The sequence below is a fragment of the Cheilinus undulatus genome, linkage group 4 (genome assembly GCF_018320785.1).
Source record: "Cheilinus undulatus linkage group 4, ASM1832078v1, whole genome shotgun sequence".
Taxonomy (NCBI): Eukaryota; Metazoa; Chordata; class Actinopteri; order Labriformes; family Labridae; genus Cheilinus; species Cheilinus undulatus.
The window spans coordinates 21642555-21786733 of NC_054868.1; the positions used below are offsets into that span (position 1 = coordinate 21642555).

General features: G+C 39.5%; 4 protein-coding genes across 9 annotated transcripts; all 4 read right to left on the reverse strand.

The window, feature by feature from the left end:
• Positions 1–14612: 14612 nt before the first annotated feature.
• LOC121508949 (ependymin-2-like) lies at positions 14613–18956 on the reverse strand. The gene is made up of 6 exons (XM_041786096.1): positions 18823–18956; positions 17498–17532; positions 17272–17400; positions 16299–16482; positions 15924–16011; positions 14613–15176 (listed from the first exon to the last, which is right to left on the reverse strand). Exons 1-6 carry the CDS (start codon positions 18896–18898, stop codon positions 15026–15028), a joined length of 663 nt encoding a protein of 220 aa, XP_041642030.1. The 5' UTR covers positions 18899–18956; the 3' UTR covers positions 14613–15025.
• Positions 18957–28692: 9736 nt separating this feature from the next.
• Positions 28693–84878, reverse strand: pnpla6 (patatin-like phospholipase domain containing 6). 5 transcript variants are annotated; one of them, XM_041785690.1, is made up of 37 exons: positions 84830–84858; positions 80673–82692; positions 79486–79574; positions 74286–74339; positions 72690–72777; positions 72509–72591; positions 72307–72398; positions 72030–72170; positions 71600–71759; positions 62846–62926; positions 61215–61343; positions 60952–61032; positions 60571–60706; positions 59974–60048; positions 59013–59113; positions 58342–58521; positions 57039–57116; positions 54249–54454; positions 53974–54105; positions 53720–53843; positions 52883–52996; positions 52734–52809; positions 52485–52634; positions 52233–52296; positions 51474–51642; positions 51184–51366; positions 50969–51087; positions 50471–50627; positions 49265–49381; positions 49100–49169; positions 41444–41560; positions 36841–36989; positions 36551–36703; positions 32843–32959; positions 32642–32729; positions 32231–32376; positions 28693–30373 (listed from the first exon to the last, which is right to left on the reverse strand). In XM_041785690.1, the coding sequence occupies exons 3-37, from the start codon at positions 79531–79533 to the stop codon at positions 30305–30307; spliced, it is 4047 nt and encodes a 1348-aa protein (XP_041641624.1). In that variant the 5' UTR covers positions 79534–79574; positions 80673–82692; positions 84830–84858; the 3' UTR covers positions 28693–30304. The 5 variants fall into 5 exon arrangements, with proteins under 5 accessions (XP_041641624.1, XP_041641625.1, XP_041641626.1 ...); XM_041785691.1 differs by having other exon boundaries at positions 80673–80772; positions 84830–84846; XM_041785692.1 differs by lacking the exon at positions 84830–84858 and having other exon boundaries at positions 80673–80772; positions 82610–82692.
• Positions 84879–85563: 685 nt separating this feature from the next.
• Positions 85564–92996, reverse strand: atp5pd (ATP synthase peripheral stalk subunit d). Its single transcript, XM_041784121.1, has 6 exons — positions 92911–92996; positions 91786–91916; positions 90452–90548; positions 90110–90181; positions 88160–88222; positions 85564–85741 (listed from the first exon to the last, which is right to left on the reverse strand). Exons 2-6 carry the CDS (start codon positions 91905–91907, stop codon positions 85610–85612), a joined length of 486 nt encoding a protein of 161 aa, XP_041640055.1. The 5' UTR covers positions 91908–91916; positions 92911–92996; the 3' UTR covers positions 85564–85609.
• Positions 92997–94936: 1940 nt separating this feature from the next.
• On the reverse strand, positions 94937–96386 carry LOC121508982 (homeobox protein MSH-C-like). Of its 2 annotated transcripts, none has more exons than XM_041786133.1 (2): positions 95966–96386; positions 94937–95352 (listed from the first exon to the last, which is right to left on the reverse strand). In XM_041786133.1, exons 1-2 carry the CDS (start codon positions 96384–96386, stop codon positions 94937–94939), a joined length of 837 nt encoding a protein of 278 aa, XP_041642067.1. The 2 variants fall into 2 exon arrangements, with proteins under 2 accessions (XP_041642067.1, XP_041642068.1); XM_041786134.1 differs by having other exon boundaries at positions 94937–95348; positions 95962–96365.
• Positions 96387–144179: the final 47793 nt, after the last annotated feature.

A 144179-nucleotide genomic window follows, 5' to 3' on the forward strand; every position in this document is an offset into this window, starting at 1 on the left:
GCAAACACATTCAAACTAATTAAACATTGTGTGCAGTGTTGCTCAGCTAGTTTAACAGGGCAGCAGATATGAGATACCAGGCCATTTTAATGTTTAAAACAATCTCCAGAGTTAGTCTGACTTTATATCAAGACTTAAATTAAATCAGAATTGCCCATAGATTGTTCACATCCATCATGGTTCATAGATCCCCTATGGTTTCATAGATGATTTTGCTCTGCACTGAGATATTATTGGTTTGCTATAGACATATAATGCAGTCAGCAGTTTCAGACAACAGCATGTATGGCCATAGGTTCAGCACATGACGGCTTTTTTCTTGCTATTTTGCCTGTTTTTTCAGCCTTTTTCTGGTTTTTGAAATGGAAAAAATTACTGCGAGCAAAACATGTTAGCTGATATTTATACATTAACTTTGAGTAAAAACCAATGCTCAGTTTGCAAAATTAAACCACCATTAATTTAAAAGTGAAGCAGATAAAAAAAATAACACCATTCACTACTGGAAGACGTAGCTGATTTCATTTGTGTTTCTACATCCTCATGCAGAGCTGGCACAGCTTTTTCAGTCTAGATCCCTTCTTACTTGTTTGTTCACTTTGGGAGACAGACCTCCAAACAGGCATGTAATTAGATTAAAACCCCTCTAAACATGTTTTGCCTGAGGCTGCATTTAATCTTACGCTTTAGGAAAAGCTGTTATTAATCCTGTTAAACTTTTTGCTAAAAGTCACCCTCTGTGTGGCTCAGATGGAATACCAATAAGTGGAGATTTTCTTGGATAACTGCAGAGCAGGAACAATATGTTCTCTCCAGGGGGGCTATGTGGACATTTTCCACCCTGTCAGCCAACAGAGATGACACTAATCAACTGAGACAGATGTATAAAAAGGCTAATGGCACGATCTCTGTAATCTTCACCTTTGGCTTTCACACCTCATTTACACTCTCGGACACTAGAATGTTGTATGACCCATACATAGTGTACCTGTTTAACAGGCTTCTTATGTAAGTGTTCATGTGATGCAGATTGGCCTCCTTTTCTCTCTCTCTTTTTGCAGATGGCAGGCACTGTGTGCTTCAGGTGTGAGCGTAAGCCTGCATGTGAAGGTTACATGTGTATCTACATAAACATATTCATGGCCATATGCTGTGCCATTGTGTATGAGCCTGTTTGAACAAGCATGTCACAGAACAAGCCACTCATTGAAGTCATAAAGTGTGTTATTGCCCATTAACGTCTGCTTTTTAATGTCCTTGAATAAAGATGCATCCTGTCATCTCTACTTTGTCATGTTTTCTCTAAGAGACAGGTTAAAGGGTATTTAATAAGTGCATTGAAAGAGCAGAAAACACATGCAGATATGAAATGAAGATAATGTGATTATGATAATATAGAGGGTTTATGCGGTTAGCTAAGTGAAAATATCCAACACTGATAATCCAGGTGTGCATGATGTAAATCAAAGATTTAATCAAGTGTAAAACAACAGCTAACAGGCTGGCTCAGGTCAAAATGGTTACATTAGATAATAGTGCTGTGAAAAAAGTGGAAAACCACAAACGAGAGCTTTAGGCTGAATCCTAATACTCCTCTTAACCCTCAGTCTTAACCCTCAGTCTCAAAATGCTCTTCCTGTGAAGTGCAAGGACTGTCCCAATTCTCCTGGGAGTTGAGTTGAGGGGTGAGATAACACTGAGGGTTAAGGGGAAAATTGGGATTCAGCCTTAGTGTAGTAATGTTCTTGTTCCCACAGTGTGGGCCCATGGAGGTGTTGCTTGGTAACAAAAGGTCATTTATAATCAATAAATAGAGAAATGTTTGAAAAATAAATATATAAGAAGTCTGTCTTTATGATAACTAAATTTAACAAAAAAGAAACAATTCTAACAGAAAAAAAATAAATTGATTATTATTATGTAGGAAGCTTAGAATTAGTTCATGCAGGACACAGGCAGGTTGTTTTTTTTTTCTTTTGCTTCAGTTTGAACTGCCTCAGGCCTGCGTCAAATAGATTTGTTTTGGTTTACAAGTAAAAAAAAACATATCCAGAGGTGCATATGCAGAAGTGGGAATTGTTTTAGTTCATAAACAACATTTTTTATGCCACAAGTTCAGCAAAGGATAAACAGCCTCCTAACCTCTCCTAAAGACAGGCCTTCTGTATTTGTACATTGACCACGAGCTTCTGCTGCTTGATTTCATCTTGTTACAGCTTGAACTGCTAAAACTGACCCGCCCTACATTGCCTCTGATTGGCTTATCCCAGCGTTCTTACCCAACCAGCGTGCATAGCAAATAATAACAAGTAGTGATCCAATTAGAGGCAGAGTAAGGTACATTGAAAGACTGAACAGTAGAAGGTTATTAATAAAAATTTAGTTGTGTTAACTTCAAAGTCCAAAACAACTATTTCAACTCTATTTTTCTGAGTTGACAGAACACATTTTTAGTTCTAGGTACACAGTACTTGATAACTCTAGGTTTTTTGTCATTATGCTCAAATTATTTTCCAACCATACCTTAATCAGCAGTCTTCCAGGAATTCCTTTTGGGATAGGACACCTTTGCACCATGAGCGAAGTTATCGATTCAGTTAGAGAAGTCCCATTTGTGAACACCATCCTCAATGTGACAAGAAATATATACTAAACCCTGTAGAAGAGCACTTGCTGGGTCAAAGTGCACCTTTCAGTGTTTCGCTACAATATTGAACTGTTGGAAGTTGTTGACAAAATGACTTCCGTTGACTTAAAACCCATAACAGAAGCTTTTTTTTTGTTTGTTTGTTTTAAGTGAACAGCACTCAAACACTTTTAAGGTGTTTTTTCGTAATTGTGCTCAAATTTTTGATAATCATCTCTTTATTTTCCTAGAGGTTTCCAATAATGTCTTTGGCCATTATTTGCACCATGACTCAGTTAGACAAGTCCTGCCTGTGGGGACCAATCACAGCATACAGTGAATGGTATGCTGAACATGGTCCAAGTTTATACAATTCTTACTGGTTCTGAGTCAAAGTTACATTTTGGAAAGTCTTTAACTCTCTTGTAGCATTAATTTTGACACTTAGTGTTGTGTTTGTATACATTGAAGTATACTTCTTACATAACAGTGTGTTATTTTCTTTCACCTTGTGTGTAATTTAAGCAGTGACACCTTGTATTCAATACTTCACAGCTTTAAGGCCAAAACTTCATATTTACAAAATCCCCACTTACAAGGGAATGGGAAAAACCCACTGTATTTTTTACAAAGAATGAAATACTGAATGGTCATGGTCAGAATCTTTTTGACATTTTTTCATGGTTTAAAATTTGTGGGGAAAAAACAGCAGACAGTTGTAAAGAGTGACCAATATCACTGATTTATCAAAATAAATAAATCATGAAAAAATTGAGTCATGAGGTTTTGGCCTTACCCCAGTAAATTGTGGAAAAACCAAGGGTGTCCTGGCACAGAGCAAAGAAACAGATGCAGAGCTAGATTTCACTATTTAATTAAAACCAGCATCCCATTATTTACTAAAACCATTCATTGCCACAGGCAGAAAGTGACCAACTCTGTGGATATCCTCACTCATGGTGCAGAAGTGTCCATGATCAAAAACAAATACAATCCACCAGAAACATAAGCAAAGGAATCCCAACAGTGATCACTGTACAAAAGGCACTGTACTCTCAGAGAGAGAGAGAGATAGAAAGGGATTTCACATTACATCCAAAACAGTTATTGCATTTCACCATATTATAGAGATGGGCCTTTACATGTTTTGGAGATTTGATCTTCTCTTGTTGTTATTGTACATCAAGCAAAGCTCATATTTTCCTGCTCAACCCCTTTGGGTATCACAGGTACTCACTTAGTACTTTTTCCCTCCTTCTAAATTTTAACTAAAGTAGCTACACTTTTACTTAAGTTCAATACTCTTTCCACTCCTGATAACCATACATTAGTACTACAACTACACAACAGCTTAAGTTATTGTAATATGATTTAAAGAGGCTATTTTTGTATCAGTATGGATATGTTGTGCCATGAGGTTTTGGCTGTGTCTTAAGTGTGCCTCAAGCAGAAAAGGTTGAAAACCACTGGTCTATTGGAACTAAAATATAAGTTGATATACTCTATATACCTGTGTATACCCACTGACTGTATCTTGATCTCATTATGATCAGATTTGTGTAATTTCATGTTTTTGTTTGCCTTGAGCAGTTTGAAGAATCTAAAGCATTCTTGATTTTTAGAATTGCTGTTTTAAGGAGTTGTCTCCAGATTCATTTCCTTTTCACAAGCTACACATACCCACTTCCACAAAATACATTTAAATATATAATTAGCTGCACATACGTAGAAAGTTTTTCACCCAATATCATCAGAATAGATAAACATTAAGTGAGAGACAGATAACAAAAGCAGAAAGAAAAGGGGGAGGATTCAGGGGTTCAGGGCGAGGAGGACTGGCCTCTCTCATCAGCATAAAGAGGATAATTGTGGACTTAGACCTCTGACGTGCATCATTCTGTGTAAATATGAGGTGATGGTGACTAACACCGGACTACTGCACAGGAAGCGGCTGCATCATGTGCACCAACCAGCCCACACTCTAAACCACACACACACACATAACCTTTATACAGAATCTTATTTGTACGTGTAGTACCCACTCAGTGGAGTCATCCCTCTATAATGGCTGTAATTAGAGCTCTTTGATCAGGCTGCTTTTGTATTCATAAGTACTCTGAGTAGTCATAGGAGGTGTTTGTTGTGGGAGAATAAGTGAGTTCATGCATGTTATTATGGATGTATTTTTCTTTTTGTGTACTCGCTAAATAGTGCAAAGTTAAAAAGATGGCACATGTGAAATAATGCACATATTGAATCCTGCACAACAGTGACAGCTTCATAAAGTGTGACAGTCTGGCTGTGGTCAGCATGGATCAGACCTTTATAGTTTTTATAAAGTTTAAAATGACTAGACTTCATTTGAAATCGCTGCCAAAATTAACACTGCATTGTAGCCCATTATAACTGTGTTTGCAGGATAAAACACTGACTTCTAAACCCTCACACAACTTACATTAAATTTCGAAACAAAAGACAACAAAAACAACTTTCCTCCCGGATATCTCCGTTAGCATTGCTTCACATCAGGAATCTTATCCGTGTGTACAGTGTGGGTGTTGCCAAATACAACAAGATCTTTCTGTAAACATCTCCCTGTGCACCAATATTTGACCATCATCCATCATGCATGTACAGTCAAAGGAGGAGGATTTTTTGGAGCATGGCCAGATATACTCTAATGGAAAAATGTCTGCCCTCACTTATTTTCCTCCTGCTTAAATCCAAAGCTAAAACTGAACCCCAGCCTCAGCTGACTCCTCTCTGTGAAGTTTCTTCCACTGGCTGCTCAGTAAGTCACTAAATCCTCCAGATGACAGTCTGCACTAATTTGCATTAGGAAATATTTGCAGGAGCTTCAGTAGTGGAGGAGAAACACTGTAATCACTGGGACTGCTTGAATTTACGATCACACGGTACTAAGTGCAAATGCATAAATCATCCTGATTTGCACCAGAAGCTTTACGAGTCAACTCATCAACCCTGTAAGATGTAAAGCAATAAATGTAAGAACACAGCACCTGCTAAATGATGAATCTTAAGACATGTTAATTTGCATTCACAAGAACTTCAAGTGTCAACACTTGCACAGTGCATTATATGCTGTTCATAAAATTGAAGGAGGCAATAAAAGCAAGATCCGACATTCCAACGTTGAAATCTGCGTTAACATGGTCGAGATAGCGCTGATTTAGTAAGCTAAACAAGGTTGGCATATGGTAAAACTGTGATGTGTTTAATGACAACTCAGACTTTACAGTACCGAAGGGGGGTAGGGCAAAGTTAAGACCTTTTTATGATGTGTTCAAATGTCCCACGGAGAAAATTGGAATTTTAGTTTTCAGTGAGAAATCTGAATAAATCCAGTCATTTTAAAGGAGGAATATTTAGTATAAAACACATGTAAAACATGAGTTCAGTTAAAAACATGTCTCATTTTTCCACCCCAAATATAAAAATAATCCTGTGAATATAACTAATATTATTGATGAAGAGTGTAACAGTTCCTCTAGCCCTTTAGAATAAAATGTTGATGAAATTCATATATTAATAAAACACATCAGTGTAGCCTACCTGGAAAGCTGGAAAGGCTTGAAAATGATTAATAATTTAATTTAATTTGGCTCTAGGTTTTAGGTACTGGGGACTTGTCTAGGACTCAAACATGGGTAATGGGGACTCAACTCGGACTCAGACTCAGGTTAAGAGGACTCAACTAGGACTCAACTCGGATTTTTCTTCCGTGACTCGGACTCGATTTGGACTTGAACACTAGGGACTCAGGACTCGATTCAGACTCGAGGTTTGGTGACTCCACTACAACACTGCTGACAGGTGGGTTTTGTTGCCCAGGTGTGTCCTATTTACACTGATTATTCACACAATAACAGCGCTGAATGTCTACACTCTGGTTCAGAGTTGGGTTTTGCCTGTGCAGACTGCATTTATAGTTAGAGGTGTAAGCAACATGAAAACCAGAGAGCTGTCTATGAGTGAAAAACAAGCAATTGTGAAGCTGAGAGAAGATGGCAAATCCATCAGAGCCATTTCACAAACATTGGCCATAGCCAGTACAACCATTTGGAAAGTCCTGAAGAAGAAAGAAACCACTGGTGTACTCAGTAACAGGTGTTGAATGGGTAGACCAAGGAAAATGGCATCAGTTGACAACAGAAACACTGTGAGAGCTGTAAAAAAAGACACTAAAACAACTGTTAGTGACATCAGCAACAACCTCCAGAGGGCAGGAGTGAAGGTATCACCATCTACTCTTCTCAGAAGACTTCATGAACAAAAGTACAAAGACTACATTAGAAGATGCAAACCACTCATTAGCAAGAAGAACAGGAAGGCCAGGCTGGAATTTGCCAATAATACAGAGACGAGCCTCAAACCTTCTGGGACAAAGTTTTATGGACTGATGAGACAATGATGAACCAAAGTGATGGAAAGGCTAAAGTTTGGAGAAAAAAGGAAAAAAAAAAAAAAAAAAGGATCTGTGAAGCAGTGCAGGTCATGTCATGGCTTGGGCTCTCATGGCTTCTTCTGGGAGGGTCTCATTAATCTTCACTGATGATGTAACACATGATGGCAGCAGCAAAATGAACTCAGAAGACTACAAGAACATTTTGACTGCCAATTGACAGAAAGATGCAACCAAACTGATTGGGAGATCCTTCATCATGCTGCAAGATAATGACCCAAAAAAAAACTGCTAAAACCACAAAGGAGTTCATCAGGGGCAAAAAGTGGAAGGTTTTGGACTGGCCAAGTCAATCTACAAATTTAGAGCGTACATTTTAATCACTATAGAGGAGACTGAAGGGAGTAACTCCCAAAACAAACAACAACTGAAAGAGGCTGAGGGGAAAGGCTGTGGAAAGGCATCACAAAGGAAGAATGTAACAGTTTGGTGATGTCAGTGGGTCACAGGCATGATGCAGCTACTGCAAGCAAAGGATTTGTAACTAAATATTAAGTCTCATTCACTTTAATCTATTTTAAGTCTGTCTGTTCCAATACTTTTGCTCACCTAAAAATTTGGTGTTCCATTACAAATAAAGCTATCTTTTAAATTGTTTATAAGATCCAGATATACCTGGAAATAAAACCTGAAATGTCAATCTCTTGTCTCATATTTATCTTTTGATTTTAAACCCAAAAGTTTTCAATCTACAGTGAAAATAAAGGAATTGGGCCCACCGTTTCAATAACCTTGCAAATCGCCCATTTCCATGTTTTTATCACTGGAGAATACATCTTGAAAAGCTCTGGTCTGAACCATTTGGGCCTGGTTAGAAAGTGACAGCACCAATCAGCGACAGGGGGCAGTACTTTCGGCTGCAGTAGAGTCGTGACGTAAGCAAGCAGGAACAAGAAGCTGTGCCTTTATGGTGGAAGACATTAGCGTGGATGCTGCTAAAGCTCCAGTTTTATCACAACTTGATGACATTTTTTTCATTAAAAGAAGAAAAAAGAACAGCACTGAGTTGTTTTCTTCTCAAAAACGACAAGATATGGGTGCTGATATGTCTATAGTCACCATGGTTTGCGTTATGCAGTTCTATGTGGAGTTTATTCCTCGGTAGCGGCACACATGCACCTCAGTAGCGGCTTCTACATCATGTGTTTTGTTGCTCTGATTGGCCTTTAAAGATGTGACAGACAGAACATTCATCCAATCACCCTCCAAGTTTTTTTTCAAAGGCTCTGCCCTTTCCCAAACGTTGTCTATTAGTGGTTTACCAGATTGATGTGTGAAACAAATCCACCTGGCGTGTCAGGTTACTATTCCAATACTTTTGGAGGGGAGTGTGGGTAAGTATTGTCTCACCATAAAGTAGACATAGTTTTACAAAATCACATCACTAATGATCAATATCTGAGAAGTTTCCCTACCATACATGGAGAGATAAAAAGAAAAACAGTGTGGAAAAAATACACTTGTTTCAAATTAAGATACTCATTTTTATATGTATTGTTATGAAATATTTATTTTTATATCCATTTAAGGCATTTGCAGCAGTTGTAAAAAGAATTATGTATTCATATAAAGTTATAAATTTGATAAGGTGAATGCCCATCACTAAATTTGTCACCCCTCCCTATCTTATCCCTTAGCAAACATGAATTTAACATGTTATGATTCATGTAGTGTGTAAGGTCTTTGCTGTTTCACCTGTTTTTTGTTGCTTTGTTTACTTATAATCATCTAAAATCTGTTCTTGTCATACTTCTGACTATTCTAAGGCCACACTGTTTGAAATTGCGGACACTGACACAGCGACTCTGACACTGCCCTGCAGTGCAGCACAAAATTTACAAAACTTCATATACAGCATCCACCACTTTTACATTTAGCTTTGTTAAACCTGGTCAAACTGGAAGGTAGAGCTGCCTTCTGCGATGTAATTTCCTTATCACAACAGCGAATTTACACGCAGACCGATCTCTTCCTGCACAGGCTTTCGTCAAAGTCCCAGCATGGTTAACTAACCATCAGACTGATAATTAGACAGACTAGCAAGGCTATTATTGCTGCTAATGCTTCCATAGCAGGCTCTCATCTCTTTAATCACACAGGACTGATGAGTAATATTTTAACAGTGGGGTTAGGTAGTCACCTCCAAATACCTCTTTGCTCATTATTACAGGGTAAATTACAAATCCCTGAAGGAAAACAATGTGAGAAGACGCTCTGGTGATAAAAGAGATGGTGTTATTATTGATGTGCAGTGGGTTAGTCAGACATTACTGTAAGAAGACGCAGGCGGCTTGGCTCAGTAAATTAAGAAGTTTTCAAATCAACTCAGAGATGTAACAACAAAAGAGAACTTTTTAATGGATGTTGTTTCATTCATGTGTGAAATGTCTCATAGAGCAATACAACAGTAGAAAAACCAATCATCTGCTAGAAAACACATGCTTTGCATCAGTTTGATTACTTTAGCTCAGTAGATACTCATTGATCACTTTATTAGGCACACCTGTTGAACTGCTTATGTAAATTTAAAATCATCAAGTCACATGTAGTAAGCAATGCATTTTGACATGAAGATATGGGAAAAATGACCTGATAGATAAAACCAAGCATCAGAATGGGGAAGAAAGGGGATTTGAGCTGCTTTGAATGTGTCATGGCTGTAAGTCCTATATGGGCTGGTCTGAGTATTTCACAAACTGTTTATCTATGCACAGCAATCTCTAGAATCAGAGAGAATGTCTGAAAATGAAAAAACATCCAGCGAGCGGCAGCTCTCTGGACGTAAATGCCCTGTTGATGGCAAAGGCCAAAGGTGAATGACTAAACTGGTTAGAACTGATAGAAAGACAACAATAAATCAAATAACCACTGGTTATAACCCACGATGAGCCTCTCTAAAAGCACAACATGTCAAACCTTGAAGCAGATGATATCTATGAAAAGTTTACAGGAAACTGCAATTAACAAAGGGTTACCAAAATTGGGCAGAGTTCAGCAAAAACAACATTGAAGCCTGCCAGACCACCAATAAGCACTTCCAGTTAAAAGTCACTGATATCTCCTTTCTCCCCCATTCTGATACTTGGTTTAGACTTCAGTGGATCATCTTGACCGTGTTGACATGCCTTAATGCACTGGCTGTTGCCATGTGATTGGCTGATAGGTTATTTGCATTAATGAGCAGGTGAACGGGTGTACCTAAGTGTTCAAGTGAATGTAAGTCACACATACACTGTTATTGTTTTTCTCTAACTGTAATATGATGAATTTCAAAACTGAACACACTTAATGTTTTCTGACTTTTTTACATCTTTATGTTTATTTTAAGAAAATAAATATAAAGATGAAACATTCTGTCTGATAGGATAATGGGTCATTAATACACATAGAAAATGTAATCATCTGTAAAGAAAGAAAGCTGATTTGTGACATTTTAGAACTATTAACTATTTATCTCATGCTTTTAAATGCTTGGCTCATTGTAACATAGCAGACTAACTGCTTCATGGGAACAATTCAAACTAAAAAGATGGAAAATAAGAACAAAGGTTAATAATACACTTTTTTGCCAGTGTGAGAAATAACAATCAAATGTCAGGAATCAATAAATCTTAATCAACAAAATGCAAATTTGGTTGGTGCTATAATAGTATAATTTGATTGGTTGGTCGGTTGATTCAACAAAGACAAGACAAACAATAGGAATGAAAAAATCAGTGAGTTAAAGAAAAGTCGATAAGAGGTTAAAATAAAGGGTTTCCATGAGGGTCGTTCAACATCGGATCTCAGTTCATAACAGTAAGTTTCTGTGGGATCAAATTAGATAGGCTCATAAATCAAAACAGGAAGAAAAAGAGAAATGCTGCCTCCATCTACTGTAGGACAGTGAGTACTGCAGTTTACACTAGGAGACTAACAGACAAAGAGAAAGTTGAACAAATGCAAGGATTTAATTTTCAAATAAGACTGTGAATGTGACAAAGAAACTAAATCAACAAACATCACAGTGATTCCCATTCTTGTAAAGGACTTTGACTTTTAATTTCAATTCATCTGTCATTGAAATTTCTTCTGTTTTTAAAATCCACCTCAGAAGGGGTATAAGTCAAAGATTTTCCCTTGTCTCACTGAAGATCAGTCTGATAAGAGAGTTTTTTTAAATGCTGATGAGAAATACGATCAATAATGCTTTAATGTTTTGTTTAAATCAATCAATCAATCAATCAGTTAATCAGTCTTCATTTTTATATGACCAATTCACAGCTAAAGTAATTTCAAGACATTTTACAAGGAGGGAAGGTCTAGACTGCTGGCTCAGGACCCAAATGTGGGTCATGGGGCTATTTCTAGTTTCATGTGTTAAATATTCTATGAGTTTCTTTTTGAACATGTTTTTTTTTTTTTTTTTTTTTTTTTTTCTCTGCCTTTTTGTTCCATGTTTTGAACTGTCTTATATCTAAACTGCTTTCTTTCATTCATGAAAATATTGGAAATTAAGCTTGTGATTTCTCATGAAGAAGTTGATGGTGGGTCCTGAACAGTGGTGGAGCCAGACATGACAGATATTTGGGGCTAAGCCCAAACAAAGGACGGTTGAGGGGGCCACTCCCCTAGAAATTTTTGCTTGGCAGATGGTGTTATGTACTGTTTTTACACAGTTTTAAACACAAATTTATAATTGATTTAAAATGCCAAAAAAAGCTCTTAGCTCTTAGTTTTTTTTTTTTGGGATTTGCAGTTTAACCTAAAAACCAATCTTCCGTGCTTACATCAGTTTTTTTCCTAATCTCACTGGGTTTAAAGAGCCATCATCCTTCTAAAATCATGATACATCCTGATGAAGTTGAGGTTCAATAAATTTCACTAAGAACATGATCCTTCATACTGTAGTGAGTACACAAGTTACTATAATTAAAAAAATATTTTTAAAATTATGTTTGGCTCTAAGAATCGAATTTCTATGGTGCGATCAGCAAGGCCCAAATGTTAACTGCTTATTCTTATTTATTTATTTATTTTATTTTATTTATTTATTTATTTATTTTTTTTTTTTTTGCATTTATCTTTTATAACACTCATCATGCTTTTAACCAATTTTAAAGATTTAGGGCTTTGAAGAAAACATTCAGAGCTTAAGCCACCCCCTCCCTCCGCCTATGGTCCAGAGGCTAGACAAGTTGAGAACCACTGGTGTACACCGTATTCTTTGTTAAATTGTTTTTATAAAGAAAGACCCATGGCCAAAACAGTTTACCTCAGACCCAGTTGTAACAAACGTTTGGTATGCACATGTTTTTAAGTTTAATCCCAACACTTAGTAACTAAACTTAAAACAAAAAGTAAGGCAATTTGTGTTTAGTACATTATTTCTTTGTTGTAACAATGCTTTTTGGCAATAAATCTTATACCGTTGGAAAGCCTTTTTATTACCCTTTTAAATGATGCCACATTTTTAAGGATCATGCATTTGTGGGATGAGCAGCAGAGCTGAGTATGTGGGTTGCACCCATGAAAAATGTGTCAAATCTTCTCTGCCAATGCCAAACAGCCTTTTTTGCTGTTTTTCACTGTAAAACTGAACAGTAAGAGGTTTGTAAAAATATTAGTTGTGCTAACACAATCAGTTCTAAGTAAACACTACTCAATCACCCTGAGTATATAATAAATTGGTACAAACATGTTATTGACAAACATTACTGATGGGCAAATGAAGCCCTATGAAGCAATGAGGCTTCATGGTCCATTGCTTCACAAACAGGTTCATTACTTGAGGCCTCAGTTAAAGGTTCAAAATACCATCATCTGCTGTCAAAAAAAATGAACGACGGTTTATATTATATGAGTTGCCAATTGACAGTGTAAGTGGGCTTGCTTGATGCACCTCAATTAAACTGCATTATGGTCATGATGATTTGTATCATGCAACAATGGTCTTTAATATTGTTTTGTTCTAGGCTATAGGATAGTATAGGTCATGCTGCTTACCAAACCAACCGTAAAATGAATCGCACCCATTTTATTGCTTGATCAAGTGTTAACATGTAGTAGATTTTAATAATGTGATTTGACATGTCGTAGTTCATTTTTTAAATTATTTTGACTAAATGGCCTTGGGACGCACACGTGTTGACCCCATGCTTGAAGCGCATGAGTGAAACGACATCATAAACAAAGCAATGACGTCATCTGCACAAAACCAAGGCCTCGTTTAACATTGGTCACTTACTTGAATCTACTCATTCTTTGGTAGCACCTGTAATAATAGCCTAATTAAAGGGATACTTCAACATTTTGTTCATCTATCAGCTCATCTATTTTCTGGTTGTCTATTCCAAAATATTCATCATTTATATATAATGTTATTTGTGTGCGCTGCGAGGTGTTAAGCACTTTTATTTTGAAATGTGACACGTACACTGAACCAGTCACGTGACCAGTGCGAAGCAAGGCCTTGCTTTACACTGATAATGCTGTTTTTAGCAAACTGACGCAAGCCTCAAAGCAGGGCTTCATCTGGCACGCCCCCTTTTACTCGGTACACGCCTCGACGCCTCAGCTTCAGATGACCCATCACTAACAAACATCCCTTAATCTGCAGAGTTTTCCCAGAATGCCTTTAGGGCATTAGACACTTTTGCTAACCTTGCAAAGCAGATGGATACACCCATTTCCTTGTTTCTCACTGGCGAATCCATCTTGCAAAGCTCCCATCTGAACCATTTGGGACCAGTTAGAAAGTGACAGGACCAATCAGCAACGAGGGGCAGTACTTTCGAGAGGCATCTGGCTGCAGCCCTCGGGCAAACCTCTACGCTGGGGCTTTCGGCTGGAGACCTCTCCGCTGGGGCTAAACCTCTTCGCTGGGGCGTGACATACATTGCCCAAGCCATGGACCTCTACGCTGGGGCGTGACGTATATTACCCGCGACGAAATTTCAGCTCTATCTGCTTGTCGACAGGCTGAACCTAAATCTAACCAGTCTGGTTTTAATGCCTAAATCTAACCAGTCGGATTTTAATGCCCCAGCGTATGGGTCGGCGTCTGCTACTGCATGGTCCAGCATAGACCTGTACACTGGGGCTATGCTAACGTGTCATAAGCACTGTGGTGTAGTCATGCTAACAACAGCTAGGTCTTTTCCAAAATGTTTCTTATTTAAGCTTTCCCAGATGGATGTGTGAAACACCTGGCATGTCAGGTTACACTTTTGCACCATGAGTGAAGTTTCTGACTCAGTCAAAGAAGAAAGCAACCTCAATACCTGATAGATGGAATATTGAGCTTGATGGCAGTGAACTTTGTCTCAACATTTCTGATCATTTGAATTAGCTGCTCTCCCTTTCCCCAGTGGATATTTGGTTTGAAGTTTCACTTGTATACACTGGATAGCGTACATCGTGACCATGAATACTCTTAACATCTTGTTGGGTAAATTTGCATACTGTGCTTATTTTTTTCCTCTGTCAGACCAAAGAATCCATCCAAGCATCCAACTGCAAATATTAAAGTCCATTTCAATGCATTTATTGACTTTATTCAAGAGACTGAACACATAATGTAGCAGGAATGCTACTTCAGAAAAGTCTCCTTCACTCAGCTCTCACTGTTGACCTCCAGATTTGCTTCAGATGTCCGACTATGTAAAGGTTGCCTTTAAGGTGCAGTACAGAGAAATGGGCCTTTTAGGGTTGATGACAATTCATAAGTGTTTATGTGTCCAGAATGTGTTTAAAATGACTTTTGTCCCCCTTTTTAACCTATGATGCCTATGAATTTAGTCTTAGCAAGATACTGTATCTTTCATCTGGCCAGTTTTATCTAAGTATCATTGAGATCCATGATGATCATGCCTTCTGGGGGTCAAAATAAGTGGAGAGTGGCTTCAGAGACTATGCTGTTGCTACTATTCAGATGCTTACTCCGCCATCTTGCTCCTCTGCGCTAGAGACTTGACGACAGTGAACATGGAGTCTGGTTTCTCAGTCTCCTCCAGCTGAGCCTTGGCACAGAAGAAGGGAGGAAAATATTCCATGGGGTCAACGTTGCCCAAAACCCAGTTGAAGGTGCTGGAATAAAGGGGGGAAGCAATATTTGAAAATTATTCGAGATCATTTGTTTGTTATTAATCATAAGTTGAATGCGAAATGATGTACACAGGCTGTTAAAGATAGACAGAAAAGTGCACAGAGCATAAAATTTGTTTCAACATTTAGAGCCAGAAATAATTTGAAAACTGTTATTTTCACAGATATGTGCACAGATATCAACCATTCCCATGTTGATCCCATATATCTATAGCTGTCAAATGGTTAACATTGTAATCATGCTATTAATAATAATAATAATAATAATAATAATAATAATAATTATTATTATTATTATTATTATAAAAGAAATAGTTATTATAATCATTAGTAGTATTACTATTTTTATTTCTTTCCATCTCTAATCATGTTGTGCAACCAGTCAGTTTAATTTTTCATGGTTAATTTTTGTTTATTTGTTATGCCTGTTTGATTTCATAATTATTGTTAATTAAGGTCAGTATGGTTGTAATAGAAGCAGTCTCTCAATTGCCCTTAAGCTACATCTGTTTTTAAAGCGCTGTTTGGATACATAATCCTGGCCCGTTTCTGATTTTACTTTATTTCCTACCATAATTAGAATAATAAATGAGATATGATGCCGACAGATGGATTGAAGTGAGATGATGTCTTCACTCTCAATCCATCGTAGCATACGGCTGGGTGAGGGTCTGAATGGCTGTTTTGCTGTCTATGTGCCTGTATTGTTAAGTCAGCTCAGGTTCTCACCTTAAAGTGATCCATCCATTTTCAGGAGTGTAGGAAGAGAAGGTCAAGGGGATGCAGCCAATCTCAGTGAACACACTAGAGTAATAACCTAAACATATGAAACACAAGTCACATGTTAGAGCCTGACAAGAAATGTTTCTATTTTAGATTTTAAAGCATTAATCAAAAACATTGTGTTATTGTCATCATTTTAAATTAAAAGTTCAGTTTATAGCCATATCTTTTATTTTCCACTTTACACCATTATTCAGCCTCTCATTTTCACCACAGTATCAGGCTCATCAGTGACATCCTACACTGTACTAAAAGCCATTATTCCTTCACACTGCATAAAATAAAACTAAGTCTGTGGTTACAGATAACATTTTCTCTTACCGTTTCCTGGCAGAGTTCCGTACCAGGTGTTGGTCAGCACACCCATTCCCCAGGAGGAGGAGGAGCCCATGAACACCTGACCCATCAGTTTAGCATCAGGGGGAACTTGCATGGGGATGAAGTCTGTGTTCAGAGGTCTCTTCGTACAGGTGAAGTTCGTCCAGTCAATCTCATAGTAGACTTTCTAGAAAGGCAATGAAAGAAATTGAACCCTTTTCTCCCTTACTATTGTAATATCCTTTTTATTTATTGTTTGTATGTTTCCTTTTTCTTGATACTTTGCTTCTATTGTTTTTTTCTCAAAGTGTGAAAATTGAAAAGAAGAGTTCTTCTCAGTTGTTCCTCCAAGTTGTAGATTTCAGTCATTTGCACTTAGAAATCTGCATTTTATCAGTCTGTAATACTTTGTTGATTTTTCTTTATCACCCATGTCATTTAAAATGACTGTGTTATATCATTCACTTGTATGCATGAGTGGAGGGAACATGTAACCCTGCAAAATATAGGTGGTCTCTAAATTTTACTTATCTTTTCATTATGCTGTGTTGCCTCAGCATTTGTACATGTAGTGTCAGCATGTTAGCCAGCAAAGACTTTAATTTATGTTAAGTTTACAAGTACTGGAGGTCAATACAGTGCATCTGGAAAGCATTCAGATCCCCTTCAATTTTTTTGACTTTGTTATGTTGCAGCCTGATACTACAGGGAAGAACAAACATTTTTATCTACACTTAGTGCCCCATCATGACGAAGCAGAAACAGAATTTTAGAAATTTTTGCAAATTTATAAAAAAATAAATAAATAAACTGGCTTCGACACCAATATATTTAATAAGTAGAGTTGGGATCCTGGAAGAACAACTGAAATCAACTTGGTGCTGCAGGAAACCAACAACCCCTGAGCCTGTCCCTGTGACAGGGCCCTCACAATTTAGAAAGTATTTACAGAATCCTTTGGAGCTGCATTTTGTACCTTGTTAAAAAGCATCAGAGTGTCTGTGAGTGTCATGTTGGCAGTGAGCCCGACGGTTCTGATTCTCATCCTCTGACCAATAGCATCATAGCTGACTGTCCCTGTGGAAACCATTGTGTCCATAGTCATCTGGAGAAGAGACAGAGAGAACCAAGTGAAGCGGAGGATGAAACCAGAGAACATGTGTCCAGTAAAGACAGATTAATATGAGACATGTCAGACTCACCACGGTGAGACCTCCACTCATCAAGACTGGAGAGACTGTGGAGTAGGAATATAGATGTTAAAGAAACCAGTAGTCTAAGTCAGTGGTTTCCACCCTTTTGCCCTAGAGCCCACATAACAAAAACGGGCTCGTTAAAATCTCAGTGTTAAACATGTCAGAGTTGATTTAAACTCCCAAAGTGTAATCTCCATTCTGAGTAATTGTCATCAGTGTTAGAGTTTTTTGACAGTGTTGATCCATTCAGTGTTTGTCCAACTCCATAAAGAGTCGATGAATCGAAGCTCTGTTGACAACAATTTCAAATCTGAGATTCAGAGTTTTCCCATCAGGCCCTTAAGCAGAGTGTTTAGATGTATTTCTATATGTTTTGATGTGTTTTTGTTTTTATGCGAGACATTTCTGCACCATGAGTGAAGATGTCCACTGAGTTAGTGATTTCCCATGGGATTAAATTTTTTTTTTTACAAATCTAAAAATGTGTCCATAAACTCAGAAAAATAGAGTTGCAATAGCTATTTTGCCAACTAATTTTTTACAAGCTTTAGAGGGACCTTTTTTTTTACAACCTGACTAGGATTTGAACCATCAATCTCTCAGTCAGCAAAGTCAGCAGGGTAACCCACTGAGCTATCCAGCATCTCAGCTGGTAGGTGGGAGGAAGATCGGGAGAGGAGCATGGAACTTTCTCCCAAGCGGGGAAGGCCAACCGAACCTGGGGGCGGGTGCTAACTCCCCATGTGACATCATGAGGGGAAAATCTGAGAACGGCTTGTTTTAGCACACACTTTCTGAAAGGTGGAGAAAAAGAGGGGGGAAGGGAATGGATTTTTCTGGTATTGTGGACAGGCCAGGGGCACATATTTATGTTAGAAAAGCCTGAAAAAGTGCTTTTTGAATATGTCCCCTTCAAACATAAATGCCTCACTATTGTTGACCTGTCTGTTCCTTATTCATTATGTTTTTGTTGGCTGATATAGATCCATGTGTCTGAGAAAGGTAAATTTGAGATATTAAGTTACATTATTTCTAGCTAAGCATTAAAGGGAAAAGTTGAACAAATACTTAAAAGCAGTCACTATGATGATGTTATGATGAGCTATTGATGTTGTATGTATATATCTCTGTTTTTAAAAGGGAAAAAAACCCTGAAAGTGAAACTATGAACTTAAAATAGTTTTAGAAACTTGATTTAAATTTAGTAAAAAATGTGATCCTTTGTGATCCTTTTAACCTTTAAGGTCACATCTAACTCTCCCTTTAGCCCAGCTTCCAAAGAATGCACAAACACTAAAACTTTCAATAAGCATATAAGGTGTAAGACTCACCGCAGGGTTTGGTCCCCTGGCTGGCACCGACAGCCAGCAGCAGGCTGAAGCAGAACAGCACACTGACCGCGTTCATGTTGAGAAGCTCCAGGAGAAGATTCAAGAGCTGGAGGGGGCAAAGGTGAGGGCGCTTTGGTCGCACACCTCAATATATACCTACACACAGCAGGCACACCATGTGGGGCAACCCCCCCTTTTTTGAGTATTCTTGCAAAATATTCCATGTTGAAGTTCCACGTTTATTCTTTATTCTCTTATCAAAGAGAGTGATTATCTTTCTTTAGTCTCTGGGTTTTTTTAAGGTTCCACATAAAGAAAAAAGACAGAAATTCTTTAAATTTTCATAAATTGCTTTTACATAAATATCCTCTGAAAGAGAAATTACAGAAAAAGCTATAAAGCATTTTTTTTTTATTTATCTTGACTACTGATAACTGCATTTTTAATCTTGAAAGAGACTGAGTTAAATCAGATAACCATGTTTTGTGACTATGCTTCATTAATTGATAGGCATTCTCAGTTTTCTACCTTTAAAAAGATTTACTGTCATGTTAGAAGAGGTTTAGCCTTGAAGTTTTTGATTGCAGGTGTTAATGTTCCCACATTACACAAAATGTTACCACCTGCTTGTTTCTCAGAACTAAGCAAGCATTCAGTTTTCATAAATGACGAGCTTAAACAGCTTTCACAAGAGACGAACATAGAGTTTATGTTATGTTCTTTAAACAACAAAAAATATTTTCTTATTGAGAAAACGTGTGATTCTGATTCACATAATGTTCAGGGGACGTTCACATATCAAATGTCCTCTTGTTCATGTAAAAGTCAAAAGATTTGGGAAAAGAGAAACACTTTGCCACAGTCAGGAACCAGAAGCACGTTCAGAAAGTTTAGATACAAGTCACTCAGATACAAGTGACCTCAACTGTTAATAAAACAACACTTAGAGTGGTTCTCTGAAACTATATCACTGTATCGGCATGCCCTGATTGATCAGTTAAAAGAGTGACACAGTGTTGTGTTTATTTACAGAGGACTTATTGTCAAACTGATTCAACACTCTGAAGTTCAAGGCCGCCCATAAGGGGGGATAAAGGGGTGAGTTTACTGGGGCCCAGCCAAATGGGTGGCCCATTAGGTCAGCAAAATCACGATCCATTGTTAAGTTAAGCTGTAACAACCATGTTTTATTATTTTTTACCTAAATAACAACCACTCTTACCAAAGTGAAAAAAGTTTTTATATGCTGTAGTATAACATCCTCTCCAAAATGTGTACCCCTTTTCTCAAAACAAAATAAAAATGGGTTAAAAGTCACAACAATGGACAGAAGCAAAATAAGGAACAAAAGTGGGGGAAAGAGTTCAAATAGCTTAAATGCATGCAACATGGGTGAAAGAGGTGATGAAATAGGATAAAAAGGGGCAAAAATCATTTGAAAGAGGCAAAGATGGGTTTAAATTGGCAAAAAAAAAAAAAAAAAAAAAAAAAAAGGTTAAACACAAATAAAAAGTTTACACCTGAACTCCGGTCCATGAAAGCTAAAGGTCGCCGACTTGAGTGTCTCCATAGAAAAACTGGTCTCACTATTCACAACGAAATGTACAAATCTCACATTTTACAGTATAATCTACCTACTATTCCGGCTTAATCAGTTCAAATGAAGGTAACACCAAGACTTTGTTTTCACTACTCAACAAACTTCTCCAACCCCCAGATCCCTACCTTCCCACCTGTTCTCCTGTAACTCCCTATTTTTTTTTTTTCAATGAAAAAATTCACAAAATCCACCAACATTTAGGCTTAAATCCTTCACCTCTCTTTTCCTCTGAACTTCCCCCACCCAGTCAGCCATTCTCCAGTTTCCAACTTCCTGCCGCTTCCAATATCTCAGACCTCATCCAAAAATCCAAGCCCCTCACATGTCAGCTTGATTGCTCCCCACAGCTCTGGTCAAATCCTGTTTGTTCCCTCACCCTTCAAAACTGCAGCTGGCACCCTAATTCTGAAAAAAAAAAAAAAAAAACCTGGTTCAGAACCCAACTACTATAATAACCTCCGCCCCATCTCTAATCTACCCTTCACCTCCCAAATCCTTGAAAAAATCTGTCTATGAACAACTCCAGTCTGGTCTCCACCCCCGCCATAGAACAGAACTGTTCTCTTAAAAATCACCAACAACCTCCTCATAGCAGCTGACCCTGGTTTACTCTCATCCTCATCCTCCTCGATCTGAGCGCGGCCTGTGACACACCACTCTCACACCATCCTCCTCAATAGACTATCTTCCATTGGCACTACTTCCACCCCCCCCAGACTGGTTTCACTCCTACCTCTCACAGGCTGCGCTCAGTTCATCCGTCTCAAATCCTTCACTTCCCAGCCCTCCCCAATTACTTCCCAGCCCTCCCCCATTACTTCAGGTGTGCCCCAGGGCTCTGTCCTGGGGCCTCTTCTCTTCATCATCTACCTCCTTCCCCTTGGCAACATTTTTCTTAAATTCAATATCCATTTCCACTGCTTCGCAGGTAACACCCAGCTCTACCTATCCAGCACACCAAATTCCACACGCCCACCCCCCTCCCTCAACAACTGCTTATCTGAAATAAAATCCTGGTTAACCTCTAACTTCATTAAACTAAACAGTACTAAAACAGAAAATCTCCTCATTGGCACCAAATCCACATTATCCAAAGCTGACAGCCTCTACCTAACAGTTGACAGCTCCTCAGTTCCCCTTCCCCTCAGGTTAAGAGTCTGGGTGTCATCCTCCATAGCTCTCTATCATTCCAGACTCACTTCAACAATATTACCTTATCTGCTTATTTCTATCTTCGCAATATCAATTGCATCTGCCCCTACCTCACCCCCCATACCACTTCTGTTCTTGTCCACAGCCTGGTTACGTCCCATAGACTACTGTAATTCTCTTTTCTTTGGTTTCCCTCACAAATCCCTCCATAAACTTCAACTGGTTCAGAACTCAGCTGCTCGTATCATCACCAAAACCCGCTCATTTCACCACATCACCCCCATCCTACAGCAGCTTCACTGGCTTCTGGTCAAGTTCAGAATACAATTCAAAATCCTCCTGAATGCATTCATGGCATTCACAATCTTGACCCCCGTTATCTGTCTGATCTCCTCCACACAGCCACCTGCTCCTGCTCCCTAAGATCCTCACTCCTCCATTCTCCTAACCATGCCCTCCACTCACCTCAGCACCAAGTGGAGGCGACCAGGAGGCATCCTGATCAGAAGCCCAAACCACCTCAACTGGCTCCTTTTGATGCAATGGAGCAGCGGCTCTACTCCTAGCTCCCTCCGGATGTCTGATCTCTTTACCTTATCTCTAAGGCTTAGCCCAGCCACCCTCCGGAGGACACTCATTTCAGCCACTTGTATCTGCAATCTCATTCTTTCAGTCATAACCCATGTTCATATCAGCCAGGATGCTAGCACCAATGATCCATCACACATTCAGTTTATGAAATAAGATCCATCCATCCATCCATCCATCCATCCATCCATCTTATCCTGGTCAGAGTCACAGGGGGCTGCAGCCACTTTAAAAAGTGTCTATTTTGCTCCATGCTACCAACTGTTAAAGCTACACTTTTGAAAGTGTTACATATTTTGCACTGTGACAGAGCTGCAGCACTTCTTTTGATAAAAAGAATTAAATACTGGTCAACACTGGTCACTGTTAAATGTCCTCAACACTACGCAGTGTGAAGTGTTTAAAGTTCAAACCATTCAGGGTTTCATTTTTAACACTAAATAAGAGCTACTGACATTAACACAGCAAACGATGAGCATAATTTTTGTAACACTCACAGTGTTGTTATTTTACACATTAAAAGTGTACTTTTTAACTACAATGTGTTATTTCCTTTCACTGTGGGTGTTAATTCGAAGTATGTATTAATCATTTTTACATTGAAAAACACCTTATTTGAGTTTGCTTCTTTGTTTTTAACACCTGTGATTAGGTAAAGATAAAATAAAGAGATAAAGTGTTATTTAAATGATAAATATTGTGTTCTAAAACTATAGAGACAAATATCTTATCCGTGACTCATTTGAGACACCAAAGAAACTTTTAAAATCTGAACTAAGTTTGTATTGGTTGTACCAGTCACGTAACCATAAAATGTAAAACTGATATTTGTAATGACTCACCACAGCCTGCACTCTCTCACTTTAATGAAAACTCAGCAGTAGTTTGATAATGTCAGAACAAGAGTGTTGTAGAGAACTATTTTTGCAGTCTCACTTCTCAAAAAATAATCTACTATGCCAAACAGAGCTGATGTCCCTGCAGAGAGTCTGTTTCCTCCTATAAATTTAAGTGTGGACAGTAACATGTTTTTGAATAGTTTTTTTTACACACTTAAAGGTTAAACTCAATTATCTCCACCTTCAAGTGTTTTCATAAATTACATTTTATTGTGCTGATGCTTAAGAAGAGCTGGGGTTGCAGTTGGTGTCTGTTTTTATGCTATTTCAGATTAATGTATCTTGGGGACTACAATGGCCTGGTGGTTGGGGCACATCCCATGCATCCTGGGTTTGGGTCTGGCCTGTTGACTCCTGCCTGTCGCTCCCCCACTCTCTCATCCCTGTCTCTGGCTCTAACCACTTTTCTCCTCTATTGAGAAAGCCTAAAAAGCACGTTAAAAAAATGTATCCTGGTAAATCTTGATACCATGCAGTACCATGTGCAAGGTTGCCCACAAGGGTGGAAAAAGGGGAGGCTTTCTGGGGCCCAGCCACATGGGGTCCTTTTGCAGTTGAGTAAAAAATGGTTCAGCTAATTTAACCAATAAAAACATTTTTTTTTAAAACCAATGCCAATAATTTTTTGATTGTGCACAGCTTTTCAGCTCCAAAAGCTGGTCAGAGTGAGGCTAAGAGGGTGATTGTTAGTAAGGGGGCTAGTAGGCAACTGATCCAACATGCATGTATGGGTATTATTAAATGGCATTGTTGAAGAGCCCATTCACTAAGCCATTCCTTTAGTCAGGCCTGACCACATGTGTAAAAATATAACCAATCACTGGATTTAACAAAGAATTACAGTTTAACAGCCTCTGGTTGAGGGGGTACTACTCTGAAATATGCCGTTAAAGATGTGTGCCTTTACTTATGGAAGTATTGCTATTTTCAACTGGGAAAACTTCATGTCCTTGTGCATATTATTATCAATGGAAAGAGGCATTGATTCAAAGTTTGTTTTTGCTACATGCTATGCTCACTCTTGGGGTTTATCTATGAGTCATTGTGAAAGTGCAAACAGCACTGATATAGCTTTCAGTGCATACAGGTTATGTAAGCTGATAAGCAGGAACCAGACCAGTGTTCATGCATGGGACACTTTTTAAAGGGATATTTCAGCATTTTTGAAGTTGATCCATATGAGGTACAAAGCAGCACTATTTTTCATTGTAGAGCACATAGCCGGTAGCCAAAGTCTGCATTGCAAAATAGTGACAAAAACAGACAGGCTTAAAATGATTTAAAAGTTTTTTATAGTGCATACATTTGAGCCAACATTGTTTTGTGGCCCATTTTTTACCAAAAGCTTTATAAATTCTGTGGAGAAACTGTACCCATCTGTTAATGTGTGTAGCCTAGTTTACTTGATGGTACAACAGTCCTTTTAAAGGAGAAATGCTCACTGAAACAGGTGGAGGCTCATGTCACTTCTACTGCTATATACCTCATACGGTCCAACTTCAACAATACTGAAATATCCCTTTAATATAAAGTGCTTAACAAATTTATTAGACCACCTGTCATATTTGTCTCAGAGACCATCCAGCATCATGAAGTGCTTTAATGCGGACTCTTTCATTTTCAGTCAGCTCTCCATGTTTTACCATTTTGAACAGGAATGAGGGATTTCAAACTGAATTCACCCAAATGTGAGCCGGCTCACTGGGCTTCTCTGAGAAGTCAGAAATTAATCAAGCATAACATTCAGTCACTAAAACTCATTTTTCTGTTCAGGAATGCAAGTAAATAACTATAATTTGACATATTAATCAAGAAATATTAACGTACTTTACTGTTTTTTCACTTTTTTTGTAAATCAGTAAATTTGAAAATTCATGGATACAATAATAATTACATTTTTATATTAAAAATATCATTTGGGTTAAAGAGTTTCTACATATTGGTGTATTAACCACTGCAGAAACATAAAAAATGATTTTGGTAATTGCCAATGCTGTTAATTTAGGGCAGCTGTGGCATAAACCTTACTTTGGTTAGGGCTAGAGTGGTCTAATAAATCTGTTAAGCACTGTACCTTCTGGGACAAACTGTTCAATCTTTCTGATGGCAATTTGTTTCAGATCCTTTTTAGATCTTGTAATGATCCTTATTTTTAAATCCATTGTCTTCCAGCTGAGTTTATGATCAAATACCTGCAATAATGCAGATCTCTCTACTAGCTTCATGCACACTTTGTAACTATTGTGGAATGATGTTGCAAAAATAACCTGTTATTGGTCAAGGAACTCAGCCCCCACTAAGCTTAATGGCTGTTGAAGCTACAGACAGACCATGCTGAATGTCATGGTTTTTAACCGAAAAGGAGTGCAGTTCTTTCCTGAAACTCTCTCTGTGAGTTGTCCTCTTTGCAGAGTGACAAAGTTGCAGGTGATCCCTTTCTACCACAGCCTCTAGATCCAATAATCCTGCTACTGTCACATTTTCAAATCTGTTCTCCTCTTCTCCACAATCAGTTTGTTGTTTCATTGCGACTGTTGCAACCTTCCTCCACCCCAGCCACCTCCAAAAATCTCTCCAGTTTCTGGAATTTATCTTCTACTTTGACCTTTAAAACTCACGATTTTGACTTTTGTCTTCTTTTTGACCTTTAAAAGTCATGATGTCAAATTTTGTCTTCTATTTTGACCATTAAAACTCATGATTTTGAATTTATCTTTTATTTGATCTTTCAAAGTCATGATTTTCACTTATCTTATTGACCTTTAAAACTTGTAATTGAGTATATTTTTTATTTTGACTTTTATTTTGACCTTTAAAACTCCCGATTTTCATATTTATCTTCTGTTTTTACCTTGAAAAAAGTAATGATTTTGACTTTTATCTTCTATTTTGACCTGTAAAACTAGTGATGTTCATTTTATATCTCATATATTTGCTTTTTGAAAACATTGTTTGACATTAATTTCATGTTTTTACCTTTTGAACTATTAAGTCTGACTTTCTTTGAGCCTTTAAGCTTATCATTTTGACTTTGTTTTAAAATCTAAAATCACTTATTATCTTTATTACCAGTGCAAAGAAGCATTTTTTTCATAACTTATCACTAGTGAAAATAAGGTTGACAGTTTATGGTTAAATGTTAACTGTGTTAGACCCTCAGCTTAGAACTAAATTCATTATCAGGCCCCTGCTGTGCTCGAGGTCAACATCCCTGATTTAACATTAATGGAAACTCTAAATAAACATACTGTGTACTGTATCTATACATTTGATTTATTTCCCTTTAATAAGAGAATTTCAGTTGTCTTCTTGAGATCCAAACTCTTGATGTTATCAAAACAGGATAAGAATGCTGGCTTTCCTGAGATTTTGAGTTTATTTCCAAGACCTCTATGGAAATTAATAAAATTAGCTCAGCATCTTGGGAGTAAATAAAACATATGGATGCAATCCCACTTATGGGCTTTGATAAACAAGACTAGACTAAAACCTAGTAAATGGCTGACTGCAACTATCAAGAAGAAAATCAGAAGTATTTTGTCGTTATTATTTTTCTATGAGACAAATTTATTGTGGCAACTTAAATGTATAGCTATATGCTGTCCTCTCTCTCGCTCTCTCCTCTTAATAAAGCTAATCTCTGTGTACATATGAAACTCTACAGAGACATGAGTCAGACTTCACTGATAGAGACAGACAGCGTCACTGGAAATTATTATTTTTTTTTTTGTCAAATTTAAGTATCTAATGGTAGTAAGTTTAAACTAACAATAAAGCACTAACTGTTAATGAACTGTTAATTCTAAAATAAAAGAAAAACTGCGGCAGGTTTCATGAACATTTCTAATTCTCCTCAGACAGCTGTGTAAGGCGGAGATTTTAACATTTATTTGTTCCCCATAAACATACAGTATTAAGCGCACACACAAAGTACTGACGCGCTGGTCCTCACAGAGGAGCTTTAAGGGGAGAAAGTTCTGTTGTTTATCCTCAAATATTCTGAAACTTTTTCCCTCAGCAGATAGAAGCCTTCCGTCTACACTACCAACAGCACGTTTCATTGTAGGTGTGTGTGAGAGGGTCGCGTTTGTGTGTGTCATTGTTATACAGCTTGACAGAAGACAAGGATGAGGGGAGAGGAGCCGATGCTGCTGCGTAAAAGATGCACAAACGATCAAAGAGCCAGGGACGACACGAGAAAGAGGGTGACAGGAGCTCATGATGGAAAAATTAAAAACCGATGGTTGTGCAGGAGTCTCAAATCACGAGTCCGAATCAAGTACAGGAACAGCGGTCCAGTTCGGAGTAACCAGCTTTGGTCTGACAGCGACATCCAAGCTAACAGCTAATGCGGACAATATGGTCAAGCCCACCACGATTGGAAAGCCATGTGGTAACAGGCTGGGAGTAGAGGGAGAACATTGTGTTCTGTCACAGAAAGCTTTCAGTGTTGATCTTGCGCTTGTTTGGATGTAGACACAATGCCTGGTTCAGACAAAAGCGCCACTGCGGCTCAGTCCCAGCTGTGGACTAGGAGGCCTGCTAGTCATTAGCTGGGACACAACAACTCATTAGCTGTATACGACAACTGACCCTTTCCCTGTAACTATCACATAGCCATGCCAAAAGAGGGGCGGCAGAGGAGCGACATCGTTTTCTGTTGCAGAAAGCTTTCCGTGTTGCTCTCAGTGCTAACTGTGATGAAGAAATGTGTTGGTCTGGCTAAGGCTGAGCTAACGTTCGGCTAGCAGCCATTGTATACAAGCACAACAAGCAACCCTTTCCTCATTTAACTATAACACACTTACGCTGAAGCGGGTTGGCAGAAGAGAAAAAACACCCATCTGTAACAGAAAGCTTTTAGTCTTGCTGTCTTCACTGGTTTTAATAAAGAAATGTCCAGTTTGGACAAAGTGCTGCTGTGACTTAGTCACAGCTAATCACTCCTCGAGCAGCCAGCATAAACAAGCATTCACACAAGAAGTTACCGTTTCCCCCTCAATATCACTTAGTCATGCCAAAGCAGGTCAGCAGAGGAGTGAAAACATTGTTCCCAATATGAAAAGCTTAAAGGGTTGTTTTTTATTCTTTGTCATACAGAAATTTGGTCTAGTTCTGGTTAAACAGAGGCCAGGCTAAAGCTATATTTGAGTATTTAGAGCAGTGGAGGCAGCCATTAGAGGGCTGTCAGCACAAGTAAACCCTGCCAACAGCACAACTCTGTATGTATGGCTCTATTTAACACAGTGGAGGCAGCAATCACTGCCAGCATTCAGTACAAGCAAACCAACTCTGTATCGTAAGGCTTATAAAATAGCGCCACTCACTCAGACAGTTACTTACTTACTTACTTATTCAGACACAGACATTGGGCATGGGTGAATTGAATGCTTGTGTAAATTACTCAGAGAAACTAAGCTGAATAAGTTGCTGGTGCTGAGGATTGCTTGGCGACATCACAGTGTCCTGGACAAAGAGGCAAATTTGATCTACTGATGAGAAAACCTGATCCGCTCATCCTAAGTGAAGGACATCATTCAGTGACATGCCCACATTTTGAAGCATTTAGTAATGGTTAATATGCATTTAAAGGTAGAAAGAAAACTTAAAGCCACATGAAGTGATGCATATTCTATTTATTTTCCAATATGCGTATTAAATTATCATCTGTTTCTGTAGGTTCCCTTGAAATCTCAAGGAAGTTGGCAATGAATAAACCAAACATCATCTGAGCAGAGAATACTTCAAATATTTCAGTGCAAAACAGCTAAAGCCAAGTTATTTAAATTAGACAATCCCCACTCCCTTACTATAATAAAAGAAAACATTTTAAAAAGCCAGTAGTTAACACACATAAATAAAAGAGAACAGGATTTTCAAAGAGGAAACCCTTTTTTTGTTCAGGTGTAGGTTCCCTTGTTTTGCAGCAAAGCATCAACTTACAAATTTTCACCTCATATACATATATCAATATTAATATGGTTGACATTATTATATTATCTTGTTACATTTTCTACAAGAGGTCTGTATTAATTTCAGTGTTAACAGTTACATGAGGTGAATTTCTGCCCATTTTGAAGTATGTCTGTGTATTATCTCAGACAAAATTATTTTTAACGTTTACCTGTTGGCGAGTTTTTACAATGTGCAGTCTCTCACACCCAAACACACAATACCGTCCACGGGAACCTTGAGTGTTTTATGTGAGTGAAATCACACAGGTTAGCTGTGTAGTGTTGGTCAATGATCGTAATCTCCTTCAGTCTCTGCTCACTGTGAGTAGATCGAACACTGATTGAAAGGCATCGTCTTTATCTCAAACAAAACAACTTTCACACATGCAAATACAGTCACCTCACTCACTGAAATCATGACATTCATCCCCATTTCTCTTCACCCTCTGTCAGCTTTAGTCTGTCTACAGCACACTCTTAACTGTATGTGAATTAAAAATTAATCTAAATAAAATAGCACCTCTCTGGTCCATATTAATTTTTTTTAGCACAACTTTTTCCTAACTTTATTTTCTCAAACCTGCATTTCAAAATCCTCATCATTCAAGGCTTCTCTTTAAATGTTGTGTTTCAAAACACTGGTCCTAAATGCAGCAACTCTTCCTTCTTAATGACTCCCTTTATTTAGCTTCTAAACTGAACTGACAGAGCTTTTACAGCACTGTTGTACATGTTTCTAATTCTTAAGTTAGTTGCCTGATCAAAGCTTTGCACATCTGTACCACACACAACCTCACTTCACACATGGACTCATCTCAACAAGCACACATGACAAATTATGGACCACATTATCAATAAAAACATTGATCAAGGAGTGCAAAAAAGAACCAACATTAGAGACAAACAGAAAGATGCAGTGACATGAACTGGAAGTGGAGTCTGGGCCCTTCAGGTTTTTAGGAACAGACGAATACGAGAGTGGATGTGAAGACTTAAGTGTCCCTGATTGGTTGTGTTTGGAGTACCAGTTTTGGCAGGCAGGAATTCTAGCAATGCTTCACTTTTGTGTGAAAGCAATGAGAGGAAACCCCTTCTCAATAAGAAATCTCTCTTTTTTGAGAACTGGTATAAATTTTCTTGATGGTGGGATTGGCATGTGAACAGATAAAGCCAGCTGCAGAAGTTGCAGGGCTGAGTGTGGAGTCCAGGTCTTCAGTCTAGACAACTATGGACCTCAAATTTGCCCCTTCTTCTTGTTTGAACTCCCTCTCCTCCTCCATGGGCCGCTGTCAGCAGTCAGAGACCTCAGATGTGTCACTGGTGAGTTTTCTGCGTTGTCGCACAGATTTTTCTTCATCCTAAGAGCAGAAGAGAGGGAGATTTTCACCTGTATGGCTGAGAACTGAAGGCTGCTTTAAAACTCTTCTGCTGCTTAAGTGTCCCCCTCAAGTGCAAAAAAGGTCATTTTTACACAAAAGTCATTATTTGAACTAGGGATATGCTTGGCTAGTCATCTTCCTTCTGGAGATGGGATCAGAACTACAGGTCTGTTCAATTAAGTCCTCCCTAGCAGCATAACGAAAACAGTCCTGTGCCAAAATCCTTTAAATAATCTCCCAAAAGTGATAAGGGGCTGTATTCATAAAGCTTCCTCAGCCCAAAGAGTGCCTCCTAGGGGCAAAACTCAAAGAATTTCCCCTAAAAGTTAAGAATAGATTCTGGTAATAATGAAAAATTATTCACAAAGCTTTCAAGCTCCCTGAAAATCTCCTAACCTGCAATTTCCACATAGGAAGCGCTGCACCACAGCGTACAGCCCTGATCAGCAGGCGGGCTGTGTGATTCTGAGTGTGTGCACTAAAACTGTAAATAAGTCAAAAAGCACAGCTTTAGTGCTCCTTTAATTAGGAATAGCCTAATGTCTGAGAACTGATGGAAGTGCGCCACAGTTTTTATGACACATGAACTTTCCAGAGATCAGGAAACAATTTCATCTCAGTATGACTTTTAAATGAATGATGATAAATGATATGTCAATAAGGTAGGTAAATATTACTTTGACATTACTTTGACGTGAGCCTGAGTCTCCCAGTTGCTTTTTTATTCATGTGTGGTAGTTTTAAGCATGGCAAGGATGTGGTTGTTTTCTTATGGTTTCCTTCATTTAGAGAGAAGACGTTATCAGGGTAGTGCTTCAGTGAACATATTAATATTGTTTTTAATTAAATTCACTATCAGTTATTCTGAAGATTTAACATAGATTTTCACAATCTGTGTGGGATGCAGGTGGGATTGGACACCCCCACAGGGCTCTAGTTTATCAGTTCATTTTGTGCAGGAGTGGTTGCATGACTAAAAAATTAGATAATTTCAAAAATATGTAATAAAAAATTCAAACTGTAAATGTCCTAAAAAAGCAACCCAAGGCACACTGTAGGTTTTGAATGAAACAATACTGTCTTTATTTTACATGGAAAAACATTTATAAAAATACCTGCGGCGTTGCAACCTACCCATGTGGGTCCGCTGGCCAAGCTATGGCCATTGTGACTTCAAAGTCATGCAACTCAAAATTTGTGTCTGGATCATCTGGAAATTGCACAGTGTATGCCAGACTTTAGGAGCCTTTTTTGTGAATAATTTTTCATCTTTGCAAGGATCTACTCTAATCATTGAGGGGAAATTCTGGGGAAATGTCTTGATTCTAAGAGTTTTCCAAGAATTTCTTCAGTAGGTGCAACTCTTTGTGCTTAGGAAGCTTTATGAATACATTCCCCGGGCTTTAGGGTGGTTCAATAGGCCCGTTAATCAGAGCAGCAGCGGTGCTAGTGGTGGGTGCCTGCAGCTTACACACATTTTACCAATAATGTGGGCCTACACTAATCAAACATTTTGATACTTAGTTTAACCAACTATTAATTCTGACGTTGACTAGCCATGGTGACAATGTTAAATTGTTTTAATGACTTGCTGCAAACATCCCTACCACTGAGTATCCATCATGTCATCTTTTTTTGTTGCAATCACACTACCAATTTCTTCTCTCTTCATTCAAACTTTGTCAGCATTTTTGCAAATACATATTCTTAACCAGTGTGATACTGGTGCTCTTTCGCTCTCTATTTGAAGTCTGAAAAGTCTGAAAATCTGGGCTCATAGAACTCATTACAGTCATTTTGAGTGAGGACACATTCTGTGTTTCTTTGTGTGCTTACAGTTTGAAAGACTCCATTCTGGCCCCACTCTCCTGGAGAATGATCCTCAGGATCCTCTGCCTCTTCCTCCTCCTCCTCCCCCTCCTCCTCCCTCACCGTGTCCATGCCATCCTCCTCGTACTCTGTCAGACAGTCTGACTCCTCGGCTGAACAGAAAGATTTAGGGGAGATATTACAGAGAGGATTGATCATGACTGAGCCACCGGGTTTAGATAGCTCCAATAAAACATCAGTGACATCTGCGACTGTATTTCAATAAAACAGAGCAGGTGAAAGCTACGACCTTTTATTTATCACACTGATTAAAGCCGACGTGATCTTGAAAGGGATCTGTACATTTAATGGAGGAGAAGGCTGTAACAAGGACCTTTACAAGGATGTGTGCAAGGCTGTGTTAAAGTGATCATTCACCTTCTGCAGCTACGTAGCTTTGGACCGGTTCAATCCTGGATACAATCTCTGCAAGGTCAGTGAAGTCTGCTCCTGGACACGTGCAGGACTATGAGACAAAATGTTATCATACAAACTGAAATAATGGACATCAGTAAAATGATTTATCAACTATGATATAATGATGTCTCTGTGTGTGGGAGAGAGTTTGGCTGTCCTCACATCAGTTCTTTTGCTGTCGTTGTAGTCGGCTGAGCGGTGATCTTTCAGCATGTTCTCGATAATATCGCCACGCGCCCAACCAGTGAACAGCAGTTTACCATGCTGGAAACCCACATCCTGATGTAGTTAAAAAAAAATACATCAAAAAGTTTAAATTAAAACAGATGCATTTTAAAGGCAATCGCAGAATTTGTGAAACTCTGAAAAAAATTGTGCTACTTTTCATTTATTTTGTAACTTAAGAAAAACTAAAATACGAAGTTTCTGGAACTTCTGAATATGTGTGAAATTTATAATCAAAGAAATTTAAAAGATATTATTTGTAGTGATAATTTTGGACCTGTTTTTGTTTTTTACGTGTTTATTCTGCCACTATTACAGCAGAATAATGAGGACTGGACTTGCTAAGAATCTGACTGCAGATCCTCATGTTTTCATGGAGTCCCGTCATCACAAACAGATGCTCCAAAATGAGTGAAACACAGTAAATTTTTCAAAAACATGTATTAAGTCTCTATAGATACAGCAACCCCCACAACTTCTACAAGCTCATAAATGATGAGTGACAAGTTTTAGGAGTCTACAAAATGATTTTAGAATATCTAACTCATGCTGTCTTTAACAGTAAGATTTTGTCAAGACATGGTACATGATTCTGTAATAGATCTTATGTTTGTAATGGTTCTTCATAGCTTTGAACTAAAAGTTGATCCTTTTTGATGTTTTTAGAGGACAATACTGCCATTTCTTCTTTGATCCTTTGATTTGCAATGGCCTCATTACAATGAATGAGATGCTGAAGAAATCACACATCTGACTGAACATGGGCACAACCTTTATGCTCAATGTGGCAGGATTGTTGACTGAAAAACTTCTTTGGAGAATAAAGCAATAGATTTAAAGATCACAAAAGATTTTTTCATTTTGTCCATTGTGGCAACCCCGTGGACCAAGCAGTGTTGCTCATTTCTTTATGGATTCTTTTGCTGAGTTATACCAGTACATTTGTAAAAGGTGTTTCCTTTACAGCAATTTTACTGATCAAGAATCTCTGCTATGGAAACTATAAACACACATTTTTGTAGCAACAGTGTACTACATATCACTTTTTATAACCCCTACTCCAACACAGTGGTTTGAGGGATTTTTTTTAACAATACAGTAATTGTCAATCTTGTTACTGATGGTTCTTTCTTTACTTTTGTAGATTATGAAGAGACATCAGTATTAACTTCAGTCTGTTTCGTAATTGGCTAAAAAGTCCTGATGGGCACTTTAACATTTCCACCTTAACTCACTGAGTGCCAGCCCTTTTATAAAATGGAAAGTGGCTTGTGCCAGCATTTTTGGCCATTTTGAGTCATCTTTCAAGACCCACAGAATATTTTGTACTACGACTAAGAAAACACCGAATAGCTCAAATGAAAGAAGAAACTCTTTTTTCATCATAGAAAAAAACGTTTGTCTGTAGCTTGTTCCGTTCTTGATTTATCTTAAGTTGAACAGAGGCTAGTTTCACCAAAAAATCCACGTTTTTTCTAGAAAGCTGAGAAAAATGCATTTTTGTGAAAGAGAGTCTGTCAAGCAGAACAGTGGTTTGAATGTTATAATTTTGCCTTCAATAACATAAAAGACATCTGAAAATTGTATTACAAATGTTATTTTATTGTAAAATAACAGTGCTTCCAGTCACTGTCATGCCATTCACACTCTGGAACTGGACGGCCTCCACGTGACCTCCCTATACGCTCACGTCCTCTCCTGCTTGTCGCTGTATGCATCCAGCAGGCGAGAGGCTGCCTTATTTCTCCGATGCACGGTATAGACAGATGAATTAAAGCGCAGATCCCTGGATTTGCTGTCGTTAAGTTCAGTGTCGGTTTCAGTGAGTAAGCGATTTCTCAGGCAAAAGTTTAAAGTTTCTTCCAGCGTCTAAGTTAGAACTTTTAGCTTAGATTACCTCCGTAACAATCACTCTGCTCTTTGACCCCAGGGTCTCCACCTCTGATGTTTGATCTACTGTCACTTCCGACTGTAGTTTTCCGACTACATATCCCAGAACCCCCAAAATTACTCACAGGGAGCGTGACAGCGCCCCCTTGTGCCAGCCGCCAAAAAAACAATTTGACGTATGGCACTCAAGCGTCGGTTTATAAATTACGTATATATACATCAATGGCACTCAATGAATTAAGTACAACTACTTTAATCCATTTACACCAACAGCAGCCTAAATTAACAGCCTCTAAAACAGAGGTGTTTTCCTTAAACAACCTCCAAAAACTGGAGGGATTTTCTGGAAAAAAAAAAAAAATGTAGAATTCAAAAATTTTCTAATATCTTTATTTCTTGGCCTTGTTAGCAGTGGGGTAGTGGGGAGAAGAGACTGAAATTCCAGAAGAGGGCAGTTTCAGTCCTGTTTCAGCTAGAAATGGTTCTCCTTTTCTCTCTTTATATTTCTTTGCTTTTATCTTTTGTTGGGTTTATTGGCTGTTTTAATAGTGTTTTTTAAGATATATTTCTGGTGTGTTTTTTTCCCTTAATCATTTTTGATCTCCTGTGTGAAGCACTTTGTATATCCTTGTTGCTCTGTGCTATAAAATCAAACTTGCCTTGCCTAAACCATAAATAACTGCCTTTGCCCTAACACTGGTTAACATTTTTCAAAATCATCAACAAATTGAAATCATACAGTACTTAACAAATTTATTAGACCATCCAGCATCATGATGTGCTTTAATGCGGACTCATTCATCTTCAGTGAGCTCTCCGTGTTTTACCATTTTCAACAGGAATGAGGGATTTCAAACTGAATTCACCCAAAATTGAGCCAGCTCACTGGGCTTCTCTGAGAAGTCAGAAATTAATCAAGCACATCATTCAACCACTAAAACTCATTTTTCTGTTCAGGAATGCAAGTAAATAACTATAATTTGACATATTAATCAAGAAATATTAATGTGCTTTACTGTTTTTTTCAGTTTTTTTGTAAATCAGTAAATTTGAAAATTCATGGATAACAATGATAATTATGTTTTGCCATTAAAAATATCATTATTTCAGTTAAAGAGCTTCTACATATTGGTGTATAAACCATTGCAGAAACATAAAAAATGATTGATTTTTGAAAATGATTTTGGTAATGCAGGTGTGGCATAAACCTTACTTTGGTTAGGGTTAGGGTGGTCTAATAAATTTGTTAAGCACTGTACATCCTCTTCCTCTTCACAACATGTCTCTCATTTACTGAGTCTTGGCTAACAGGTTCTACTTCACATCATAATCTGAGCTGTCGGCAAATTTATTGTTATTCTGGACATCTAAAATACTGTTGCAGTCTGCTTCAATTTTGCTCTCGTCACTCAATTTGTTACTCCTCAGTTTTAAAAATTGTTTCGTCCATCACTTTCCCCTGCAGTGGCTGAAGAGGCTAAAACTATGATTATTTTTTTATCCCATCTGCCTCCTACTTGTGTTTTTATAATATCACACTGCAGTTAATAGGTTGCATATTTTAAAACGAAAAGGTTATCCTAATCACACTGACGCTGCATCAGGTCTTAAAGGTATGCACACAAGAAGGTTACATACTGTCTAAATTAGGTTGGCTGTATTTTGATCTTAAACAGTTTACAACTGACTTGAAATGTTATAAAATGCTGTATATTCCATAAAAAAAGAAAAGTATAAATATTGGTGATAACTCACATAGATCTCATCAAACTTGCCAAAGTCCATGGTCTTGAAGCGGTCAATTGGGGGTCTGATGTACTCGCAATAGGCACTCTTCTTCACTACCTCTAGCTGACGCACACAGGACACATAGGCCAGTCGAGACTGGATCTCCGCCATGTCTGGAACCTGCTCAACAGGAGAGAGAGAGAAGAAAAAAGTAACTCTATCTGCAGATTCCTCCCTGCTACATATTGAATAAAAGTCCCAGATGTGTTTTATGAATGTTTAAATCTGTTGAGTCACACTATTAAGTGGTACAGTACCTTTACTTTCTCTGCCCAGGGATTGATCCGTTTCCATAGCAACCACCAGCCAGACAGGCAGTCGCCATAGTTACAGAGATCCGTCTCATCTTGGCTACCCACATCAATAGCAATGACTGTTCTGGCCCCCATGTTCCTTGCAATGTCCGCTGTTAGACGTGTAACGTGTGGCCCAGCATTCATACACAAAAGCAAAAACAGCACAACAAAATCCAGCAGCAGCAGAGACGGCGAGAAAATAAATCCAGGATTATTAAGCATGCTTAAGGATATATAATCAGCTTCTTTTAACCTTATCTTTTGTAGTCACAATCTTCAAACAAACTTACACCACAAAAAACACATTTTTGTCAGATAGAGTACTTATGGCTTACGGGTGATTAAAAACACTGGAAAGAAGCTCTCTCCAAGTCACTACAGAGGTTTTTAACCTTCTCACTGAGAGTTCAAAAGGCTGCTTGGAAATAGTGAGAACTTTTGTGGTATAAATCTGTTTAAATACAAAAACGGCATAACACTGAACAAGCCCAAAGCTCTGATCCAGTCTAACAGGAACAATGACAAATACAGCTGGAGGAGCCCAAAGGCAGAGATTAAAGATTTTACCTCTCTTCCCCTAGTCGGATCTGCCTTTGGGCTCTTAAGGCACCACATTTCACAGACCTCAAGAGTGAGAATTCTTTGGGAAATATTGGGATATGATTCTCAAACCTATTAGAGAATTGAAGTAGCTCAGTCCAGAGGTTTGTGAAACACAGTGGTGGTTTATCAGCACAGATTCACTCTAGTATAATTACAAACAGACGGACTAGGGAGACTTTTTATCTGCATGCCGGGATTAAAGCCTGTTCAAATCTTAAAACTGTAACCATTACAGTAATATGAACCGTTTCTCTGGTGCACTTCCAAAATGACTTCATTTATCTAGCATACAGTATATAGAACGGTCTGCAGATAAAAAATAGTCTCTTCCCCATTTGGAAACATCCTTAAGGTTTGCCCTGGTGTTATGGAAAAATGGAAAGATTCAAAAATTACACTTTACTGGAATGAACACCACATGATTAGCTGGGCAATAGGGTTGAACTCATAAACAAAATATAAATATGGACATTCCCCTGAAGCAGAAATATGTTCATGATACTTTAGACAATCATTCTGATGTTCAAAGTAAATTAGAGCCTCTTTAGAGTTACATGAGGATGATCTCAACATGTGAAACAAAAACTATTGTGTTTATTTTTTTTTAATAAGCTTAAAGCTCCTGTGAGGAACTTTTGGATAATTTTGGCAACCTATGTGGACAAACAGTGCCTCTCATCTGTTTGACAGTTTTGCCCTGTACTTTTATAAATAGTTTTTCCTTATGATAAATCTCATGCTTGACAGTTAAAAGACTAAAGGTTATAATGCACTGCAAAGACTAGCTGGACAAAATGCAGGCCTCATCTGCAGAATGCTGACTATTTAACCTTAAAAAGCAGATGGATATGCCCGTTTCCTTGTTTCTCACTAGCAAAGCACCTTTCTGAACTGTTTGGGCCCAGTTAGAAAGTGACAGGACCAATCGGGGGGCAGTACTTTCGGCTGCAGTAGAGTCGTGATGTAAGCAAGCAGGAACAAGAGACTGGTGCAGTTATGGTGGAAGACATTAGCGTGGATGCTGCTAAAGCTCCAGTTTAATCACAACTTGACGACATTTCTTTGTTAAAAGAAGAACATAGGACAGCACTGAGTTGTTTTCTTTTCGAAAACGACAAAAGTTGTGTATTGATATGTCTATAGTCGCCATGGGTCGCGTTATGCAGTTCTATACAGAGTTTATTCCTCGGTAGCTACGCACGTGCACCTCGGTAGCGGCGACGACGTCACGTGTTTTGTTGCTCTGATTGGCCCGTAAAGATGTGACAGACAAACGTTCATTCAATCACCCTCCGAGTTTTTTTTCAAAGGCTCTGCCCTTTCCCAAACGCTGCATATGGAAGGTTTTCCAGATGGATGTGTGAAACAAATCCATCTGGCGTGTCAGGTTATTGACTATTGGCATCTGACACCAACCTTGCTGCTGCTTTTGCAGGCTTTAAAAATGACTACATTCTTCAACACTGAAAGACAATTGTAGTGATTTTGACTGTTTTCACATTTATTTGACACATAACTTTACTGAATTATAATCTTAATGCTACTGGTCCCTAACTTTTACAAAAGTCTATTTTTATTTAAAATGTAACAAATTGCACTAAAAGAAAAGTCAATTGATCACTTTTACCTAGAAAGACCACAGGCAGTCATTTTTATTGCACTGATTTTGCTACGCTTAAATTAAAACATGTAACAGCTGGTGCAGCTGCATCTTGGTTGCTTGGCATCATTTATATCTCTCACAGAGTAAGGTTCCTATTGAAATAACTTTTGATGTTCAGTGGTGAAATTAAACAAGGCTGAAGACATTTTAGGCCGTTATTAATCAGGATAAAAGTCCCGCTCTGTGGTGCTGATCAAAGTCTGGTTTCAGAGGTGACCATACTGAGACATCACTTCTATGTAGCTATGCAGACACAGCAGAAAACAGAGTTTTGGCTGCGATCTAAACATTTCAGCATGGTACTGTAAATCAGACTCATTTCATAATTTATGAACCAGAGCACTTTCATTTTAGTAGATAATAGAAGAGTAGGTGGTAAGTGCACTGCAGTATTTACAGTCCCTATAAAAACATTCACTTAACCTTTTATTGATTTCACAAACAAATCACGGTCAAAACAATTTGGCAAAAAAATGACAAAAATCCCCTTTAATGTCAAAGTGAAAACAGTTTTCTACAAAGTAATGCCAATTAAATAAAAATATGCAAGATAAAATAAGTGACTGCATAAATATTCTACCCCCTTTAAAGTGACTGATCTAATTCAACAGAGCTCCAGCCAATTAGTGCCAGTAGTCTCACAATTAGTGAAATGGGGATCACGTTAGTAAACTATGTGTCTCAAGTCTTAATCTTCTTCAGTCTGCTAGAGAACTATCGCTTGGAGAAGATTTATTTTCCAGCAAGACAGTGACATAAAGCATACAGTGAAAGCTACACAGAAATAGTTTAAAGACAACAAGGGGAATTATTCTAGAGTGGCTGAGTCAAAGCTCAGACCTCAATTACTTTGTTGAAATCTGTTTTGACTTTGACTTTAAAGACTTTTTTGTTTTTTGTAAAAAAAAAAAAAAAAAAGAAAAGAAAAGAGAAACAAAATTCATAAAATCAATAAAAGGGTAAAACATCCAAGAGCATAAATACTTTTATAGGCACTGTTTAAGAAAAGTCCTACTCAAATCCACCTGTTGTGTTGTGATGAGGACAACAATTTCATCTCTGTATGACTCAAAATAAATTACCCATAAATGCAGTTATTTCTTAGACATTATTGCTTTATTATACAAGGGAATTAAAACTAAATGTCTCATAGTCAAATCAGATTTAACCAGTTGTTATTTTCTTGTTTTGAGTTGTGTGAGATGAGTATCTACTGAAAAAATACAGTGTGTTTTTATATGAAAGGGTTTCGGCTTGCTGTATGTGATGGCAGATAATGATGAACAATGTCTACCTAAACTTGTTCAAAAGCCCATTTCGGTGTTATTTAATTTTTGTAAAGAAATACTAACACAATTAGTGCATTTTTGTTTGTACTTGGTATTTATCATAAGAGATATTAGAGTTTGTAGTGTAGCAGCCAAGATGACCTCTCACAGTCTTTCTAGTATGATTAAAATTGTGGTCCTTCTGGTTCTAAACTGAAAGTCTTGTTTGCTCTTGCAGGTCATAAAGCTGCATCAGCAGCAATTTCGGTTTCATAACCAGCTTAAAACTACTCACAGGAGCTTTAAAATAATTCATATGGTAAATAAAATTATAACATGATATGATCGTATTACAATCTGCTAAAAGCAAATATAGCTTTGTATTATTGCCCAGCCTTAGAAAATAGTGTTCATTACAACATGAGGGGAAATGCAGTTGTCTTAGAACAGGCTGGTGCACAGTAATAAAGCAAAATCAAAACACTTCTTTACAAAAAAGGAAATTTATGTTACTATCCACAAATAAAATATTATTGTGTGCCCAACCCCCAACTCAGATTGTTCAACTTTCTGACACCAGAGTGTTTACAGACAAAGATTGCCCCTCGTCTAATGTAGTATTTGTGTTCATGTGAAACATTTTCATGTTATTTTTCAATTCATGTCTTGCTTTATTCAGGTGCTGACATTTCCCCATTTGAATAATACACGATAATTCAGGGTGTGAGAACATTTTGTTTTGTTTGTTTTTGAAATTATAGTTGAGACTCAGTCTTAGATGATGTCTGAGCTGATTCAACATTCAGATGGGAAAAACTCAGCACAGTCCTCCTTTTACACCTGACTCTCCTCCCGATCATTCAATTAACACATACTTACCAAAAATTCAAATACATGTTTAGAACTTCTCATGATAATAATCCCTATCCCTCACTGCGGCTCCCTCCACTTAGGGGGGCAGCAGTTTGGTGGAGATTGGGGATAATACGTTGTTGGGGGTATTGGGTGGGGGGATACCACCTCTACTTGCCTGGCAGGTTGTTGATGTAGCCACCATCCATTAGCAAGTTGCCATCTTTGGGGTCGCAGAGAGGCGGCAGATACCCTGAGAGGGTCATGCTCGCTCGCACATAGCGCCACAGAGAGCCTGACACACCAGGGAGGAAGGGAGGGAGGAAGAGGAGGAAGGGCGGGGATAACATCTCAATAATGTTTGCTAAACGTTTCAGGTTAGTGTAGACACAGACCGCAGTCCATCACCAGAGAGAGCTTGGATAGAGGAAAGAAGCCAAACCCTGAAAAGGCTGGGACTGCGGTTCTGCCCACCTTTAGTCTCTGTTGTAGACCACTGCAAACCTCATTACCTTGCACAGAGACCCTGCGTGACTTGTGCTTAAGGTAAAAAAGTAAATGGCAACCATCACAGAGCACCAAGGCTTTATGGATCTCCAAACAGTGTCTACAACACAGCACATTCACTTGGTCTTTTAATTCCAAAGTTCTTATACAATCCACAACTATTGTATATTTAAATTAAAATATTTTTTTGATGAGAAGAAGTGAAATATTATTTGAAAGATCGTATTCAACTGTCTTTATTTCAAAAGCAAATGTTGTGACAACGTTGGGAGATCCTTCACCGTGAACATGGCAGGGAAGCACCCGGCCTGCTCAGTCTTGCAGTCCAGCTCAGAGCCAGCAGGGGGCAGGAGCAGGCGAGGTGCTGCATGGGTTGGAAGGATAAGGAGCACCACAGAGAAAAGCGAGGGGTGCAACTGTGCGTGAGTGTATGTGAATAAGAGATATGATTGTTTTCTGATGAAATACTGCTTTAACGGGATACATACCACCTAAAGATGCTCTTTACATTTCAGTTTCAGATTTTAAAGGGGCTAAAATGTGCAACAGCAGGATCCAGAACACATACTCCCTAAATAAGTCAAAAGAAGTATAAAAAAAGAATGCAACACATGCGGCCGATATATTTTCATGAGTAATATATTGATTGGCTTAGGTTGTTTTGCATGCACATAGAAGCAAGCAAAGCCAGGGGAGAAGGCAGGAGCTGTGTGGGAGAGACTGAACATGTTCTTGTAGGTGGAGGTGACTGAAATGAGAAAGGAGCAATTTACAAGAAGCTCCATATGGGATAAACAAGCCACTGTTCAGACCAAAGAACAAACACATCCAGGCCTGATGCAACGCACAACGATCCACGACAAGAAGAAAAGACAAATGTGATGAAGACATGGTGCAGCCCTTCCCTGAGGCATGAGCGTCACACTCAACACTATCAGCTATACGCAACACACACAGGACTGACTGCTCTTTATGTGCTAAAAGTTTGAATGATCTACAAGCTAGGCTACCTGCAAGTAATTTTTTAGATAAAGATAAGGAATAGTGAAAGGTTGTAGCTTATAGAGGGCACCAGAGGAAGCCAGACCATCATGCGTCCCTGTATGACCCCTATCTGTACAGACATGCATCTCATCTGACTTAAAAGTGACGTTCAATTGTCATATTTGATGGTATGTGTCAAAAAAGGTCATAAAAAGAGAATGATGAGTACAGCTGGAAATATTCAGCATAAGATGAGGATCAATTCTAAGACATACATCAGTTTAAATCTTTCCTTCCAAACCATGGGCTCCCAATGTCCACCTGGTCAGTGGGGGGTTAGTTACAAGGGAGGGGAACAAAGAAGGAGGAGGGGTAACTGAGTGGTCAACTCAGGGATGAGGGAACAAGGTTTTGGTGAGCGGCCGTTTAAAAATCTGACCTGGGACATTGTTAACATAGCAACCATCCACAAGCAAGTGGCCATCCTTGGGGTCGCACAGGGGAGGTAAATAGGGGGTGTAGGAGGCGCTGGCTCTAACATAGCGCCAGACACAACCTGTCAGGAGATGGAGATGGAGGAACACATCAAATATGGGTCGGACTCCACGTAACAGATGGAATTAAGGGGGGGGGGGGATGCTGAAAAAGAAAGGCTTAGAGAGAAAAATGCAAAGAAGGAACATAAAGAGGAAGAGTGCTACAAGCCTCTGAGACGGAGACAGAGAAGAGGGGTAAAACACCGTGAAACAATATCTAGAAAGCCTACGGTTTATAAGCGAATGCAATACTTTTTCATGTGTGGCCAATTTTGAATAAAATCAGATCGAGGCAACTTGACAGCAACTTAAACTATCTAATTAAACACAATTTATTTATCAAGATTTCTAAATACTTATCAATTCAAACAAATTTGTAACTCCGCCCTACACGCTACACAATGATTAGGATCTAAAACCAATCTGATGAAAATGAGGAAATGTGTCAGATTAATGGCACTAGATGTATGTGGATTACCTTAAAATTGAAATGTACATGCAATGGATTTTTGTTCATTGAAACAAGCATATTAACATATTAAGCAATAGTATTAGCATTGTTAGCTGTCTGCTCCAACAAGCAAGGTTGGACAAAGACAAGTAGAGAAAGACCAATATTTTGTGGGGGGTTGGGGGGTGAGAGCAATAGAGGGGGATAGGAGAACACAGAGAAAGAGGATTGTGCAGTAAAAACCACTTGAATAAAGACTATTAGGCACTGAGCTAATTGCAGAATCAAGGAAACTACAAGTAAAACTTGACAAGGTTTTACAGGAAAGATTCACTTTATGCTCAGTTCAGTGATTGTTTATTAATGTGGACAGCCTGTCTGCAGCTGCAGCTCCCATTGTGAGAAGTGAAGCCAAAATGCCCTCATGATGGGTGATGCAATTTGAAGTCAAAATCTACATGGAAGAGTTGGCTGGTTGAAACGTGCAGTGGTAACTTTGGCAACTATTTCAAATGTAGTCTTAGTCTCTAGATTAAAAAGACTTTTAGTTTTAGTCACGTTTGAGTCATTTTTAGCCTTAATAGTTAAAAGTTGACTAAAACGCAAGAACATTTTAGTCAAGTTTTAGTCATTAAAAGAGTCCTTGGGCTGTCAAACAATTACTTTTTTTTTTTACTCAAGATTCATCCCATAATTTCTGTTGTCAATCAGAATGTTTATGTTTTTATCATTTTTTGAATATCAGCTATTTTGCATTTAAAACTGTTTTTGTGTAATTTTGCCTTATTCTACTGTCTTCAACAAAGGGCAACTGACTTCCTGTTTGGACACTGCTAGATCAGTGATTACTACATTAACTTAACCATGGCAAAAAGAACTTAATATGGATTGATAATAAAATAAGGGGTCTGTAAAAATGTTTGATACCATTTAGGATGACTTTTGACTTCTCTGAACTGTCAGAGTTTTTAAAGTGAGATGAGGCATTAAAGAGCAGTGGTGGATTTATTTTACATCACTGTGGCTGCAGGGAGATGCTGTAGTGGCTTCACCAAAGCATTGTGAGAGGGACAATAGGGCATGAGAAATACATTTTAAAAGAAAATAATGTGTCCTGACAGCCCGCTTTGAACAAACAAATTGGCCAAATTGTAAAATCAACCCCTTAAAGCCTGAAAACACAAATTATGGACAGAAAATTCTAATTTTTTGGAAATTAAATGTTTATTTCACTTTCTACTGAAACCGGAAGAAAAAATCAAAATTCCCATAAAATTAAATATTTATATTTTTTGTATATCATTTGATACTTTAAGTGTTTTTTTTTTAACTGATAATCCACTTGGGGGCATTTTCATCAAACTCAGATTGTATTCAGAAGTTTTTTTAGTAATTTATGATCATACTGATTAGACAAAAGTATCATCATAAAGGTATGCATCAAATATGCCGCAACAGGCTTTAAATGGTTAATATAAATTATAACACTAATTTTATTAATGCACTGATGAAAATACTGACACAACATATTCACAGTGGAGAAATATCATGGATGTGAATATCCAACAGCACAGAACTGTAACATTTTAGTGTAGTTTTAGTCTCCTTGATAAAAACTAAACATGCTTTTTGTCAGAGTTTTTATCCCAAATATCTATTTTAGCTTTTCTTAGTCTAGTCTTTCTCATGGAAGAAAGGTCGCTGACTAACATTTTCAGTTTGAGTTCACAAAATGATCTCTGCAACCTTGGAACTGATGCCACATCCCTCTGCTAACCAAAAGACACTGAACCCTCTGAGTTTGGTATAGTCCACAACAGAACAAAGTCTTGTGTTGAAATGAGGGCAGACCATTTTTTGATAGTTCAGTATTGTTCGTTGTTGTAATGTTTTCTTCTGCTTTTCCTCCTCTGCTCAGCTAATCTGGCTGACAACATGGAAAGGCCATATTTGTCTATAGAAATGTAAATCATGACCTTTCATCTGCTCTTATCAGCATCAAATACCTAGTTTAAAAAAAAAATACTCCAGAAATGAACACTTGGACAAAAATTACCACAATAGAATCTAAGTTTGACACTTATTAATTTAACCTGTGTTTTTCACTTTAGAGTTCGACCCATTAGGAGGTGGAGCTCTAAAGATGTCTGCTTCATTCAAACGGGGCAGTTCTTCTGGCAGTCTTACAACAAAGTCCATGGCATAAACTCATTACAATATCAGAGAGTACAACTACTTTCAGCATTGACTGTACCCAAAGACACATTCTGAGTAACACCACCCTAGCCATGTTTGACAAAGCACACCAGGGAAAAATACAAAAAGCACAAAATGGATGAAGGTGTTTTAGAAAAGCAACATGGATGTCATTAAGGAGGAGGCAGGTAACAGCGGGGTGGAGTGTTCTGGATCCTACATGTTGACATGGACATGGGAGGGGATAAGCATTTTTGGGGGCAACTACTGCACAGGTTATTTTGTCTAAGGTGTAACCTAAAGATGGGTGGCTCTCTATTTACACAAAGACCTAATCTATGGGATATTTAGAGGACATAATCTCAGAGTTTAAGGCACGTATGTGATGAAGAAGAATATAATGGAACAGCAACAGCTTAATCAGTTTAGCATGTGAAAATGAAATGTTAAGAAGAAAGAAAGAAAAATAGAAAGAAAGAAAGAAAGAAAGAAAGAAAGAGAGAAAGAAAGAAAGAAAGAAAGAAAGAAAGAAAGAAAGAAAGAAAGAAAGATGATGGGAACAATGACACAGAGAGACAGAAAGGCTTTGCTCCAGCAGTTAGTTCATACACATGCCAAGATGCAAACATAATCATTCAGTTTTCCCTGCAGGAATCCAGCCTGTAAACCCTTTTTTAAATCCAGTTCCAGATTAAACAGAGCAATTTAAAGTGTACTAGTAATGACTCACTTAATTCACAATACTGTATATACAAAGTAGCACTACACTGATTGTGCTGAAAGCCACATAGAACTGGAAAAGTTCACTGGATTTGCAGGGTTGGAGGGGGTCCATTCAGGTTAGTTCTACTTTAGCTAATGTTAGGGATAGTGCACTTTCTTTACACAAGTCAAACAGAACACATTCACCTTAATATCTAACAGTCACATCTACATATCAATGTATCTTTAGCCTGTTTTTTAATGAAGTATTCAGTGCAATCTTCTTTAAACTCAGTGACTGTAGCAAACTCCAAACCAAACTGAAACTGGAAGTTAAATGAAGGCTAAACAGCTAGTTTACAACAAAATTAAGTGACTTCAATGGCTGCAGGTTGGCAGTCTTCAATTTATTGTTTCAATTCACTTGAAATTGATCATTATTTTCATTAAAAATTTTCAGAAGTTGCCCCAGAGCCCCATACTCTAGGATTATATTAGGGATGCACAGTAATGGATTTCTGAAAATATCTGATATGTCAATATTGACAAATTCCTTTTAGTTGACCCCAATATTGATACAAATTTATAAATGATGGTAATAGAGGGTATGCATTGACGACACTTTCAACGCGCAACACAACTGCTCAGCCAAGCTGAGTGGTAAAATGTCTGTCTGCTCTATGAGAAACAGATGAATACGGGAGAAAAATGGACTGATATACATTTAAATTAGGGATATTCAGACTGGACAGAGATCCATGTTGTTTCCTAAAGACACAGTGGAATGTTGACATTGATATGTGGCCAAATATCGAGTTTTGTGACATTTATAACACATTTTGTGTTAAGTAAACAAATATGGCAAAGTTAAAACTTCACCATGTTAATTGAGGCTTTAGATCAGTTGTTTCTCAGCAGGTCTTTTCAGTGTTTTGTTTACTTCTTACTTAAGCTAATCTTTGAAAATATTGCTAGGTAGTTGTTAAATCTGTTTGCAAAAACTCTGGATATAGCCTTCTTCAAAATGAGATCAACATAGCCTATCACACCTGTCTTTCTTAATCTAGTTCAAAATGAACCCCAGTTAAACCTTTATTTTATTTTTAATATGATAAGTTCACATGGGGCACCTCTCAACTTTCATATTATGTTGTATAACTGATAGCGTCATACGTTCACTTCTAATAGATCATGGAAATAACGTCAGTATTTAACCACATAGAAATCATATTAGTTTACAACAGCTGCTTCATTTAATCAGTGATAATATTAGAGGATTTCACTATTTGTTGGTCTTTCCCCTATAAAAACCAACCGTGTTAATCGGATATCAAGGTACAATTTGTAAATCTATAAAATATAATCTGTTGTCATTAGATGCCTTACCATCTTACATATTATTTATCTGTATGATCTTAATTTTCCTTTAAGATAAGGGGAAGGAGAATGGAGTGAGGTTATTCATCACTCTCTGTATGCTTGTTGTACCTCCTATAATAGCCCAGCTTCATCTTGTGTTTTTATTAACGTAACGTTACGGCTTGAAACATTTCTATAAATATATTCCATCAGCTGAGGATCTGTTTGGGACTCAGTGAACATCATCAAGGTATAATTAATAAAAAGACGGCACTTTTCAGCTGGAATGACGGTGCTTACCCTTCACTACCTACCCTACTGATCTCTGTCACCAGTTAAATCCTTTCTCCCACTCAGTGGCTGGAAGGCTCTAACTCACGCTGCCTGTGACGTCACATGCACACCCTCTATAGTGATACCACGCTGAGCATCCCTACTTTATATCTCTTGAATTTTACAAGTTATGACATGTAACTAAAATATAACATGCACAAAATGACATATTGTTTGAGAACTAGTCAGCCTCAGTTTAATTTGGAGTAGACCTGCTTCTAACTACAAATCTGAGGGCATGTGGACAAGTTACCCTAGATACTATAAAGCCTAAATATTTGTTCTGTACCAAAATGTGCTTACTAATACAAATATTATAAATGTCCAGTATTAAAGTTATATGCTACAGTTCCAACAGCTGCCTTCAAAATCCATCCAATCCATATCGACTTCAATAATGATTTTAGTGACTGTTCCATTTCAGTTCTCATAAACAGCCGCAAGCATTATTAAACTTTTTGTTCACATTAGTTTTCTTTCATTCAGAGCTGCATTATTGATTTTGCTGTGTTGTGAATTGTTGTAAAGACTCGTTAAAACATGCCAATTACAGTGTATGGTGTATAAACATATAGTATATGTGTGTGGGTGTTATAACTCATTAATGCTCATCTACAAATTGTGTTCTGTACAATAAACTAATATAAGATCTGACCCTGTCTAAATCCTAGAAAAAAAATGTGTAAACAAAAGAGAAAGGCCTTTCTCAGGAGTTGTATAAATGAAAAAAGGTGACGGCACAGCAGTCAGCTGATCTGTCACTTACCATCCTGGTGAACCCTCATGGCAGAGGCTGTGATATCAGTGGTGACGTTGAAGTATGGCAGCCACAGGTCCTAGGGACAACAAAAAATATGTTAGTGATATTAGATAAATATTGATAGTAGATAAATATTGTTTTGAAAAATGCCGTTGTTCTGAAATCCCTCACCTCGGCTTGTTTGTCCTGAAACACTTTATAGATGCTGGCATTGAAGGCGGAGCCGGAGAACATGGAGGTGATAGGATAGGTCAGGTCCAAGACTGTTTTAAATACTGAGTTCATTGCCTGTTAAACAACACAATACAGATTAATTGGAAGTCTTGTCGGTAAACTATTTCCACAACTTTCTCATCAGTATTTTAGTACCCTACAGTGAAAGTCTCATGCTAATGCATATTCAAAGCACTTTGCATTAACAGAAAAGATGATTACAACCCAAACACAAACAGGTGCAGCATGAATGCGTACTAAAACACTTTGTACATAGGAGCGGCACTAATGGATATTCAAATACTTTCCATTAACAAAAAACACAAACATAAATAGCTTCACAACAGAAGTAATTCAACAGACATTTTTCCCAGATGGGTATGCTTTGGCACTGATGTGTGAAGGTCACTAAGCAAACAAGTTTGTGATACTTGTAGTAAACTTTGGATAATGCTTTACTTACTCAGCTCTTTCTAAGAGTTTGTCCACAAAAATCGTCCGTCAGAATTATTTTTACAGCATTTATGTAGCATGTCCATCTGGAAAAAGTGTAATTCGAATATGCATTTGTGTAGCGTCTGTTTGTTGATTGAAAGCGTTTTGAATATGCATTCATGCTGTGCCTGAATGTATTTGTGTTTTAGCTATTTGCAACAATCTTTTCTGTTAATGCAAAGTGTTTTCAGTTTGCATAAGTATAAGACTTCCAGGCTACTATAGTGTTCTTCTTCAAATGCACAGAAAGTAAAATTCCTCTACTAGGGGGCTCTCAATCAAAGCAATAACACAATATCATGGGTAGAAACCAGCACTGCTCAGCCTTGCCTGTCTCCACAAATTATTTTTTAGTTTTAGTTCATTGAAAAAGTCTACTCAATATGGCATAGTAAACCAGCATCTTGATTTCACTGATGAATTTGGGTGGTTTAACTTGCAAACAATGGCAACCCTCATTAGAAGTCATGTCCCATTACAATTATACAAATAAATTATTTCTCTTGTTTTGAAAACTGTTACCCATTAAAATAATATAGATAATACTGTTTCAAAACACATGGTAGCAAAAATTATCTAAGTGTTGATAATCCTGTCAACTCAGATTACATTTCTTAAAATAATAGCACTGAAATTACATCATATTTGACTACTTATGTGTGTTTTTACCTTTGACCACTCCCTTGCTCTCTGTTTCGTTCTAACTGCACTCCTTTCCTCAGCATACAATGCACCAATAAATGAGCCGATTGAGGTCCCGCCCACTATGTCGATAGGAATCCCAGCTTCCTCCATAGCTTTGATTACACCTACATGAGAGCAGCCTCTGCGGGAAGGAACAAAAATAACAGTCAGGTACTTTGGATACCTTCAAATGTGGTAAGCCCAACAGTAAAACATGACTTGAAATATTCCTTTGTTATATAGAAAAACATATTTATCACAGCTATGCAGTTTAGGTAAAAAAGGACATCAAGACATTCAAAATAGGATGCATTATTATTAAGCACATAATGTATTTTCATAGTGGTAAAAGAGAAGAGAGTTTAGAGTTGCTGACACATTAGACTACTTTATAAATGTTAGTATGTATTGTTTGTATCAAGACCAATATAGCTCATAAAACACAAACGTCTCCACAGATAGTTTTGGTTCCACCCAGCTCACCTGGCTCCACCACCCCCAAGCACCAGAGCGATGCTGTTTCCAGTCAGGACTCGGGCCAGCCGAGAGAAATCACTGTGCCTGTCTGCCGTTTTCTCAAACACCTTCTCATACACCTCCCTCTGCACAAAGAAAGCATAAATGACAATTTGTCAATATAGAAAATATATATAAAAATAAATAAACAGACACAAATGACATTTTAATTTGCTTCATACTAGTTTGCTTGGGCTGCGTCTGGAGAAAACCCTCCGAGGACACTTGAGGTGCAGATGCCCAGAGCACCAACTACGCATATTAAGCCACTCGACCGTCCTGGAGGGGCCCGGCCCATCCTCTTTGTGCAGAAGGACCAGCTGCTTCAGTGCTCGGACTGCTGTGTTCTCCAGCATCTGCTCCAACTGGAGGGAAAGAGAGGAGAACAGAAACACAGGTTAGAGAGGAAAAGAGAGTTAATGTATCCTATGGATCTAGGAGGCCTTATCAACTTGAATTTTTAGACACAGACCTCTCCCAGGGCAGGTTCTTGGTCGCCCAGGCCAACGATGAGGATACAGTCAGCCTGGCGGATGCAGCGCTGAGTCCATGGTGTCATGCTGTTGTCCGTCTGGTATAGGACAATCCGATTAATATCCTCCTGCTGGGCCAGCCAGCCAGAGAGACGGTACTCATGGATACTGATGGAGGGATAAGGATATACAGTACAGAAGCATTTTGATTTAACTAAAGACACCAACAGTGTTTAAAATAAATGGAAATTATCTGAGGTAAATGTAACAGAACACCAAAATGTAGGACTGGCAGTCTTAGGCCACTATTAGCTTTGATGTTTTAGCAAATACTTCATGACTATTCATATTTGTAACACAGTTTCTTTATTATGATACAACCAGAAAATAAAGGGGCATATGTAGACAAAATGTTTGAATGAGACTACCTTGATCCTCATTTTTATTCTTCATAAGCACATCTTTAACTCTTAGGAAGACTGTCTTGAAGTTATCTTGAGAAATCTTCTGGTATATTATACCAGACTACAGTCAGCTTTTTCCAGCTTTGTTCTTTATATGTAAAGCTGTCTTGTCTTTGTCTTTGCATAACACTGGCAAAAAACATTTAATAGTGGCCTAAGATTTTTTCACAGTCCTATATGTTTTAGAAAAAAATACAGGTGTGGAGGATTCTTAAAATGCACGGCTGTTAAAGGACTTTTGATGATATTCCTTACACTACAAAGAAAGAGGTTTTTGTTTACTATCAGGCTGACCTGTCCAGAGCAGAAGCACCTAGTCGCTCTCTGATTATGTCACTGGTCAAGAGAAGAGTGGGACCTGCAAACATCAAACATTGGAAACAAAGAATGTTAAAATGGCTTTAATTTATTTTCACAAACATTATGTCACTTAATTGAGCATCATGTTAACCACACTTAAGTCCTGGTTGAAAAGAAGAACACAAATCATGACCAAGCAATCCCAGAGTAGAAAGGCTGTGATCAAATGAAAAATGTTTGGCCTACCAATGGCACTGAGGGCATGGCTGAGCTCCAGGTTGAATGCATTGACTGGCACCTCATCGCACACAGGCAGAACAGCCACAGTGGAGAGGTTACTGGCGGGGTTGGTGACATCAGCACTGGTAGTCATGCTGGGCAGACTCAAGGCTGAACCTGAAGAGAGGATTATATGATGTCACTCCATGTCAACTCCATCAGGTTGAAGTAACAAAGCTATATGTGCTTATAAATGCCTCCCTATAACCACATTACCTGAGAATGGCCCCCGGCCCTGCTGTAGATTACCCAAAATCTTCTGTCCTAACAAGTGGATCAACCTCGTCACCACCTATAGACACATGAAACATCAGCACCACTTCAGCTGCACACAAGCACAGGCACAATAAGATCACATCTCTGACCTGTGGATATCGTCTTTTGATGTTGTTGAGCGTTCCCTCAGGGAGTTTGACCAGTTCTGTGTCTCTCACAGCATGGACAGTGGTGGCTCTTGGCTGTCTGGTCAAAGCCTCCACCTATGGGATAAATTCAAAACGTGGGACATTATATACCTCAGAGACATGTTTGGAGCTAAGAAAATAAATACATTGAAAAATATATATCCTTTTATTATTTTTAGAGCTGTAAAAAGATTAAAAATTCTAATCATGATTAGTGGCATCCTTTTATCACATTTTTAAAATTTCATTTTGAATTCAAAACTGTTTTTATGTAATTAAGGATTTTTCTATTGTCTTCAGCTAAGTGTAACTGACTTCATGTTTGCATAAAGACCTGCTTTTACAGGTAAACTAAAAATTTTGACCTGAACTTTACTACTAAAAAAGGAACCTTTTATAGATCGAAAAGGAGAAAGGGGAACAGGAAAAAGGTCAATGTTTGATCAAATCTGCAGATGTCTTTTGACTCATCCACTAAGCTGTCTGTGAGTTTTTGAACGTGAAATGAGACATTAAGGAGGAGCGGTGACTTATTTTACACTACTGTGGCTAAAGGGAGATGCTGGCATGGCTTAACCAAAGTGTGTTAAAAGGGATAATAAATCATGTGATTGATTGTGATTTTAAAAAATTGCATGCACTAATTGTGGACCTTTAGAAGTTGGGAATTTTACGATTAATCTTGACAGCCCTTATTGTTTTCTTTAATCTTTTTTTTCAGCTCCATATTTTCATGAATATATTAAACACATACAGAATAACACTACAGCTGATGGGAGGAGAAATCCTTGTTCTCACCACTCCAATGAGGTCTCCTCTGCCGTATTCCCCCACAAGTTCTTTCTTGCCATTGGTCTTACGGATGACTGAACGTAGACGTCCGTTCAGAACAATGTAGGTGCAGTCTGACTGGTCCTCTTGTCTGTTAAGAGAAAAATAATAAGACACTTAGTAAATGACAAAGAACATGATGTTCAAGCAGTGTGCCCCAGGAGAGATTTCTTACACACAGAAAAAGAAGAATTAACAAAAAAAAAAGCAAAGCTGAATACCTGTAGAGGGCTCTGCCAGCCTCCACAGCCATCCAGTCAATAGCAAAGTCCATTTGTCGGACAAAGGCAGACATGCGGATGGCCACTGTATGAGCCACGCTCAACACCACACTGGGCTGTTCCCTCATGATCCTGCAGAGGGCAGCACACATCACGGGCAAAGTTCAGTGGATCATGGTTTTATTGTATGAAAAAAAAATGGACTTGTCCGGCTATTGTGAAGGATTGAAAACAAAGTAAGTCTGTAAAACATTTTATTCATGTAGGTGACTCACTCATAGAAATCAGACTTTGAAATCTTGAGATAAGTACAGTCTCTGACTGCCTTGATGGTGAAGATGAGGGGCTCTCCTGTGAGAACAGCGAGCTGGCCCACCATCTCCCCAGGATGGGTGACAAACAAGCAGACAGCCTCCTGCTTGTTAATCATCCGCTGATAAACATGCAGACAGCCAGACAGGACAAAGTGCAGACTCACATCCTAGGAGAGTGAAAAGAGGAAGATGTGGAAACAAAAGAAATGGCAGAGCAGACATGAGTTCACCGTGTTATCTGGCACACAAAGTTAGTTTCAGTCCTTTGTTAAGTTAAATACTTAAATTACACTGTCTGATAAATATAAGGTAACTGTTATTTGATTTATCTTCAGTAGTTTATTATTAATTTAGTTCAGGGAGTTACTCCACGTATGCAGCTAGTTATAGAGTTTAGATTAATACAATCACAATTTACCTGATGTTTCTGAAACATAAGTTTGATAGGCAGATACCAAGCAGACAGAAATATTTTTACTGGCCTAAGAAATCAACCAAAAGCAATTTAAAAATGTTTTGTCTATAATTAATAGAAATTGCTGTCTTTGTATAGTGATCATAAAAGTATTCATCCCTTGGATGTTTTACCCATATATGGATTTTATAAATCAACCATTGTCAATATAATTGGGATTTAAAAGAAAAATAAAACAATAAAATAAAAACTCTATTGTTAAAGTGAAATAGTATTTCACTGCAATTTCACGCCATTCTTCTTTACAAAACTGCTCAAGCTCTGTCAAGTTGCATGGGGACTGGACGTGAACAGCCCTTCTTTAAGTCCATCCACAAATTCTCTATTAGATTGAGGTCTGGGATTTGACTTGGCCACTCAAAAACATTCACCTTGCTGTCTTCAAACCATTTCTATGTAGCTTTTGCTGTATGCTTTGGGTCGTTTTCTTGCTGAGAAAATAAATCCTCTCCCAAGACGTAGTTCTCTTGAGGACCAAATAAGATTGTCCTCAAGAATTTTCCATATTTTGCCACATTCATTTTTACCCTCTACCTTTACAAGCCTTTCAGGGCCAGCAGCTGAGCAGCTGATGCTGCCACCATCATGCTCAACAATGGGGATGGTGTGTTTGTGGTGATCTTAGTGTTTGGTGTCTGCCAAAAAAAATGTCTTGTCTGATGTGTCTTGGTGGCTTCTCTCACTATTTTCCTTCTTGCACGGCCCTGAGGACAGCCTGATGTAGGCAGATTAACACATGTGCCATATCCCTCCATTTCTTGATGATGGATTTAACTGAACTCCGGGGGATGTTCAGTGCCTTGGAATTTTTTTGTATCCAACTCCTGACTTACACTTTCGATTAACCTTTTTTCTGAGTTGCTTGGAGAGTTCTTTTGTCACAATGGTGAAATGGCAGCCAGGAATACCGATTAACCAGTAACTGAATTCCAGACACAGCTGTCTTTATACTGCAATCACTTAGGACACATTCACTGCACACGGGCAATCGCCATTTCAATAATTGTGAGACTACTAGCACCAATTGGCTGGACCTCTGTTGAATTAGGGCCGTCACTTTAAAAGGGGCAGATAGTTAAGCAATCACTTATTTTTACTTGAATATTTTTGTTTTATTGACATTACTTTTATTTTAAGATTTAACCAACACAGCAGCCACAATCTAAACATCCAACAGACTATCAAAATGCAAACAGCAATGTGTAGAATCATTAAACCTTCAATTTCAAAATATACTGTATAATCATAATGTTTCAAACAAATTCTCTTACTGCTGTGAAAAGATCCCTATAATCAAAATCCAATACATTTAATCCAAACACATTTTACATAGACACTTTACATCCACACAGAGATGCTTCAAATCTACAAATTAGAAAAGCACTTAGAGAGCGCAGACCTCCGCCATTAGCCCTATTTCCCAGTAGTGAAGAATCCTTTAAAAACATTCCTGGATCCAGACGGTGATCCTGATCACTCCCAAAATCTAATTTGCCGATTACTCCCTCCCCGGTGGGGTGGAGACAGGGTGAGGCACAGCATTGGCTTCGCTACATGTGGACTGTCATGGCGGACGCACAATGGTCTCACCGGATAACTGGAAGTCATGGCAGAGGGTGAATATTTCTCTATTCCTCCCAGCATTGTGAGTATTCTCGCTACAATTTGCTGTCTTTCTGTCTGTTACGCTCTCACACATCTCCTCAACCAGGCGTGCATCTTAAAAACTCTATGAGCTCCAAAACTTTGAATAGAAACACACCAAAAACATGCTGATGGGATTTAAGTTACTAATGTCCGCCATCTCCTGGTGTAAAGTGGTAACAGCACGGACCTCCGCCTTTAGCACTATCTCCCAATAGTAAAGAATCCTTTAAAAAATTCCTGGATCCAGACTGTGATCGGGATCAGTCCCAAAATCTAATCAGTTCTTCCTTATGCCACTTCTGACATTTCCTGAAGATTTCATGAAAATCCGTCTGTGACTTTTTGAGTTATGTTGCTAACGAACTAACAAACGAACTAACAAACCCACCTGATCACATAACCTCCTTGGCAGAGGTAACAATAGGAACTTGTTTGATGCACTCTTGTGGAGCTCTTGAAGTATGCAACCCCATGTAGGGGAAGCAGCATTTCACAATAAAAGAGACCAGGTTGTTTTGATTGGTTATTTTAAGTTCTCTAAGGTTCAGGAAGCCATATGCTCTTGCTTTAAAAATGAAATTAACACAGCACAGTACGCTGGCATGTACTCAGGTCTGCTTTTCACATACCTGGTCTCCCTGCCTGGCTAAGACAGCTCCGGCTTTTGCATGATGCAGAGTCACTTTCCCACTTAGCAAGGCCGGGTCCTGGATTGAAGAATAAGACAGAAGAACATGAAGTCAAACGGAGTAATAATTAAAAAATAAATGTGAAGGATGACAGGGGATGGGTTGTTTTAATCTCCTTTGTTTGTCTTTGGATTAAATCAAGCTGCACAAGACTCGGCAACATCTTTTTACTTCTGCTCTAGTTTGATCTTGTTTTACCAACATCGTGTTTGGAAATGGCAGGTGAAGCAATACTTACTAGAATGTGCACAGAGATGGTTTACAACATATTTCAACAGTCTGGTAAATGTAACACCCTGCCAAATGCAGGGGTATGATTCTGAAATCTGTACAGAACTGAGGTTGTATAAAAGTAGAAGAAAACATATTTTAAACCATTTATGTCAAAGAGCAACGTAATAGGGTTACTAGTATACAGATCAGCTCCTCGTTTTGCTTATTTGATCACCACATTTTTTATATTAGCAAACCCAAGAACAACTCATGTCTTAGCATTAAAGACACTGAGGTTTGACACCGCAGCCTATCCTCTGCTCGTCTACAAACTGGGTCCCGTTTCCCTGCTGACTGACCCCCTTTCTACATCATAATCTGCCAGCAGATGCTCCAGGGTGATTTGCAACAATGCGCTTATTCATGCGAAAAAAGAACAATAAAATTAACCTGCTTTTCTTAATTTGGTCCTACCCTATCAAGCATGTTTGGGAGAGAACTGCAGTAACTGCATGTCTGGATCCTGTGGTGCTGGCTGTAGTCTGACTGCTGCAGCTGATCAAAAAAAGTAATGTGATCATATGGAAATGTATCTGACACATTAAAATGAAAAAGATAACAAGTCCGTACTGCAAACAGAACAAACAATAGTAGGGATTTAAATAGCTGATAAATAATGAAAAGCTGCCTTTAAGCTGTCTTTTAATGTTATAATTCTTTTATTCTGGATGTTGCACACAAATGTGTGCTTGATTTTATATACACATGTTGTTGATACAAAACAAAGCACTGAAGGAAACAGTTGTACATTTTTTTAAATACTGGTGTTGTGTCCAGATTGAATCGTGCTTGTGAAGCTTTTGTCTTCATTTACAGACTTTCTGCATTAGAATAAAATTCTAAATCAATTGTGTAAGAATGGAGTATAAATAATATTTGACAAGTTTATTGCCCATGTTCTCATAACTGCCATGTGTCAGGGCTATATTTAGACATAAAGACAGCTAATAAAAATCAGAACCGAACAAACCTCAATCCTCATGAGTTTCAGGACTTCTTTCTGTGCCTCCTCAAACAGAGCAGCACTGGAGCGGCCAGACATGGGAGAAAAAATATTGTCCACTCCTGACTCCTCCTCAGGATACAGATAGATCCCTGAGGGGATTTCATCTACTGTCACCTTCCTTTCTCGCTGCTCCTGAGATACAGACTGGAATGTTTCACATATACGTAAAATGTATTAGTCTCAACATTAAACAGGACTTACTTTTATTAAATATTCTACAAGTGTTAAAATTATTAAATAACTCATTCACACATCATAAGCTGGTGAGAGGAACACATCATTTTGAAAGTATGTTACTGTGTCTGAAGGTGAAATAAAGAGATCTCAACCCATGTTGAAAATGGATTGAGTCTTTGGCATGAGACAAATATTTAAAAAGATAAAGCAACAAACAAAGATTCAAGATGATTTCCTTCTTAGTCCTCAGAAAATCCTTTTAACAATCTAACTTTAAAGACACTTGCGTCTGTGTATATAAATATTACTGGTACACACTGATCAATGTCTTTATATTCATGCCCTGTGGAAACTTTGCCTAATAACACCACCATAGCTGCTGGTGCAATAACCTTATCCAGAGATCAATTTAGCAATGCTTATCATATTTGTGCCTTAAAGGCTTTCAGTGTACTGACCCGGGTGAAAGTAGGAGGAGTGTTTCCATCCTCTGCAGAGACAGAGATCCGCCCCCTCTCATAAGCCATGTCAAAGTCTGACCTCAGACTTTTTTGTATTCCTGCAAAGACAAAATATAAACAGTGTTATATACAACAAAGGTTCTTCAAAGCTTGAACAAGAGAAGACAAACAAGTTGGATACAGATGTCTCTGTATACAAGTAACTATGTTGCATGGGGAAAAAAATCTATTAATGATTCAAAATTGAAAGCATAACTCTGTAAACCAGGGGACAATGGTGAAAGGCTTTTAAAAGACACAGCATAGTTATGTCAAAGTATAAACAAGGCTTGAAATAACAGATGACTAAAAAAGCATCTGAATCTAGAGAGATTTTGAATGTAATAAAGGTTCATTTCTTTTAAAAGTGTGTTTTCATGCTGTCATACCAGAATCTCAGGGCATGACTTACAGTGGGCTATCACCTGTCCACATCTGAGTCTTCAGACACAAATCAGCCAATGCTAGCATGTTGTTACCTGTGTGGGTTAGGGTGCCATTTTTTTCCCTCCACAAGAAGTGTGTTACATTTATAAAAAAACAGGAGCTGTATTTTCAGGCAGCCACACTGAGGGTAAAAACTGTATCTTTATACTAGGGCTGAACAATTTGAGAAAATAATTTCATATTTCCCCCAGTATTGTGATTGCTATTTGATATGCAATTATGTTTAGGTTCCTCATCTTATGTTTTGTTCAACAAACACACGCAATCCATCATTTTACATTATAACCAGCACAATATTAGACATATTAAACTAGGGAAAGGAAGGTGGTTTAAGCACATGTATGCCAAAATCTGCCATTGTTATATGAGAATAATACCTGTTCTGCATGTCTATAATAACTCAACCTATCAAAATTTATTTATTGTTCGTGCATACAGCAAAACTAAAACATGAGAACACATGATCCCCCACCTGCAATGTCCACAGGCATGGAGATGGTTCTGCTAAGAGTTGGCACTGTTGCTCCATCCTTCCCTTGTTCCCCTCCTGTACACAGAAAAATCAGATGCAACTTATAATAATTATGACAAGAAACCAAACACAAAACAAACACTTCAGAAAAGTTGAGAATCAATTCTTAAGAGCTGAAAATACTTTCCAGGTCAGAAAATTAAAGAATATTAAATATTAGTTGTCCTGAGAAGTAACATTAAAGGGAATCAGAAACAATGCTGCAGTCAACTTCATTTACACAAATGAATTACACCTAATATTAGAATATTTAAATATCCATGAAAAATAACTTGTAAAAACTCATCGCCAGATTTAATGCTGCATAGCACATCCACACTGACTTGAAAACGTGCATAACAAGCTGAGACCTGGTGTGGGATTTGAGCATATCCTCTGCTCATGCCTAGATTAATAAATGCCAATCTGTGCATGGAAATGACTGTAAACTCAGATTTGTGCAGTACGCATATTTGATAAATGAAGGCCAGACCAGTGTTGGCTGTATCTAATCTTTTATCAACACAGAATTCTTCTTGACAGTTTTTTCCTCCATACCTGCAGCTTCTCCCTTTATAGCGGCTTCCCGATGCTCCTCAGGCACTGTCAGGCTGCCAAAGCGCTTGCCATGGCGGATAGGACTGGTGCGAGTCGGGTGGGGAGATGGAGGTGGCAGACGGGAAGGCTGCATTTCCTTGTCGGACAATAATGAGTAATGAATGTTCGTTAGTGCATGTGCGTGCGTTTTGTGACAGGGGAGAGTGGAAAAGTGACGCAACATTAGCATTAATTGACTGAAACGTAATAAAAACTGCTTGCATACCAAGACAATTATGCAGAATTCCTGATTAATACCAAACCATTTCACCCACAGATGTTTGCATGGACTGTCTAGAGTGCTGAATGGTGTATGTTGATGTGTGAGTGTGATATACTCACATGGCTAAAAAGCTCGTTGGTAAGCCCCAGATAGTTGTGCAGTGCCAGGACTGTTACTCTTTGAAGACGAACCATGATAATCTGACCAGATATGAAAAGGAAGTGAGTCATTTGCCTTATCACACGTGAACCGACAGATGACTAGATCAAAACCACTTCAGCTTTGTGGATGTATACATCCTTTATAATGACAGAGTAGAAGAGAGTAAGATGAAAGCCTAACAAACTTCTGAAACAGAGTCAGCAGAGGTAAAAGGGCTCACCTGAACCACCCGCACCAGGCTTTCTGGGTACTTCTCAAATATAGCAAGGAAGGCTTCTACAGGCAAACGGAGAACAGTGGAAACTTCTGCAGCCCGGGCTGACACAGTTCTGTAAGGCTTCTGGTGGCCCTGCACACAAAAACCCCAATGTATCAAGTTTGTCAACATTTTGAATCATTTGATTCTTTTCGATACCTGTTTGAAATCAATACCTAAATTATAGAATCTGTACATGTAAGTATAGCTTTTTGTGGTTTCTGTTTGTAGAACGATGAATCTCTAATATATGGAATTTTCACTTCTTAAATTAAATCACAAGAAAGAAACAAACTTTATATGGTATTCTATTTATTGCATCTGTATATCTGAATTACAGTGCAGCTAGCAATCCATTATAGATTTAATATTCTATTTGAGTCCATAAATCTGCCTGACACTGTATTACCAATGTAATACATGAAGATTCATGTAGCTTCCCTGAAAAGCATCAAAATTATTAAAGCAGTGCATCTGGGACCTGGGTATGATTAAATATCGCAGCATTGATGTTACTGTATGTCCATGTCCATGACTGAGTGGCAGCCTACGTGGCAAAAGAAGGAAGGCAGTGCAAGGTGCAGAAAGTGTGATGTTCCTTCAGTGTCAAACAAGCATGGCTGCAGGAAGTCACAAGCACACTCAAATCCCCACTGCCTATTTTTTTCAGCAGAAAGAAATCTGTTTACAGCCCATTCAAAAAACAGTTTTGGTCAGAATAGTTAGTGAATTAAGGGCACACACTGTAAGGGGGACTTTAGTACTTCTTTTCAAGGCAAAAGAAGTACTAAAGTTATGCTTAATTGGGGGCATGGCTCCTGGAACTCATTTACCAGTGATTAGCTATACCAGAATTCCTAAAAATTCCTTTCTATCCCTGTGGTGTCTATCCTCTATCAGACAATGAAAGACTATGGTTACAGATGGTTGCCAGTGAGTGCCAAATTGGACAGACAGCAGAGGACTTAACAGCAGAGTCTATCAATGTTGGCAAACTATTGGTTTCAAAGCATGCCACAGTGTTAGTGTGATTCAGACAATGTGCAGGGGTTTACTTGCAATTTTAGGTTGCCATAAACAAGAAATTATCTAATGACCATGGCTTCAGTTTTGGTTGCTTTGGTACCAGAATAGGAATATTATTTGATTTTCACTCCTTTTGTAACAAAGTTTAAGTCCTGGTATAATTAAAGCCCTTGACTGAATGCTCACAAAAATACTGCTACTTCAAAGACAACGCCTGTTTAATTGTTTTAAAACTTAAAAATGGAAACACTGTAGAAATGTTCAGTTGTCAATGTCAAACCTCTTTGTTTAAACTTGACACCAGCACTACAGGGATCCCACCTAAATACCAGTTTTTAACAGAGTTACAGTAGATTAGTGCACGAGTCACCAGTAGAGTAGGATGAATAAGGACGCAGTGTCAGTGATGCAATGAGAAGGGAGTCGGGTTGGGTCCTTCATGCTGATATCCAGGTAACATGTCATCCAACAATGAATCATGTATATGTGTAAGGAAAGTCTGTGTGTATGGGCATGACATCATCTTGACCATAATTGTGATTGTGTGGCAATACGTGGGTGTGTCTTACTGTGATGACATCCAGGATGCTGAGGAGGCTATGGACACTGTCTCCTGGGTAAACCTCCTTTACCACACTTTCTTTACCATCCTGGAAGACAGAAATAAGACTTTTGTTGGGTATGAATCTACATACTCCTAAATGTTTTATAAGTAGAGGTCAAAATTTGGTATTATTTAGGAGCATCAAACATGGAACATTTGTTTCAATCTAGCCAGAATTAAAAAATCACTTTCTCTGTATAATGTTATTTGGTTTTCATAAAAAATAACACTTAATATTATTTGATAACTAAAATCATCTTGTGGCTTTATTTTTGTCACTAAAGTCTGTCTGAAAAAAACTAAAAGTTAAGGATCATTAGTAGTTCTATTTCATCCTTCCTGACCGCCAGAGGCGGTGCTTCAAGCACTGGATAACACATCGCGCATGCGCAGGTCGAGTAGCTATACCAACAAAGTCACGTGTGACACCTGCTGACCCAGATAGCCTATATCTTCCGGTGTCATCAGGGAATCAGTTCCTTCACATCTTCTCGCTCGCAGATGTCGGACTAAGAAGTAGCTAAAGAAGCAGCTGTTGCTGGGAGCCCTGTGACTGTTGTGGTCGGAGCTGCGTTTCCAGTCGCCCTCCAAGGGCTGCGACAGCTTAGCCTTTCGGCTACGTGTTGAATCACCAAAACTACGGTGTGTCTCTCCTGACGCGTGAGTATTGGCTTTGTTTGTTCCTGGCTGGTGGTGTGCTCTCGCCCACAGTAGCGGAATAATAGTGTTTACGTTTGTCGTGGTGTTAGGCGAAGCGTGTCCGCTGAGCTAACACAATAGCTTTGCTATAGAGGTAGCAACCCGGTTGCACTGTGCTGCGGTTATTAGCAGCGTTTTTTTCAATTGATTATCCTGGATATTTTCCAGCGTTTTTGTGTTGGGCTATCAAGCCGTGTTAGCTGCGGTAGCACCGTAACCCGGTGTCTGCCGGTATTTCTGTTATGTAACCTTTTGTCGGTGAAGGCAGTGCGTTCGCTCCCGCTCCCGACACAGGCGTGAACAGTGTTTATTCATCGGTAGGTGTGTGTCCAGCTAGGTCAACGCTAGCACATAGCTTCCAGTTGCGGTAAGTGCGGTGTTTCCGCGCACATCTCAGTGTTACTCTTAATATATTTTCTTTGAGTGGCAAACAGTGTGTTCACTGAAGCCAACTCTATTTTGTAACAATTAAAACTGATTTTCTGTATACCCTTGAATTGGACGAAAGCGTTTTCGCTGTGAGTCCATCTCTACTTTTGACATATTTTCTTTGAGTGGCGTAGTGTTTTCCCTGAAGCCAGCTCCATTTGTAACAATTATAACTGATTTACATGTTGTTTTTTTTTTTTTTTTTTGTAATTGGAAGCAAGCGTCTTCGCTCTAAGTCCAGCTTTAATTATGACATAGTCAATTTTCTTTGAGTGGCAATAGTGTTTTCGCTTAAGCCAACCCTATTTTGTAATAATTGTAATTTGGAATTTTCTTGATTATACCCTCATCCGTTAAGGCAGCGTTTTTGGTTCCCTTCTGGCCTTAATCATGACTGTTATTTCTTGAGTGGCAGTAGTGTTCTCAGCTGAAGCCTACTCCATTTATATTGCAACAAATATTTGCTAACTGGGATTTGGTAACGCCCTTGACTGGTGAAGGCAGTGTTTTCGCTCCCGCTCCCAGCATTGGCACCTCTAGTAATTGCGGCATAGTCGGCTAGCGCTTTTGCCATAGCCAGCTACTAGCATCTGACTACCCCTTTATTGGAGAATTTGCCCCTTAAAACCAGTTGGTGAAGGCAGTGCTCACGCTTCCTCTCTCCCAGCTTGGTGGGTTCTCTGCTTATGCTGACAACTACCACGATGTTGGGCAGTCATTGCTGTACTGCTTGTATGGCTACTATGCAGCCCGAAGACGGCCACGATCTTTGTCCCTCCTGCCTCGGACTCGAGCATTTGAGGGAGGGCTTGTCTGAGGATCCCTGCATGAACTGCAGCTACCTGCCTAGGGCAGTGAGGGCTGCCAGGCTGGCTGAGGTTGAGCAACTCCTGGGCAGTGTAGCTTCACCAGACCAGTTATCTCCTCCACAGTTGACCCCAGCTCAAAGGGTGACCCCAGCCCAACCTGTTCGGCCGAAACGTCGGGCTGCAGAAGCCGGTGGCTCCTCTTCAAGGAAGAAAGCCAAGGAGTCCAAACTTGTTTCTAAGGTGGACCAGCTATCTGCAGAGCTTCAGCAGATGAAGGCTGCTTTTCTGATACGAGCAAGAGTGGTGGGGTCTCGCCCACTACTTCAGAGGCCAATATGGTTCCAGAGGAGGATATCCTCTCGATGGCAGCATCTGCCACAGAGTTCAGGGAGTTCGGGGGGGATTCATTCTCCCATGACATCCCTTCTCAGGTGTCTCTTGCTGGCTCCCGTTCCTTGACCCACAGCTCTGGGCGGGGATCTGAGGAGGACTCTATGGGGGCCATCATTCAAATGGCTCTTGCACGCCTACAGCTGGACATCCCCAAAGTTAAGCCACCAATAACCAGTGCTTTCTTTAGATGCAGCACAGCCCCAACGACCTTCGCTGTGCCTCCCTCAGAGGAGTACCTGAAGGAGCTGCATGCATGTTGGAGAGATTCAAGAGCACTCTCCCATGCTACATCAGATGGCCGAGCTCTTGCAGCCATGCAGGATGCAGCCAAGTACGGGTTGGGTCACATGCCAGCTATAGAACCGACCATTGCGGCTCTCATTGTATCACCAGATGAGGCCCTTAGGCAGGATGCACGGTGTCCACGCCCTCAGTGTAGGGTAACGGATGATCTCCTGTCAAGATCCTATGATGCAGCAGCTCGAATGGGGCGGATAGGAAACTCAATGTCCCACCTTATGCTTGCCCTCTCCGCCTCCCTACAGGAGGCTCAGTTGGATGCTACAGTACACAGCCTCAGTGATGCATCACTGCAAGCTTTCGCACTGATGACAAGGGAGTTGGGACGGGTGATGTCCACCCTGGTCCAGGCCCGCCGCCAAGTTTGGCTGGCACAGTCACCCCTCACAGAAGCAAGCAGGCGGACCCTCCGCAGGGTTCCAGTGGAGCCTGGGGAGCTGTTTGGGGCAGCCGCTATAGAGGCTCTAGAGCGGACTGTCCAGGCTAGTCAGACCAGACAGCAGCTCTCTGGACTAAGGAATGTGCCTCCCCGCCAACGGCCCAGGGGTGTTTCTACTGCCCCCCAGCGCCGCTTTCAGTCCACTGCTACCACCAGTGGCCACCAGAGGCAGCAGCAGTCATCACAGCGCCCTGGTCGACGCCCTGCCAAGGGCTTTCAGGCCCCTGACTGCTTGCCCCCGAGGCAGTTTCGCACCTCAGGTGCAAATTCCCGCCCCCCCGGAGGCCCTAGAGGCCGGGGGGGCAGACACTGAGACCTTGGGGCCGGCCGTCGGCTGCTTTTCTCAAGACCAGCTCAGTTACTGGGCTGCTTCAACACCGGACCCCTGGGTGATTTCCACCCTAGCCCAGGGGTACAGACTGCAGTTCCGACGCCGGCCCCCAACCATTGGCCGGGTGAAAATGATCATGATACGAGACCCGGCCAAAGCCTTGGCCCTCAACCAGGAGCTTTTGGCCCTCTTGGTCAAAGGTGCCATCGAGCCTGTAGACCCTGTGGCCCAGCCCGGGGGCTACTATTCAATTTATTTTCTAGTCACAAAGAAGGACGGCGGTCTACGTCCAGTCCTGGACTTACGGGGACTCAACAGATTCATGAAGGTAATGCCCTTTCATATGCTCAGCACCGCCGAGGTATTGCGCAGTGTAGACAAAGGGGAATGGTTTACATCAATCGACCTGAAAGACGCCTACTTTCATGTTCCCATTTTTTCCCCTCACAGACAGTTTCTCCGTTTTGCCTTTCAGGGCTGCCATTTTCAGTTCAGGGTTCTTCCTTTCGGTCTCTCCCTTTCCCCACGTGTGTTTACCAGGTGTGTGGCAGCAGCGCTGTCTCCCCTGCAATCCCAAGGCATGAAAGTCCTTCCCTACTTGGACGACTGGCTGGTGTGTGCACCGTCCCAGTCACAGGTATCCCAGGACACAGCAGCTCTACTTTCACACATGGCCCGACTGGGCCTCAGGGTAAACTACAAGAAAAGCCGCCTCATCCCTTCTCAGACCATCACATTTCTCGGCGTGGATCTGGATACAGTTTTGATGAAGGCATGTCCATCCCGCAGACGGGTAGACGATATTCTGGGACTGTTGCCCCTCTTCCAAGGGAGCAGGAGGCTCCCATATGTGAAGTTCCTCCAGCTTCTGGGGAAGTTGACAGCGGCTTCAACAGTCGTGCCTTTGGGTCTACTGTTGCTGCGCCCCCTCCAAAGGTGGCTCAACAGCTTCCATTTAGATGCACGGTCACACAGACACAGACCAATCATCATAGCAGTGCCTCCTTGCTCTAGCCCCATGGAGAAGGAGGTCCTTTTTGCAGAAAGGCGTGACGATGGGCTCGCTTCCGGCCCGGCGCGAAACCATCACCACAGACGCCTCCCTCACAGGCTGGGGTGCAGTCTGGCAAAACCGAACAGCTCAGGGACAGTGGCCTGTTCAAGCCTGTTCAGACCATGTCAATGTGCTCGAGCTGCGGGCTGTGCATCTGGCACTAAGACACTTTCTGCCATTCCTCAAGGGGAAGCATGTCCTTGTGCGCCTAGACAATGTCACAGCAGTATCACACATAAACCATCAAGGGGGCACCAGGTCCGCGCGCTTACTGCGGGTGACCCGGGACCTCCTGACTTGGGCAGCCCCACACCTAGCCAGCCTAAGGGCGATGTACTTGCCTGGAAAGCGAAACCAGGTTGCAGACTTCCTGTCACGAGACAAGCCTTCCCCAGGGGAGTGGCGTCTTCACCCACAGGTGGTGCTCACCATCTGGGGTCTCTTCGGCAAGGCAGAGGTAGATCTGTTTGCCTCAGAAGGCACAACTCATTGCCCCCTCTGGTTTTCTTGCAGGGAAGAGTCCAGTCCTCTGGGGCAGGACGCCCTGGCAAACGATTGGCCAAGGGGTCTCCTGTATGCCTTTCCTCCACTCCCTCTGATTCAGGCGGTACTACACAGGGTTCTCATGGAGGGCCACAGGGTGCTCCTGGTGGCCCCCTTCTGGCCAGGGAGATCATGGTTCCCACTACTGCACAGACTCTGTTGCAGCCCACCATGGCGCCTCCCAGACAGGCAGGATCTCCTGTCACAGATGGGGGGTCAGATTTGGCATCCCAACCCTCAACGCCTTCAGCTGTGGGTCTGGCCACTGCAGGGCCCAACCCAATGCTGACACGCTGCTCAGCTTCTGTCCGTAAGACAGTCCTGAATGCCAGAGCCCCATCTACCCGCTTACAGTATGAGAACAGGTGGCGGCTGTTTTCAACGTGGTGTGCAGACAACCAGGTAGACCCAGAATGCTTCTCTGTACCAGCTATCCTGGAGTTCTTACAATCCCTCTTGGATTCTGGCCGTTCCCTGTCTACCCTCAGGGTGTATGTAGCTGCCATTTCCTCTCGTCATGCTCTAGTCAACAACAGCACAATTGGTTGCCACAGGTTAGTTAGCCTTTTTATGACGGGAGCTATGAGGCTCTGTCCCCCACGAGCCCCCAGAGTACCAACTTGTGACCTGTCCCTTGTACATGACCGCCTGTGTTTGCCTCCTTTTGAGCCTCTGGCACAGGCAGAGCTGAGGTGGTTATCGGCGAAGACGGCCCTCCTCCTCGCTATTACTACAGCAAAGCGTGTCGGTGAGCTCCATGCCTTGTCTGTCAACCCTACATGTCTGAGGTGGCACCCAGATGACCGTGGGGTCACCTCGTGGCCACATGCAGCTTTTCTGCCCAAGGTGTTGTCAAAGTCAAACCTTGATAAACCGATTCAGCTTGTGCGTTTCGATCCCCCACCAGGGGAAGATAATGACAGGTCAGCATTGCTGTGCCCAGTTCGTGCCTTGAAAGCATATATTAATAGCACAGCGAACATGTGTACATCGGACCAACTGTTTGTCTGTCATAGTGGTCCTAAAAGAGGTAGCGCTGTCTCCAAGCAACGCTTGGCCCACTGGATTGTAGACGTTACTAACTATAACTACCTATATCAGGCAGATGGTCGCCCACTGCCATCCGGAGTGCGGTGCCACTCCACAAGGGGTATATCCACGTCATGGGCGGCCATGAGAGGAGTATCCCTGGAGGCCATTTGTGATGCAGCCTCTTGGGCAACCCCAAACACATTCACAAGGTTCTACAAAGTGAACATCCCCACTCCCCATCCCCTGGGGGGGATCCTTTTACCAGACTCTGCTGCTTCGATGCAGTAAGTGGTACATATTGGATTCCTCATGACCATGTTAGTATAGGTCATCCAGTGCTTGAAGCACCACCTCTAGCATCAGGAAGGATGAAATAGAACGTAAGGTTACGTATGTAACCATGCTTCTATGAATCCTGGATGACCGCCAGAGCACTCAGTCACTCGGAATCCTTGTGAGCTCGCGAGAAGATTTTGTAGGAACTGATTCCCTGATGACACCGGAAGATATAGGCTATCTGGGTCAGCAGGTGTCACACGTGACTTTGTTGGTATAGCTACTCGACCTGCGCATGCGCGATGTGTTATCCAGTGCTTGAAGCACCGCCTCTGGCGGTCATCCAGGATTCATAGAACCATGGTTACATACGTAACCTTACGATTTAATGCTCTGGTATCAATACATATTTTAGAATAGACCATTCATCACAAATAGACATTGATACCAAACACTTATTTACATATTTTGCTTTTGGTTTGAAATGTTACTTCATGCATTTTCCTAACTATTACTTAAATGCTATGTGTTTCAATCAGTGCTTTAAGTTGACCAGTAGCCCTCGGTACACAGTACTGCAACCTTCAGATTTTATCACTTGGTATACTGGAACAGCGTAGGGCAGAGTGGGACATTAGCACCCACCACCAGCCAAATGTGTTTTAAGACACAGAGCAATGACTTAAGACAAATGTTTATAAGACACTTACACTTTCCTGTCCTCTCCACGGTTTACAGTTTTTATTAACGATCAATAATAGCATCTAAAAAAAAGAAATAAACAAAAAATAAAAGCATTGCTGTGGAGCACAGCACACTTCACGTTGTGTGCCATGACACTCCTCTCTTTGTCATGTGAACTTGCCAGTCACTGTGTTGGAGGAAACCTGGCGTAAAAATTGTTAACTTCTCCTGGACTGTCCATTACTAGAGCAGACACAGCATGCAAGTGGTCCAACACCTGTTCCTGCTGATACTGCTGCCAAAAGAGACATCAACAATAATGTTATTCAAAATGAATGGCCTTACCATTAGCCAAAAGATCAAGGGCAGTATTTGTGCTCCCAGAGCAACCGGCTTATTGGCAAAGACAAAATGTTTGGATGCAAGGTATGGCAAAGTCAGCTCAATAACACAGCAGGGACTTAGGGTGTCAGTGACAGGAAAGACTGTTCTGGCTAATTTCTGCAATTGGTGCTGACAAGGCAAAACAACTAAAGTCATATCATAAGAAAAATTCTTAACCTAATTCTTACTACTTTTATTCTTTAGACATGTAATTTTTTGTACTGTTTCATTTTTATTTTGTTACTTTATATTTTCATATTGTGGGTTTTTTTTTTTTTTTTTTTTTGGCTGCACAGCAGTGCAGGGGTTGGCGGCGTTGCCTCACAGCAAGAAGGCTCCTGGTTCACTTCCCGGTCAGGGCCTTTCTGTGTGGAGTTTGCATGTTCTCCCCGTGCATGTGTGGGATTTTTACAGGTACTCCGGCTTCCTCCTACCACCAAAGACATGCTCATTAGGTTAACTGATCACCTAAAGGCCCCAGGTGTGAATGTGAGCGTGGCTGGTTGTCTTTCTCTATATGTCAGCCCTGCAATTGACTGGTGACCAGCCTAGGGTGTACCCCACCTCTTGCCCAATGACAGGCTCCAGCCCCCACTGCCACCCCAATGGGATAGGCAGAATAGAAAATGGATGGATGGTTTTATTTTTAGATTTTTGTGGGAATTTTTGCTTTTTTTGGAGAGGGCAAGACAGTGCATTGATTAGGAAACTAGAAAGTAAAAGTCAGGATAAAGATAAGAATATGGATATGGCATAGAATATGTTTCACATTCATCTAGGAAACTTCTCATACAAAGCATTTGGGAAAGGCAGGACTTGTGCAAAAAAAATTCTCAGAGTGTGATTGGCCGAATGTTCTGTTACATTCAAAAGTCAGGAATACTGACAAAGATTTTTGAGTTAAAAAAAAAAAAAAAAAACAGACATCAGGCCCAATTCTAAACAAAAAGACAGCCTCTTCCAGCAATTTATATGATCTGTTTTTCCTATTTGTGCATTTTTGAATCCTACAAAAGCAAAACTTAACTTATCTAAAAACAAGCAATTTAGGTTCATGCTTTTCAAAGAACCCAAGTCCCCGATCACATCTGACTTGATATCTTGATCAATAGTTTTTTACATTTGTTTTTCTTGATTCTCCCAGTTTCCTGATGACATCATCTAAGTCAAATGTTAATTAAAGCTAATCGGTCAAAGCCAGAGCTCCCGTGGTTAAGCCCCTATTAGCTTTGCTAACCATTGTGACTTAAGCTTTCACTGCAAAATGCTTCAAGCCACATAATCCTTGCTTCACTGATGAAATTCACAACTACTCTGGGCTTGCATGCACATGTGAGCTTGCTTACTGTTCCAGTAAGGCACAATTCTAGTTTTCCATCCTGGACCACGTAGATGCTGCTGTCAGGTTGGCCTGGCCTGAAGACGTACTCCCCTTGTTGAAACTGCACAAATACCATGTGTTTACACAGCTCCAGGAAGAGGGGCTTCTCAAAGTGACCCAGGACGCTGCAGTGAGGAAAACACAGAAACACACAGAAATAAATAAATCTTTCCTGTGTAATTTCTAAAGGGGCTTTTTAATCTGTGATCAGTTGACTGGAGTGCTTTTCTTTATGAGAACAGATTGCTAGGCAATTGCTTCAGACACATCTGAAGGTATGTCTGTCAGAGCGATGAGTGTATTTCACAGGAGCTACTCATCAATCGTGCTAATCACTTGCATCAAGTACTGACATGTTTGGGCCTTTTAAACACATTACAAGAAGCCCAACGTACCGGACATTTTTGAGCATGTAGAGCACCTCAGAGGGGAGGTGGGAGTTGGCCACATCAAACTCAGTGAGGTCGGCCTCCAGCACTGAGGGAGGTGGCTCCTTGGCCTGTAGGGTGGGCACCTCCTTCTTAAAGCGCAGGATCCTAAACAGGACAAATGAAGAGGAAAGAAGCATGTGTACCACTGACAGTTAACTGGTTACACTTGTAAGCGTATTAATACTTTTTTAAAATTTGTTAGTTATTGTTTGGGGTTAAACTCAGAAGCTTCCAGGTGTACTTTTTGGCAATGTTTAGCATCTTCTGCTTCTTCTTCAAGCGTGGTCGAGACGATGAGGAAGTACCCACCAGGGAAGAGGTAGACTGAGAGACCTGTTAAGACATGTATTGGTTTTAACAGCTAACTCATAATGGTTGATGTAGTTAGATAGAGGTAGCCCATACACAGAGGCCGTGAAGGTATCTCTGTCAGACACACTCACTTTACGCATTATCTTTCGCCCATAGAACATGACTTTATCCCTCTTGCGAAAGCGATATTTAGGGGCCTCCTGAGCTTCTAAGTCTGTGAGAAAAAAAAACATATTTTCATTGAAAACATTTTCTTTGGGTACTTTCATTGCTTCTAATTCAATATCTTTAGTACTCTGAGATCATACTAACTTCGAAGCTGAATTCTTCGCAAGATGAAGAAGATGAGGATGGCGATGAGGACTATGGCGATGCCGGCACCAATCACCATCCCCACCATCTGAAGAGAACAAAAGAAGAGTTGATGCTTGTAAAGGGTCAAAAAAATGACATAATGACAAAACATAACAGTGTTTCCTACAGAATGGTGCTGTGCCTGGATGGTGGACATGGCAGGAGGAGCCCAATTTATTTCAGGTTATATGAATATGACCTTTGCTTATTCTAATTGGGCTTTTTCCCCTTTCATTCTCTTACCTACACAGTCACGTACACCTGCACCTCTCATCTGTTGATATACACAGCCTCCCCCCAGATTTCATAGGGTTATTTTTGAATTTCTGCTTTGTTGACAATATTTATGAGCAACAGGGATGGAAAGTAACTAATTACATTTTCTTAAGTTAATGGAATTGAGTAGTTTTTTGGGGACTTCTGAAATCAGCAGAGTTCCCAATCATGCCCTTGGGCAGAGTATTTAGATGTATTTTAGACATTTTTATATGTGATTACTTGTGTACAGCGATCCCTTCTGGGCTTTTTTGCTGTGTGTCCAGTGGGTTGTTGTTATTTTTTCCTGTGAGACACATATGCACCTTGAGTGAAGTTATTCAGCGAGTTACAGTTTGACTTAAGATTTTCCTACAGAAAGCATCAGATTCTTTATCAGTATCCATTGTCTTGCTATGAGGTTGACTCTCTGCTTTGTTCTTGTTAGGAGGGACCCACCTTGCCAAGGAATTTTCATGAGTTACTGCAGCTGTCATATCCCAAAATATTTAACACTTTCAAAAGTGTAGTTTAACTAAGTGTTGTGTGGACCAATATAGGCATGTTAAAAGTGCTGAACATATCTCTACATAATTTGAATTAACACAGTCAATTTTGCTGTCTATTTTACTTTATTATAGAGGTGTGACTTAACCTGAACCACCTGGTTGGAAATATATTCTGTTGTTGTTCTTGCCAGTAAGGAAAGATCATATTTTTCTGTACTCAGTACTTAAGAGTTAACTTTAAACAAAATATATATTTTACTTGAGTAGATTAATAGACTTTTACCTTTACTTCTACTCAGGTACATTTCAGCCAGTTACTGTACTTTTACTTGCGTACAATAGTCATGTACTTTGTCGCCCTCTGATGAATAGAACATTTTATAAAACACTCAAATAATGTTATATTACGTTTTGAAATGTTTCATGTAATATTTAACCATCAAAACAGGCAATTTGTGTGTGTTTGTGCATATTGTTTATAGCAGTGCATAAATCAACAATCATTCTTAGTTATGAGGTAAAGACAGCATTGGTGGTATGCAACTGCTGAAAACTATCAAAACAAAAGCAGGAGCTTCAGTTTTAACATGAGATTTTGGACCTCAATCAATGCGAACATCTCTCTCATGCTCTTTTATACTCTCTCTCATGGATGTAGATTACAAAAGATAAAAAACAAGAAATAAAAATGTTAAAATGTAACTTGCAGGAGACAGGAGACAAACAGCAACTGAAGCAATTCCATATGAAAAGGACTAAACACCTCAATGAAACCTCAGCACACACTCACCATGCTCGTCTGTAGTTCCTCCTCCACAAAGGACTTGAAGTTATTAAACCCGTCCTGATAAAAAAACAGAAATACAGAGCAATTAATCATTTCAGCAAAAACAACCACAACTTCGGGCATTGTATGAGCTTCCTACATACTCAAAAGCAACTTGTTGCTCAGATATTACATTGGCATTGAAACAATGTGAGAGAAGCTTGAAGCCTTTACTTCCACTGAAGTGTAATGGAATGTGGCAATAAGGGATTTGCCCTGGAGGCAGTCATGTCTGGATAACAGGGAAATGAAAAAATGTAACATCAGTTGTGACCCCTACATGTGTGGCTCCAGCTCTACCTCCCAGGTATTTTTACAATTCTGAGAACTTCTCAGCTTATTGCTCTGCTTCTTCAAGGCACAGTTAAGGTGTCTTGACCATACCTTAAGGTTTAAGGTAAGAAGATGTTGGGGGCTAAAATTTGACTCACTGTAAGGATCAAACCAGGGTGGTGTGAGACAGGGTAAAATAAAATTATAATTGGACCGTGCAAGTAAACTAACTCCATTATTATCATTATATCACGATTTAAATCAAGCATATTAAAAGTACAAATTGTTACAATACTTAGGTAAACACATTTATGCTAACAAGCAAAGCTTTCTCACCCAGCTTGAGAACACTTTTACTGTCAGATGGAGACCCAAATTGAATGAAAATGCTTCCAGACCATTTTAATGCACACAAATTAATTTTAGGTTAGCTATTAGCTGTCATTAATTAATCTGTGCCAATTTAGTGTTGGAATAAAAATGTTGAGGGATTTTTTTTTGGGTTTAAGAGGGACAAGTTGCAGGTATTGTGTAACAGCAGGCAGAAATAAAACAAAGTTTAAGTGATTATGTGCTCTTTACTTTTGGTTCATTTATTGCACTTCTTATCATGCCTTAATAGTCAACAATATTATTGCACTTTGCACATGCATTGCAGGGCTAATTGCAGGGAATATGCAAAAGAGATCAATTTGATGTTCATGAGAAAAAAGAAAGCAATTAAATAAATTAATTACAAATGTAAGCCAGAGTAGCCTGAACCTCACAAGGGAAGAGTACGGAAAAAAAAACATCCAGTCAGAATGTAAGCAGTCTGAAGTTCACAGTCTAAAGCTCACCCAACAACTAACCTGACATGCCACAAAGACTTTTACATATCTCAAGTGCATAGGACACTGGTTCCCAACTCTGGGTCCAGGAGCCCCTTGATTGGGGGGGAGGGCGTCTTTGTCTGCACCAAGGTTATGAGAATTAGATTTGCACATGTAAACTGATCATGATTTAACACTTCTAAAAGAGTTAATACAAATTTACTTTGTTAAGAAATCATTCTTAGAATCATATTAATTGATCAATTAAAGTCATTGTTGATTTTTGACTGTAATGTATCATTTCTCTATTTGTTTGGATTGTGGGGCTGCACAGCTTTTCTTACACAAAAGCAAGGGGAATCTGTAAGGAATAAATGTTGGGAACCACTGGCATAGGATATGTTTTACATTCATCTAGGAAACCTCTCAAAGCATTTGGGAAGGGCAGGACTTGCCCAAAAAATTCTTGTAAGAGTAATTCTTGGAGAGTGATTGAATGAATGTTCTGTCTATTCATAACAGGCCAATCAGAGCAACAGGACAAAATGAGGCATGATGCTTAGCTTCGTTAAGTAATGTGAGCTTGGCATGCAGGAGTTGTTGTAGCTTACAATCACACAAGTGCAGTTGCTGTTGTGATTTTTATGAATTTCATCAGTATTTTCATTAAAAGACAAATGAATAAATGCTGTCCAGATCTCAAAAAATCAAAATAATGCTGAAGCAGGTCAAGAGAGGAGGTAAAACATCTTTTCCGCCAAGAAAAGCTTTCAGTGTGTTTTTTTGCTTTTTTGCTCATTTAATAAAGAAATTTGGTCCAATTCTGATAAAACTGCCACCATACTATAGCTACATCAGCTCATCCCTACACCATCAGCAGCCATTGTTGCCGGTTTGCAATACAGCTAAATCCCGCCCATAACTACTGCCTCGTTCTTCTCAAAACATGCTGCCTGGTTCAGCCTGTTCTCAGACCAGGCACAACCGTTTCAGACTGGAACTTCGTAAGTTAGATTTACCTGATAACAGACATGGAATCTGGTCAATCAACTGGATTTGCAAGGTTACCCAACAACATAACCTCTGCTAAAGAATATTACACAAAGTGCTTTAAAAATCTGGTCTGGCCTTAAATGTGCATACAAAAATCCTAACTATGTGTGATATGGCTGTTTATTCATTCACAAATGGAAGTCAGGAATAATGTGGCCTCTGGCTACTGTTAGGAGATGTTACTTTCACTGAGATGTAATAAAAAATGATGAGGTGGAGTTTGAGAGAGGCAGAAGAGACAGGAAGCAGCAAAGCATGAAAGAATCCCTGAGAGAAAATAAAGAGTAAAGGACAAAAATAAGAAGGAAGTGGCCTTTTCAACTTATGTGACGCATTCTTTCTAAAAAACAGGAAGATAAACATTTCAAGAAAACTCAAAGAAGGCAGAACAGTTTTTCATTTAGACATGATTAAGGAGAATCTTTCACTTCAGTGAATCCAGGAAAAAAGTAGTTGGCTCATCAAAACAAGGTGATCAGTTCAGGGAGTAGAAAGATCTTGTGACCAAGATAAGTCTGTTTGTTTAACTGTGTGTGTCTTTGCCCATCAGATAAGGTATTTAAAAACAAGAGTAATATGTTTTTAGTGCTCTGACTGAAACCCAATGAGAATACATGTCTGTTATCAGTGGTTATTGATTTGTGTGTGAGAAGCTCAGGGTTATTTGGCAGTAAAAGGCCTAAGCTGGACACAGGGGACACTGAGAGTGGAGCTGACAGATGGGTGATTGCACAGACAAGCTGGTGCACACAAAATGTATTCTGTAGCCAAAAGCCTCAAGTAGATGCGCTAGAATTTAGAAATCAAGGCAGAATTGTGGGAAATCTACATATGTGAAATTCAAAGTCTGAAGATGATGGTTGCTGCTAATACGTAGAGTGGAGTCGAGCAAAATTAAGTAACTAAAAAAACTATCAGATGACATAAATGAGTAGAAGTGTCTGAAGGCTTGCAAGCTGAGTGTCTTTAATACGGTTGCCTGAGACTTAGAGACGAAGAAGAAATTTGTGTCAGGAAAACAGAAACTGTGCTGAATAAAGTGCTGCTAGCCAAACTAAGTCTGACAGATCAGGACATTGTAGTTTGGCTTTGGGTCAAGTTCAAGATGTTAAGTCGTGTAGAGCTTTGGGCTAAACATCTGGGTTTGGTTATGTGATTTTCAAATCAGAAAAGCAACATTGGACCGGATAGAACAGTGTAAGAACTAGAGTCACTTTTGACTGGCATATTAAATAAACAGACATCAGGGTTCACATACAACGCATAAACTCAATCTCAAATGGAAGTTTAAAATCCCTCGCTTCATGGGAAAGACTCCTTCATAGTGGGAACATTTTGACCAGTAATTGTGGTATCTATAGCTATCAGCTTGAGCTAGGAAAAAAAGTTTAAAGATCACATTCATCTGACCCATTATGGGAAGAGGTCATGTTGAGTTGATCCTTATATGGCAAGTAATTTACTCTTATGCTGGGTTGTCCAAACTATGGCCCGGAGGCTAAATGTGGCCCGTGGTATAATTTTGATTGGCCCACAACAAATTCTAGAAATAAAATGAAATATGGCCCACATCTGAACATGAAACTTGTGCTTGACTGTTTCATACTTCATAGTTTCAGCACAAGACAGTGCTACCATGCTAATGTTTAAGCCTAAACAAACATCTCAGCACCAAGAATTTATTGATGTTTTTTATGGCTAAACTGAGACAGTACTTTACATGGTAAAAATACTGGCAATCAAAATAATGATATCTTGTTTTCTAACTCCCTGATGAGTTTTGGCAGCAAATAGCAGTACCAATAATATCCAAGGGGCTGAGCCAGTGGCAGCTAGTGCCAAACAGAGCCCCCTGATTAGTATCCCCCAAAACCCTGCATATGATTGTCTATTTGCCTTTATAGCCATTAGATCAAGCATTTAGTGTTAGTTCAGGCAGGCCACAGAGTCAAGCTCTGCCCCAGTCAGCTGATCTCACGCAAGCCCTCATCAGCTGGTGGCCAGCTGATTTGCTCTAAGCACACTGTTGGCCAATCATTCTCATGCTGCCTTATTTTAACTGCTCTAGCCTGGCCATACTCTGCTGCTCTCTCTACAAGCTGCGCTTGCAACCCTCTTCCACCCCAGCTCCTCCTTTATTCTGCTTCTGATTTAGTCAGTGCCATATACTTCGTCTTGTGGATATCAAAGTGGCCCCAACGTCCTTAGACATTTCTGTATGTGGCCCTCAGTGGAAAAGTTTAAAGACCTCTGCTCTTATGAGACACTTCTGTCTTTGTGCTGTAACATGGCTGCAATTAGCCAAGTTTGTCATCTAGAAAACATATAACACATACAGAATTTATAATACAACATATACAGAATTTTCTAATTGGCAAGGATGACATATCAGAGTTGAGTTTTGTGCTGATAGGAAGCTATGCTTAACTTTGTGAACTTTTGGGACCACTAAGGCTATCCACAGACTAACTGCAGTCTTTTGCACGTCCACTTCAGAAAAATACAAGAAAATTTCACAACATATCGCCTGCTCACACAATGCAACTCCCAGCAAAAGACACCATCTACCCCTGGAATGTACTATATTATCTGTATGACATCTGTATTGGCAGAAATTTGCTTAAAAAGTTGATTATCAGCAGATATAAAAATATCTGCCCATATTTACAACCAATATGTCAGCTGTAAATATCAGCCACATGTACAAGTTTGTGAAATTTGGGACCAGATCAACAGACCAATATCAGCTGAAGTCTTTTTCTTTGTTCATCCTCATTCCTTAAACTTTAAAGTGTGTTTTAAGGGTTGCGGTTTTAGTTCTAGATCTGAGCTAAATCTAGCTAGGAATTTGTAGAGAGTTTTTATATATAAGATTAACTGACAGGGTATGACACCCCCCCCCACACACACACGCACACAGCTGCACTTTTGTTCCATGACTACATGAACTTTAAATATTATACTTTAGTCTTACTGCTGAATGTTTTTTATCATTATGAAAACAATACTGGCGCATGAAAACCAACCTCGGGGTTCTCTTCGGGGACCTCTTGTTCCGAGGTACTCTGTCCCATTGTAGCCCTGTTTCTTCATAGGGATTGTCCATCAACGGCCACTAGAAAGGAACACAGACATACTTTATTTTCTTTTAAACATTTCAAAAAAGGGAAAAGTACAAGTGTGAATATGTAGAATACACAGGATAGAATACACAGTATAGTGCACACAGACTTATTAACACTTAAAATTTAATGGAATTTGAAAACTATTTTTTTCATATATGATTATCAGGTAGAGCTGCAAAATCAGTCTTATTGATGTCAGACTGTGCAATTACATAATAGCATAAAAAGCTTCAATTATTTTTTTAATTAAGTAGAACTTGAAAGGTTTATAAAATGCATGCAGAAGTGTAAGTTTACAATAGCGCCGCTATTATACTTTGTAGGAATACCATGATTAGGAAAAAATGTAAAACTTTTACTTTTTGGAAAACATCAAGTTATTTTGAAAGTATACAGTTAGAATTATTTCTGGATAGATGTCACATGATTACTAGCCAATCAACACTTAATCTTGGTTGCCAGTGACACAGTGAGTGTATGCTATTACCCCCTGTTTACCTGTTTCTTCTGTGCTGCTTCTTGCCATCTCTCATGCTGATAGAGCTAGGGCTTTGTGCATTTTCCTTGCTACATTAAGTACATTTTCAATATCTGTTATCAGTCTCATGAGCTACTAATAATCCGTATCCACTCTGAAAATCAGTATCAGTAGACCCCTACTTCTTACTATCTGTTCTGAGTTGAGAATACATACTTCTAAACTATTATTCTCTGCGTTTCTTTGATAACAAAGTGAGTACACTTATGATAACACCTATGTATTACATCGTTATTGCAATATTGTTAAGTAAAATTGCAATCACACATTATTTCCAAATTGTGCAGCACTATTATGAGAAATCAACAGATGTATCAGTTTAACATCAGTATCAGATGATATCAGCCCATCAGCCAAACAACAATTGTCAGTTGCAGATGTTTGTCTGTTAAATGCGGACATTTAGCAAACTCAACTGCTGATTAAGAGAAGAGATTCATTATTGAGCAGAAAGAAGTGACACCTGTTGAACAAACTCTGAGTTGTTTTTACAGTCATGATTATTCTGAATAAGTGATCTATTAACATTTAAACTCATACATGCACTTACAGAAATGTGATCACTGTTCTGACATTTCAGTAGCCTCTTTGGAAGGATGCCAGCTTCTACATGGCTGCTGTCTGACTTCTGGCTTATGAGGTTTTTCTCTCTTTTCCACAGAAAACAAAATTACAGAAATTTGTATCGTTACTATACACACAAAACCACTGCCATTGCTCTTTGTGAAAACCAGCTAAGAGAAATGAGTGAAAGTGGCAGAAGAAGATAAAGTGCAAAAGCAAACAGCCTTGCCTCAGGGCAGCAGTTTTAACATGAACGGTTTGTCTTCTCATCAGCCTGGTTCAACCGGACTCAATCTCTCTTTCTAAACTCTTATCAAGCACCAGAAGGATCAAACTATTGCATCCTACAGCTGCACACTGCAGAGGACAGTGGGTCAGGCTTTGTCCCAGCCACAATCACACTAACAGCTGATAAGAACCTCTCCAGATGGCTAGCTCTACTCTGTGTTAAAGGAAATTTCCACAATGAATTTTACAACCTAGATGTGTTTATTTTAGTTAATAGACAACAGAGTATTTGGAAAGTATAAGGTGCATAGGAAGAAGCATAAATGATCAGAGAGTGATGCATAAACATGAAGAGAATAGCCATGGCTGTTTTTTATTCTGCAGATTAGCAGTTAGCAGTCACAGGGGTGGGGCACCCAGAGTCTTTTTGTTAGAGGCATATCTGTGTCTCCAGATCCTCCTGTTCACAGATTCTGGCTTAGAAGAAGTCTAGACAGAAAAAGAACAATGGCAACACCTCTTGTTATATCCATCTCTATAAAGGCACCTCAGAATACAGGAATCCCTTGGCTGTCCCAAATCATTTCTACCACCACCACTGTTTGAGATGTAGGAGTGAACAATGATAGCAGCACAATAAAATTTTAATATTTCTCCTGTAAATGTCATTTGTCTTCACATTAAAGCATTAAAGTCTTTTAGTATGTCATTTTAAATGTGGTCATCATTTCAAAACTACCTTAACTTGCTAATACAATATTTGCAACTTTAACAATCCATGGCATTAAAAGGTACCATGGCATCTGTTTCTTGAGACAGGTGTTTCGAAGAGAAATTAATTATCTTCTACAATGTTATCATTGTATAAATAATACACTAGCAAACATGGCACAAAAATAATGCACCAATAGATCTGTGCAATTAAGATAGTGTGGACAGTGTTTTGGATAATCCAAAAAAAAAAATTACTTTTGGGTGCCTAGTCTTTATTTATGTGGCCATGTTATCAAAACATAGTTTGATTTTCACTTGCATAACACAGCAGTTTAAAACATGACAATCACAGTCTTTGTGTTATTTTGTGTGAATGAAGTGATGTTAAAGGACAGCTGTTACAGGAAAAAAAAAGTGCAACTTCTATATTAACAGTTACAGTATTTCTGCTTCAACTTGCTGCACTAAATCTGCAACGTCCTGCCAATAAATAACTCATCTAGAGGCTCAAACTTGAATTTATTGAAAATAATAAAAAGATGCTTCTAGAAAACTTCACTGCCTACCTATGTTAAAGCTTTGAACAGCCATCCAACCATCAGCCCAGTACACCCAGAATCCTTTGTTGCTGGTATCTAAGCCACAGCACTGAAGCTAGAATGCCTAAAGTTCACCCAGGCCGACAACCTCTCTGCCCACATCTGCCAGTCTGGACTGATTCAGCTGACGCAGGCGTATGTGCTGTAGCTGGGACAACAAGCTTATTCACCGTCTACAGACAAATAAACAGCTATGCTAGCTTAGCTCACAGACGGTCCAGTGATTTCTCACTTCTGCCCTGACTACTCCAGCTGAGAGTAAGGCAGGAGGGAAAACAGCCTTGCTAACTACAACAATAACAACAGAGACTTGAGGTTTGCTGCATACAAAGTAGTCTGCTGCACTTGCATGACAAAGCCTGTACACAAGCAAGCATCTCACGGTTAATGGCCAGAGCATTTGAGGAAGGATATCACCATAAAAGCCCTCTTTTTTTCCATGCTGCCCACTACAAGGATGTTTAGCTGTAGGAAAAAAGAAAAAAGATTTGCCATTATACTGCACCTGATTAGGTACAGTTTACTCAAGTTACTTATGCTAAAAAAAAAACTGAATCATCTTTTTCATTCATACTGAAAACAATTTTTAAAGTTTGCAAAGCATATCAGCGAAAAATACGCCCATTAGCATACAAAAGAAGCTGCATCATTAGCTGGTATCAGCTGCTTCTTTGTTTGATGCATTTCCTGCTTAATCTATAACATCAGTGAGTGAGAGGGAGGCTGAACTGCTGTATGGATGTAATTCAATCAGGGAGAGGTTGAGGATGGGGTGTCATGTTACATTAAGCACCCCCACTGAGTGACAAACAAACCACAGAGCAGGATGCTGCTGAGAGGATCACACAATTGCAAGGACACAATCACATCAGAGAGGATGGTTTGTGTATTCTGTGGTCAACAATAAAATTACTGCCATCAAATTTATAATACAACTGAACATATTATTGCTGATTGGTGTGACTTAAGGAGGGATTTTGTTTAACAGCAAACAAATTGTTTAATAGAAAAATCACCATTTGTCATCTCAAAATGTAAAATGAGGGAAATTATTTTAGCACAACATTAAATAGAGATGTGTTAAAACATTAAAACAACCTGACACCCCTAAAAGAACCCTTTTACCATTAATTGGACTTGGATTATGGATTCTAGGATATGACAATCACTGAGCTGTAGGACCCTGAGGACTCTGGTACTCATACAGCAGCAGTTTTTACAGGTCTAGTACAGTTGACTGATGTACAGCTTAGCTCAGATGTCTCTCTATATCCTCCTGTGAGGTAACAACACTCAAAGACAAGCTCAGTCCTCCTATCCTCTATGAGACAGAAGCCAGCCTCTACTTTAGTGCCTCCCGCCAGCAGGCCTACTCCTATTGTTCCTTATGAACAATGAAACCAGTGTTAATTCTTCTGTCCATGGGCAGACCTGGGCCGACAACTGACACAACCATGTCTGTTTTCACCTAACACAATCAACACTCTGGGCCATGATTTGCAATAAGGTGTCTGCATAGTTGAGTGTTATGCTTGGATGGTGGGAAACTAGCTGACACAAGGCAAACTAAAAGAAAATTGGTTTAAGGATTTCACACTGTCAGAAACTTCCCATCAAAGAATCATGTTTTGGTTGAATGAGTTCATCTACAAACTGGTCTTTGACTTTTGACCCCTGAAGTCAAGCCAAATACAGGATTTCACTTCATACCAATCCTTCATGGGAACATACCCTAACGTTTAAGTAAAAAAGGGAACATATGAGGACATCATTGCAACACAGACTCTGCGCAAAATACTGACCAAGGTGAACCCAAGGGACTCCGCTAGCTCAGATTTCCCTCAAGCCAAAATAGTTTTGCATAATTTGCACCCACAGAGGAGTTGCCTTACTGGCCTCTAGTGAATCCCATGGCAGGATTAGGTTGTGTTGTAAACACACCATGCAGGTGGGGAACAGCCTAACAGAATACTAAAACGTGGAGTTTCCTTTAGATAAACATGAAGCTCGTAGGTAATGCAGCTTGTTCACACCGGTAGAGGGGGTTTTGACGCAGTGGTGTTCCGTTAGCAAGCTAAAAGGCAAACATACTAAGGCCTTGTTATTTACGTTCACGTGTATGTAATTGAATGTTTTCCATTTCGGAACAGTATGTTTTGGGAGTCCGATTAAAAACATTAACTGGTTTAATTCGTTGGGTTAAAAATAGCGGAATCAAACATCTTTCCAGTATACAGGGCAGATGGTACCTGGCTGACTATCCCAACTATAACGTAATCTCTTTGGGCTAACGTTGCCCAAGCTAGCCATCGATGCTAGTGATAGCGGTTTGCTCTTATATCACATCCAGTGATAAAAGCAACCATAATAAACCACCATAATCTTGAACTGGCTTGTTGTTCTCTTTATGTCCCCTGTTGACCTCCAAGGTAGATATTTGGCTGAGCACTGCTGTTATTGACTCACTTTAACGGATAGGTTGTGTTTCCAGCACTAGTTTCCCGTCGTGTGTCAGGGAAAACTGTCTGTGAACACACATCCTTAAGATGAATACCCATACTGAATACATGTCTATAAATTAAGCACGAGAAAATGCATTTACCTGAGCTGATGGACTCCCGTCAATCGTCACTGACTGTCAAATAACATACAACGGAAATCAGTTTCCGTGAAACTCCTCCTCCTTCACTTGCGTTACAATTCTGACCAATCATCGACAGAGGCGCTGGGTCAATAACCAATCAAAACGCAGAGTGTAGGTAAGCGCCGATATCCCACCCACTTCTATGTAAATAAATCATCCGGGTCCAATGATTTTTCAGGGATAAATAAAATTGACATGATTGGATGAGAACAGAAATTAGCGACATTTTGCATTAATATAGACACGCAGACGGAGATTAAATCGGATCGTGCCATGACCCGCTTTTATCTAGTGTATGCTTGTATTAAATTAGAACTGGCATAAGTGAGAAAATATCTTTGAATAGATGGATAAACTTTGTCTGAGAAGTGACAGAAATTCTTCTTGAATTCAAAAACGTTAAAGTTCAGAGACTGAAGAGTGAAGCACGTTTTGACCTATATCAAATAACGAAAATATCTGAAGCTGCATTTAATGACGTGTGAAACACAATAACCTCGATGACTCACACCCATTAAGTGATTAAAGTCATACCATGGAGGTGTACAAAGTAAATTGGCAGCCTTATTGAATATCATGTATTAGTCAAATTACGCCTCCTAGTGGGCAGTATGAGCAACATCTCAATCTCAGACCCATACAAAAACACAGATATAATATTTCATAGGTTTATACATAATGAAACAAACACATTTTCTTTTTAAATACATAATCTTTATTGTGTGTCCAGTAAGGGATTTACAGTTCAGCAATGGGTTTGTGGGGCCAGTAGGGATATTTGACCTTATCCAACTTAGTCTCTGGGAAAGCATCGTTGAGGTCTTCGATGGTCATCTGTTCGAAGGGGACCATGTTCTTAAACTTCTCCAACTGAGGACAAACAAAGAGAAGAAAATATTTAAAAATTAAGTAAAACGCAGCAGCTTGACTTCTTACTGGTTTTAACAGACAACATCCTATCACCCCCATCTTGGCATCCTAACATTGGCTCCCTGTAGGTTTTAGAATTGATTCTAAGATTTTACTCTTCACTTTTAAAGCAGTTAAGGGCCCAGCTCCAAGCTTCTTAACAGAACTTTTAACCCATTATGAGCCAGGCCATAGTCTCAGACCCCAGATGTGATCTTCCGTCTTTTACAGTCTCCTTCTTTTTGTCAGTTTTCTCTCCTAAATTCTCCTCTTCTTCCTCAAATTTTACCTTAAAGCATATATCTCTGGTTTTCTCTTCTTTGTATTTTATGTTTTGTTTGGTTCCTAAGGCTATATCTTCACTTCTCCTATTTTATTTAAGAGCTTTTACTTCCTGCCTCCACCTTTATTGTTTTTACTTCTTTTTGCTGTAGTATCCATTCCACCTGATTATCATCATTATGATTATAATGATTAATATTCTATAGTTTCAATTTGTCTCAATTTTGTATTATAACCTATTCATTTCTACACATTTTAGTTGTTTCTCTTTGATTCTTACTGTTTTGACTTCCATTCCTTGCTGTCTCTTCATAATACTTTAAATGCTGTTAAATTTCTGGTCCTTAGGTCTCCTTTTATCTGGTTCAGTTCCTCTGTTGCCTGGATTGGTCCAGGTTATTCTGGGATTTTATTCATGGTTTTTACTTCTATTTGAGAATTTTATGATGTCTTTCTAACTTCACGTTTTCGGGCTCTATTGCGTGTCTACTGGGACTATTATAATGTTGGGGTTACAATGCTGGCTGAATTTTACATGGGTTCTTCTGTTGTTGGGTTTTTTTGTCTTTCTTGTTGTGTTCGGTTATGATGCTTTGTCTAAACTGTGATTCTGCCTATTGTCAAAGCACTTTGTAAACCTCTGTTTAAAAGGTGCTATACACAAAGTTATTATTATTAGTAGTAGTAGTATTATTAAATACTGCTTTAGAAACTGTAGCAGCTACTCTCTTACATTGTTAATTTCGTCAACTAAAACTAAGACTAAAAAATAAGTTGAATACCATTTTTCCACAAGGAAGAATAGACTATGACTAGCTTAAAATAGATCTTTTGTGATAAGAACTGAAGAAAAGTTTAGTTTTAGTCAAGAAGACTAAAATGAGACTCAAGTGCACTGGACTGTGGGACATTTAAAAAGTATATTTTTCTACTGTGCATATAAGGTATGTCAGTGTTTTCATTAGTGTATTTCAAATCTAGTATTATCAGAGGGCTAATATGAATCATTTACATTTATATTCATTTTACAATTTTGTTGATTAAATTAGTTTGTAGAAAATAAACATTGCAACTTAAACAGGGTTCCTACAGCTTAAGGCAAGTTAATTTCAAGACTTTTAAAGACTTTTTTAATGCCATTTGAAATCAAACTTAAGGCCAACTTCACTATAAACAGAAATGGCCTCGTACACATTGCCTGGTAAGCAGACTCTGATATGAGGCCCCCAAATACCCCCCCTTCCGCCATCTCAGTATTACAATAACACATAAAGAGTCTGTGCAAATTGCACAGAGAGAGAGAGAAAGAGAGAGAGGGAGAACAAGCACGCACTGCGTGCACCTCATTGATCATGGATGGCGCTGATCTCCAAAAATAGATATCGTGAGGGTTGATTTACTAATGTAACAGCCATGTAAAGTTTTTGTTTGGTCAACACTGTATATACACATTACCTCGATCACATTTATCATACAAACTATGGACTGACGTGCAGAGAGAGAGAGAAGAAAACAAGCATCAAAGTGAGGCCCCCCACGATGCGCAAGGCCCTGCGCATTATGTGTAGTTTCAGTCTAGGCAGGGGTGGGCCTGCTAGTACTGCTTTCGGCCATGAAGAAAAATCTTGGTTGGACAGCCCATTTTTGTTGAATTTACACTTTCCCATGTTGCCCAAAGTTGCGACATGAACGACGTGCATCTGCTCTCTGAGCCCCGGCTGCAACCACATCACTGTTTTGCAACCGCTATCGTGATTGCGCGATGTTAACACGAGAGTCATTCGGTATATTATTTTAAAAAAATAAATGGTACCATTTATTTTGAGATCTGAGACTATTTACAATCATAAAATCCTACTTATCATGTGTCAACATTTTTTAGAAGACTTTTGAAAGACTGATTTAAGACATTTTAATGCCAATTAAGGCCTTATTTTTAGATTCATGAATTCAATGCCTTTAAGACTTAAGGATCTGCGGGAACCCTGTTACAGTAAAGAATAAAATCTAAGGACTAAGGGTTATTTTAAGGCCAGAAGGCATTTAAATCAAAAGACTAAATATCCCATGGCTGTCAAAATAAATACTGCTCTTTACCTCTTTCTCATACTGAGTGATGCGGGCCTTGGATCCCTCAATGTAAGCTGATGCATTTTGGTTCTGTGAAGGAAAAGTGAACAGATTAAATCTGACAAGATCAAATAAACAAAATGAACACCAAATCATGAAAAACTTAAAATCAATCCTGTTGTGACTCGTTTCTTTTTGCCTTAACACTGTTACTGTAAAGCCCAGTTCAGACTAAAGATTCACGACGATACAAGTTGAAACTTGCAACTGCTTTTAATGTTTCACTCTTTGATGTTGTAAACACCTCTCAGTTCACACTGCTGCAATTGAAGAAAACTGTGCATCGTTTCCATGGCAATAACTCTTACAGTCACCTGCACAGGTATCATTTATTCTGAAGCTAGTGCACATTAAATCTATCTCTACAAGAGGGACAGTACTGCACATTAGAGTTGTTCTGATTCTGATACCAGTATTGGGAATACATCCGATACTGCTTAAAAAGCAGGTATTGGTATCTGCGAGTACACATGTTTATGCACCAATTCAATAACATTTTGTTCAACTTTAAATTTTGCTTTGTTTAACCATGCTAAATGTTAGCATTAAAAACCGAAAATCTATTCTTCTTTGCTGCTGGAAACACTGCATGCATGGGCTACCATGTTTAGAGCAGCAAAGAAAAAGCAACGTTCCACATCCAGTTTCAACATCAAGTGTTTGGGAGAACATGCTAAAATATACAAAAAAATCTTTTTTTTGGAAATATCTCAGTTAAAACAAACTGCTCTTTAGATATTCAATCTGTGAACTTGAATTAGAATACAGCACTGCTCATTTTCTTTGAAAGACAAAACTTTAAAATAAATGTAAACTAGAAAAGCACTCTGAAAGCGCAGACCTCTGCCATTAGCCCTAACTCCCAATAGTAAAGAATCCTTTACAAAATTCCTGGATCCAGATGGTGATCCGGATCAGTCTCAAAATCCAAACAGTTCTTCCTAAAGCCATTTCTGACATTTCCTGAAAATTTCATCAAAATCCATCCGTGACTTTTTGAGTTATGTTGTTAACAAACTAACAAATTAACTAACAAACAAACCCTGCTGATCACATAACCTCCTTGGCAGAGGTAACTAGTCACTGGATCCTAGATCTCTGGATGTATGGAATAAATTATAATCTTGTACAAAATTAACAGCTCTTTTACAAAAAGATACATGCCTTGCTTTAAAAAAATTACTGTTTGAATGATCTTTCCCATTGTCCTGTGTTAGTCATTTTTGGAGAAATGAAGCCACACTTTTGACCACTTTAGTCTGTTTTTGTGACGGTTCACTAGAAATGGGTATTATTACGGTACTACTGTATCCTGGGGTTTTAATAATATCCACGGTGTTGCTTTAATTGACATCATGAAGATTGTGCTGTGTGATGAGCACATATTAATAGTAAATTCCTCGAGAATATGTTAAGATAAAATGTAAATGTTGTCTATGGGTTGAGCCAATTGGAACCAAATCAAAGCTTTTTTGTGTTTATATGTGCTGTAAAATTTCGCTGCCATGCTGATGACAAGTGATTATCAGGAGGATCGATGAGAAAAGAGGTATTTCTAAAATTATTACCCTGACTATGTGACGGAATTGGCATTGATAGCCTTTCAAAACAAGATTTATATTTACCTTTTCACATTTATCTGCTTGCAGCATTCTAAAACTAGCTGTCTGCTACTTAAGAGGCTTCATCGCTTGCAACTACATAAGACAGCTTGATTCAAGCTGTAACAGCTCGGTTCAGACTGCTGTGACTCTCGTCAGCGGCACTCTAAAACTGTTGCGTCACAAATCTTTGGTCTGAACTGGGATTAAGTCAGAGTCAAAATCAAACTTTTTGTTCAACTGCAACATGTTTTACAAGGGCACAGCCAATCACGTTTTCAGTGAAAACATGGATTTGTCTGGAGTAACTACATACAGCTTCAGTCTCCTGTGCATTGATGGCGCTCGTCTGTGTGTCAACTGGCTCAGGAATCTTCAGGGCACTGAACTGTGAATAGGAAAACATTTATGATTGAACAATGTAACAAACTAACAAGAGCTGCCAAAAATTAAACTGGAAAAAGGATTATAGGGATGCTACAGGCATGTCACTCATCTGTATGTTGGCATGAATTCCCCATTGTGTATCCTGAGACTTGCTTTTACATTATTAACCATTAAGTTATGCACCTTACAACTGAAGTGAAAGTTGCTATGTAGTGCCAGCAGTAGGATTTCAAGACATAACACTTAAATCAAAGAGCTGATTAAGGCTCACCTTCTTCTCAAACTCATCAACCATGCCAGCTTTGGCAACAGCACTCCTGTAGTAGCTCCAGTCGATGGCTGCAGGAGCCTCAGGCAGGGAGGCTAGTCTGGTACGAAAAGAGAAGATGGAGTGTAACTGGATTCTGTCAAATGTATTTTATGTCTTAAACTGTTTGTTTCTCTTGATTTTCCCTTTGCTTATGAACTATAACCTGCCTGTTTTGGCTCTTATTGCTGTCCTTGTAAATCACTTATTATTGATGCTATAACCGGTGAGAAAAAAGTGAAGTCAGTAATTAGAAAACAGATTTAGAGAATCAGAGCAAAAATCTGCAAAATCAGCTTAATAATTTATATATGGTAAAAAGATAATCTAAAGGGAGCAACCTGAAGACTAGACAGTGTTTGCAATCAAGATGCACTGATACAATGTTTCAACATCTATATAAATGCATATTTGCATGACTGACACATCAGTGATCAATAAACAATGTGGCATGAATAGATATCAGTACTAAATATTTACCTGGTGTGTCAAATCAATTTAATGCTGGAATCTAATTCACCTAACTGCTGAATCACAAAGACTTTAAAGGCAGAAGACTTCCCGTACTGAAAAAAATCTGATTTGGTACATGGTCTCTGAATCTATAAGAGAAATGGTAGGCATAAAGGGATTGTTACAACAACAAAAGTGATGGGGAGGGGAAAAAATTGGTATCAGTAAAAACAGTCAGCTAAATTCCCATGGTCCTCATTTTCATTGGTGCATCTCCTTTAATTGCAGATTATACTGAGGAAGGACACCAGTGTTTCCAGAAAATAAACTAAAGGCCCAAACCAATTAACCTGATAACATGCACGAACATCTTAAGAATACAACTAAGCGAAAATTGTTTGTTTTATCTTTAGTCTTTATGTAACTTACAAGACAATGATCCAGAACAACTTAAAATGACACATTTGAGTGTATAAAAGAATTATGAGGTAGAGAAAAGTCAGATTTGAAAAATATGTAATACAAAAAGCATCTGCTCACAGAGTAACAGAGGGATGTCTTTGTAAACAGAACTTTCTTTTTACTCGTTGGCCTTGGCATGGTTACTTTCCCTGTACCTTGCAAAGCAGGTGTTATGAGACCTTGAAATGTGCCTCTCTCTTACTGCATGGAAGATAATTTAGTACTCTGAAATGTTTCCTAGACAGATGGCTGACCAATAAAAAAAAATCACCCATCACAAAGCTACATCAACAGTCAATCTTCAGCTGCACTTTATGTTGCAACATCACACAGTCTCAGAGTTAAGTTCTATACTGGACGACCGAGGTTGATGTAATACTAACTTTGCAGCAATGGCATCACTGCGAGTCTTCAGTGCGTTGAACATGCCCCTCTGGTTGGGTGGAACACGCTCAGCGAACGCCACCCAGTCGATGGCCTTGAGGGCAACACGACGGCCTGCCATCTTGACTATCTGCAAATAAGAAGGAAATATTCTTTAATAAAAACAAATACAGCCATCATCGAGATCAAGGCTACCTCCTGTGGACATAACATGTAATACAAGATATGGGATAAGATAATACTTTACTAATCCCCAGAGGGGAAATCCTGGCATTGCAGCAATACAATAGGAGAGAAAGGTGGTAAGATACAATAACATTTGTAATTGAACAACCTTCTGCATAATGCAAGACAATTCAATATCACAAAAATAGCAGTAAACAAGGTTGAATTAGCACAACTCTAATTAAACTTTATGATGGGGAGAGAATAATAACTCTGGATAACGGTTTTGTTTCAATCACAATCGATTATAGCTGATTTTTTCTGAATAGAAATTAGTTTATGTGGGCAGAGGTACGCTATTTTCCCCTTTGTATTTTTACTGTTTAGTACACTATGTACAGCTAGTCAAAGCACAATTCTGTATTGAGAAAAAAAATATCAATTATCAGTAAGGGAAGATCTGCTTTAGATTGAACATGGACACAAACATTAAAATTCAAGAATACGTGTCCGGCAAAGTCTGAGACAAACCGCGCTGATCAACAGCGTTAAAATCTGCAGGACACAAATGAAGACAATCAATGAAGTTAGTCGGTTTACAGTAAAGTTACCAACGAAAGCCGTGCGGCTGCACACACAGCAAAGCGTGTTTTAATAACTCATAGAGAAGGTAAAAGTGCAAAACATATTAGAGGTAATCAATGACACTGGGCCCTTGACAGTTAGTTCAAATGAAGACCCTGCACAGCTAGCTAACAGCTAACAGCAGCTAAGTCAGTTAGCGCGCTAGCCAAGGTCAGCGAAATCTCTCGGTAACGTCCGTGTCTAGACAAGAAAAGTTGTGGCCATAAGTAAGGCTTATCATATAAAGCATAAAACAATTAATGTTACCAAACAAAGCATAAATTCACAACATTCAACGTATCTGCATTAGTAAACCTTTGAGTAAACGTACTCACCTCGCTGTTTCAAATGACGTTTGGACAGAACAGGACGGAACAGCGGAAGTACCTTTTCTTCCTCGGGAACCTGGAGAAGCAGTGAGTGCGACACCGCCCCCTGTTGGAGTTGATATTTAAGCACAGTGAGCCTCCTGCTGGACAGAGAACGTACAGCAACCACAACCGCCGTCATTAATCATAGACATAAATCAAAACTCAAACCTTTAAGATTTACGGTGTACTTGAACCATATATGAAAAAAATATAACTCACGATAAATAGAAGGTGTGTAGGCCGACTTTATTTCATTAAAACTAACAGAGAACTGGAGCCAAATTTTGTTAGAGAACAAGCTTTTATAATAATTGTAAATATATGTTAAAGAATGCCATAACAATTATATGATATATCATAAAGGGCTGGTTATGAGTTAGAGGCACAAACTGTGAATATGAGTGACAGTGTAGGCTTTTATATTGATGTGTTTGCATCACGTATCAGTTGCAGAACAGTTAAGAAAGCTGACTAATTTTCGCTACTAGATACAATTATTGGGAAAGCATAAGGCTCACTTATGTGTATTAAGGCTGGGCTTCAATACTACACTATTCTATAGAAAGGCATAAGATGCCTTTTTGGAAAAAATTATGCTTAATATCACTCCACACTTATTAAAGTATGGCTTTCTTATCAATGAAATACTGATGAGTCTTTTGAAAGCTTATTTGTGTTGGTTTATAGTGGTGCTGAATTTAGTTTTATTCACATGTACATATACTATGCTGAAAAGGGTGAAATAAAAAAGAAAATATTATAATTCTCTATAAATAAAAAATGTAGCACATGTGATCCTATTACATTAATATTACAGATCATTTCCTGGTGGTTTAATCAGTATGCTATATAATCATGAACTGTAACTCATATTCGAAAAAATATTTTTCGCCATTTTAAATAACAGAATACAACAACAATCCCATAAAGTTAAATATAGTCTGTTTGGAGGATACAAACATTTGCCAAGAAAACGGCTTTCATTAAGAAAATAACTATGTTAACAAATGTCACCTTTGCTGTAAATTTTACAAAGAAGTTAATATTCTTCAGGATTCATTTGGATTGAACTCATTCATCAAAGGGAAAAATAAAAGAATTGGGAAAAATTTAGAAATAAATCACCCACTTTCAAATCTTGTGTAATGTTTATTTACTAGAAATCAGTTTGTACAAGTAACTGAACATTTAGATAAAGAGATTTATGTACACAGTACAGATACAAAGATATTCAATAAATACAATTTCTCCTGCTGCGCTTCACGCGAGGCAGCAGGCCTTTTATCAACACACGTTTTTTTTTTTTTTTTACATTTACAGCAAAAATCCTCAGGAACACGTCACTCCCATGAAGGCCACACTGTGAGAGTAAGAAAATATCTAATACATGTTTTTCCCCAAAAATAATCTCAGCTCCTTGTTTACAAAATGTAGAAAACAAAGCAAACATTCAAGCAGCAGCTGAAAAAAACTGCAGATTCACCAAAAACAGTCACTGCTGAATGAGGAGAAACACTTCAAGTGACATTTTTAAGGCACTGACACCAGTTAAGTACTTTTCTGTTGCTATCAAACATCCTCCGCCGCCTCAGCGGATTATTAGGACTACCTTCCTGTCTGGACACACTTTTCTGTGTCACTGCTGCGCAGCACGGCGGATAGAGTTGACAGAGCTATTTAAGGCATGTCGTTTAAAAACCTGAAATTTACTTTTGGAGTATTGCCTGAAGCCTGTGAATCCACAATCCACAGAACTGGACGCTGATTTAAATTGAGGAGAGCTCGGGCCAATTACGCACACAATTATGGATCATAAATACGTCCAAGGTTTTTTATTGTTCTCTGGAGGTCAGAATCATCCTCTTAACTCCAGATTTAAACTATACAATTGTTTTCTAAGATGCAAAAAAACAGTTTCATTCTCCTTTTTTACGCGTAATGCTGCCATGACAGATATTTCTCTGCCTAAAAACCCGCCAACACAGCACCACTAGGACAAATAGTACATCCCATAAGTGACGGGTCCACTGAACAGTCCTGGAACCGGGAGGCTGGGCCTCGGGAAGCCGTTTGACGGGCCCCATGTCGTTGGAGAGCCCATGTGCGCTCCGAGGGGGAACGGCAGCGCGAATGCGGGTAGGACAGGCTTAGAGGCCAGCTTAAACTTCTCCAGCTCGGCCTCCTGCAGTCTCTTGGCTTTGGCTCTCCTGTTCTGAAACCAGATTTTGACCTGAGTCTCCGTCAGATTGAGAGAGTTGGAGAACTCGGCTCTCTCGGCGATGGAGAGGTACTGCTTCTGACGGAACTTGCGCTCCAGCGCGAGCAGCTGAGAGGTAGTGAAGGGCGTGCGAGGTTTCCTGTTGTTTTTGTGTTTCCGTAGAGTACACTGAGTTGGACTTGAGCTCCCTGTTGGAGAAAAGAAAAAAAGAAAATTAGCTGAAGTTACAAAACAATTTAAGCTTGATGGTTGAGGTGGCAAACAGTCATCACTCTATTAGATGGATGCACGTTTGAGCTTTTAATACAAGGTGGAATCAAAATCTTCACACAGCAGGTAAACACAGACAGGCAGGCAGACTTTACAACAGCATTTGTTTTAGTGAAAGAATAAACTTCTGTACCATAATCATTCAGACCTGTAAGCATTCATTTTGGTTTGACAGCAAGAACCTTAAGATTTTTCTCTTTACCTTTGCTCGGGTACAATACTCAGATGTTTGAGAAAATATGCGATATGCCCAGGAAATGTGCAATATTAAAAAAAAAAACAACTCACACACACACAAAGGAATCAGAAGGTTTTAGTAGCTCAGCACCTCTGTTTATGAGAGGGCAAAAACTTTTACGCACACTCCGTAGCGCCATTTTGGCACATTAATACATCTTTGAAACTGAAATTAATCACCATCCAGAGTATCTACAGTCCAGTGAGACTTGATTGTTATTTGCTTTCTATGTAATTGACAGACAAATAAATGCAGTGCGCGAACTCCTCGGAGGAGTAAAGGTACGGACTTACGCGGCGGAGTGGAGAAGGAGGATGTCTGGAACCAAGTGCTCTGATCTTTCTCACAAAACTGCGGGCTGTCCTCGCTGGAGCTGCTGGAAACACCCTGTGAACTCTCCGCGGACGCTTTCCTCTCCGCGTAAAGAGTCCTTGGAGAGAACTGCGCGCCCTGTCCGGCCGAGGGTTTCGGCTGGACCAGAGCTAAATCTGATGGGGAGTAAGAAGTCCGACAGGTGGTCTTCTTGGAAATCAACGACTCCACGCTAAACGGGAGGCTGCTCCGCTGGAGTTTGAATCCCTTTTCGGTGGTCATGTCTTTGGGCTGAAGCTCCTCGCCCTCCGTGTCCGTGTCCTCTTTCTGATGAAGCTGTTTGGCGTCTCGAGACGGCGACCCCTGCACAGGATTCATCATGACGCAAGGCGATGGGGCCATGCACCTCCGTGTGGCCCGTTCTGAGGCGTGGATGTGTACCTACAGTGTCCGATGTGCGTTTACGCGCTGTCAGCGGTGCCCAGTAGCCTTTACGCGCTGTACGGGGTCGTCTATAAAAGGACAGGGGCTGTTCCCCCTTCCAGGTCCCACCAATCAGTGTGTCGAGTTGGCCTCGTGACGTCTCAGAGTGCGGTTTTGATTGGCCCACTGCCTCCAAAGGGAACATCAAGAGGCCTTTGAAAGGAAGGAGAAGTTAATCATACAGACCCCATGCGGCGCGGGGCCATTGATGGCCCTCACAAAATGGCTTAGAGCAATTTTAGCGCAATTAAGCAGTGGGGAGGACTCTTCTGACTATTTACATCCATTAACCGTGCACTGCATCGGGACCATTCACTGAATTATTCTCGCCATTGTAAAGCTGAGTAGGAAATGTCAATATCAGAGTATTACTTTAATCAAAGAAAGACCACTAACGCCCTTTTAGTCCATCAATAGAGTTGATTATTACCTGTATATGCGCAAGAGCTTGACTTAAAGGCAATCAAATAAGTCTGAAAACAAGAGCGAGTAAAACAAAGAATCAAATGAGAAAAGGTGCACCAAGGATAGAAATTGATTAGGTATGACTGTTGGTCACACAGCATTACAGCAATTTAAGGGCTGTCAGGGGCTCTTCTCGCCTCACAATGGCCTCAGTTGAGAAGCAACAGGCGTTTTCTTTCAGCAGGTCAGACTATTTAATAAGCCAGACAAGTTGTGTTTTCGAGGCGCCAGGCTCGGTGGGATCAAACAGGAAGATACCTCGGGGAGGAAAAAGGCGAACGGTTAACTCCACTTAACCAATTGTCCTCCAAATATTTCATAGTCCGCTGCATGAGGCTGCAGAAGGAGGCAGAGCTGACTGTTAACTGTTTCACGTCTAGTCTGAGAGCCACCAGGTCAGAGGTAATTCATGGAGATGTTTCTAAAGTTTACAGCAGAAAAAACACTGTCAAAGTTAACACTGGATAGGAGAAAGAACTGTTTGTTCCTTATTTAAAACCTTCATTCTTATGTATTAACATTGGGTTGAAAGAACTGCATCAACATTTGTCAAGACTAACTAATCCATCAGTATTTGCAGTTCATTAATGAAAATCCATGCAGTCAGCATCCAGACACTTGTATGACTGGGAAAATATTTTAAGGAAAACACCTGCAGTCAACAACATAGTCTCACCGCTTTAGCTCCACTGCAAGGTGTGTCTTCCCCTTTGGCTTCATTTTCACTCTCTAAAGTTACACTAAATTTCTTGCAGACAACATAGTCTCATTGGCTAGATGCCACAATTACCAGCCAATCACCACTTCAGCATGGCCGCCACTGACGCAATAAGTGTATGTTTGTTTGCTGCTACTGTGTTGCTCTGTGGTGTCTCTCATGCTGATAGAGCTAGGGCTACATTTTAAAAATTTCCTTCATATTTCTGATCGTTTAATTCTATTTTGCCACATTGAATAGATTTTGTATTTCATAACAATAAATCCATATCTGTTCCAAATAGCGATTATCTGTCTCATGAATTACTAATAATCTGTACTGGCCCTGGACAAGCAACATCAGTCAACCCCTATTTTAAACTTTAAATGTAAGCATGCATAGAATAAGAGGAGTGCAGGGCAGACTGGTACAGTGCTGCAGTCCTGCATGCACGTGCCACTGCAGATCTACCTAGCAGTGAGTGCAGGTTGGATTTGTTTCGAGCCAGTTCTTGATTTGGGTTTTGAAGGTGGCATATGTAGGGCATTCACATAAAGCAGGTGGTAAACTGTTCCCGATGTCACTGACAGCATAAACTGTCCAAAGGTGTGTAAAGTAGTTCGACCCTTAATTTATCATATTAAGAGAACTGCAAAGTCTGTCATATAATAATAAAGTATTTTGAAGAAGCTCATTGCTGTGCTAACGAAGACATAAACTCTGCAACACCTCACGATTACAGTAATCTAAACTCATCTTTCATGTCACCTTTCACCCTGACATATGTCACATTTAACACAGCAGCAGATTGGCCTTCTGGACATAATCAGTCCAATTTGACAAAAAAAAAAAAAAAAAAAGGTGAAATTAGCAGACATTAGTTAACCTGAGAACTTCATTTCTACTCCTATTTAATGGCCTCATTAGCTGATTTTATGCTAAATTGCTTGACCGTTAAAACATTTCACATTAGCTATTTAAATGTTTTTTAACTTCTTTGCTAAGCAGTACTGACAATCTACTGCTTTAAATCAGCTGTTTGATTCAAAAACATGACTTGAAAAAACAACGGCCCACTGGAGAATTCCTGTATTGTGTCTGCCTATCATCTGCTTTTCAAAAGCCCTCAGGTGCAAAGAACTATTTAACCCCCGGTCAGGTAAGAGACTCTGGTTGATGACTGAACTTGAGTAGATCCTGATGTTGAGTCCGCTCCTTCATTTTCTTTCCGACAAAGTCGGCCTCTTCGCACACTGTGGGCCTCTCGTCACCCAGCTGGTTTGGGTTTGAATCCCAGTGACCGTGCATGTCCTTCCTTCTATCTTCTCTCCAAACTGTCGTGCGAGAAGGGGATGAGATTCGGACTCATACAGAGATTCATCGGATACAGGTACACCCAGAGATAAATCTACACGAGACACACGGTTACCTCTCCTCCCCTGGTGTTTGGTTTAGTGTATTTAGCTTTGGGCCCCCTCTCCCCTACCCCAGAAGACATTTCTGTAACAGCATGCAGGGGAGTGAGCAGTGTCAGAAGGTGTTAGTGAGTTTGAAAGCAGATCAGTCCTTCAAGGTCGGGGCGAGCTCGTTCCCCTCAGAAATGAGAACTTTCTTTCGTGTTAGTGCGGGGGCCACTTTCAGTGCTCTCATGCTTCGTTGAACCCACTTAGCCGGGTCATAAAGAGCGAGGGCCAAGTGAGAAAACAACTTTTCGTGCTCGTAACAAGATTGTCAAAACGATGATTCAGGTGATGCACTCAGACTTTGTGGGAGTCCAGGTGAGCTGGTGTAAATTGTGGCGAAGCCCTCAGACAAACACGTCCTTTAGAGCAGCAGGCGAGCCGTGGAACCCAATCCCTGTGAGATGTGTCGACAGAGGCACAAAGAGCTGCAGCTACAGGCCTCGGTGAGATGGACACTTTGCTGACATGACAGAGCAGAGATGTAGACAAGTGTGTCATGAGATGTCACTTTTACACTGCTCTCTTTTCTCTCTTAAATCAGCAGAATTACTGATGGGATTAGGTGCAGGAATTACAGGTAAATGGAGTATTTCTATGAGCACATTAGTCGTCATGTCATTGTGAAATGAAGTGGGAATAACCCGTGAGATTTTTTGCTGTTCATGTGACATCCTCTCATAAGGTGCTCTCCACTTCACATCAGTTTAAATAGCTAGCTCCATGATTGCTCACTGCTGTGGAAAAAAGTTTTGACCTTTCATTTGACTTAACAAGTTGATCCGAGCCACATCAGACCGCCTTCGATCGTGCACTTAAACGCCAGTTTGACATTTTTCTGCCAAAGCCACTTCCTCTTGTGGCATCAGAGCGCCCTGTGTTTGAATGTTGGGTAATGAGGGAAATATTCCTGTCGTGCTGGAGCGGAGGGAGCAAATTGCCTCCATCATGGCTTCTTTTTTGGACTGTAAAAAAGCAATCAGGAGGTGGTGTGTCTGTTAGAAGTCAAACCATTCATTTCTTCTGACTCTAATTTGCATCTCTAACTCAAGCTTTAATTAATGTTTGCTCATACGTTCATAACTACATTTTTAAATAGCATCTTTAACACTGTTTGTTTTTCTTTAGATCTTCAGCAGCAGCTGTTTTTTTTTCTCTTTCATAGAGAGGGATCCTCCTGAGCTCTGCTGCCAACAGAGATCGTTAAGGACAAAAACCACAAGAGGTGACAATGCAATTGGCAATTTTTGTCTGGCTTTGCTGTCGGCCATAGAAATCCACATTCTTGAGGAAAGTCTCGAGACAATGTGAGTGGGCGAGTTAGGTTGAGGACTGGGGACGAGGAACTTTGTGTGGCTACTCCGTGGTTTCATTCACAAACCCAAGAATGTCGCCACAATCTCATACGCTCCCTCGCAGCCAAAGCTGGGATCCAGAAGATTTGAGAATAAAAACTGAAGGCAGCAGCATCAATTTTCCCTTTTTTTACTGCTGCTCTCAAATCCCAGCAAGGCCAAAACCAGTAACTATTGTATAAATTACAGCGATTTGGAGAGTATCATATGAAAATCTTTCTTTACACATCATAAAAATGTATTAGCTTGAAATTTAAACTGGGTGCGAAAAACATGACCTTTATTGCCAACCCTTTTTCACCATTTTTATTTCATCGTTAAATTTCGGAAGACTGCTTCTGAGTTATTGACATTTGAGATAATAATGTAAGTTAATTTGAGTTACAATTAAGAACAAGGAGCATCAGTTTTGCTAACTCGTGTTTCTTCATTGTGAAATGCAGGAAAGTCAACTTTCTGGGTTGGAATTTGTTACACATTGCCTCCTTAAATCCCCAAGCTGACCCCACACGGGTAAGTTTTGGCCTATTTTTTATTTAATGGAGTTAGAATTATGATGGAATTTCATTCTGATTAACTGTATTAAATGTTAATAGGTACAGCAAACTACAATCTAAAAAGTGTATTTGATATTTTGTTGAAGTAATGTAATATTTTGCATGAATATAATCTAGTTTTGTGCTTCAGTGGTGGTCAACTCGCAACTTAAAATAGCAAGTTGTTCCTTTCACACGAAGAATTGAACTCAGGTAAAGCGCGCCAGGATTGCCTGGGTGTTTGCTTAAAGTTCATGTAAAGAGAAATCCAAACTTTGTGTCTTAACACACTAGATATGTTGGAATAAGGTTGCTATAAACATGTGAAAACCCTGACTTATACGTGTGACTGAAGTTTTTGATATAGAGTGTGAGAAAGTTTTTCACCACCTATCTGGTTTGGTTTTATGAGGGCAGGGCAGCTATAGGAGCCCATGACATCACCTGTCTTGATGGGGAATCACCCCAACCCCACCGCTATAATCATGTAAAATCACAGAGCAGCTCATCTTAATACGGTCTGTTGTTAGCCAATGTCAACATCTTAACAGCCAGCTACATGCTGTTTTCTTTCAATATAAATTGAAATTTGGTAAATTTCCCAAATCTGTTAGCCATGGTGGCCTACAGGTCATTAAGTGTCATAACAGAGAGAGTTGTGCCAGAAAACAGTAAATTTAATCCCCAACTTCTGTCATTCTGCTCTGGAGCCAGTCAGCTGTGCTCTGATCAGAAGTGTTTTTTTTTTTTGAGAGGATTATATTTCTCCTTGAGTGGGTATGGCTTCAGCTCATTCAAGCAACACACCCACACCATCCTAGAGATATTAGAGAAGTTTTTCATAACTCAAATTTGGCCTGGCAGTTCATAACGCAGTGGCCTATCATATACAACAAACCCAAAATGAAGATCTAATATCACTTTACAGGGACTTAAATCTGCAGAGTTTTTCCAGAGTGCATTTAGGTATAAGACACTTCTGCACCATGAGTGAAGTTAATGACTCAGTTAGAGAAGTCCCACCTGTGGGGACTAAATGAAACATTATAATGAGCATGTATAGCACTCTCCAGAAGTGCACTTTCTTGACCAAATGCACCTTACTGTCTCACTTTAGGGTTAAAAAACTTTTTTTGTTTTAAAATACTTCTAGGACAACAGCTAGCAGAGGTACTGATTTGTCCACAGGTGGTGCAGAAATTGACAAAAAAAAATCTCGCTGTAGTTACTTTCAGTATTTTAAAACATATTTGAGTATTTGAATTTTCAAAATTACAGCAACATTTGATTTTTGATTTGGATTTTTTGTCACCATTTCCAGTACTTAAATCTCCATCAAACTCCCCATAAAAACCTTCTATAAGTCAGCAAGTCTTTCAGTTAATGCTACTGAATACAGTCCAAACTGTGATGCCTGTCTTGATAGTGATAATGTTATTGCAGGCACCAGAGGTCAGAACAAATGGTGTGTTTGAATATCCTGAGATTACAATTTCAAAGTCCTCCCCATGAGCAGAGGAACAATGGAGAGGGTGGGAAGTTAAAAAAGCGGGGTCTCTTTCAAATAAACAAGCATGGCTTGATCATGAATAGAGCTGCAACTGAGCAGCCGGATTGGTTCTCAGAAGATGGAAAGCAGCAGCTCTGCCCCCTCCCAACTCGTGCACCAACCAAAAGAAGTAAACACAAACAACCTGAGAGAGCCTCGTCGCTATAATTTAGCTCTTTGCTCCATTTCTTTATCCCACTTTAATCTCTGCTGTTCTCCCCTTTCTCTGCTGCTGAACAGAGCATGGACGGGAAAGTAGACGGGGGGTGAGGCCTCCCCCTCCTTTTTTCTGCTATTGCTTAATGAGCCTGAAAATACAATTGCACTGTTCTCACTGTGAAGGTAGCCTGCAGGCTAGTGTAAATTAGCGGTGCGAGGAAGCCTCGAGGGCTGAGTCTTGCTGAGCAGCCAGAATAGAGAGATGCGGAGTGAGGGGAAAATCCTGTTAGGGCAGTGCATGCAGAGGAATCACGGTGCGTTTTCAACCCCACTGGAGCCAACAGGGCCACTTGTTGGAGTGCCGAAAACCCGGGAATCCAACACAACTCACTGATGCTGATGTGTGAGATTTATTGAGCCGTGTGTACTGGAATCCATTATGTGAGATGTCAGTTGTTTGTCCCATTTCAAACCCATAATTCCAGTTGGTTTCACACAATGGCTCTTTTAAGCTGCTACTACAATCATCATTCAATTTAATTTTCTATTCTTCTGCAGATTACGAGGCGAGAGGCGAGTTTCACCCACATCGCATATGTCCTGTCACAAGCTCTGGGTGCTCTTTTGACCGCTCCGCTTGGCATCTGCTGCCCATAGCCTGCCTATATCTGCATTCTAATGCACATATCCTGCTGGGATGTTAACTTTAGGTCCTCTGTAATTGATGGCTTCCACACTTCAGCTCTGTCCCCCCTTCTCCCTGCCGATTGTTGGTATATCTCTGTGGTTTGGGGGTCTTTCAGTCAGCCATTGTTCTTTTATGGAAGAATTATAATAGACTAAAGGAGAGGGAGAAAAGAAGAAGAGAGGAGGGGGGAAAGGAGGGGAGGGGAGAAAATAAAGAGTCACTGCTGATATTTAGTGAACTCTGAAGGGGGAGTTTTCATTCTCATTCTGCAAGTTTGGCACATGCCTTCTGTTACTAAGTGGCAGTGCAGTGAAAGAGCGCCGTGCATTTCCCATTCTGCCGCTCTGCTAGGTGCCTAGACTTACAACCCTGGCAGCTGTTGGGCCGTCTATGCAGCTATACACTCCTCTCCACAGGTGAGCTCCCCTACCAAACTCTCCGTCTCCACTTCACTCAATAGAGCCTTTTTCAAGTCTTTTATCAGCGCGGAGAGGCTGACTTTATGTGTGCCACTCACAGAGACACGATTCATGGAGCTCAAGATTGCAATTAATGCCATGCAGTTCGATTCAGCACGCAGGTGATTTATGTCTTGTTTAAGCAGCGTCTTCTCAAGCCTGATTGGATGCAAGATGTCTTTTTCAAGTCTGTGTGCACTGTAATTACAAGATCCACAAACAAATAAAACAAACATAAGCATCATAGAAACATACTGTTTCTGTGGAGACAAGATTTCTCTGAGGATTATAAGTGATCAAGTAACAAAAACAAACCAGGGGAAATACAGCAAACCATTTCAACAAAAGGAAAATTGTTGTGTCCAATTTTCCCTACATTTGTTGGATATAATGTTGCAAAAATGCAGTTTGTGTTGATGCCAAATTTGAGCCAAAGTGGTTGGGCCTGTATTTCTATACAGCCACAATTGCTTTAAAAGCTATCGGCTGCATTGGTAAGCCACTCTAAATGATGTTGTTGTTTTGGTTTGGGCAGGTTTCAGCACCTTTTTTTTCTGAATCCAGTGGCAGAATATTGTGTTGTTTATTTTCCTCTTCTCTCTTTCTTCTTTGTCTGTGATGCGAGCTGTTACATATTACTCCTGAGGTGTGGTGCCTCTTCCCTCAAAGGCCTCCACTGTTTCCCCCAAACTGCTGCCAAGCTGGGCTATCTTTTCATTTGGTTACTTAAGTGTAATTGCTCCCCTTTGAAGCTTCAGAGAGGCAAATCATTTGCTTTGGCCCCGGGGCAGTAATGGTCACCGAGCCAGCGACCCCCTCCCGGTCCGAGAGCGTCGGAGAGACCGCGAGAGGCCAGCTCCCATACGGAGAAGAAATAATACGGCCAGGGCCGCTCAATTTCACCTCCCTTTTCATCCCATTCTTTGAAAACTTTTTATTAACAACAGCTTTCTCTCTCATACCGGGGCGCCAGGAGAGGGGAGGAGAGGAGGCGGCGGGGGGGGGGCATGAGAGGATATCAGCAGCAGGGAGGAGGGTGAGGGGGTGGCTGTCCCCCTGTAGATGTCTACTAGATTCTCGTACACTTGCGCACTGATCCACACACATACACACATCATCAATAGTGACAGGTCAAGGAGGCATTGAGAAAACAGCATCCCCCTCCCTCCCCCCGCGGTTCACACTGCTAAACAGGGACTCATGTTTCATATGCCACAGGCCTCAGCATACTGGGATTCCTGCTCCATGGCAGCCTTTTCCTGATATGAATATGTTAGCCTGCCTGCCTTTACACAGGTATAACTCGTATATACTCATTGATCTGTATACCTGCTCAGCCCTATTCAGCACAAGACTGCATTTGACTTACTGCCAGAATAACATCGATCAACCTATGACAGGTCTTGGAAATATACTGCAACAGAGCACACAAAGAGCCCATTTGATGCTGAAAATTACTCCAGCACTTACTGTAATTGTGACAATTCTGAGCACACTGACATTGTAATCTCATAATAAGGTAATGGGGGCTGAAACTGTGTACAGGAGTGCGATTAGAAGGGTGTAGCTCTGAGAAACAGGGGTTAAAATGTTGGGAGATAACGTCTTCTAGTCCAGACAGAGGACTTACACAGTTTAGCCCATGTTGTTTAAAAAAGTTAGAACTGATTCCACACTTTTTGCTATCTTATTTTGCCTATGTAGGACAAAAAGATTGCCATTTACACTAGAAACACTAGAAAGATCTTACCAGACTGTTCACATTTGTATTACATATAACTAGGGCAGTCAAGAATAATCAAACTAGAAAAGCACTCGGCGAGCACAGACCTCACTTTGGTTAAGCCACACAGCAACATTTCCCTGCAGCTACAGTGATGTAAAATAAGTCCACTACTGCTCCTTAATGTCTCTTTTCACTTTAAAAACTCAGACAGCTCAGTGGACAAGTCGAAAGTCATCTGTGTACTGTGTTGTCAAGCATTTACCTCTTTAATGCCTCCTTATTTCCTTTCTAATCCATCACAAGTTCCTTTTTCTTTGCTTGATTTATATCATAATCTTCAGTCAACCCATAAAAGCATTCTGTATTCAAACAGGAAGTCAGTTACCCTTAGTTTAAGATGGTAGAAATTACACAAAAACAGTTTTAGATGCAATTTCATAGAATTTTATAATGCAATAAAAAGGATGTGATTATTTGCAATTAAATACATTAGTTCAGAAATAAATTGTGGTTTGACAGCCCTACATATAATTTGCTGAATCAAAGTTACAATGCTGCTGGGCCCAAACTTCAAAAAGTTCCAAAAGTTGAATCACTTCTACCTAGAAAGACCACAGGCAGCCAGTTTGACTGCACAGATTTTGCTGCACTCAAGTTAATAAATCTTTACAGTGGCAATTGTATCTTGGCAGTTTGGCAACAATCATCAATCAGTCACAAAATGAGTTCCCTGTTGGACCAATTTTAGATTTTTAGTAGTTTAAAGCTGCAGTGTGTAATATTTTGCCTTGTAGCATGTAGTGGTAAAGTACCACTACATGCTACATGCACACTTGGTAAAAATGAAGCATGCTATATGTAAATTGCCCTAACCAAATTAGTGTTTAATAAACTGAATATATAAAATGGGTTTACTTTTATTAACTAAAAATACGCTGCAAGTGACTGGCGAACAGTCCAGGGTGTACCCCGCCTACAGCTAGGATAAGCTCCAGCCCCCTGTTACCCCGAACACAATAAGCAGTGTAGAAAATGGATGGGTGAAACAAAGAATAAGCATTTTATTCATACATAGGAAGGGTCCCTTCCATGGAGTCTGCCATCTTGGAGAGGGGCCAGTCAGACAAAGCATGAAAAATTAGCACTGACAAATTGGTTTGACAAACAACAAATAAGAAATGATCACAATAAATGTAAAAACACTTTTGTAGCAAGTTTATTTTATTTTATTTTTTTTGCAATTAGCAACTGGCAAAAGAAAAAAACATTGTTCTGAAAAACAGAGCAAATAGCTCTATCCTGTTAGCATGAAAATGTTAGTTAAATTAATAAGAGAAAGTACTAAGTGCACTGCAATGTTAACCAGAAAAGTCACACCCAAACTTTCCAGTGATCAGGAAAATTCCAGTCCAGAAATCTATAATGGACTATCTATATAGTCCATCATACATTATTCTTTAATTTTGAAATTGAATAATTAAAGTTAAACGTCTCCTAATCAAACCAAATAAATCCAGTTGTTATTTGTTGTTTTTTATATGAGATAAAATACTTATTTAAAAAGACCTGTGCTTTTATATGGAATGATTATAGCTCGCTGTATTTCACAACATAAAATATTACAAAACTGTCTAAATAAACTTGTTAAATGACAATTTTGGTTTTACTTTGCTTTCAAAAAGGATGTCCTGACACAATAAATGCATTCCAGTCAGGACCACTTTTTCAAGAAACCCTCATGATTTGAAGCTAAAAATATTTCTCTAATAGCAGGTATTAATAAAAACTTGTTGCTGTTATTCACGTTCGGTGGTGTGGCTGTTCTGGGATCAGCTTCCACGAGCCTATGTGGAAGCATGCATGAACAACACACGTTCCTGCTCCTCTATGCCAAGAAGCAGCAAGAACCCGAGGGCAGAGCAGGCATCAATGACAACACAATGCCACTAATTAAGTCAAAGCAAAATGAAGGAGGAGCTGGGATGGAGGAGGGTTGCAGTAGCATTTTGCAGATAGAGCGGCAGAGCACAGCCAGGCTAAAGCAGTTTCAATAAGGCAGCATGAGCGCTATTTGTATGCTTAGAGCTAATCAGCTGACCGTCAGCTGATGATGGTTGCATGTGATTAGCTGATCTCAATTATCACAGTGCTTGACCCCGTGGCCTGTTTGAACTAACACTTTATGCTCGATTTCTGTTTGTATTGGATATCTGTCACCAGAGATAGAGTCTGTAGTCACGCAGTCAAAATGACCTCTCGGGATATTTCTAGGTTGGGAAATGCAGCCACTCTAGCATTGAAACAAAAATGACAAATTCAGAAGAAAAAAAACTCCTCTTTTAAGCCATGGGTTGTCATGCGCAAGATATGATGCTACATTTGGATGTCATAAAATCCAAGAAAAAAGGTGAAAGCCCCATTTGGAAGGAAAAAAAATTCTTCTAAATAGTACAAGTTGTCTTCAAGACACTGCAGGGCCAAATCGATGTGGACGTGAGTCCATAAAAAGGCAACCTGGTTATGAATGCAGGGTTTTACTTCTATCATTTGGACTTTGAGGTTTTTAAGAGAGACGCATTCCCTGCAGTCATGCCAGATGGTAACAATTCTTCGACATATTACGAGCTGCTCTCTGCCAAATAGCATACCTTTGGGCTATGTTTTCAGTGGGCTATAAAAGCCAATAATGTAATTTTGATCTATTTTATCAGATATCACCCCAGCCCTGACTGCATTTATATAAGACAAACCTTTACACAAGACAAGGACTCTCTCTGTTTTGCTTTCACTCTATAAGTGCACCATTTTCAATATCTGACCTGCTGCGTGGCTCTGCTTGTTTGACTTCTGTGTCAGACTGAGCCAAAGCCGTGAGATGAGCCTCCATGTTGTCAGATATATGGCACTGGGAATATACAAAAATACACTTTCCTAAAGATGCGTAGTTGTTCACAGAGTGACGTACAAGGAGAAGAGGGGATTCTTTGTGGAAACACGGCAAAAGCCCGACCTTGACCTCTCTTAATGTAACAATGACACAGTAGCAAAGTATCCCAGAGCTGCACCACACTCCCCAGTGGTCTGCCATCCACTCCGTGATTCACTGCTGACCTTGCAATAACTATCCAGCACTTTCCAGATCCATTTAGGAAATCTTGTGGGAATGTCGCGTGTTACAAAAGGCAACATGACACTAAGCACACCTGAAACCCAGTGTGACCTTGCATAAAAACACAGGCCAAGAGGTATTCCTGCCTCATTTGGATGTATTTGCCAGAGAAAACAACCACAATACAGCAGGACGATAAGCGACACAAAGTCAGGTTTTCCATCAGTCAGCTTGTTGTTTTCCTCTCACAATCACACGCACAACTGGACGCCTGCTGTGTGGAATTACTCACGCTAATGGCGCTACACACTTTTTGTAGCAGGAAATCGGACAGCCGCGCTGTAACTGCTAAAACGGTGATTAAAAACCCAAATTGCATCATGATGTTGGGCATTTTAAGAGTGTGTGGGGGGGGGGTGGAGAGAAAAAAAGTGGTCCAATTAAAGCGAATGGGATTATTGAGCAGTTATGGGATGTGTAAACTTGTCTTGTGGAGATGAAGCCTCAGCTTTAGCATATCTACGGAAAAAAACAAGACTTTAAAATAACTTTGCTAGTAAAGTCTAATTAAAGATTGCAATATTAACTCTGTAATTTGCTTGTCTGTGGGGTCATTAAGCGTCCCCCTGGCTTGGTTTAATGAGATACAAAACTGCAGTTAATGAGACAAACAGTTAGCTGAAGTTATGCCTGGCTGAATGTTGGCTGTGGACGCTGTGAAGACTTCAAGAGTCAATTTGAGATCTCTTTGTACACTGTAGGTGAGAATGCATGGGTTGTGCCTGTCAAGTTTTAGACTAGTTTTTTAAAGCAAAAATTTTGGAGAATACTTCATTGATCAGGATAAGGACATGATATGCTAAATGGAGACTATAAAAAAGCAGGTACCGTAATAGTTACGTGCCACTGAGAAGAGAGGAAACAGTTTGTGCATGCACCAGCTTTTAATCATGTCTGACCTTTCCATGAAACATGGCCTTAATTTAACTTCAGAGGGAGGCAAGTATAGCGTGCATTATTTTGAGGTTTTATCTCCTTACAGTCATATCCCCCCCTCGCTGCTTGCAGTGCTTGTTAAAAGACATTGTCGATAACAAACACAATTTCCCCGTGATAAACTGAGAATGACAGGAGCGCCTTATTGAGCCGTCTGCAAAAAAAAAAAAAAGTCTTTGTCTCTCATCTCTACAAAGCTGAGCTTCCCCAACGACTGCAGTATGATTTAACTAAACATTTTTTTCTCTCTTTATCCCCGCTTTTTCTCTCTGTGAATTTGTGGTCGTGTGCAATCCTTTAATGAGCTCCATCTTTGACCTGGGTTGTATGTTTCCAGAGATGTCATGTCTTGTAAGTCAAGGAAAGACTTTAATGTCCACATGATTTAACATTAAAGAGAGGGATTCAAAAAACAGGGCTCCGTGCCAGAGAGGTAATGATATCCCTGTAAATGAGAAATTGTAAATGCTAAGTACATCCTAGAGGATCATGGGAAAAGGCTGGGAGCCATGGCATGCATTGAGAGACAGGAGGCATTCTTTGGTTACTTTTACAGATAAAACAGCATGAAGCAGTCCATTTTCATAGAACTCTGATTAAAATTAAAGCAACAATATGCAGCTTTTTTGTTTACACTATACATAAATCAAGATTTATCTTCCCTCCATGCAGCTCTGGGCTTTTAACTGTAAATTTGTTTTGGGTGTTTCCTGTTAAAACTCATGACTAATGTCTTTATTCTTAACTTCAGATCATAAGGATGAAAAGGCAGAAAGGAGAAAGGAGGGGGGAAAAAAATCAGAGAAGGACTTTGGCTTGTGACCGTAAGTGACATGCTTGCCACGGCATTGTTTGAGGTTTTTGCAGACCTGTAATCAGATTTGGGAAGGTTTGGAAAGCTCTCGTCATGGTGCGCTCTCCAAGACAGAATGATGTCCAGTAAAAAAAAAAAACACACTCACAACATTCACCACGCTGAGCTGAACTATGACTTTTTCAGAAAGGAATATGCCCCACAAACTGCGATTTCCATGCACCATGAAAACATTCCCATTACAAATACAGTTGTTATGTCCTTAAATCTGTTTGTTTTGTCATTCTGCTGCAGGCTTGTTTCTTTTTCAGGAAACCCTGCTTCAATTAAGTGTGATGGAACACATGTGTACCTTATCAGGGGCCAGCATCTTCTACTGTTGGCCTTTGAAACGACACCGGCTCCATGGGATAATTGGCCTTTAAAGGCAGATTCTCCTGGGGTGCCGCTCCTTGTGCCTGTCGGCGTGCATCAGCTGACGCTGGCCGTGTCTGCCGACTTGTTATAAGTGATCATAAGTGGTTGTGCATGTAGTTGTAGCTGCCAGGAGGACAACGATCCCAGGAACCAACTCTGTTTTATTTGAGGCCCCTGGCTCACACACAGAGGTCAGGCTGTGCTCAGGTGTGTGTGACTGAATCAGATCTATTTATGAGGTTCATCTTTGATGTTTTACACTTTAGGCTAAAAGGAGGATTGTGTGGATGTGTACAAAGAACAACACTGGTTTGTGAGTGAGGAACTGTTTTGTCATTATATGAGCTTTTATATGAAATTTTCAGGATGAGCTGCATGTGTGAAAGCTTTGTAAACATTTTCTATCAATCTTCATGGACATGTTTTCCCCATAATACATTTTGGCATCATGAAGGAGTAGAGTTGTCACATTACCAGAATTTTGAATTTGACACTGTAAAAGCTAAAATCAGACAACAATGCTACCTGTTTCTATGGCCTAAATCAGTGGGTCCCAACCTAGGGTCCGGGACCCTTCGGGCGGGCGCCAATCTTTGGGGGGGGGTGTTGGGGGCGAGGCATTGTCTACTCTAAAGCTGCCAAAATTTGATTTAGATTTGTTGTTTATACAAAGTTCTTTTGATAAGCAAAGCACACGAAGGCCATTTTTAGGGTTTTATCAGTACAACAATTAAAATCTATGTTGATTTTTGGCGGCAGTGTGTCACTTTTTCTTCTCTCTTGGGTCCTGGTGGGGGGCTCTGCTTTTCTTAGGTACATGTAGGGGAGTTCCAACAAAAAATTGTTAGGAAACACTGGCCTAAATATTGTATCATGATATTTCTCTTGGTCTTCATGACAACGTTGTTATATGACGGTATTACAGAATTAAAATAGAAAACTCATCTGCTGGATCAGATGCTACAAACCCCCTCAAACAAACCTGTGGTGGCATACTGAACTCAAGTCTGAGCTTAGAATCCCTGAAAATGATTTATTAAGTCTCTCTGTGTTAACTTCTTTGTAACTGCTCTTGTATTTGTAAGTTTTGCTTCTGTAATCTTGAGGTGCGTCAAGCTGCTATTGACCATACCATATTTCCTACTGGAGCGTTCACAATGAAAGCACTCAAGAAATAGTAACAGCTACAGACTTTTACTATAAAGGATTTTACATTTATCATTGATTCAACTTAGCATCTGCACTGTCAACTTAATGCAGCTGCAGTATTTACAGACTCTCACTGCAGCACTGGGCTTAATACAAACCAAGACAGCCCAGCTTGTGTTAAAGTCACAGACAGACCGACAGATACACTCAACGTGACCACAGTTGCTATGTTGCTGTTATTAAAGACATCAAAATTTGAGAGGAAAAAACAGATTTAACCTGTTTACCGTATTGCAAATTAAGTACATCGGCACAAGTGGGTGACATTAAATTAGTTACCTGGCTGCCATAACGGAGAGCAAAACATGTTACTGACTGGGCCCAGACTCAGCTGTTTTCTGTCACTTTGCTACTCTAGCTGCAGCATCAGTTATGCCTTACGTGGGTGCTACAACTTTTTGCACCCATTTAAACCAGTAATGACGTTGCAGAAATCCATTCCATGGCAGAAATTTTACCAGTGATGGCAGAGATACCGGTTTACTGCCCACCACTAATTCTCCTCTCTGATTTTTCAACCATTTTTATATTTAGGTTGACTTTATGGGTGTCAGTGTTTGTGAGGCTGTAATCAGTCTCCAGTTCAAGATCACAAGACACTGCTGTCTATTTATGTGTAATAGACATATCAGTGTATGCATCTTTAAAGGACGCTAAAAAGATTTAATAAAAGTATTAGCTGGTGAATTGAACAGCTGGCAAGGATATGGCAGTGAAGGAGGATGGAGTGGAGAGGCATTCAGGCAAAAAGAAGTACGTCATAAAACAAAATTCTGAATCTTCCTTCATGTCTGTAGAGGTGTTAGTGTGTTTCTAACTTCTTCAGGGAGTAACCACTGGGAAATAATCAGGAAATAACATCTTCTCTCCCAGTATCATTCTGTTTTAGCAATTAACTGGCTCTTGATGCAAGCTCTCCCTCTATTTATATACTGTATATCCACTTCCAGCATCTTTGGATTGAAATAAAAATGTATGATTTTGGTACTATCAAATGTAAAAATGTTGCATATTGTATTGTTTAAAGCATGTGGTATCAAAAATGTAGTGTCAGACAGACAAATATTGAAAATTTGGACTATCTTCAGTTGGAAATGTGTGAACACTTAAGATGTACCAGTATCGTTAATACTGCTGTATCACTAGACAGTTCCCATTAGACCTTGTGTACCCATCATCCTTTGCACTCCACTCACTGGCTTAAACTAACAGCACGAAAATGGAGGATGCTATGAATGGCAAGGGAGAATACAAGTCTATGGGGAAACCCAAACAACTTAAATGTTTGAGACTGGAGGCTCCTGGGACTTTTAACTCATATGTGCTGAAGTCTTCTGGTTTTCCGGTGTTAAGAAATGAGAAGGGAGAAAAGGTGATGGACAAACAAATATAGTATGCAGACACTGTCGACTGTGGCGATGCACTCGATGGGGAATATGAGTAACATGAGGAGCCACTTGGCAAATCATCATCTCGAAAAGATGCGCAAAGATTCACACCAGTGGCACGTTTTTGCAAAAATCACTTTATCAAGCTTTTCTAACAAAAAATATGTGCCCCTGGCCTGTCCACAATCCCCTAAAATACCAGAAAAATCCATTCCCTCCCCTCCTCTCTTTCTCCACCTTTCAGAAAATGTGTGCTAAAACAAGCCGTTCTAAGATTTTACCCTCATGATGATGATGATCATGGGGATGCTGGATAGCTCAGTGAGTTACCCTGCTGTTTTTGATCTGGGAGATTGGTGGTTCAAATCCCAGTCAGGTCCTTAACTTTGGATAAAAGTGTCTGTAACATTGCAACATCAGGAGTGCCACAATCATTTCCTGATAGGGGTGTGGTCAGACAGCTAATTACCATTTAAAGCCACAGACACAGAAACGGCTCGTTCTGAGAAGAGCTAAAACAGAGGGTTTTTAGACATGCAAAAATCCTATATGTGTTTTGTTCAGCAACAAACTTGACCGGCATGTTTTGGGGACCTCTAAGAACAATATAAAGTTGTCTTAAAAGGGTAAAATAATTATGTTCTCTTTAATAAATGCAAAAGTCCCCAAGTCCCTGTTACATCCCTAGTGTGAAAAATTCACAACAAGTTTTGGGTGGGTGTAATGATGTGCATTTCACACAGCTTGTGAGTGATTGGTGTGATAACGTCACCGGTTTGTTCTTTTTCACTCGTTCCTCGAACCTGAATGCATCCCATAGAATGTAACGTCAAAAGTTTCAAAACAAAGGGAAAAAATACAATTCATTGTCATTCTTGTCATTTCTTCAACTCATCATGATGGAGAACGACCCTGACATACTCAACTGTTTCATATATTCATTGCACAGGAAATATTTCACATCCATCAGGTCAACGGGCCATTGAAAGTGTTGAAAGAGCTTTTGAAAAATTCTTCAAGGGTGATTGGATGAACATTCTGTCTGTCATATTTATTACAGGCCAATCAGAGCAACAAGACGTAATGACAAAGCAGGCATATGCAGCTCTGGTGAGAACACTGCTCTTGATTTGCATATATATATACATATAATTTTACACAAAGAGAACCATACATGTGTCACTTTGTATTGACAAGCATTTGACAGATTTGAGCCAAATAGTTTTGTCCCGGTGTTGGCTATAGTCAAAACCCATTCCATCTAAAAAAAACAGATATGGATATTATTGATCCACAGCCATCTCCACTTAGTAAAACGAGCTATCAAACACTGAGAGAGGAAGGGGAGAGAAAATCAAGGACATATTCAGTCCAGCACTGCTTGTGCCTCATCATCTACCTCTTTCCTTGTTCTTCGCCAATCTTAACGCGAAGAAGAAGGAGGGTCATAGGAATGGGGTGATGGAAAGAGACGTCTCATAGGAGAGGAGGTGAAACTACAGCTCTGAAAGATTTCACAGATACGTTGTTCTGGTGACAACAAAAATGTATGCATACGTGCATGAAACAGCTGAAAAGAGTTTGATGGTCATTATAAAGCTTTTTTCATCTTACACACAAATGCTCTGACTCAGCTGCTCTTCCTCGCCTGCAAAATAAGAATCTGGTGATCTCCAAGCCTATGCCTTTGTCCCACAATGGACCAGTGTTTACTTTTATGCCCCGTTTGTGTCACGTCACAAAAACAACAATTTGCAGCCTGTACATGAACAAAGAACTTCACAATAAAAGCTTGTGACAGCGAGCGCCTTTGTGTTTTTTCATTTAATGCAGAAAGAGGGGAAAAGATAAAAGTTTCCCCTCCTCCACACAGAAGATAGGTTTGCTCTCTGAGGCTATTGTGACAAAGTCGGAGTGAGCAGAATGGAAAATTGATTCCCTGCAATCATCTCCTGTCGTCTTTTGTCTACACTCCCTACCACTTTGGCCTACGGTCCAATCATCCCTGCACTGAATTGCTCCTTTGAACACATGAACTCCCTTTAACCCTTTTTGATTTTGTTTATTTCTTTACATATTGTGTTTATCTTATAGCATGCAGCTTTCCAGCAACTAAAAAGGACAAAGAGGAAACCCAATCACAATGCACATACTTTAACCTTTTCTTTAAGTAATTTCATCTGAGTCTGGAGGTCTCCTGGAGGACCTACAATAAGATTTAACACCGACAGAGAGAAGAGCTGCCGGAGGCTCAGAATAACTGCGTGAGCCGTCAACAGGAAGAGAGTGCAGCACGAGTGCAGGCGGAGAGCTTTAATTGGTTGTCTGCAGGAATTTCTACTGTGGCAAACTAATTGACCCACAACTCCCTGGTGCTTTATCAACACGGGGAAATGCCACTAGGCCGATAACCAGCCAGCCTTGTAAACCAATCTATAACCAATGGCCAATTTGAAACACGTGTTATTGGCTATTTTACAACAGGTCTCACAGCACTGAGACAGTTGGTGTGCTGAGAGGAGTGTTTCAGCTTTGGGGTGAAAATTCCTTGGATTGAGAGTTTGATCAAAAATTAGTTGATACAGGAGGAGTTTATTGTCTGAAATGTATTTGTTAAAATTGGTTGACCTTTTTGACCCAAAAAATTGTCAAATCAAACGTGACTGAAAACTGACTGGAAAGGTTCAAGAGCTCTTTACTTTAAATGACATTAAGTTTTCATTGACTATGTACTTCTCTGCCTCAGCGCATATGAGCAGCTGAAAACACACAATCATAAACTTAAGCTACATGTTGCTTGGCAGTGTAGCTTGTTAACTAATTTATCGATGAAAAAGCATGAAGACGAGGACTATAGACCTGGAAGTTTACCCGTGCAGTCAGCTGATAGGGTGTTATTTTGATAACAGGGTGTTTTGGTTTGTTATTTTGGTTGGAAAGACTCAGATAATTCAATGCAGCAGACCAGGGCATTTTAACTCCTGTGAAAGATCCAGTAATTAGACAAAATAATGAAGGTTTATAGGAAGGACTTTTTTTTTGTTTCTACAAAGAAATTATGACTTCTTTTTTTGTTTTGAGTTTTCTCAATCAGTAGTTTGATATCAAGTTAAACAGGAGGAAAGAGCAATGTGGAGAAAACATCACAAATTAAATATTTTCATTAACTTTAAAAGCTAGAAATAAAGTAATTTCCAAAAACAAGGGGAAGTGGAAATGGAAATTATTTGTGTGCTGCCTCTGACAGTTCTTTTTTTTTTTTTTTTTTTTTTTTTTGACAGAATATGTACTTTTCATGCAAACAAAGTAAGACTGAAGCTCTGCTGACATCCCCCAGTATGGACTTCGTTTAGAAAACTAACTCAATAAAAGTTTGTCCCTGACCCACTGATCTGTGTTACCTTTGCGTCAGGAGCAACACGTGTTGTGATCATGACGTGATGAAAAGTCACCGGTGAAATCTCCAGTGAGATTCACAGACCTGCTATTAACTGTGAGACCCGCTTTCCCAACTGACTACAGGAACGATGCCATAAAATCTGTGAGTGAGTGTGACAGGTCATGATCAAAACCAGCTGCCAATTAACTTAATGACTGAATCTATCACATTCAATTAGAGAGAGCCTATGAGCTGTCAATCCTAGCCCCGGGCCTGCTCGTTAAACAAAAACACAGACGCAGAACGATCACTTCAGGAGGCATGTCTCTGTCTTTGTGATCCTTATCTGACGGGTCCTGCGTCCTATTTGAAGCAGTCGGCTCTGACAGGTCTCATGGATAAACTGCCGTATGAAAGGGGTCACCTCAATCTCTGGAATCCATCGTCAGCTTTCTGTCTTGGGCGACTGACAAATGGTTTCAAACAGAAAGCTTTAGAGTAGTATTCTCTAATGTGTGTGTGAATTAAAATAAGAAAAAGTGGAGATATAAAGGACACTAAAGACAGAAATGCAAGGATAGAGATCTAAGAGACATCACTGAATCAAAACAAAACAAAGAAAGGGCACCACTTTCCTTCAGTTGCCTCCTGACTTTGGCACAGAGCCTACTGTAATCCCTCAGAGGAGCGGTTATCTGCCGGGAGTTTGCTCCATGGTCAGTGTCTTTAACCCCACGTGATAACACTTAGCCTTGCCATAAAGCATAGGCCCCTTTAACTGATCCATTAGCGTCCGATCCCTGAGAGTGGACCGGCTGGTGTCTACTGAAACTTACCAGGAAGCCTTGAAGGAAAACAGCAAAGCAGACATGCACCGAGATCAAAGACAGACCCCCGACCCTCCTCCTCCCCGTCCGGTGCTCTGTCTCTCTATCACTGCTTTTCTCCTTCTGTCTTGGTCCCCAAGAGTGAGTGTGCCTATGCTTTAAATTTTCAAGAAGAGAATGAAGCTTTTTGACAAATAGTCTCCAGACTGGCTCCATCTTTTTCGGTGTATAGCATAACTGACAGAAGTGATATGGCAGGAAATGAGGAGAGAGAGAAACATGGGGAGAGACAAACAACAGGAGCATTTTCAAAGTTATTTTCACACATGCACTCCTGAAAATTAGAAAAAATAAAAGAGTTTCACTCTTCATAAACCTTTAATGCACATTTCTAGATAATTTCAAGCTGCTCCTGGATTCTTCTGGACTGGGTTTGCTGCGTCATGGCTATGGCACACAACATCTCAGAATTCATACCAGATTTATGTTCTGCGTGTTGGCTGTGTCTGCTGTCACATTCCTGTCTCTCTTCATAAATTTAAGCCCAAGAAATCAACATACAAGTGAAATGATTCATTTTATAGCCATTGTAAAGCCTAAACGAGCCGCAGAAGTAAGAATAAAAGTTGTATGAACAAGACATCTTCACAGAAATGGCAAACCACTGTGTTGCACCAGCTATACATAAGTTCAAACATAGGCTACTTTGAATGGAAGTTCTTACCCATGACAGAGTTTATGCTCTACTTACATTTCAAAGTAGGCTTAAGTTATGACTCAGATATGTTGTATATATGTTTTCCATGAGCAGAGATCATTTCCAAAGTCCACTGTTGAATTATCTCTCCTTATAGATGATTTCACCTCAATGTCAGCATTATAATTTTTCTTTATATTATAATGGTCTAGAGTGTAGGCTCTGCTAATCACCTAAGCAAAACGCTTTGTCATATTTTTGCGCAAACTTTTGGCACTGTTTGAGGATAAACCACAGGTAGTGTAAGTTATTTTTAGCCATTAGTCTGTCTGAAGGCAGCGCTGTAACAAACACTGGGTTAAAACTGCAGCAATACTTTGGTTAGTTTGGACGTTAAGCTCTAATACTTAAAGGTCACATGTTTTACCTCTTTAGACAAGTTTATATTGGTCTTAGAAGTCCCCAAAAACTGCCTGTGAAGTTTGCTGCTGAAAAAAAACACTCCAATATATGATTTTTGGAGGGCCAACTGAACCTGGGGGTGTTGCTAACTCACCACATGACATCATGAGGGGAAAAATTTGAGTACGGCTTGTTTCAGCACACATTTTCTGAAAGGTGGAGAAAGAGAGGGGGGAGGGAATGGATTTTTCTGATTCCTGGGAGGATTGTGGACAGGCCAGGGGCACATATTTTTTGTCAGAAAAGCATGAAAAAGTGTATTTTGCATAATATGTGACCTTTAAGATCAACCTTACATCTCCGTAGTGCAACCAAACATTAACACAACTTGAGTTACAACTTAACTAGTTTCAGTGTTGGGTTTAGTAGTGACTTTGTGCCATATTCAAGGCATAACCTACACATAGCAGGTGCAAGAGGCTGTCGGGCTTTCAATTTAAAAAGCACCAACTTTGGTTCTGAACTACCATTTGATATGTTGCCTGCCCTTTAAAATGTTGTAGTGTTGTCGTCTTGACCAGTTTCTCATTCATGTAATCAAAGTCAAGTCTCGGTAGTCTTTGTTCAACTCTGCCTCTCGGTACATCCCTAGATAAGTCAGAGAAAGAATAGAAATACTGTGTTCATCTTACCAATGACATGTTACACCAATGATGACATGCATGTCTGCTTAAACATGGTCAACACGTTCTGGCAGGGAGATACGTGCAGATCAAAACAGAAACAGACGAGCCCTCTATTCTTAAGTTTCATGCAGTCTCAAAGCTTTCACTAACATGCACATTAAAATGAAAATCAGGCTATGACACACAGCTGCCTTGCATCCAGGCTGAATCAGCCTTGAGTTGGTTATTCACACATGCATCTCACAGCGTGAGACAAAGCAGTAACCTCAAGTGTTAAAGAAAGAAGTGCAAGAGCAAAATCTGTAGTTCTTTAAGTGTCCACTTGAGCCTGCCATTTAAAATGCCAGTGTGCAACCTGATTAACAGAGCAAGTAATTGCACACCAACACACAGCTAGAGGCTGGAAGAGACAGGAGTTCATCCAGTGCCCTAAAATGTAAGAATTTACAACTGATATGTTTGGCAAGAAATCTATTGAAATTAAAAATAGAAATTATAATGTGTTTGAAATTATTATTTGTTTTATAAGCTACCAGACATTCCAGGTTTATAAATACTCAGAAGAAGCAGTTTATCTCTTCTGTAAACCAGCAAATCACTACCTGACACTTACAGTTAACCAACATTAATAATAATATCTGAAACTGAGGTATTGCAGCCGCTCTTCTCACAGTCGGTAAGTTTTGGGCTGGCCTCCTGTAAACATGCCGCTTCTTTTAAAACCCAAGACATGCTTTTATGTCGCTATTTAAAGATCTGACCACATAAAACTCAAATGTAAGGAACATTGATCATATTATAATCTGAACATAAATCATTTTGAAAATTTCATATACATTTTATACATAATGCGTCTTTAAATCATATTTCTAATTTCAGCTAGAGTTCAGTTGTCCACAACAACACTGTTGTTTCTGATTCCCTTTAATGCCACATTTCAGGCTGAAAAACATCAAATATTTAATGTTCCTTACTTCTCTGACCTGGAAATGGACGCTTTAATAAGGGGAGCAGGATTCTTTATGTACATCCATATCTTAAACTCCGGGGGCGAGGCCAGCTGAATTGGGAATGTATAGGGGTAATTTTCAGCTGCTACATTTATCAACACCTGATATTCGTAAACTGTGATTGGCTGGATACGCACATTTCATAAATCACATGGACCTTGTCATAAGATGATTTCTAAATTCAAATCTGCACTGGTTTCTACATAACTTTGATAAATGAGGGCCATTGTGTGTACAATGATTCCGCCAGTATCTCACCAGTTGTAGGATACAACTGACTTTTTTCTTTGACTTTTTCTTTAAATGATGCACTGAAGAAACCTTTGCCCTGGGGTTTATACTCAAACAAATATTTACCAATCAAATTGATAAAGTTTATGATGGCCATTTCCAGTCTAGTGTTGGTGAATTTTGGTGAAAAGGGCCCTGGAAACAGTGATCATTCCCATGTAAGTTTGCCATAAAAAATTGTGTCAAGTCACCAAAGCCTTTAATTCCAAGGAGGGATGACTACCAAAAATGTTACAGGCTTCTTTTATGGACAAGGAATGCCATGACTTGGTTTTGGGCTGTATAAGAGTAAAGTTAGGAAGACAAATGGCTTTCAACCTACTGTGTGATAACAAAAAGGTTTTGACCTTTACCTGGATTCTATTTTTCAGGCATATTTGCAGTCATGAGGAAATTGATTTTGCCAAATGCATTGCTGCAGGATGACACTATTTTGCCTCATGCATCTGTTTCTACCTCTTATGTAGGCATAGCAACAGGACAACTTGATTCCACCAATAGTCCTCAGTGAATTTTCATTGATGTAAGGTTTAGATATCCCACTGAAATCTGACAATGTGAAAAGGGCTTTAGTTTCCTATTCCTTATCGCCAACCTGTCTTTTAACAATGATCAAGATTGCTCCACAACAACACCTAAACCTGGCTAATTTATTTTCTTGTAGTAATTCAGAGATTATTTTTCTTTTGAAAGAGTGTTATTCATGAATACACATGAACCAACATGGTGCTGCAGAAAGGGTGGCATCTCATCAGACAATACTTGTTTCAGTCTGATTTCTCCACTCAGTGTGTTGGTATTTTTGTGCAGGCGGAGATGAATTTCAGAACTCTTCCTCTCTGTCTAGCTGTGTTTCTCCTCGAACCGCCTCCTTGACTGTCTTTCTTATCAGCATCTTGTTTACCTCCCTCCCCTCTCTCCTCCTCTTCATGCTCTGTCATCAAAACCTCTTCCTCTCTCTCCCTCCGTCTCCTCCCTACATCCCCTGAGCTCCCTCTCTCTCCTCCCTCTCTTTACTACCAACATCTCTCTCTCGTCCTCCCCCGGTGTTTCCAATTTAGCACCGCCATGAACCAGTTCAGATTGTAACGCCATCAATTAGTCAGCGACTCCGGCACGTTTATTCAGCAGGCCCAGGAGTGAGCTTTGGTGATTTACAGACTGTGAGGGAGATGTAAGGGAGAGATGTGCAGACATGGGCTGATAGGGGTGTTTGAAAGTCTGTGGGAACAGGGCCTGTGTACTGTGTACCTTGAGGATTTGGCCCTGTGGTTGAAAGTCCCTGTAGTAATGCGGTGAAACCTCAATAAGATGAAAAGGTTTGCAGAGGAAGAGAAGAAATGCAAAGCAAAGAGAAAATGTTGCAGATTTTCTGGAAGGATAAATGCCCCTTTTCATATGTATTCTATTTCAACCACAGCCTGTTCTGTGCAACAGGCACATTCTTGAGATATGCATGGAAATGCTTTTAAAAACAGAAGGTATAAATAGTATGCATTGATCTTAAATGTTACTTTAAAAGGAAACATGCAACTTACAATAACATGGTGAAGTTAAATTATGATAACCAGGGATATATCACGCATTAAAGCTGTCAAAATATTCAATTTAGTGTTTTAAAGAATAAAGTCTCTATTAGTATTATGATCAAAAATGTCAAAGGGTACTGTATCTTCAGGGCCAGTTCACAGCTGCCGATAGTTCTCATTATTCCTTGTCACCTGTCACTATTTCATGCAGTAAAAGGCATAACATGAGTGATGTCAACACAAGAAATGATGTTACAAGACAGGACTTAGTGTGCTCCAGAAAAAGTTAGTGGGCAGTCAAGTCTGTCTTGTCGTGTGTTATGTTGAGTCAAGTTGTGTAAATAAAGTCAACATAAGATAGTCGCTGCCTCCTATTAATTCTACACAACAATACCAGTAGCACAATTCCTCATTTTACTAAGGAGGATAAACACAAGAGCTCTTTTTTCTGCTCTTTAATATAAAAAATGATGATAGCAAAGTTTTGAAAATCAGACCAAAACAGACCTTCATAGAACAAGACTAGGTCAAAACCTAGTATATGGCTGACAGCATGTATCCGGGATGCCTGTTGAAATGCCTGACTGAATTTTGTGTTCCTAAAAGTTAAATCAAAAAGCCCTGTCGACAGGAAACAGCAAACCTAACACGCCAGGTCGACTCATATCCATTGCATATATATATTTGAGATTAAAACTGCTACAAACTTTCTCCTGGTTGCCCTTCTGGTTGTTCCCCGTGGTGGATTAAAGAACATCTGGTGTATGCTGTTCTCGGTGGTGGTAAAGGAGCATCAGATTTCACTGTAAAAGCCATAATAAGCTCAATAGCCTCTGCAGCATAAACACAACCGCTATTGTTTTGGTCCGACTGCGCATGCGGCGTAAGTGGGCTACATTATGTGTGGCGTAATCGTTTCAAGAAAGATACGGTTGGCTGTCCATACAGAAATGAAATGGTAAGCGTTTACAGATTTGTTCACTCTGGGACCCGGTTTCAAAAAGTAGCATTTACGGCCTCCCATAACGCTGTTTCCATGTGGATGAAATGCTGATACGACAAAAAACTTTTGCGTGTACTCCTGAATTTGTGTCTGTGTGGACGGGGCCTAAGATTGTAACTGCTTCATCTAAAATTGATGCCAAAACCGCTCAGGGGGCGTGTAAAATCATCTTCTCTGCCAAGACAAGCTTTGTGTGTGACTCTTTGTTCTTGTTTTATAAAGAAATGTGTTCCACATCTGATTAAACTGCTGCTTTCCTACAGTTACATCTGAGTTAATGGCTACCGCAGCAGCAACCACTGGATACACCAGACAACCCGTAATGATTGTAAACCCATGCCGAAGCAGGTCAGCAGAAGAATGAAAACATCGTTATTGTTAAGGAGAGTTTTCAGTGTTGCTCTCTGCCCTTGTTTTAATAAAGACACTAAACACTCCACTAGCAGGCATTGTATACAACCTCTCACAACAAGTAACCCTTTCCCAGTAACCGCTATCTTTGCAGGAAAGATTTGATGCAGAGTTTGCAGCAGTGGAGAGTTGTTTTTGACTGGGGCGTAGTTTACACTTCCCTGTCACGCTCTTGACCTTTTGTGCAACAAATCCAAAGGAGTGTTCATAACCATATCACCATTTTCGATGCCCTCCTCCATGGACTCAAGCCGATGTGTCATTCATGTGAAATAGCGAGTGTTGTGAGCGCACATTAAAAGGGATGCTTGAGTTCTTCACTCCATGCTGCCGTTTTACAGATAGTTGGAGGATTAACAGTAATGCAAGTAACAGGATTATTATTTTACAGCATCTGTAATGTGATTACTGAATTAGCCAAAGTAACATGTTACACTACTGCATTACAGACTGATGTAATGTGATGATAGCATTACACCAAACACTGGTCACACATAACGTGCTTTCTGATGAAATCAGTTCAACTTTTGGAATTAGTGATGTGTCGTTTGCAATGAGCTGGTTTAAAGAGTCAGATTTTTTACGAGAAGGAGAAGGTCTGGATCCTGCATGAGAGCCTTTTAACATCATTATTACCACTACTGTTAGTATTTTATGCATGTTGCCTGTGGCCGTGTGTTGTGATTGATCAGTAGGGGTGATGTTTTCTCCACACTACCCTACCACAGGAACACCACACATGACTCATGCTTGATGGTGTAACATTCATGTTTTATACCAGGCATGTCCTACAGCCGAGCCAGTGAGCAGATTTCATCTGAGCCAAGGTGTTTTGGGGAGACAGTATACAATATTTTCATCTTTAAAAAGAAAAAAAAAAAGAAAAAAAAAGCATATTTGGAGTAAAATACCAGCACAAATATCAGTCATATGTCATGATATTACTACATTTGACAGGTCAAATGAGCAAAACTGATATCCAAATATAGAGCTGGATGGGAGCCTTAAGAGGTGGCTTTTCTTGACCTGAGCCAAATGACCCTGATCGCTGAAAAGAGCTGGAATTCCCATCACTATTTGAAACAGCACTGAGCTCATAAACGCCACCTGCCAATCAGAGTAAAGAAGGAGTGGGACTTCTGATAATAGCGAAAAGGAAACCAATCTGACTTGTCTTTTTTCCAAGGAAATGTTTTTTAGATCTACAGCGGGTCAGGACAGGATACTTTTACAGTGTCTTCATGTTTCCAGTGTGATATTTCCCTGAACTATGAAAATATAAGGCACATAGCTATTTTAAATCAATGTTTCATATTCCACCAAGGAAAGCATGGTTCTTTTTTTTGTAATGTAGCAACAAAAAACGCTGGTGAGAAGCACTCTAAAATTAGGTTGCAGGTACATCCATTAAAAAAGCCAGCTGTGGACACAAGCCCTTAGAATAAGATCTTCAGTCATATTTGAACTATTGCAGTCAGCCAATTAAAAATTTAAATCATGATTAATGTCAGAATTTCTGCAGTTAATCAGGATTAATCACTCATTTTTTCCACATTTTCCACTATTTTGCATTCAAAACCTGTTTTAATTTTAATGACTTGTTTGTTTTTTCACCTCTTTTTTCTTTTCATTCATTTCCTTTATCCACTTAAATTCTTCTTTCCCTCCTCAGACACCATCTTTTACACTTTCTTTTGATAAGCGACACCCCTCCATTTTTTTTTAACCAATGGGCTTACACTTCCAAGGAGAATGATCCTCATACTCACTTGTTTAGTGCAACTTTCCTCAGGTGAGCAAGCCATTGCTGACAAAGGCCCTGATGAAAACCTGAGCAGGTAGCAATGTGTCAGCTATTTTTTAATTGTAATTAGCCCTGTAAATGAAAGGCGTTTTAAGTACACATAAAACCTACAGTATGCCTTTTTTGCTGTTATAATTTTTTTTCTCATCACTTTTGGATTAAACCATTTTTTCAGAAACAAATTATAAAAATTATGAGCCGAGCTGTTCTGTTCAAAGAAGATTGTTTGTTGTCAGATTTTCAGGGTTATAACACTGAAAACATAGGTATCAGTGTGTAGTGTATTTGGCGAGACAGTGAAGAGTGTGTGTTTGTGTGTCACTCATGAAACAGAGCAGTGCCCCGGCCTGTTATGGGAGAACCATAGCCGGGTTTGTTGTCTTGTCGGTACACACAGCCAATGGCCTGTCGCCTGTCACTGAGCCCCCGCCGTGTCTCTCAGTGTCTTCCTCTTAATTACCCATCATTCCTCTCGCTGCAAGGCCCCTCACAAATTACAGCGCATTGTCCCCTGCCGATCGGCCTGTCATCACCCGGCTCCACGTTTCAGAGCGCGGCTCATTGTAGATGGAGAAGAGGAGCTGGGAGGCCGGACACACAGGCAACACACATTTATAAGCTCACATACAAAACCTGCATCAGCATGCACGCACACATGGATTAATTTGAACAGGCATGCATGCAACAATGTGCACATCATATACACACAAATACACCTGCAGGCACACATAGGCCCATTAGCTCTGGTGCCAGCTGACTCTGTGACCCAGACAGTTTTCTGCCATGTCAGCAGGACCAAATGACAGTCCTATGGTAGTAATACCTCTGCATGGACACGCACACACACAGACACACAATAGTGCAGAGCAGTGTCACTGAGGAGAGTTACACATCTTCGCTGTCAATTAGCTGAATTACTGCATTGTCCCCGGATAGAGGCACTGAAAAAAATGACCTCCTGTTTGTGCCTCCAACTTGTTGCAGCAGCAGGTTCATTAATATCTTTGCAGGAGGACACTTTTAAACAGCATAAAGTTTTGATTCAAAACATGTAAATTCAGTGTTTAGGAAATAAATTATATGACAGATCCAAATTTTTTAAAAAGTAAAACGGATGTCTTATTTTACTTTAGTTGAAAGATAATGATAAGGATTTTAAGATTTTTGGAAAATTTCAATCATTTCTAGGCAGCTTCCCCTGCCTGCCTGTGCGCCCATAAATTCATAAGACAAACTCCGTTTAATGATAGGCATGATTTCCATCAGTTTTAATTTGTCATCTATTTTAAATTCAGTCTTAGTCTTTACATTAAAATTATTCTAATTTTTGTCATTTTCAGCATTGGATTAGTATGATTTTAGATGACAAAAACTGAAAACATAACAAGTCCTTGCAATTTAGTCTTTCCTCTTATTCAAGACATTTATTTTCTTAAAAGTAATTTAATTAAGCATACTGTAAAATTGAAATAAATATATGTAAAATACTTATCTATCAATTCTTTTATTATTTTAAAACACAACCATGAAAACACTCACATACCTTTTATTGACAGTGAAGAAATATCATGTGCTGCAAAAATAAACATTTTACTTTTCGTTTCCTTGACAGAAACAAAACATACTTTTTGTCAAAGAGCTATTTTTTGCTAGTCTTATGCCCAATTCACACGGGATTAGTTTTACCAAGTTAACTCTGGTAATTTATAATAATCACGCAGGGCTTCTGTGTTTTTAATCTCGTATGAATTGGCCATGTTTGCAGTGAGAAAAAATTCCCAGTCAAATTAATTCAACCATATTTTAGGACACAGGTAATTCTAATCCAGTGAATTGGTATCTCTGTAATTTAGGGTGGTAATCTTTTTTTTTTTTTTTTTCTAATCTTTCCATGCAGCTTTTCGTACGCCTTTTTCTGATTAAAAAAATAATAGAGGCGGCATATGAGATGTTTAAGTTTTTACTCATATAGGTTATAGATAGTGCTTCTCTGTCAGTTAATGTCATGTTAAGTGTAAAAATGTTTTTATTTTACTTAACTTATCTATTTAAACTCTACAGTCTAAATGTGCCCGCACACACCTCTGCTCTCTTCACTTCTGCTCTGCTTCCTACAGCTTCTCTTAGAAAGAACCTGATCTTATATCAGTATTATAAAGCCGTATATATTTCATATAGGGTTGTTATGGATGTGTAACGATCCCAAATTTATAGCATACAGAGTAACATTGACAGCATCAACTGCATCAAAAACTGTTAAGAGTAACAGGAGAGGTTAACATTATACCATAGGCTGTAGAAAGAATGGGACAAAGCCTGTGTGATGTCAGCCGTCTGCTTACAATAGGCGGACTCAAACAGCTCTTGAAGCCAATCCACAGCATCTTCCATATTGAAATCGCTGTCTCAACCGAACTTTAGATCAGCCTAACCCACTAACTGACTTCCTGCCAGCTAGCTAGCTAGCATTCTGGTCGACAGAAACGTAGCCTCTGCCTGTCGAGCTATCTGTCAGTCAAATGAGACGTGCCAATCAGTTCGCAGTGAGGTTTTTCGTAAATATAATCTAAACCATTGTGATACAAAAAAATTCACCCCCTGTGCCCCTGTCTCTTCCCCACTATTGACCCTGTTTCCGACTCTATCCACTGTCCTCCTCTACCTAATAAAGGCACAAAAATGCCCAAAATAAATCTTTAATGAGATATGTTTGGTTTTTTGTACCAGACTGTGAACCAGTTTATTTCTAGTGTAAAAACTGGCTGTTTAACAGGTGTCCAGGTAGACTTGCAGTGTTCTGGCAGCCAGCCTCAAGTGGACACTCGTGGTATTGCAGTTTTTTTGCATTTAGATGTCTCCCTTTCTCAGAAATCAATAAATTCCAAATTTTTCTCTTCCTCTGTCTGATCAGTTGAAGATATGCACAGGTGATTTGCATGACCTTTATGACTTAGAGGAGATATTCTATTAGTGGGCAGCTTGCAAGAGATTTATCTACAGAGAATGAGAGAGGGAACAAAAAATACTTTAGCACATGTGGTCCTGTGAAAACTCTGGTTAACAATGTGTATCAGACATACGAAGGAAACATCACCTGCAGAACACAATATGCAAAACATTACATTTTTTGTTAACCTTGCAAAGCAGATGCATATGCAAAGCTCCCTTCTGAACCGTTTGGGCCCGGTTAGAAAGTGACAGGACCAGTCAGTGTCGAGGAGCAGTACTTTCGGGCGTGGCAGAGTCATGACGTAAGCAAGCAGCAACAAGAGGCCGGTGCAATCATAGCGGACGACATTAGCGTGGATGCTGCTAAGGCGCCAGTTTCATCAGAACTTGACAACATTTTTTCATTAAAAGAAGAATAAAGAACAGCAGTGAGTTGTTTTCTTTTCAAAAATGACAAAAGTCATGTACTGACATGTCTATAGTCATCATGGTTTGCGTTATGCAGTTCTCTATGTAGTATACTCCTTCGGTAGGGGCGCAGCTCAGTAGCCGCTACGTCACGTGTTTTGTTGCTCTGATTGGCCTGTAAAGATGACAAATTTACAAAACTCCAACTCAAATTGAATTCATCTATGCATTACAATTTGTTGGAGCAAGTCCAAATATGTTTTAATAAACAGGTCAAATATAAAAAGGTTAATGAAAGATCAGAGATTAATGAAATCTTAGCCGATATTTTCAAATTCCAATACCCCATGCCAATAATCAAGGATTTTACTGCTCTGTTCATATAGTTTTAGGTGTAGATTAAGAGGATAAAATAAATGTGCTTCAGATTAACATGAATCAGTCAGACTGACCTAAATCTATAAGTTATGTTTAATGGACTTTAAAATATGGCTGTGCCCCCTTTGATCAGTCAACTAATGCATATTCTTGAACCAGAGGCTTGAACGTCTTCATTCATAAAACAAAGAGTGAGAAACTCTTGAACCAGGACATTCTCTTTGACTTCACTGTTTCAATAATAATACCAATCACCATCTCAAGTGGGAAATCACTGACTGAGTGAATAACTTCACTCATAGTGTGAAAGTGTTTGACCTTAAAAAATGACAACAATACACAGGAACCATGAGCAAAAGAATCAAACAGTGAACACTGTGCAATAACAGTCTTTGTATTCATCCTGGACAGTAAAAGTTCAGGGGTCACAATCAGGTAGTAACATGACAAATATGTCAGAACAAGAGCAGGCAGTTGCAGTATTTATATGTCTGTCCAGGTGTTTGCTAACCACAAACAACCAATCAAGATGAAGAAGAAGCCAACATTTAAAAAAGTTTTTGAGTTGCTATGAAACTTAGAATATCTGTAGTTAATCTTGATTAATCTTTCTGCTTTTCATTCCACTGCTTTACACTTAAAACAGTTTTGTTTCATTTTGAAATTGTGTAGTAGTCGGATAAGGGTAACTGACCTCCTGAATGGATACTGGCCTTTTTAATGTCGAAAGAAATTTTGACTTTTGGGTAAATGAGAATATGACATGAATTTAATCACAAAAATTGAACTTGTTATGGATTGAAAAAACACTTAAAGTGAAATATTTGATAACAAAAGTTAAAGGCAACTTTTGACTTGTCCACTGTGCAGGTTTTTTGAGACATAATGAGACATAAGTTGACATCACTGTGGCTGCTGGAAGATGCTGCAGTGGATTAACTGAAGTTGGCAAAAAGATACAATAAAACATGCAATTAATGTGATTAAAAAGTTAATGCACTCATTATGGACCTTAATCCCCGCTGCATTCAATAAATCAATGCTGACAGCCTAATAATAGTTCTAAAAACAGTGTATCACATTTTTATTTCTGTTCCTTGAGGCCAAAACCTTTAAAATCTCAGACAATTTTCAAGTTTCTCTTGAAAATCTCTTTAATGCTCTTTTCAATTTGAACATTTGTTTTTGGTTTGGAGTTGAGTTAATTTCCCCACATGATTTTATGAGTATTGTTCCCTCTTTTGGCTTACCTTTTGAGCTTCACAGACAGTGAGATGGGAAGTCTGCGGTTTATTGTCCTTCACTTTTAGTCTCTGTTACCTCCCCTCCTGTAGCTCTGTCGATCATGCAGGAGAAACTGTAGCTGCTCTGAGCCTGCATCTGCCAAGCTGTTGCATCAGCTGAACATTAAATTCCTATTGAAAAACAAACACATAGTAAACTTTAATTGTAGGCATTTGCCAGAGTATGAGGACTTAAGATTTTACTGGTTCTCTCTCTTATTAGCCCAAAATGCAGGCAACACACTAATTAATAATCACTAGCATATGCTGGGTGAGGCGTGGAAAGCTTTTATTGTGGCATAAGGTGCAGAAGAGATTAAAATGCAGTCATGTCTGTTTAGACACTTCAAACTCTCTCAACCTGTAAAAGACAGTTATCCTTAAATAAACAGAAATTCATTTCAGTGTAACCCACATTAGAGCACATAATTACCTGAATATATGAGAGAGGAGACTGAACTTTATGTATCAATCTGAGACTCTTAAACTATCTTTTGATAATGGAGATTTTTCTCCTATATGCTAATATAGAAAAAAAGTGCCATGTGTATGAGGAATTTAGCACCCTGCAGCTCCAAAACAAATACCTCTTAATTATAAGTAATTGGCCCTCCTTCCCCACTGACCGCAGACTGAGACACATGAAAGCGTCAGTAATTGTAAGAGCTGGTGCATTTATGTGGATGAGGGTGGAGGAGCTAGGGGGTGACTGTGACGCAGTTGTACAAAAAAATAAAAATGGAAGGCTCTCATTGAATACAATGACTTCCTTCCTTTCTCTTACAGCCAGTATCGAGAGGAGAGAGGGGAAAAAAATGTCCATTTGGCACTGATTAGTGAAGACGCAAATTTGAAAGAGGGGGCTTAGAGACCACAGGGGTTACACACATGTATCTGAAGCCACGACACTCCAGGCCCCCTCTAATTTAGATGTCTAAGAATTTGCTGTATGTGCTGCCTCATGCCAGTAAGTCTCAGCCTCACCGTCCATAAACAACACAGGGCAGCGTGCACTCGGCCCCATTTGTAAGTCATTAAAATATTTTCTCTGTGACATATTAATTAAAGTGTTTAAGTCGTGTCTTCTCGCCTGCACATGAAGAATCCTGAAGCTGTGTGTGTTCGCTTTTTAGTGTGTGTGTGTGGCTTCATTTGTACATTCAAGCAGTCATGACAAGGGACAAGATAGCTGTTAACTCAGATGTATTGAGACGAATCACACTGAAAGTGAACTATAACACTTAACTATGTAAGCAGCAAACAAAGCAGCAGACAGCATTTAAATGTGTGTTGACATGATGTTAAAAATAGTTAATTAAGCGTGCTAGGTTGGTTTAAACTTAACATTTAAAAAACATGGACATGTTAGTCTAAAACCGTACAACCTCTTTTTTAAAACTAAGTTACTCTTACACCTCATCAGACTCAATAGAGGTGTAAAGTTGTTCAGGCTTTCACCCTTTGACATACCACTGATTTTCTGCTGCTTGCTTGTTTGTTGACTGTTTGGTGTCATACCAGGTCAACCACAGGAAGGTTCAATATTAACTATAAAAAAGCTTGTTGCAGTTAATTTTCAGCACAAAAACTTCAGTGAATGGAAGTTTAAAGGGAAAAAAGTAATATTGAAACTTTTATTATCCATTATTTTTGCCACTTGGCAACAATGGAGTACATTACAGTCCTACATGAATGGCTTATCTCCAGTCTTCACACTCCACCTGCAACTGGGTGTGCAGCGCTGTTCAAAGACGAGTGACCTCGCACACTGAAGGCATGCCTGGGGTACTGTCCTTAACAGTGTAGCCCTTCATAGCTTGAGATCCTATCAGAGCTCATTATGTCATATCGTATCATGTCTTCTTGTGTTGTATAGAACTGTATCGTATGGTAATATATTGTATTGTTTTATTTCTTTTCGTATCCTATCCTGTTGTTTTGGGTTTTTTTTGAAAATATCATATTCTATGGGGGGCAGGAAGGGTTGTTGCTAATTGTATCTGGTCTTGTCTTATGTTACTGTATTGTATCATATTCCATTTCTTTGTTACTTTTCTGCAGCTCAAAAGCAGCATATGGCTCTTTTGCCCCTTTTAAGTGGCTCTCTGCAGCAGTGCCAGAAATATTTAATAAAAACTTTAAAAATATATATTTTTCTAATACTTTGGTGAGATAGTTTTGCATGTTTTATCTGTAAAACTTAAAAAAAAGTATCATCTTAAATGTGCATCATGTCATGTGTTCACAGCACACACTGGAATATTCCCATCTTAAAAGCAAAGGTTCGGCCAAGTCACAAGTAACACATGAAGCAGTTTTGTGCCCCCCACTTGAGTTTTAATATCTGGTTTAGCACAGCAAGAGGGTACAAGGAAATGTGGAAAAGACGATCACCTTTGATAAATTTCATATTAAACCGGTGCATCAGTCGGACCATAAGAATAGTGGTGATAACATTAACAACAGCATGAAAAACTAATAAAAGTTCCAGTTTAGCAGCATCGGTCAGATAAAGAAAGAGAGAAATGAAACCAAAGAATCAGTCTAGGGCTGTTTAAACCAAATAAACAGGTAAGTTCAGATTGTATTCTCCACTGTACTGCTGTGAAGTCCTCATTATTATTCAGCAGACTGATGAATCTGATGATGATTTAGACATTTTGCTGTGTAATGAATATAAAGTTGGTGTACCAGTGTGTGTCTGTGTTGTAAAAGATGAGATTGCTGATGTTGCATGTGTTAATGTGGTGCTGTTCACATTGATGACTGACGTCTGCCACTTACAGAGCCTGAAGGAGGGAGGAAGGCTGTAAACACCTCTTTCTTCTTTCTCCTGGGTTTTTTGAGTGGTTATTGTGATTGCTCTGGTTTGTCTGTGACCCAACGAGCATTGGTGCTGTTGTTTATTAAACAGGCCAAAACGCATCATGACAGTAAATGCTCCTCCCACTGGTTGCTTATCATCTGCTCATTTTTGTCAGGTATTGTAGGATGTTTGGGGTTTTGTCATTTAAAACTGCTGCATGTTGTTGATGTTAGAGTGAATTCAAACAGCTGATGACACTAAAACCCAGAGTAGAGCAGAGAAAAAGCACACATTTTTGAATATTTTCTTAGTGGGTTCAACTCTGCCATTGGTCCATCATTGAAATTAGAATACTAATAACTGAGGCCTGAAACATTCCTCTTCCAAAGCCTCTAAAACTTTCCCTTATCAGCTTCTTTATGCAGAGTAGAAAACCTTTTAAAGACTAAAGCCTGAACTCAGAAATGTGAGTTAAAGCTCTTTCAGCTTGAAGCAAATTAGGATTGAATAAGAACTCTCTGAATCCCTTTTTGTCCCTGATACAAACACAGCGTTGATTTTCCTCTAGCGTCTCCTCCTTCTTCATGTCGATTATCTTTGTATCTCTTGGCCCCGCAGAGGGAATTATGACACTAATAACTTTCATTCGGGCCCCTGTAGCATCAGTAAAATGTTTACTGCATGTGCGCAGAGAGCTCCTTTGGTGAAGCAGTGCATTCGTTAAAGAGCCTTTGACTCAATTCAGTGTGTATAAATATATCCATTTCATTATGGAGGCCAGTCAAATATTTGTTTCAGCGGTTTTCCCCCCATATAATGTAAATTGCTGCAAGCTGTTGCACTTGGAAAATGTTTTCTCATAATGCTTTTCTGCCTTCACATAAATCACGGCTAAATGTTGCATTTAAATGACTACAGACAGGCAATTTATTCCTGGCTTCCCCTCGTCCTCCTCCAGAGAGGCTTGTGGCGAGAAGGTCGCTTCGTTTTTTAATAGAGACTGTCACTATTTGTTGACAGTTGTTCATCATCGTTTCCAAATTTATAGTCATTTTTTAAGCATTTCTTTGTTTTCTCTCTGCAGTTACGGCCACTGTTGAATGAAGTGAGGGGTGAAAACATGATGAGAATCAGGCCACTGTGAGGCAACAAGCACATCATATGATATCTTTTTTATGCTGAGGTTATGAAGAGATTCTTATATTTATGAGTTGCAAAGAATCTTTCCCAAGTAATACTCCTGCAATGTTAATAACTCTTTACCGAGTTTCTTGTCTGATATTTGGCTTCCACGCTGCACAGTTTAGCCAAACTCACATAGTCTGAAAAGTGTCCTAAAATCATTAGATGACTTCATTCCTTTAAAAAAGAATGGTGTATCATCCACAGGTATCACAGGAAGTTTCAGTCATGTAATTCTACTTGCTAATAGAGAGCCCAGACGGTCCTATGCAGTGTGAGTTAGCTGCAGTGTGTCAGCTCTAACTGGATCTCAGTGGGGTTTTCTAACAGTCAGCTACTGTGTATGTGGCCCTGAGTCGCCCCACTGAGGGATTTTAGGCAATCTGTCAGCACCGGCAATCGATGTTAATCCTGCAAAATCCTTCTTTTAGCTGCCTGTTAGCAGAAGTCCAACATAGAGTGGAAATGATAGTGTGTTTAGGAAGGTGTAACACAGTGTAACTGCCTTTGCAGTGAAGCAACACCTACATATATCAGAACATCAGTTTAACAGTTACTTCAAACCTCTGTCTGACACGCACAGGACTCCTGATCTTGTCCCATCTGAGACTATGCACCCCTAAATTTTACCTCAGCACTCCTGAAAAAAAAAGGGAGCTATGAGTTGCTAAAGTTTAAACTAATTTAAACATTAATTATTATAATCAGAATATTGAACATTAAGATATTAGTCCTCTCATGGCTTAGTGCTCTGACATGTTAGCTAACATTTGTTTGCTTTTTGTAATGTAGCATTCAGTTTAAAATCAACAGGGAGCTCAGAGCTGCATGAATTTGGACAGTGAGTTTAAAAAATTATCACTGATTTGTAACCTTCGATAGGGCACTCATTAAAATACTTGACGATTCAGAGTCCTGGATTATTATTGGTGGGCATCAGAATACTTTTTTACTATTGTCACTTCTATATATTTTTTTCATTATTATATTAAAAATAAAGGTCATGTAGTGATCATATATGCTTCCTTGCCTGTTTGTGGTTAAAAAAAAGTCCATAAGGTGTATGCATATTAAGTTGCTAATAATGGAAAATAAACACATGTATAAAGAGTCTAAGGAGTATTTACTTGCACATTAAAAAGTCATTTAAATATACAAAAAAAATCATTTAAAAAAACATGGTGAGGTTGTCTTTAGTTTCTGACCTATTTTATTGGCATGACTGGCTTCAGAATACTGTGTAAGCAAAGTTGCTACCAACGTTTTTTTAAGACACCAATAATGATCACAAATATTGAATAACTAAGTGAATTTGAATAGTTATGAGGCTTAGCATAAAAAACTAATTTATGCCATTTAAATTTCATAAAATTGCTAAACTGTAGTAAAACTGACTACATATTTATTTATACAAATAGATTATTTTTCTTTTTTATGATTCCATCAGAAAACATAAAAATATAACAAATATTAAATATCTCAATTCATTTAAGCAGAAATAAGGCACTTATAAAAACTCATATAAATCACGAATATAATGAAAAGAAATTTTTATAAGATGACTAACTGACCAAAAATCAAACCTACTCTACTGTTTATAGCTTGAACAGTTTCTATAAATTAGAACGATATACCACAGGATCACTATTTCACTATTTCACTATTTTTTTCACAGACCTGTGGCATTATCCAACTACACTAAAGTACTGTTATCCTACATTATAAAAAGTAATCTGTCAAGAAAGTACCCTTAGTTTGGCTAGCTAAAGAAATGGTCATATGTGAGTATAGACGCCACTTTACACCCACTGGGTTTATGATCAAGAATAGTTTCTCCATTTTTCATGCTGAAATTTCAGTAATTGCTAAAAATCCTTGGCAAACAAACCTTTCATGGCATCTAGCACTACTATTCACCTTTATAATGTGTGAGTTTCATCAGTTTATCATGCTTAGTTATGATGTTAGAGCCATTTGTTTGGGACCAAAAGAGATGTAAAACTGCATTTTGCAAGTTCTGGAGGAAACAGGAAGTTTGTGACCGTCTGGGCCACAGCTGATTGGTCAGAAGGTGGGATGTCACTTTCCATGATGTTGACTGAACTCCCCTGATTCGCTGAGAAAAAGTCATCCTGGTTTGACTGTATCTCCAGAGAGATTTTGGTGGGAGGTCGTGAAGGACCATCAACATCAACTTCTCACTGAGCTGAGAGGTGGAAGCGCACTTACTACAGCGGCCAATAGGCACGCTGCCTCTGACCTGAGCCGTGATTGGCTGCGAGTACTAGCCTCCTCATTGGCTGGAGCATCATTCCTTGCTGGTTTTCCTCAAGTGAGAGTGCAGCGTGAGGACGCGTTGCAGAAGTGTGTTATTCTTTTAGATGGCTTCAATAACAAGACCCTGACAGGCTGTGTTTTTTTCTTTTTTTGTGGGCATACAACACCAAAATAAATCTCTTACTACAGCTTTAAGTAAAAGGCATAAAAAAATACAGAAGCCTATCAATGCATTGATGTATCTAAATTTCAGCACATGTTGGCAATGATGGATACGACTTAATTTGTTCAAAACTGCAGAGTCGTCTGCCCAAGTTTCCCCACAAAGCCCAACACTTTCAGTTGTAAATTAGACCTTGGTCTATTGTTTTCTTTTGTTGCCCCCCCCCCCAGTAAATAAATAGAGCTGTTTTAATAAATATAACTGTTGCTAAAGCTACATCCAAGCTAATAGCTTCACTGTTGGCAGTCACTGCTACTAGCATAGGGCGACTAGATATCCTGATTTACCTGGGACAGTCCCGTTTTCAGGCTTTGTGTCCCATGTCCTGACAAAAATCAACAAAATGCCAATATTTCCTGTTTTTGAACACCTTCCCGATTTTAGTCAAAGGAAATAAGAAAATACTAAAACACTGCAACATGCACCATGCCTGCAACACTTCGTCTGTATTTGTCTGTATATGTCAATCATTATGCTTGCCAAGACAGCTGCTATTCAACCAACAGAAAAACACGGTCAACATATTGCATGTCAAAGCTCACTCCTGATTCGTCAGTACATGTGACAATCAATCTTGGAGTACTGACTGAACCTGCTGCACAACGTCAGGCAGATTAGCTATCATACTATGATGGGAGTTAGTTCAGAGCTCCAGGAGAGGAAAAACTTTCTTCAGATGAGAAAATGCACCCACTTTGCAAAGAACCTCAAGTTATACAGCTACACACTGGAGACAGATTATACCTTTTTCAAATCTGCTTTTTCTTCATGTAGACTACAAATATCTGTGTTTGGATGTTTTAATTTGAGTAATAATGGCCTCAGTGTATTTTTAGGCCCACTTTGCTTTGGTAAAACAATAATAATACTGATATTTATCAATAATATTAATAACAATAATAACAATTAAAACAATATAAATAGTAATGGTAATGATAAGTCTGAAAAGCTGATAGGAAAATGTGTCACAGTACAGGTCTGCAACCTCTCCAACACAACCCTTTCGTATCGTTTACTGGCATTAATTTTACTTTTTTTTTGTTGTTTGTTTTGGTTGATCTTGGAAGATGCTTTTTCATCTGCTGAGGCACTGACAAAAAATCAGAATGTGCCATGAACTCATACATTTGGGTTTGCTATAAAATTTAAGTGTCCCTATTTGGAGGATTGAAAATCACCCTATACTAGCATGCAATACAACTAAACCCCGTCCGTAGCTATCGCAAACTCATGCTGAAGCAGGGAGAAGAGCAGAAATATAATTTCTGACAAGAAAAAGTTCGGTGAGGTTTGTTGCCCAGTCTGGACAAAACTTCTGCTATAATATTTCTACATCCAAGCTAATCACCATGCCTGTGCAGCCATAACTACCTGTTTCCACTACAACTAAGCCCCACCCATAGCTACCACTTCTTTCTCTTCAAGTGACACTAATTGGTCAGGTCTGTTCTCAGACCAGGGCATAAACGTTTCAGACTGAAGTTTTGCAAGATGACAGGCTTGGAATCTGGCCATCAGCTCTGCAACGTTAGAAATGAAGCAGATTACACCAGAAACTTGATCAGCCTGATGAAATGAGCAGTCAAGGAAATGTTTGGTGTTGAAACACATTATAAAACAAAGTTTCATCTCATTCTTTGCAAATCCGTACACAGCAAGTGGCATCATGCCTACATTCAACAGACGCCAACCCAAACAAAGATGATCAGCAATGATTCAAAGTGATGCTGACCTACTTAGCTCCTACATATCACAGTTTATAGAGCATTGCTATAAATTTTGTGGAATGGACGTGGGATAGTGACAAGCAGACATGCTTTGAGCATTAAATGTCTTATCGACTGAAAGCGCCTGTTTGAAATATTGTGATCCAAGCACACCCTTGACCCTTTATGTGGACGCATCACAGGGAGGCTTGGGTATAGCTTTAGTGTCGGACAGCAGGCCTGTTGCTTTTGGCTCAGGAACAATAACAGACTGCCCATGCAGATATAGGAACGTAGAAGAAGAAAAAGACTGATCAATAAATAAGGTCTCTGGAGTACTGTGTGCTAATATTGCATGCGATTAAGGAGAAAGTAAGTAAAAGAAGGTGGGACACATCCTTTTATACTTTAAAGCAGATGTCCTCATCTGACATTGCATCATGTTTAAAAAGGAAAAACAAAAAATGGCAAAAGTTGTGTACTGACATGTCTACAGTTGCCATGGTTCGTGTTATGTAGTTCTCTATGGAGTTTACTCCTTTGGTAGTGGCTATGTCATGTGTTTTGTTGCTCTGATTGGCTTGTAAAGATGTGAAAGACAGAATGATCATCCAATCACCCTCCAAGTTTTTTTTCAAAGCCTCTGCCCTTTCCCAAATGCTGTGTATGAAAGGTTTTCCAGACCCTGTGCATGCCTCTTGAAAGCTTATTGATAATTAGCCTCATCATAAACTGACGTTGCTTCATGTGATGCTGCAGAGGGAAGAATGTCTCATGGGCCGTTAAACATTAGTCTTTGCTCTTCAGTCCTGCGCTTGGAATTCTTCAGTCTCTTCATGAGTCTCGGATACGGACTAAGACCTAAGAAAAAGACTCAAGACAGCACCCCATATAGTAGTAAGAAAAGTGAGACGTAGCCACTGTGTCAGTAACTTCGCTTATGGTGCAAAAGTGTCTAATGTCCAAAGACATTCTGGGAAAACTCTGGGATGATTGTCAAACAATTTATTTAAAATGACAAAAAAAAATACACAACTTGCATTCCCAGGCTTTACCTTATGATTTCAAAAACGAAGACAGAACCCAACAAAAATTGAAGTCACAGAAATATTGTGTTTTCTTCACTTTTGTTTACAATGTGGGCAAAATTGGCTCGGGCACATGCTTAGATGGCACAGACTGTTAAACTTCTCCTTTTGCTTTTTTGAGTGTTGCTTTAACCTGGTATTAACACCTACTGGACAGTGATGTTAAGCAGCAAATTGGCAGTCCAGCCCTTAGATGTTTCTTGTTTACTTTAAGTTGACCTTACTTCAAACAACATGGTTTGCTTCACCCAGATATTTAACATTGTTTGATAAAAAATAGTAACAAGTAGATGATTATCAAGAAAAGTGAACTTAATTTGTGTGAGTCTGGATAGCTATCAGGGTTTACTGTGAACCCATAATAGCTGCAACAAAGCAGTTGCCTATGGGGATCTAATAAACTAAACTACAGCTGAGCTAATTGTTTCTCTGTCACCATTGTTTAGCGGCTTGCAGTACAACTAAACCCCACCCTTAGCTACTGCTTTGTTTTCTTGGCATGGCACTGATGGGATGGGTCCTTTCTCAGACGGGACACAATCGTTTCAGTTGAGTGCTTTATAAGATGGATCTGCCTGATGACAAACATCCATCGGCCTTACAAAGTTACAGTATGACACCTGGACATTGTGGAAATAAGACATCATTCTATATTGCCCTGTGACATGAAAATTGTGTGATCCCCATTGACTATGCTGAAGATAAAGTATTGACACCACAGACCTGGGTTTACATGACGGCCTGTTGTCTGGATTATTTAGAAGTTATGATGATTGAGGAGGAAATAATACACTGCACGGTAAACCAACTTTGGTTTCAGTAACAATTTGACTTTAATTGTTAAACTTTCAAACTACATTTCATACAGTGTGCTATCCCTGCAGATGTTCATTTTCTGATAACTCATCCTGTGCCACATCTGAGCGGGCCGCGTCATAGATTCATCAGATCACCATTAATCACAGTGTGACCTCCCTCTCAACCAGCTCCATCTAAAGCTCATTCATCCCCATTTGCCATGCAGCTCTGCGGGTCGATAATTGGCAAAGCAAAACACAGATTAAACCCAATTTGGAGGGTTTCAGCTTGAAGCTTAGCAGAGACAGCCGGGCTCAGGCTGAAGCAGAGTTCACTGGTCCTCCCTGCCTGTCTGAGGCTGCCGCGGGAGGGGACCGCAAAACCTAAATCAAACCAGTCTGTGCTCTGTGTTTGTGTTTGCGTGTGTGTCGGAGAGAGGGAAAGGGAAAAAATTGGTACACTTCTCCCTGCACTGCCATACCTAATAGAAACCAACTCCCCACATTCAAACTCCATTTGTCTCATTAACCTATTAGCCTGAAGTTTAATCACAGGATGTCGTAAAATGATTTGGTCTATGAGTAATGACAATATTTCGGCTCAGTAATGGCCAGAACAAAGCAAACTGAAGCTAATCTGAGCACAGACGGTTGTTTTTCTTCCTCATGGCACGTCTGGGCTGCAGATTTGGGCCTTTACCTCGCTGTGTCGGCAGGGTAATTGTTTACTGGCGAGGTTTTTGTTGCATGAGGGCAACATCACGGCAGGATAACAAACTAATGACTAATTTCATGGCTATTGAGTCATTTTAAAACAGTCATCTTGAGGATTAACTTTAAGGAGCAACTGTAACTAATCTGATAGTAGGTATGGTCAACAAAGTATGGTTGCCCTGAGAAAAAGAGAAAAGGAGGGTATTAAGAAACTCCACATCAGCTTGTTAAAAGCTTTAAAGAAAAATGATCCACTGTAATTCTGTTTATCAAACTTAATGAGCAAAAAGAGAGAAAATTCCTCTCTGCAGCCATGGGAGATGACCTCTAGGTGGCAGCGTGCCTCATGAAACCTCCTTCACTGTAACAACATCAGTCCAATTACAAAAGCTCCTCAATCGTCTTCTTTTTTATTTGCTCCGCAGGGCAACGAGACTGGATGACAGTGCGTACCTACATTCGATAAGTTATGATCAGCTGCCCCAGCTCTCCACCCGCCCTTTAAACAGCAGCGTGATAGGATCTGTGAGGCGCACTGGGCATGTATAGTGTTACTTTCATCAAAGGGGACTGAATGGGGGTGAATGGAGGATGATGTGTGTACTGCCTCTGCTTAGTGGAGGCATTTCCAGCTGGCGCCAGGGCAGAGGAAACCCACTGAGACACACAACAACACACACAGACACAGGGGTCAGCCTGGATTCACCCTCCTCCTTCCCCTCCTCCACCTCCAGGCCTCTTGGCCTCCTCTGCCTCTTCTTCTTCTTCTACACAAACCCCCTCACCTCCCGCTTTCTCTTTCCTTACCAGCCCGGCCGCCTCTCATCTGCTGTTTCTCTCTCTCTCTTTTCCTCTGCTTTTCCGTCCACCATTCTGCCATGACTTTTTTATCTTTATTGCTGTCTTTTCTAAATCTTAGAATATTAAGACTTTAAATTGCTCTTAAGCGCCATCTTAGACCTGACAAAGTGTCTCTGCTGAGTGCTGAGAAAAGAACTAACTGATGCTCTTACAGTTAAGTATGGTTAAAGGAGAGAAAAAATTACCATTCTTTACAGTCTTCTTTCAAATCTTTGTGTATCCAGATAAAAATATCTCGCTATCCCTATGATAATCCACATTTACGCCACAAGTCCACATACTAGATATCGTATTCGTGCCTATAAAATTATTTACTCATTTGATGTTTTAAATTTTTATTGATTTTATAAATTAATTCTGGTCAATATAATAAGGCTTTTTTGACAAAAAATATATTTAATGTCAAACTGAAAACAGATTTCTACAAACTAATGTCAGTTAAATAAAAATATGTAAGGTAAAATAGGTGACTGCATAAATATTGACCCCCTTTAAAGTGACTGACCTAATTCAACAGAGATACAGCCAATTGGTGCTAGTAGTCTCACAATTAGTGAAATGGAGATCACCTGAGTGCAGTGAACGTGTCTCAAGTGATTGTAGTGTAAAGACATCTGTGTCTGGAAGGTCAAATCAGTATTAAGCAGTATTCCTGGCTACCATTACACCATGAAGACAAAAGCACACTCCAAGCAACTCAGAGAAAAGGTTATTGAAAAGTATAAATCTGAAGTTGGATAAATAAAAAATTCCAAGACACTGAACATCCCCCAGAGATTGATTAAATCCATCATCAACAAATGGAAAGAATAAGGCACATGTGTAAATCTGCCTAGATCAGACCATCCTCACAAACTTAGTGATCGTGCAAGGAGGAGACCAGTGAGAGAGGGAAAGGCACCTATGGCTACTCTGGAGATACAAGCTTCAGCAGCTTAGACAGAGAGACTCTGCATACAACATTTGTTGACTGAGTTCTTCACCAGCCAAAGCATTATGGGAGAGTGGCAAAGAGAAAGCGACTGTTGAAGAAAGCTCATTAAGTTTCATCTAGAGTTCACCTAAAGGCATGTGGAAGACTTCATGGTCAAGTGGAAGAAAGTTTCTTGTTCCTATGTGACTAAAATTGTACTTTTTGGCCATCAAAGACACTATGTTTGGCAGACACCAAACACTGCACATCACCACAAACACACCATCCTTACTGTGAAGCACAATGGTGGCAGCATCATGCTGTGGGGATGCTTTTCAGGCCAGGAAGGCCTGTAAATGTAGAGGGTAAATTGATTGTGAAAAAATTTTAGGAAAATCTGGGAGGATGGTTTGGGAGAAGATTTATTTTCCAGAAAGACAATGACCCAAAGCATTCAGCTGAAGCTACACAGAAATGGTTCAAAGACAACAAGGTGAATGTTCCGGAGAGTGCTGAGTGAAAGCCAAGACCTCTACCCAATAGAGAATTTATGGCTGGACTTGAAAAGGGCTGCTCTCACCTGATCCCCATGCAACCTCCAGAGCTTGAGCAGTTTTGCAAATGGGAAAAGAAGAAAATTGCAGTGAGTACGTGCAAGCCTGATTGAGACCTGTCCACACAGACTCAGTGCTGTGATTGCAGCCAAAGGTACAGCTACTAAATGCTGACTTGAAGGAAGTGAATATTTATGCAGTCACTTATTTTACATTACATCTTTTTATTTAAAGACCCTGTAAAGTGAAATCCAAAGTTTTTGTCTGAACATTCTAGATATGTTGGAATATGGTTGCTGTAAACATGTGAAAACACTGAGATCTACATATGACTGAATTCTGGATTTAGGCCGTTTCAACTCTTTCCTGGCTTGGTTTCATGTGGGCGGGGCCAATATGTGGGCTCACGATGTCATGAGCCCACAATAGGGAATGACCCCGCCCATCTAACATTACAATATTGTGGAAGGAAGCAGTCACCTGGAGCAGGGACTTCTGGGTTCATTTT

Coding starts and splice junctions, on each gene's coding strand:
- LOC121508949 (XM_041786096.1), bottom strand. CDS start 18,898: ATGAACGCGGTCAGTGTGCTGTTCTGCTTCAGCCTGCTGCTGGCTGTC. Junction 16,483..17,271: donor CTCTGATGCTTTTTAACAAG/GTACAAAATGCA, acceptor TTGCCTTTCTAG/AAAGTCTACTATGAGATTGA. Junction 15,177..15,923: donor AATGGATGGATCACTTTAAG/GTGAGAACCTGA, acceptor CCTTTATTCCAG/CACCTTCAACTGGGTTTTGG.
- pnpla6 (XM_041785689.1), bottom strand. CDS start 79,533: ATGGGACAGAGTACCTCGGAACAAGAGGTCCCCGAAGAGAACCCCGAG. Junction 61,033..61,214: donor GCCTGGTGCGGGTGGTTCAG/GTGAGCCCTTTT, acceptor ATATCTGGTCAG/ATTATCATGGTTCGTCTTCA. Junction 36,990..41,443: donor CTACATCAACAACCTGCCAG/GCAAGTAGAGGT, acceptor CACGTCTAACAG/CGGACATTGCAAGGAACATG.
- LOC121508982 (XM_041786133.1), bottom strand. CDS start 96,386: ATGGCCCCATCGCCTTGCGTCATGATGAATCCTGTGCAGGGGTCGCCG. Junction 95,353..95,965: donor CTCCTTCTCCACTCCGCCGC/GTAAGTCCGTAC, acceptor TTTCTCCAACAG/GGAGCTCAAGTCCAACTCAG.
- atp5pd (XM_041784121.1), bottom strand. CDS start 91,907: ATGGCAGGCCGTCGTGTTGCCCTCAAGGCCATCGACTGGGTGGCGTTC. Junction 90,549..91,785: donor AGTGATGCCATTGCTGCAAA/GTTAGTATTACA, acceptor TTTTCGTACCAG/ACTAGCCTCCCTGCCTGAGG. Junction 90,182..90,451: donor TTGATGAGTTTGAGAAGAAG/GTGAGCCTTAAT, acceptor TCCTATTCACAG/TTCAGTGCCCTGAAGATTCC.